The following is a 132,505-nucleotide window of genomic DNA, read 5'->3' as shown; positions in this document are numbered from 1 at the left end:
AGCTTACATCATTTTGTTCTAGGGTGAAATGCTTTGCTTCATCGGGGTGTTAGCTTTCTATACTTGCCACAAGGGGGAGCAGCAGTTCTTTTTCAGGAACCAGAATGACTCCACACTTTTCTTTCTTCTAGTTTCCACCCCAACATTCTGCTCTTCCCCACACGTGGTCCCATAAATTTTTCTATTTTTGCTTTTTCTCCTGCATGCATTTTCCACAGGTGAAAGGAAACTTCTTCACCTTAAAAAATTTAATTAAGATTTCATTTCTCTAGCCGTTAATAGTTTAATTTCCATTCAGATTCTTAGTTCCTTATTGTTATAGAACTCTTCAACACTTCTGGAAAATAATTATTGTTGGGAACAATTCAGGGGCAAATGAGAAATTATCTTTCAATTGCTATTCGATGTGGACAACAAGTAGCATATATTTTTGTCCCTCAGTTTACCTAAAGTAGGGAGTGTAAATAAGTATTTAATACTTGCCAAATAGGAAAAGCTCTTAAAACTGGATGTTTCAGCATTCTACATAAATGCAGTTCTAGAGTTAGCAGGAATATTAGAAATAATCTGGACCCAAATCCCATTATAAATAAGGACTTTGAATCAAAGGAAAATCAGATAATGAGCTGAACTAGTTCAAGGGCTCATTCTGGTCCAAGGCTTTTCCCATGAAGCTCTATTGTCTCTCTTTTGTACCGGCTTGAGGCTCAGATTGACTGAAAGAATTATGATAGATAATAACAACAAAGAAATTATATCTATGATAATATTATATAGTATGATTTTACATTAAATCTGGCCTATAGTTTAAACACAGAAAAGAAATAGTTCTTTTACAAATCCAACAATATTATGCTAAGGATCATTATAAAAATGTTGCTTTCACTTCTGAATACTACAAAATACCTTACATACATGCATAGTCCAAATGTTACCTTGCAATTATTAAAATTATTCAAGTAGATCTATTTGTACCGGTTTGAGGCTCTGATTGAGTGGAAGAAGAATGATAAATAATAACAAAAGTAGAAATTATAACAAAATAATATTATATAGTATGATTCCTATTTATATAGATAAAACTGTATATATAAATGCATCAAAAGTTCTGTAAGTGTATACAGTCAAAATTGTTAACCTTGACACTTGCTCTAGGGAGAAAGAGAAGGGAGCAGGTAACTGCCTTCCAGGGAGGCTCTCATTTTGCACTGCATTTATTTCCATAAAATTAGAGATTCTGCAACAAACATGCATGACTTCTGAGTTTATGAGCAGTTAAAAGGCAAAAATTAAAAGTATAAAAGGAAACACCACATTATTATAAGAAGAAAATGTCACTTTTATGAAAGGCCATTGAATTTGACTAAAAAAAAACCCCCAAAAACAAAGACTTCCTTTATTTTCTCACTGGAAACATAGTCAGTGATTAGCCAGCATAATAATAAGAGCTCAAAATTCAGTCTTAATGGCAACTCCATACTGAGTTACAACTAACAAAGAATGGACTTGTTTTGCAGGAGTGATTAAAAAATTCTTACGGGTTACTTCCTAGAACATCAGCTACATTAAGTCTACCATGCACCACAGTGAATATCTTGAAGCAGTAAAGACATCTAGGCTTTATTATTGCTCAAAGTCCAGAGTCAGATGTTTTTCACCCTCCGCTAATGCTTGAGAATGGCCAAGCCCTGGAGAGCTACTTCCAGGTAGCCCTCTATAGACTTCTGGCTAGTGTCTCCTTAGGTTCACTAATCCTCTATCAGCTTTGCTTATTAAAACACAATTATGTTCATGAGTTTCTTTTATTTAAATTTAGCTCCATGATTTCTCCTTCCCTAAAATTAGAACATAACAACATAAATTTTGAGTCTTTTATGTGTTTCTTGCCTTTATATGATTTTGGAATCTTTTATTAAAAGGAAACATGGAGCCATGGCCCTCGCCCCTCTTCAACATTGTGTAAAGGAAATGGTACTCAGGCTCAACCCTCTGACTTATGAACTGCATGTTAGAATAAACACTCCTAGTTCTTCTCTCTACCTGGCCATTTCTCTTTTGGATGAAGAAGCAGCTTATTAGAGTGCTGAGTTCACTGAGAATCTGAATTTCATCTGTGCCACGTTTTTCTATTGGCTGAGATAGCTGATATTTGAGGCCTTGTCCATGAATGACCCCACCTCTTCTCTATTGTTGTTTTCCTCTTGGAGTGTTCTGTTCTCAAGTAGCACAAACTTTCCTCCTCTACCTCTTTTGTATCCATTTAGTACCTTCCTATAGGGCATATCTGCACTCTCTAGATTGAGGAGATAGAATTCCAGGCAGAGGAAGTCCTACAATATATTCAAATCCACTATTTTCAGAATCTGACTCTGGACTTTGACCCCCACTTATCACCTTGGGTTAGTTCCAAATTGTTTATAAACCTAGAGGAAGATTTCGTAGGCAATCTGTATTCTTCTCTGAGCTCCAGAACTGTATATCCAATTGTATCTCCTCTTGGGCATCTCAGTTCAGTTCAGTTCAGTTCAGTCGCTCAGTCGTGTCCGACTCTTTGCGACCCCAGGAATTGCAGCACGCCAGGCCTCCCTGTCCATCACCATCTCCCAGAGATCACTCAGACTCATGTCCATCGAGTCAGTGATGCCATCCAGCCATCTCATACTCGGTTGTCCCCTTCTCCTCCTGCCCCCAATCCCTCCCAGCATCAAAGTCTTTTCCAAAGAGTCAACTCTTCACATGAGGTGGCCAAAGTACTGGAGCTTAAGCTTTAGCGTCATTCCTTCCAAAGAAATCCCAGGGTTGATCTCCTTCAGAATGGACTGGTTGGATCTCCTTGCAGTCCAAGGGACTCTCAAGAGTCTTCTCCAACACCACAGTTCAAAAGCATCAATTCTTCAGCACTCAGCCTTCTTCACAGTCCAACTCTCACATCCATACATGACCACAGGAAAAACCATAGCCTTGACTAGACGGACCTTAGTTGGCAAAGTAATGTCTCTGCTTTCGAATATACTATCTCGATTGGTCATAACTTTTCTCCAAGGAGTAAGCGTCTTTTCAAAATTGACACAGCTAAACTGAGCTCATAATCTTCTTCCTTATGTAAAAATACATTAACAAAATGCTGGGGTATTTTTGAGCATCCTATAGCTCAGCAAATGCCATCTTCTCTCTAGTTGTACAAGCCAGAATTCTTCCCTGGTTTCTCTTCTCCATTTCATGTTTCATGTATCCAATTCATCACATTTCTCTCCATCTCTACTTGGAGATGACATGGCAACCCACTCCAGTATTCTTGCCTGGAAAACTCCATGGACAGAGGAGCCTGGCGGGCTACGGTCCATGGGGTCTCAAAGAGTCAGACACGACTGAGCACATACACACACTGCCTCTTCCTCCTTATTCTTAAACAACCTCGTCTCTAACCTGAACACCTGAACTTCTGCCATTGCCTTATAACTGGTCTACCCACTTATCCCCTGGACTCTGTTCATGAGCTCACCAAGTTAGAGCCTGAGGCATTGTTTTCCATGCCGTTGATGGCATTCTATTTTGCTTTCAATAAAGACCAAAGAACTCTCAGCATAACCTATAATGTGAAAGTGAAAGTCGCTCAGTCGTGTTCAACTCGTTGTGACCCCATGGACTATACAGTCCATGGAATTCTCCAGGCCAGAATACTGGATAGGCTTTCTCCTACCCAGAATACTGGGTGGCTTTCCCTTCTCCAGGGATAACCTATAACAGGGGTCAGCAAATTTATTCCTCTAAGGGACTAGATAAAAAATATTTTAGGTTTTCCAAGCCACACAGTCTCTGTTGCAACTTTCCAACACAGTTATTAAAGTAAAAAATCAGTCACAAACAATATGCAAACAAACAGAACTCTGTGGTCCAGTAAGACTTCACATTATAAGCAAACAACAGGCTGGGTTTGACTCACATGCTCTACTTTGCCAATCCCTGTCCTAAAATATTCTGCATATGGCACCCCTATTCATCTCTCTACTCTCATAGAATATCCTCCTGCCATGGCTATTCCAGTACTTGCTTCATGCTTTTACCCTTAGTCCACCACATGTCCCTCACAAATGTTCTTCTCTTTGCCTGGTTTGTTCTTCCATCTCTTCTCCTTAGCTCTTACTTGTCTTCAGATTTTGACCCAAAGCCATCTATGGCCTCCCCATCTTTCTACAGTCTCTCAGAGCCACCTAGATCCTTCCTCCAGAGACTTGTTATGGGCAATTCTTATCTCTGCAATTATCCAAGTAATGTCTGCTATCTAAACCTCAGATAACCTCTACTCCCTACCACCCAAGTGTGAGATCCAGAAAGATAAGGATAGTATCTTTCTCTCATTGCATCTCCTTGCCCTGGTGCTCAGCACATAGTTGGCACTCAGGAAATTCTTGTTGGGTAACCAAGTAAATGAAGACATGAATGAATTATTCCTACTCTCACCCTCATCAGCCTCCTACATCCCACAGAGACCCATGTCTATTTTCTAAAGTTCTTGCTTCATAAATTGTGTCTAGCAATGTTCCTCTCTCTCTCTTTACATATCAATTTCCCATGTTTCTTCATGCTCAGAAGAATTTTTATTGCTGTTGTTTTTACCCTTCTGTCCTTTGTATAGATCTGTCTTCTATGGTGAGTGTTCTTCTAGCTTTGCTTTGGCCCCCAAATGCTTGTGCCACAAATTTGTCAAATCTCTGCAGCCAAAAGTCTCCCTGAACACGTTTGTAGTATGACACAGTTGCCTTTATTCACTTGTTATAATGAGAGAGAACATGCACGATGAGAACCCTTAGGGGCATCTCAGTGAAAGGGTGTGAGAAAGAACTTAGAAGATTCGGACACTATATTTGGTGACTTTAGGGAGAGTTCAAGGAAGCAGAGTTTTGCTCTGGAATAATTGCTGCTATCAGAAATTGAGGATAATTCTTTGAATTCTTTGGGCATCTTAATAATTATTTTCCAGGAGGTAAAGAGGAATGCATATAGCTAAGCCTGTAACTGATCAAAAGGCAGTAGTTACTCACATTAGCCAGATTAGGGTAACACCTGGTCTTCTCTACCATTTGGGTAATGCCCTTGTCTTTGTCTGACAACATATGACTACAGGAAGTTCTTGTCTCTGTCTTGATCCAACAAAGTCAGTGTGGCCTTGCCTGATTTGGGCATCCTCTGGAATTATTTCTGTTTAATAGGAGAATGACATAGCCTAGCTATGAGTGTGGCAGGCCAGCTCCTAGCAGCACAAGGACTTCTAGAGTGCCAGGCAGCTCCCGGCTTTTGGAAACTGCTGATCTTTCTCTCAGAGTGAGTCCTCTGAGAGAGGAGTGAATATACGCGAAGGGTGTCCACACGCAGCAAGGCTCTCTGGGCCCTGTTCTGTGCCTGGTAATCTGCCCAGAAGGCTGACCTTGGCTAGCATGGAGTAGAAGTTCAAGAGTAAATACTCTTGTTTATCACTTTTCACTGTGTCCTCGTTGAAGAGTCACATTAAGTTATGAAGTTAGATAAATAAAATTCCTCACTTAATGAAAAATGTGTGGAATCCTTTGGCCTGTGTCCAATATTATAATCACAGATAAGAATTTGAAAGCACAACAGTTCTCAGTAGTCTCCCCCAATACATCATTTTTAAAAAATCTCTTGAGTAATTTTGCAAAGATTCTCCATGTGATGTCAACAGACAACTGAATTTTAGAAAACAACCAATTCACTAGCATTGATTACTGGCTGTAGACATTGAATCTCGACATGACATGTGAAAAAGATTTATGAAAAGAAACCAAGTGTAAGGCGCAGCCAGGGGACTGTGATAAGGAACAGTCTTCATCTGAATGTAAACTTTGAGGTTTCATATTAATATTAGATGGTTCAGTGAAATAAGAGTTACATAAGCTTGCATTGGCTGATCAGAGTAGAAAACATCTGATTCACCCAAATCCTTTTGAGATCAGTGAGACACAAATTATGAAAGTTTCTGGAAGTCTCTTATCAGTACTTATTTCTGGGAGAAGAGCTTTGATCATATCTGAGGCTATGCGAAAGCAGTTATCAAGGCTGAACAGAAGCAAAACACTAAGTCGTTGGTTGGACATATAAGTTCTTGGCCGGGGGAGGTGGTGAATTTGAAATAAGTTTGAAATTTTATGAACCACACACACATGATAAATTCACATTATCACATTATTTATCATTTAATAATCTACAGATGTATCACATTATTTATCATTTAATAATATACGGATGTAGATATTGGCACATGTGTGATTACCTTGGAAATCTGAGTCCTGAGGGAAAACTAATCCATAAAGTCTAGAAAACTCAGAGGCTGGGGATTGGAATCACCTGAGATCTTGTTCATGCACAGGTCAATGATGGCTACAAACTGAGACTTAAGCCGAGGCTCTGGACTGGAGCACTTATGTATGGCCTCTCCATGTGGTCTGGGCTTCTTCACAACAGGGCTTCTGGGCTCTGAAGGCAAGCATCCTGAGAGCCAAGTGGGAACCTTTTGTGATCTAGCCTTAAATGTCACATAGCATCACTTCGGTTGTATTCCATTGATTGGACAGTCACAGGTTCCCTCTCAGACTGACTTACATCAGCTTGCTTTTCGTATGTATCATTATACATCACGTCACCAAGAAAACTGGAGAGTCAAACTTTTGGGAAACCCAGTGTATTTTTTTCACTGAAGTATTGAAAGACTCCTCTGAAAAAGTTAGAATTGAAACCTAACTTGGTGTCATGGGTACCATGAGAGGGAAATGCCATAAAAGCAGTCAGAGTATGAGAACCCTGAATTCTATGTATAAACTTTGCCCAAGTCTCTGGGTAATCCCTGGACTGTGCATGTACGCGGTGGACTGACAGGAGAAGTGCGACCTGAGCTGCTGCCCAGCACAAGTAGAGTTCTCAGTGTGAGTCTAATCAAGTTAATATCCTGATAGCCCATGAGACGCCATGTTCCTCAAGGGGGTTAGGATAGAACAGAACAGAGTAAAATAGAATAGAATAAGACAGTACAACATAATGCAGTATAACACGGTACAATACAACACAAACCTGCAATGTTCTCTTTTTTTCTTTTAAATGATTGAGCTCATGATCTTCGTTTCTCAAGTCTTACACATTTTCAAAATGGAAGTCCAGATTTAGGGTATCAGATTAATGTACAATTTACTATCCAAATTGCTTTGTAAGAGACATTTGATGTTTAAGGAAATCTTTTTTCTAAGATTAAGCTTTTGTCAACACTCTATCTTTGAGGTAGAAAGTTGTATTTTGCCAAGAAAAAACAGAACTCCAATGTTAGCTTTATTTACATGATCTATAAAGCTGCCATGCTGTGTTCTTCTGCCTTTAGAGTTACATTTCTTTAAAGAAAATCTAAGTTAACAATTGTGACATCCTTTACTGTCTAGTAAAATCTTAGTTAGCAAAGCAATTCTCTATAATTAAACAATACAGTATATTTTATTCTCAAAGAACTGATAAACCTAAAAAACATGCTATAATATTTTTTAACCACTTTTAATTTCAAGTAAGGTATTTCATTGGTTTGATAGATTCAAGTCATGACTTATCTTTAGTCCAAAACATGTATGTTTTGGTTTGTGTTTTTACTTTGGAAACTGTTACGTAGTTTAAGAAAACAAAGCATTATTGAGTTTAAAAATGTAATGACATTTACACTGAATATTTGTGGCAGGCATGGCTGATAAACTAGGATTTCTGATTTCCAGCCATGGGCTAGTTCTATGCTTTTCTGCCATCTCCTCTCACTGGCAACCCTGGGTGCTCTGGTTTCCCTACCCTTGTTAAAGTGAATTGGATAACATGACATACCAATTGTGAATTAAGAAGCATTAATATTTTTAAAGCATGGTTGCAAAAATAAACTTCCCAAACCAGGAATGACTACTTATCAAAAATTATGATGATTCCTCCTCAGACATGTTATTTTTTAACCATATACTTTTGTTTTATTTCCTGGGCTTTCCTCATGGCTCAGCTGGTAAAGAATTCATAGGTTTTATTTTCTAGAGGGTATTAATTTGATATTTCAGAAGAAAGGAAGGGATGATTAATTGCAAATTTCAAATGCAAAACTTGAAACTTTGCCTATATTCTTGACTACAACTGTATAATGAAACAAAAATATTTTCCAAAGAAAATTAAATCAGAGTTTAAAAGTAATAACTACAATGGCAACTTTTATTGCATCACATAAGTACATACAGCAATAAGAGCTATTTTAGATTCTATTTTTTTTTCCATCCATGAGACAAAAATAGTTAATAACTATGAGAATACATACTTCATTGTTTAAGACTTACTGAATCATCACAAGCAGATGTATTAATAAGGCACTGGAATCACACAAGGACCTGAATCACTATGTCTTTAAATTTAAGAAAAGATTAGTTTCTTATCCAAAGAAATAAATATTTATAGTTTTTATATACAAGGCATATTGTGTGTATATATATGTATATATATTTGAATTTCTGTATAGCATAAAAATATAATATATATATATATATATATATATATATATCCTGCATGGAAACATATAGTAATCATAGAATATAAAATAGAATATAAAAATTGTTACCAGAAACAAAGAACATTTTATCATGGCAGAAAGAGCTAAAACTGGAAGGAAATCAACTATTTACATTTTTGAATGCTAAAAATGCAGAAAGAATATTTTCTCTTCTTAAGTGTTTCCCATGTTTCCATATTTTCTAGACTTAGCTGGGTATTACTTTTAAATCTTAAAAAATTCTGCCACAAAAAAAGGCAAGTAATTATTTGACCAGATTCACAGGTAAAAATAGGAAATGTAACTCTTATATGATCTAAAAATTGTAATCTTTATAATTTCAAGTTTAGTAATCAGTTTAGCATTAAAATGATGTTAGTCATTTTAGCATCTTAGTATCATAAATAATAAAGTTGCAGAGCCTTTAGTGAAATATTTCTATCAAATTCAAAAAATGTATCAAATGATGTCTCAAATGACACACTAATGAATTACTGGCATATTGCACCATTTATATATTTGATGTAACAATAACAAATAATAACATGTTAATAAAATTTACCTAATCTATATAAACAATGCACTGACTCATAATAACATTTAGACCAAATAACTTATTAACATAAACAATTACAGATATCTTTAGGAAAAAATTGCAGGTACTTTAACAAGAATAATTAAAATTAGGGAAACTAACTTCTGCAAGACTAAAACCCCAAAGAATTTTCCACTTTCACTAAAAATTTTGATAGGTAACAGAACTTTACTTCTGGGTCAAAATCATATCGCAAATTTTCAGGCCAACAGATTACTCAAAAATGGCTAGAAAAGGTACATGCATTCTGGAAAATAAAAGATTATAACTCAATCTGTAGATGTGAATATCATTATGTCATTACCCATGCATGCTAAGCTTCTCATTCTTGCCCAAGTCTTATGTCAGAGAAGAAAACTTTCTTCTGGGTCACTTATTTCCACCAATCTTCCTTCTTGACCCATAGGAAATCAAGGCTTACATTTCTTCAACTTTTAAGTAAATGTAGATCTTCAGAGATGGGGAAGACACCCAGCTAACAATTTTAAATCATTTTCTTAAAATTCCCAGAAGTTCCATGTGGCCAGACACATTAAAAAAAAGTGACAAATAACTCGTCTTCAACAAATTCCTTTTCAAAGAAAGATCTGGGGGAGAAACTAACAAACAAAAAACTACAGGTAGAATCAATGTTTGAGTGGGTTAAAAGAAAAAGAGCTATCTGAATTTAGATGGAACATTTCCAGGAACAATAACACAGGCATGCATTCTCATCCTCTTTTTGATCTTCATTCTGATGTGGAGATCGTGATGGAACTTCGACTTTCCAGTTCATTGACTCTAGCCATAGGCTTCTGCCCTCTGAGTAAGGGTATAGGCTCCTAGTGTCTGCATATTGAGATGATCCTCTCACTTCACTGAGAGCAACTTCATGTGATGGAACAGGATACATTTGATCTCCTTGCCTGTATCTGATTTGGGAAACAGTGAGTTGAGGTACAAGGATTTGCATTGCAAAAGAAAGGCAAAATGGTTTGAAGACAATTTTACCCTCATTGGGGACTTTTTCTGGGCTCCCTGCAAACTCCTCCTGAAATAGCTCATGCTGACTCACTGGCTTTGAGGACACACTTATTGTAGTCAACATTTTTTATGGCACTTGATTGTGAGATCTTAGATTTAGCCATGTTGCTTGGCAACACATGAACATTTTCACTTTGACTTACCTAAATTCAAATTTTAAACTTTCAGAAAGAGCACAGATGGTTTTAAGATTTAGCACTTTATATTTATAAGGAAAAAATATACTCTCTTTTAATGTATTCGCCTACCAGAAGAAATTCTAAGTTTTGTGCTAAACAACTCCATTTATATCTATTTAAATGTCCCTGCCATTTCCTTCAATTTCCATCCCAGCTGTTCCCATCACTACCCACAGTCAAAAAAAAAAAAAAAAAAAAAACTATCCTTATACATTTTTAGTCATACTGTCTGCTCTAGAGAGGAATGTGCAGTAATTCAAATAATGCCTCAGTCTATCATCAAACATAATTGGCAAAAGAGAGCATGAGGAGGGTGAGGAAGAAACAAAGAGGGAGAAAGAAGTGGGAAGAGGACGAGCCGGGGGAGGGGAGGAGAAGAAAAAAGGAAAAGAAAGAAAGCGGGGTGGAGAACGGAGGAAGGAAGAAAAAAGAAAGGGAATTTACATATGAACTGCCGTTCAAGAAATTACTTTTCTGTATGTGATAAACTATTTTCAAAGGGACTCATATACACAGTAATTATCATCAGGATTCAAACAATGTAATAAGAACAGAATGGACATTTCTTCAAAATTTAGCATATCAACAAATGCTTGTAATGATTCTGAAACACAGATACTCACCACAGCATAATTTAATACAAATTATTTAACACATCCAAAAATGAGGGAATGATGATTTATGATATATTAGCATATCTATGCACTATGGACTTCCCTGGTAGCTCAGACGGTAAACACGTCTGCTTACAATGCAGGAAACCCGGGTTCGATCCCTGGGTCGGGAAGATCCCCTGGAGAAGAAAATGGCAACCCACTCCAGTACTCTTGCCTGGAAAATCCCATGGATGGAGGAGCCTGGTCCATGGGGTCACAAAGAGTCAGACACAACTGAGCAACTTCACTTTCTTTCAATGGAGATATGCTAATACTCTATGTGGACAACAACATTGTGATTGTGGATTATTTAACAATAAGTAAAGATGCTAACAGTATATTAGATTATTAAGTATAAGAGTAGGTTTCAAAACTTTCATGCAGAATATGATTCTAGTTTCTGCAAAAATAAGATGTGTATGTGGACATAGAAAACAAACTTATGGTTACCAAAGGGGAAGGGGTGAGGGAGAGATAAATTATGAGTATGGAATCAATGGATATATAAAATAGACTAATGACAAGGACTTATATATAACACAGGTAACTATATTTAATATTTTGAGAAGAATCAAACAAAATAATATATATGTATAACCAAATAACTTTGCTGTACTCCCAATAACACAATATTGTAAGTCAACTATACTTCATTAAAAAATGTGTCTGTGTATGTGTGTGTTTGTCTGTTTGTAATAAGGGCAAAAGATATGCCAATTTTTTAAATTGTAGGATTATAGGAGACATATTTTACTCAATAAGTATGTACTGCTTTTATAATATGGAAAGTAAGCCAATTCAAGTTGCTTTTATACATGTTGTGCAGTAGACTAAATTAACGATCAGTTTTGTGCTGAGCTGAATATTAACATAATGTATATCATCTCCAAACCCATACTTCTATACTCCGCTCTGTGATACTTAGGTTTCAGCTTTGCAAATAGTCTGCCTCCTTTCCAGCAAGTTTCCTGTTAGATTCTACCAGTGGGGGCACTACAGAGACTGAAAAGCAAACAGAGAAAAGGGAGATGTTCTTCCCATTTGCTCATTTACGTGGGTGTCATCCCAGCAGTGGCCTGTCACATTGTGGTTTGCTTCACTCGGCAGCTTATGGCAGCACTCCCAGAACAAGGCTCACTGCACCCCCTTGGTAGTACTAGCATAAACCCAGCAGTGTCCTCTCCCAATTACTAACCCCCCTAACTCAGTCACTCCTAAAACTAATCATGTGTGAGGGGAAGCAAAGCAAGAGAAGGCTCCCCTTCCACATACCAATGCTGAGCTCCCACACTCGGCAGCACCCTCAGTGGGCAGTGTGTACCCCAATGGTGGGGCAGGTGGCAGAGGTACAGGGTGGCTGGCAGGCCCATCAGATTGGCAGGGCAGTAAATCATCTTATTCAGCAATTCTCTTTAAAAACTGTTATGATAGAGCAGAGTTCAAGTCCAGGAGTAGAAATGTATAGTAACGGAGGACAAAGGTTGGGACCTCACCCATGGCTTGTTGGAACAGACCCTGTTTGAGTTCTGCCTCGATTCTGTCACCTGAATCAAGGAGATTCACTTGTTTTTGTCACCTGAATCTGCCAGCTGTCACAGGCCAGGGCCAGGAGTTCCTCAACTGAGTACACTGGGCTTTTGTGTTGGCTAGGCAAGACAAAAGGTCATGATGTCCCAGAGGGAATCACTACTGTCCCATGCAACGGAACTGAAACAGGGAGCAATAAGAACATTCACATTCCTCTGGCTATGGTGACCCTGAACTATTCTGATTTCATAAAGACCATACACAGTCTTGGAAGTTGCACAAGACCTGGCAGCCACTTTTAGACTTCTTACGGCTCCTGGGACACTTACAGCGATAATTCAAATGCTGTACAATTAGCGAAATCTTTATGCGTTGATTCTCAAATAAAAAAGTATGCATGGAGATATGAACCAGCTAAAATAAGTGAATGCTAGAAACTTATAAATTTGCTAGAACAGGGTAAAAGTTGAGATTTTAAACTGACTAATGTTTTTTATTCCTCTCACATTTTTATATGAGTGATTACAGATGATGAAAAGAATGTTGTGGATTAAGTAAAATTTCAGATCTTGTAAAGCAGTTGTTGTTTAGTAGCTCAGTTGTGTCCAATTCTGTGACCCCATGGGTTGCAGCACACCAGGCTTCCCTGTCCTTTACTGTCTCCTGGAATTTGCTCAAACTCATGTCCATTGAATCTATGATGCTCTCCAACCATCTCACACACTGTCACCCCCTTCTCTTCCTGCCCTCAATCTTTCCCAGCATTAGGGTCTTTTCCAACGGGTCAGCTCTTCGCATCTGGTGGCCAAAGTACTGGAGCTTCCACTTCAGTATCAAGTCCTTCCAATGAATAGTCAGGGTTGATTTCCTTTAGGATTGACTGATTTGATAGGATTGACTGGATTGACTGTAAATTAGGGGGAAGGGAAAACAAAGGAAAAATAAAAATTTGCACTGATGAACTGTAAAATTTACCTGTGTAATGTGGGAAGGTTTTTAAGAGTTTAGAAATAAATTAAGAATGAGCTATGACCAAGAAAAAAGAGATAGAAAAAAGAAAAGAAAAAGAAATGATTAATTAAAAAAAAAAAAAAGGCAAAAGAAGTTTCTTCAGCAAGTCTAGTGGTCCTGCCTGACCACTTGTAGCCTCACAGTGGCAGATTCTAAGATCCTAAGCATCTGGGTAAACAAGACTGCTGCAGGGAGCCTCTGGAAAACCCCAAGAGGAGGACCACAGTGCAGACCTCTAGGATATGGGAGCAAATGGATGCTCTCTTGATACATTCTTTTCTTCTTTTTAGAAACAGTTCCTGGAGTGCTTTTGATCCTTAAGAGACTGAACTCCTGACCATGGGACTGTTGACTGAGGAAAAAAAAAAAAAAAAGCACAACCTTAAAACTGAGAGCTAAGCTTTATTTGGCAGACAAACTCAGGACTTCAGCCCAGAATGCAGCCTCTCTGATTCCTCTGAAGAGATAAGGGAAGAGTCAGGATATTCAGGAGCTTTTGCAACAAAGACCAGGTAGTCAGAACTTCCAAAGACTACCTGTAATTAATCAGAAAAGTAGACATCTCAAGTTAATGAATTTGGTGCCTTTCTATGTATGGGAAGGTACAAAAGTCTGGGTTCATTGAAATCATTCCCTTGATATGAACGTCAGCTGTCTGAGGGCAGCATCCTGTGCTTTTCAGTCCTGAGAGTCCTTAAAATGGCATCCTTAGGGTGCACCATTGAGGTTGGCTGTAGCAGCTGATGGCTTGATGGCTGCAATGTTCTTTGTTCACTGATATGGCAGGCAACATTTTTTCCCTCACAAGACATGAAATTGACCATCCAACCTGTAGTACCCATCATGAATGGGGTATTACATGGTCCACGAAACCAAGAGTTTGGGCAAGTAATTAATCATCAAGTGGATATGTTCTTAAGAGCTCAGGGTAGCTGCAGCCTTCCCTTGTATTTCAATGTCCCTCTTTGATACCCATCCTACTTTGGTGTCTCTTCTTCTCTGATCTAAGGAATTTTCTTATGACAGAGGAAAACAGCTTGAGCTGTTTAAGGATGGATAGATTCTAAGGCAGGTGGCTCTCACACAATTTAGACTTCAATGGACACCAAAACTTTCAATAAACTGGAAATTAAAACTATTTTCCTGGTCACTTCAGGCTCCTAATAGGATTGAACTAACACTCAAAAAAAGGAGGTGGCTGCACAGGCTGGGGAAGTTAGTGTCAGTTATCATCAAAGAAGACTTGAGTTGCTTTTAAACAGGCATGAAGGTGGGGAGCACACTGAGTGGACCCTCTGAGCACCTATTAATACTTTCACATCCAATAATAAAAGTTAATAGAAAACTATGGAAACCATAAAAAGGCAGGTTATTGAGGATTCAGATCCTTCAGAAACAGAAATTGAGATGAGTTCCCTAGCAAAGAAACACAGTTAGCTGAGTTTTAATGGAACACACAAAAAAGAAAGCTACAAACACTGACCATCTAATGATTAGTTTTATAAATAGGACTATAGAAGGTAGGCATGCTTTCTTCCTTGCTTATTATATGTATCTAATTTGTATTATTATGTGTTCATTCATTTTTATCTTTTCACCTTTTCTTATTATTTTACTTAAGATTTATTGGGTGGTAGATCTATTATAATTTAGAGTACAGATGAGTCTCCAGGTGAGACTGTAACAGAATTTGAGAAGGTAGTAACATCACCCAGCAAAAGATACTAAGACTCCAGAAATGATTACTGCTGTTAGGACTTTGGGTCTCCCTTTTCCCAGAAAGAGAGGAGAGCAAAGGATTGTCTTTCTAGGCAAAAGAACAGTGTTTGATTTTTGGCAGTTGAAAAATGAATAGACATATGGCTTTAATGCAGAGTAATCCAGGAGTGAATTATGCCAGTTCATTAAGCTATTTCCTTTCACCTCCAGACTCTTCGCTCTGTACTGAGGGCTGAGACTGCATTCAGCATTTCCCCTTGACTTGATTGTGTCTTTCTAGACGAGCAGTAGGAAACTCTAGAGGGAGAAGGGCAGGCATGATGGAGGAAAGACAAGCTCATGCTATGTCCTTACTCTTCCTTCGACATTTCCCTACCAACAGTCTTTTTCCCAGGGTAGCAGCAGGAACAGCCCCTTAAGAGCACACGACAAGCTGAATTCTTCCCCCAGCAGGCTGGGTCTCAGCTCTGCAGATCCTGCTCCCAGGGTTTGGATAACTCACCCCAACAGCTCCCATTTTATCCTGCCCTATGGTTATCTGAGAAGACTTTACAAATAGCAAAAGAAGGAAGAGAAGTGAAAAGCAAGGGAGAGAGGGAAAAGTACATCCAATTAAACACAGAGTTCCAAAAAATAGCTAGCAGAGACAAGAAGGCCTTCATCAATGAACAATGCTTAATAATATAAGAAAACAGCAAAAGGGGAAAGACTAAAGATCTCTTCAGGAAAATTGGAAATATCAAAGGAGCATTTCACCCAAAGGCACAATAAAGGATAAAACTGTTAAAGACCTAGCAGATGTTGAAGAGATCAAGAAGAGATGGAAAGAATACATGGAAGAATTGTATAAAAAAGATCTTAATGAACCAGACTACTACAATGGTGTTGTTAGTCACCCAGAACCAGACATTCTAGAGTGCAAAGTCAAGTGGGCCTTAAGAAGCACTGCTGTTAATAAAGCTAATGGATGCAATGAAATTCCTGAAGAATTATTCAAATCCCTAAAGGATTATGCCATCAAGGTTTTGCATTCATTATGTCAGCAAATCTAGAAGACCCAGCAGTGGCCACAGGATTGGAAAAGGTCAATCCTCATCCCAATCCCCAAGAAGAGTAGTATCAAAGAATGTGCTAGTCATTGGACAATTGCATTCATCTCCCATGCTAGTAAGGTCATACTTAAAATCTTGCCTGCTAGGCTTCAGCATTATGGGAACCAAGAAATTCCAGATGTTCAAGCTTGGTTTAGAAAAGAAAGAGGAACTAGAGATCAAATTGCCAACATTCACTGGAATATAGAGAAAGCAAGGGAATTTCAGAAAAACATCTATCTTTGTTGCATCAACTATGGTAAAGCCTTTGACCATGTGGATCATGACAAACTATGGAAAGCTCTTAGAGAGATGAGAATACCAGACCATTGTACCTGTCTCCTGAGAAACCTGTATGTGGATCAAGAAGTAATAGTTAGAACCGTATATGGAACAACTGATTGGTTCAAGGTTGAGAAAGGAATATGACATGGCTGTCTGCTGTCACCCGGTTTATTTAATCTGCATACTGAGCACATCATGAGAAATGCTGGCTGGATGAGTTACAAGCTGGAATCAAGATAGATGTGAGAAACATCAACAATCTCAGATATGCTAACGCAGGTAGTCACCGGGTATTGTACAGGGAAACCTGAAGAGCTACAGTCCATGGGGTAACAAAGAGTTGGACACAACTTAGCCACTGAACAACAATGAACAACTGTCCAAAATATACTAGAATTCAGTGTACTGGAGCTAAGGAAAACTAAAAGCTTAATTTAAGCTTTGTTTCTCTTTCCATAGTCCCAAAGGAAAGGACTGTCAAAACTTGGATATGAACCCAGATGAGACTAACCCAAATATCAAGCAAATGTTGAACAAAGAAATAAAATTTGGTATGACCATAAAATGGAATATTACTTAGCAATAAAAAAGAATGCAGTATTTATACACAGTACCAACATGAATGAACTTTCAAATCATTATGTGAAAGAAGTCAAGCCAAAGGACAACATATTTTACGAATCCATTTATACAAAATGTCCCCAATAGACAAATCTGTAAAGACAGAAAATGGACTAGTGCTTGCCAGGGGCTGTGGAGAGATGGAATTAGGAATGACTGCTAATGAGTATGAGATTTCTTTTTGGAATGATGAAAATTTTCCAATATTAGATAGTGGTGATAAATGTATCTCAAAGCACTGAATCGTACACTTGAAAGTATGCATGTAAATTTCATCTCAAGAAAACTGTTCCAAAAATAGTAATTAAAACCAAATAATAAAACAAGGGGATGAATAGCTTCATTAGTATTTACTCCAGGAAAGTAATTACTTTATTTTTGTTAATCAACCTAAAATGTTTTCAAAGAATGGCATTTTGTGTGTAAACAGCTGTTTTGCATGTGTGTTTATGAAGGGGTGGTGGGAGGTGTTGGTGCATTTTCCATGAAAAGCTCTCACAAAGAGAGGTCTTTAATTGTTCATGGTGTTGCCATGTTGATTTCTGAGACTTTGCAAAGTATTTGTGATCCTGGACTAAAAAGAGAGAACAGGACACCTGAAATGATCACATCATTGTTAACCAACTATATTCCATATAAAATAAAAAGTTAAACATACATAAATAAGGAGAGCATTTCACAGAAAAGGAAGTAGGATGGCTAATACTATAAAAAGAGATGGTCAACTTCACCTAGAGTATGCAAATGAATTTAACAGGAAGCTATCACCTCACACCGTCAGACTGGCAAACACCGGAGTGGTAACAAGCGAGGAAGAGAACTCTCCTACATTACTGGTGGAAATATAAACAGTGATGGCCATTCAGGAAAGCATTCTAGCATTCACATATTAAAATGAATAATCCACATATCCTTTTATTCAGCATTCCTTGTATTCTAATCTATAGAAATGAAAGTACTAGTATATAAGGAATAGTAACAAAGAGGTATTTTACAACTTCAGAAACAATTGGGTACTAACTTAATATGTTGCAATAGTTTCATATGATATTACTTAGCCTCAAAAAGGAGTTTATATATATATATATTTCCCTGGAAATATGTTCTTGATTGATATATAGATAAACAAAAACAAAATTCAGAGAAATTTTGCACCGTTCTATTTACATAAAACAAAGTCACAAAATGTGTTATATATGTGCCCTGTGTTTCTGTATGTATGGTTCTGTATATGTGGGAAAGGTATAGAAAGCTGAAGAAATTACCTATGCCAGATAGGTAATTTTTAACTATATGGATATGGGATGAGATGGGGAGGGGAATGTGGAATAGAGGGAGAGGAGATGTCAGTTCATAAAAACAACTGAGCCAGCACATATTATATTGCCCCATTTATGTCATTTTATATACAGCATAAATATATGTGAGTGCATGAAGCTGCATAAATGAATTTAACCAACGTGCTACAAATGGATATGAGAAAGGATCAAGATTCCAGAGGATATTTTCATTCTTCTCTATAAATTTATGGTATACTTTAAAGTTTTACAAAGGTTATGAGCCATTTACATAATCAGAAAATTTTATAGGACTGTGTTTGATGGGGAAAATAGATAACATAAGCAGTATTTTGCTATTGTTATTTTTAAAGTCATTGAACTTGTAATATCTTTGTTAATTTGTAGGTTCAGAAATTAAAATACTTTGAAGAAAAGATGAAATTGAAGATTACCTTTGCTAGACTGGAAATAAAATATCCAGCTAATCAATATCATAAATCTTACATGAGGAAGAGATGTGTGTAATTAATAGACAATGCTTTTCAAAATCTCTGACCCTAGCTCCCCTACCCAAGTTGAGGGTGAGGCATTATGTGAATGGGATCACTGAAATCCACTGTGTTCCTTGCTCTAATATTCATGTCTTATGTGGTCTCAGTGACTTCTCATTTCTGGGCCTGGAGTTTCTGATCTGTTAAGTGGCCCAGACTAGATTAAATGTTATCCAACCTAATGATCAACAGACTCCCTTACCATGAGGCCAGTACCAAGCATAATGAATCTGAATCTCTGATGCTGAAGGTTAGAAGTTTAGACAGCACAGGTGGTAAACAATCCGCCTGCCAATGCAGGAAACAAAGAGACAGGGGTTCAATCCCTGGGTCAGGAAGATCCCCTGAAACAGGAAATGGCAACCTGTTCCAATATTCTTGCCTGGAAAATTCCATGGATAGAGGTGCCTGGTGGGCTACAGCCCATGAGGCTGCAGGGTCAGACAAGACTGAGAGACTGAACACACACACACACATGCACACACATATATATATATTTAATTCAAACACTAAAACACCATCCTTTACCAGGAAGATTGTGTGCATAAAGAAAGAGTATGGTAGAAGTCTATATTTTTAAAAGTCCCTCAAGTCTGGAAGAATTAAAATCACATTCAAAACCATGTCATATTCAGCCATGATTGTTTTAAATCTCTGCTGCATTTCTTTGCTGCCAAACCCTCAAACTGTGGAAAACAACTTATCTCCAACGATCTATTGCTATTTTGGTGACCGATGCCCATGACTGATTTGCTGCTCCTGATATGCACTGGTTGCAGTGATTTCACAAGGTCTGGGGAAGGAAGGAGAAATAGCTTTTCTTCCTATATTATTTGCAGGTAAGGTTATTGAGGCTGAGGAGGTACCACCTGGAAATAAGTGGATCCTTTCAGTTCAGTCACTCAGTTGTGTCCAACTCTTTGCAACCCCATGAGTCGCAGCACGCCAGGCCTTCCTGTCCATCAGCTACTCCCGGAGTTCACTCAGACTCACGTCCATCGAGTCAATGGTGCCATCCAGCCATCTCATCCTGGGTCGTCTCCTTCTCCTCCTGCTCCCAATCTCTCCCAGCATCACAGTCTTTTCCAATGAGTCAACTCTTCACATGAGGTGGCCAAAGTACTGGAGTTTCAGCTTTAGCATCATTCCTTCCAAAGAAATCCCAGGGCTGATCTCCTTCAGAATGGACTGGTTGGATCTCCTTGCAGTCCAAGGGACTCATCACAGTTCAAAAGCATCAATTCTTCGGCTCTCAGCCTTCTTCACAGTCCAACTCTCACATCCATACATGACCACTGGAAAAACCATAGTATTGACTAGACGGACCTTAGTTGCCAAAGTAATGTGTCTGCTTTTGAATATGCTATCTAGGTTGATCATAACTTTTTTCTTCCAAGGAGTAAGCATCTTTTAATTTCATGGCTGCAGTCACCTTCTGCAGTGATTTTGGAGCCCCCCAAAATAAAGTCTGACACTGTTTCCACCATCTTCCCATCTATTAACCATGAAGTGATGGGACCAAATGCCATGATCTTCATTTTCTGAATGTTGAGCTTTAAGCCAACTTTTTCACTCTCCTCTTTCACTTTTTTCCAGAGGCTTTTTAGTTCTTCTTCACTTTTTGCCATAAGGGAGGTGTCATTTGCATATCTGAGGTGATTGATATTTCTCCCGGCAATCTTGATTCCAGCTTGTGCTTCTTCCAGCCCAGCGTTTCTCATGATGTACTCTGCATATAAGTGAATCCTTTACTTGCCATTATTTCTTTATCTTTGTGGTGAAAACTGTGTCTCTCCTTCCAAAGTGATGAACTGGATTTTCTGGATATGTATTGTATTAGTCGATCCAACTATTATTGAGATTTTTCAATGTACAAATAAAAAGTAGAAAACAGAAGGAGTGAAAAATTTTGTTACATAAATTACATTTTGGAACATTTTAAGTCAAACTAAACCACTGTGTTAAGAATCTAAAGGATCTAGAACACTTTGTTTCAAAAAGGAAAAATGTGTCTTCTTATTGCTCCAAATATTCTAAATACCAAATAAGACATAAGTTCATTATGTATTTTAAATTGGGTGCTTTCTGCTCATCAATTAGTGGAGAATGCTCACATAATAAATATCTTCTTTGGTTACTTTCTAATTTTCATAGAGTTGAAAATATAATGTAATCAGTTAAATATTCATTGCCAGTGATGAACTCACTAGAAAATTTCTTTTCATATATTTTATACTTCTGTGACATGTTTCAGTGTGTGAAAATGAGGAGTATGTTGTGTGTTAAAAAATTAATTGCTATTATTTCAAAATTACTTTGTTAAAACAAGTGTGATATATCTGAGGTCTTAGTTCTTTCATGTTTTACTTATTAAATATTTTTAGTTAAGAGCCTATTATGCCCCAAGCATTTTGCTAGGTGCTGAAAATTCAATAATGAACAAAATATAGTTACCATTTTCCTGTTTCCTAGATGTGGTTGGTACCTTGTCATATAAACAAATAACTGTGATAAAATGTAATGAAATGGCCACAATAAAGGCATAAAACTTTCACTTTATCTATAACTTCCAATTTTCCCCATTTCCCCTTAATACAACAAAGTATAATGATATATTTAAATGCTCTGATATGTTTATATGCCTTTAGCCATCAAATGCAATATATTTTAATATCTCTATTGATATTGCTTCCCATTTAAAGGTAGCTTATAAAAATGGCATGAGTTGAATGAACTGCCTGTTAATTTTGAAATATTATTGTTTTTAAATGAAGGATATCATCCATAGGATCATATGTATATATTATATTTAATAATATGATCAAGGAATCATATATATCATATCTAATAATATATTATACTTAATAATATAATTATAAATGTCAAATTCCATTGTTTTCTATTGGAAAGACTTTTTAAAACATGCTCTCTGTGGACTTTTCTCCTTTTTCCTCACTCCTTTCTTTCTCTCCTCAGTGTCAAGAGTCATAGTGTTAAAGCAAGTGAGGTGTTAAATTCAAAAAAAAAGATATAATAACAACAATAACAAAAATGGAAAGAAAAGAAAGTCAGAAACACAACATTTAGAAAATGCATATTTAACCAAGTCTGGGAGATCAAGCCAGACAGCACTTGGTAAATACTCTTTGAAGATAGTAATTCTCAAAGGTTGTGTTTGCTGTTGTGCTTGAAGTTTGCTTTACATGGGATCAAAGACACCAGATGACCAGTAATCTCACTTGCCCTTTCTTTTCCTACTCTCTGAGGGCTCTGTACATACCTCCTTTCCTCTGCAACCTTGCCTGCCCCTGGCCATCTCCCAGCTCACTTGTTCTTCTAAAGATGTCTGGGATGGTTAGGATTCAGCAGGTCACACCTTAGCCTGTCAGGACCTGGCGCCTTCAATGCCCAGCATTAGTTCATCGCTTCATTTACCTTCCAAAGGGCCCACTGACAAGTCTGCCTTGTTAGACATAAATCTCAGTGAGCCCAAGGCAGCCAGCAGTCTCCCGTTTGGTTACCTGTCATATCTCCTTATGTTTTGGCAATCTGAGACACCCGTAGTTCTCAAACTCAGCTGGGGCCATGCCAAGGAGGGTGAACGTAGGATAAATGACTCCACTCCAGGGCTTTTAGATTTAATCTGCAAAAAGTCACAATTTACAAACTGCATAGGGTTAGACACGAATTCATGGTAAACTTTTCTAAAGTTTTAGTTTAGTTTAATTAAATTCTCTAGTTATTTATTATAATTATGTAAGCTGAGGGAAACTGTACATGATACTTAAGGTGTAAAAAATTAACTTATTACTCAATATCAGTTTAGATCTTTACAACAACCTTACAAGAAAAGTAGGTAACTATTTCTTCCATTGCACTGAATTCCATTCATTTATTCATCAATTCATTCACTTAACAATTTTTTTTCTTTTTAAGAATCTACTCTATCTGGTACTGCTCTAAAAAGACTGATGAAATATTGTCCTTACTCTATAAACACTACCTGTCTTTCAGGAGAGACACAGAATTAGGCACACACTACACAGAGTAAACGCAGTGACAGAGGTAAGCGAACGAGAGTATATCCAATGAGGTAAGGTAAGAGGCTATATACAAGGAGAGTATATCCAATGAGGTAAGGTAAGAGGCTATATACAAGGAGAGTATATGCAATGAGGTGAGGTAAGAGGCTATATACAAGGTCTAGATGCACCAAGGAGGTGATGCCTGAGGTGAAGCATAAAGAGAAGTATGAGTTTGCCAGAAAAACAAAAACTCCTGACATGTTTTGACCTTATTTTGTAATTTCATGAACTCCTCTGAGGTTCATATTCATATTATTTGCCTCTCTTCAGATGTTTTAATCCAGACTTAATGCAGTTACAGGAACTAGGCAAAGTCACTTAGCAAATAATTGGCAGAAATGGGACAAAACAAACTCGTTCTGTCTGATTCACATTTAGTGCTCTTTTCATGAAGCAATGCTATTTCCTTGGAGGAGCTAATTCTATTTTGAAGAAACTATTGATAGTGGATAAGAAGTGAATTATGAGATCACTTTAATCTAATTATAAGCCAGAGAGCCAAAATAAGTTAAAGAATTTTGCTGAAATACTCCAATTTTCTAACTCCTCTGTACAAAATAAGTGAACAAAAATTTCCATTCATATTTTAAACTGGGCTTATTATGTGGTATTTCGTATTTTTTGTGAAGCACAGATTACCATTTAAACTTTGTTAAATAAGAATAGAGTTGAGTTACAATTTAATTTCACACTGAAGAAGTTTTTTTTTTGTTTTTTTTTAAGAATCATCAGAGAACTCAAAAGTGTGCTCTTACTCAGTCAAAGAGAATGTTTAAAATCATTTTCCTGAATAATTAGAGGAAGTGAGTTCAGGTAAAAGAATATAAGTGCATTCCTCTTATAGACTTTTCTGGCAAAACAGCAGGAGGTACTTTACAAAAGGTCACTAAGAATACACAATGGAAAACCACTAGACACAAAATGCCAGCTCTGCCAAGGTTTGCTGTGTGGCTCTGAGTACATCACTTAACCAAGGTTAACCCTTTTTTTTCTTTTGTGTAATGGAGACGATAACTCCTATTTTATTCCATTTTATAAGGTTCCAGTGCATAAATTAAATGATAAACATATATATGTATGCATATATCATTATATATATGCATATATCATTTATATGATACATTATAAATGACACACATATCATTTGCATATATGCATATGTATTATATATATACATTAGATAATATATATATCATTATTATTACATATATAATATAATGCTGAAGTAGCTGAAGTTGAATGGTTCTATGAAGACCTACAAGACCTTTTAGAATTAACAACCAAAAAAGATGCCCTTTTCATTATAGGGGACTGGAATGCAAAAGTAGGAAGTCAAGAAACACCTGGAGTAACAGGCAAATTTGGCCTTGGAATGCAGAATGAAGCTGGGCAAAGACTAATAGAGTTTTCCCAAGAAAATGCACTGGTCATAGCAAACACCCTCTTCCAACAACACAAGAGAAGACTACAAATGGACATCACCAGATGGTCAACACCAAAATCAGATTGATTATATTCTTTGCAGCCAAAGATATAGAAGCTCTATATAGTCAACAAAAACAAGACCAGGAGCCGACTGTGGCTCAGATCATGAACTCCTTATTGCCAAATTCAGACTTATGAAGAAAGTAGGGAAAACCACTAGACCATTCAGGTATGACCTAAGTCAAATCCCTTATGATTATATAGTGGAAGTGAGAAATAGATTTAAGGAACTAGATTTGATAGATAGAGTGCCTGATGAACTATGGAATGAGGTTCGTGACATTGTACAGGAGACAGGGAAGACCATCCCCATGGAAAAGAAATGCAAAAAGCAAAATGGCTTCTGGGGAGGCCTTACAAATAGCTGTGAAAAGAAGAGAAACAAAAAGCCAAGGAGAAAAGGAAAGATGTAAGCATCTGAATACAGAGTTCCAAAGAATAGCAAGAAGAGATAAGGAAGCCTTCCTCAGCAATCAACGCAAAGAAATAGAGGAAAACAACAGAATGGGAAAGACTAGAGATCTCTTCAAGAAAATTAGAGATACCAAGGGAACACTTCATGCAAAGATGGGCTCAATAGAGGACAGAAATGGTATGGACCTAACAGAAGCAGAAGATATTAAGAAGAGGTTGCAAGAATACACAGAAGAACTATACAAAAAAGATCTTCACGACCCAGATAATCATGATGTATGATCACTCACCTAGAGCCAGACATCCTGGAATGTGAAGTCAAGTGGGCCTTAGAAAGCATCACTATGAACAAAATAGTGGAGGTGATAGCATTCCAGTGGAGCTATTTCAAATCCTGAAAGATGATGCCGTGAAAGTGCTGCATTCAATATGACAGCAAATTTGGAAAACTCAGCAGTTGCCACAGGACTGGAAAAGGTCAGTTTTCTTTCCAATCCCAAAGAAAGGCAATGCCAAAGAATGATCAAATTACTGCACAATTGCACTCATCTCACATGCTGGTAAAGTAATGCTTAAAATTCTCCAAGCCAGGCTTCAGCAATATGTGAACTGTGAAATTCCAGATGTTCAAGCTGGTTTTAGAAAAGGCAGAAGAACCAGAGACCAAATTGCCAACATCCACTGGATCATCAAAAAAGCAAGAGAGTTCCAGAAAAACATCTATTTCTGCTTTATTGACTATGCCAAAGCCTTTGACTGTATGGATCACAAGAAACTGTGGAAAATTCTGAAAGAGATGGGAATACCACACCACCTGACCTGCCTCTTGAGAAACCTATATGCAGGTCAGGAAGCAACAGTTAGAATTGGACATGGAACAACAGACTGGTTCCAAATAGGAAAAGGAGAACGTCAAGGCTGTATATTGTCACCCTGCTTATTTAACTTATATGCAGAGTACATCTTGAGAAACGCTGGGCTGGAAGAAGCACAAGCTGGAATCAAGTTTGCTGGGAGAAATATCAATAACCTCAGATATGCAGATGACACCACCCTTATGGCAGAAAGTGAAGAGGAACTAAAGAGCCTCTGGATAAAAGTGAAAGAGGAGAATGAAAAAGCTGGCTTAAAGCTCAACACTCAGAAAACAAAGATCATGGCATCTTGTCCCATCACTTCATGGGAAATAGATGGGAAGATGGTGGAAACAGTGTCAGACTTTATTTTTCTAAGCTCCAAAATCACTGCAGATGGTGACTGCAGCTATGAAATTAGAAGACACTTACTCTGGAAGAAAAGTTATGACCAACCTATAAAGCACATTGAAAAGCAGAGACATTACTTTGGCAACAAAGGTCTGTCTAGTCAAGGCTATGGTTTTTTCTGTGATCATGTATGGATGTGAGAGTTGGACTGTGAAGAAGGCTGAGTGCCGAAGAATTGATGCATTTGAACTGTGGTGTTGGAGAAGACTCTTGAGAGTCCCTTGGACTGCAAGGAGATCCAACCAGTCCATTCTGAAGGAGATCAGCCCTGGGATTTCTTCGGAGGGAATGATGCTAAAGCTGAAACTCCAGTACTTTGGCCACCTCATGCGAAGAGTTGACTTATTGGAAAAGACTCTGATGCTGGGAGGGATTGGGAGCAGGAGGAGAAGGGGACGACAGAGGATGAGATGGCTGGATGGCATCACCGACTCAATGGACATGAGTCTGAGTGAACTCTGGGAGTTGGTGATGGACAGGGAGGCCTGGCGTACTGCGATTCATGGGGTCGCAAAGAGTTGGACATGACTGAGCAACTGAACTGAACTGATACATTATATATCATATGTATCATTATAAATGATACATATATCATTTAATAATTTGAAACATGAAACACTATACATAAAGGACTGAAAAGAATGATTGTATTTGTTATTATAAATTAAATATTTTATTTGTATCAAGAAGAAGATTTGAATTAATGTGTTTCCAAGGGAAAAAAATAGACATCTTAGGAAAATCATAAGTCCTCTCATGAGTAGTTTGTAACAACTCTCATGTTGTTGCTTACTGTTTATTTCAAATCTCAGCATAGATAGTATGATAGAGAGGGTATAATTTAAGTATAATCTACACGTTAGAAGGGATTATAACATTTAAAGTTTTCTAATTAGGATAATTAGGTAGTTTTTGAAAGACCCTAATCAGTGTTGTATGTCTTTCTATATCGATGACTTCTAGTGATGACATCCCCAGCTGCAATGGAAAAGAAGAGATATTTACAATACTTTTCCCCATTGGAAAGGTGATCTGAGAACTTGGTGAGCCAGCCCCTGCTATCTTCAAAGCAATGCCCTAGTCCTAGGACACCTATTCTTTCCCAGGGCCCAACAGCAAAATCAAAGTCTCGGTTTCAACCAGATAACTCACTGATCAAAGTCTCAGTTTCAAGCAGATAACTCACTGATTTGCAAAACTACTGTCGCATTGCCTCCAAAGTACATTTCATGCAAGGTCAGTGGCTGAAGGTGCTCTGTCACTCAGTCGTGTCTGACTCTGCGACCCCATAGACTGTAGCCCTCCAGGCTCCTCTGTCCATGGGATTTTCCAGCGAGAATAGTGGAGTGGGTTGCCATTTCCTCCTCCAGGGGATCCTTCTGACCCAGGGATCAAACTCTAGCCCCCTGCAGCTCCTGCAGTGCAGGCAGATTCTTTACCACTGAGCCACTTGGGAAGCCAATGACTGGAGAAGAGAGAGCTAAAATTTCACCTAAAGAAAACGTTGTTTGAATGCCTTTGTACCTTTTTGGCAATACATTTGTTTATGCTGCTTTGTGTCTGTGACTTGTTTTTGTTGTAATGTACCACTGGGCAGATTGCAAACTTGTTGAGGAGATTACTTGAAGAACTATAATATGAGTTCCTATTCAAAAGATTCAAAAGAACTTATTTTTTGAAAACATTGCTTCCTCTGAAGAATTAATGTGATTCCATCTATTTTAACAAGAGAATCATGCAGCCTACTTTATCTCCTTGTTTCCTTTGGTTTGAAGAAAACTCTAAGTTAGGTTTGATATTTGATTGTGTATCCTCTGGGCTGATCCAAACAGCCTTTATTTTTGTTTTGTTCCTTTATGTCGTTTTTGTTGTTTTGAATTTTGGTCAAATTGCTCTATATTTTATTATTCTAATGGATTTTTATTTTGTTTTTTGTTATCTGAAATCCTATATGTAAAAAGGATTAGAACTATGAGCATACTTACAAACAAATGCATCATATAATATGAATTTATGATATTATAAATCCATAATTTATTATGCAATTATGGACTATTGTAGGAAAGTAATTATGGACTACTGTAGGAAAATCTTGCAACAGTAAAAAGACTACCTGTTCTCTACAAGCTTATTTTCATAATAAATAATTGAGAATACAGAAATTAGTGAACATTGGAAACAAAAGTATAAAAATCAAATTTTTAATGAACTGCAAATTATGGGAAAATAGAATGTTGTGCACATTTTCAATAAGGAATTTTATTAAGTGCATCTATAATAAATGGCTTTTTCAAACAGTAGAATTAGAATAAAAGTTCTCATTATACATCTTTTAAAATGCCTTTAACAGTATGTTGTAATACTCAGTCTTTATAAATTTTCTAAACTGGGAAAAGTTGCTAAGCAAGTTTTTAAATCAATTAATTATTTTGAAATTGATAAAATACTTTCCTATTGCCACCCTTCTCAGCCCCAAGCTAATAACAAATGCAGAATCAAGTGGAGGAAGTGCAAGAAAACACTTAATATCACTTTGAAACGGCCTGTTCTCCTTTAGGTGTTAAAATTTTTTTTTGTAGGAAGTCAGGAACTCGCATTCAAACGAGCTAAAGCGACTGACTGATTAGCACTAACTTCCAGTATCTGTGAAGAAGCTAGTGCCCAGTTTTTCCTTTGAACATTTATTTCCTTTCTACCCAACATCTTTGAGGTTTAAAATTAGGATTAATTTCTTAACTTTCATGTTGTGGTCCTTATCATCTCTCTCAATAGTCTAATCTGAGTTAATTAGAATCTGTAGTTACTTCTCAACCTGTGTTATATTAGAACAATTGAAAAGAGAGGCACAGACACAATTATGTTGTTTTATTGTCTAGAGGAGACAGAAAGCCAGTGGGGCTTCTCTTATTAGGTTAATATCTACCTGACTTCAAAATGTTCCAATGATACAAAGAGCAATGGGAGCCACTGCACTTTTCAAATTCCATCCCTTTTCCCCTCGCCCTACCCTTTTCAATCCAATTAATTCAAAGGTGATGGAAGAAGAGAAGTGTTCTACATGTCAAAATGACAATGTCCATTACATGATTTGCAGAATGAGTAGTATGTGTGATAGTCTGGGGTGAATTCATGTTTTGACTTTTAAAATAAATTCCCATTTTTGTCATGTTTTGTTAAATCCATTCCTTTCCAATCAATATGGATGAAGTATGTGTCTAAATAATTTCTTTTGATGACCACAATGATTTGACAAATACAAGATTGAAATAAATATAAAACTTTGTGAATCCATTACCTCCAGTTCCTAGATAATCTGACAGTTGTGGTGTGGCTTGATACCCCAAAATAAAACTTTGCTTTTGAGTATAGCTTATGAGGCCAACTTTTATTATAAAGGTTAGATACCCAGTTCCTCAAAATCTATGTGGCTTAAATCTGATCTGAATGTCAATGAACAAACATGCTATTTTCAAAAACATCAAAAGAAAGGCATACTATTTGATATAATTAAATATACATGCCAGTTACTGTAATCAAGTAACCTATAAGCCTCCAATCCAATGACTGAAAATTAGTATGAAGAATATAATCAATATGAATGATTCATTAATGTTTAACAAAAAAAGGGTTTATTTTTAAAATACATAGGTACAAACAATATTCATTGTAAATGTAGAAAGATCTTAAATTTCACTCCCTAAGAAAACTCTAGTTGAAAATCACCAGGAGCCATTAGAACATGAATAAATGTAAAACAAATGAAAAACAGATTTTAAGGTACCAAGATCAGGTGGTAGGAAACAAAATAAATGTCAGCTACTTAAGAAATCTACATTGAATAAGAAACTACTAATACTCTTCCAAAAGGGATATTAAGGAATTATCTTAAAGATATTCTCCTCAGAGCCCTCTAGATTCATAAAAGCATTAGCTAAGTTGTTTTTTCCTTATGTTTAAACAAAATATATAGAGTGAAAACAATGTTTATTATTAACTAAAAATAGATTTTAATTGATTATAATGTAAAGTTGTTTCTCAAAGGAAGCTGTTATTTTCAGGAATATTTTCAAAGGAGAATTTTTTCCATAGGCCCATTTAGGTAAATTGTACAGAACAAAAATCCTAATAAATATATTAGATATTGGAAACACTGTATAGCCACTAGTTTTTCTACTCTTTTAAACATAGAAATTATATACCAAAACATGATTAAATATTTTTATTAAAAACCAAATTTTGGATTGGTTTTTAGAAGCTGAAAACATGGTCAAGTTATTTCCTTTTATTATAATCTGTTTCTAGCTGATATATGTTACATTAACTTTCAGTTGCAATATTTATGTCTATTGAGTTGCTTCACAAATTAAGACTTCTAATTTTATTAGCAAAGCAAAAATATGGTAATTCTATGCTCTATTCCAGTCCAAAGAGGAAATTCAATTCCATTTTCTTGATAATCAAATGAGGGCAATACTTGCTTAGCTTATCTCCCAGTATTATTGTAAGAATACTGATAAAATATATGCGAAAGTTGGAAGACTAATAAAACCTTTGAAAAATGAAAAGTGATAACAGAATTTTTACTACCTATCATGTAGAAAGATCAATGCATTCTATCTGGATGATCTGAGCAGAAAATAATGTTCCAAGCATGCTTTCTATAATATTGCAATATTACACCTTGATGCAAATATGCAGAATTACCTAGCCTGTATGCTGTTTTTGTGCCAATTAGAAAAAAAGAACCTCATCCTCCAGACAAAAGAATACCCTTGCCAGGACAATGACTGGTAAGTGGAGTACAGGTTGGATTAACTTAGGCACACTTGTGTTGTACACAACCTTTATAACTATACACTGTGACTCAGCAAATATGCTTTAATTTAAAAACTCAGGTTTTCACTAAAATATCAATTGAATATGCTAACAACTGACATGGTCTCACAACCAAGAAAAAACTTATGTCCCACGTGGTTAGATTAACTGTGGCTATATGGGATGAATATGCTCTAAAAAGGTGTAGTAATAATGGCCACAAATTTCCTGAAGTGCAAAACTTAAGCTTTAACGTCTATTGCTGTTACAGTGAAAATATATTCAAGCTCTATTTGTCACTTACAATTGCTAGAAGTCACATTTAAAATACTAAAACAAGTAAATCTAAAAATTTTCAGTATTATGTTTTATATAACCCAATATATCCAAAATATTATTACTCTAACATGTAAAAAATAGAAAATTTCTTATTTTTGTTTTTCTCCTTTATTTTTCACATTGTATTATTAATAATCATCAGACATGCTTTGAATTTTTTAATATATGGCACCAACAAATGTAACAATTTTTTAAATGATGTTCAAAGACATAAACTATTAATCAAATTCCAAAAAATAATATTTTAAAAAAATACATAGGTTTATATAAAAGATTTTTCAGAGTAATAAATGTCTACTTCATTGAAATATTAATTTCCTATACTTGTTTATTAACTAATGCTGTTGATTGTCATCTTTATTCATAAAATGACTTTTATATTTTTAATAGTCATGTTCATAATTTTCTTTTTAAAAATTAACTCAAATGTTACCTCATAAAAACTAGTATCTCCTCCTATGATCTTCTAACTTGATTGAACTTTGTATTATTTATTTTCAAGGAAGGAAGAGGAAAACTCAATTTATTTCTTTGTTAGTAAGAATAACCTTTCAATACAGAAGGAGTTGGAGAATGTGTTTGATGCTTTATATTACTGTTTTTTTAAGTTGCATCTTGGAAAATAAAATTATGAACAAAATTCTCAGTGTTGATACTCAACTACTCACAACCCTAGTCCCCGGGATGATGCAAGAATTGTAAAGATCTACCAGGCATTAAAAAATTAATGTTTACTGAAAATTTTATTGCACAATTTTTTCTACTTTTATATACTTCTTACATATTCTAGAGAATGTCCACTTTTTAGAGATAAGCTTTATTATTTTGATGGAGAAAAGATTCCTGAGGATTTATTCTATTCTATTATCCTGTACCACTTTAGTCACCATCAAGCAATGAGATGAAAATTCTGAACAGATGTTCTCTACAGGAAAGCAAATTTGAATGTAATAATCTTTCTCTCTCCAAGTAAATGATTAAATATCATTCAGACTTTTTATATATTTCTACTTAACTAACTATGGAAGTTTTCATTATGTCCATTGTAAAGTATATATGTGTAATATATGTGAACACGTGGTAAACATTTCAGAAATTAAACATTTTCATTTTCCATAATTCTATTTATTGAAAATATCGATACCTCAGGTTTCTAAAAACATCTTGAGTTAATTTTCTTGTGTATGACATTTTGATAAGATGAAAAAGATGGAAATTTTATAATAGACAATTGCATAAAATCATTTTCCTCAAAAATGGTTACATTGTCTTAAAATTCCATACTAAAAAATCACACAGCAACCCTTCTTTGTTTTATATGGATATACCACCTAAAACCAGTCAGTGAGAAAGTATCCAAAATATTGGAAGCAATTAATCATTAAAATTTTATCCTTTACTGAATCTTTTCAGTTTGCAAAATCTATTCAGTTGTATAAACAACTTTGTATCTGGACTTGATATGAACTCAAATGACTTTTACTGGTAAATGACACAAACTGGTTCTAGGTTCACAAATTGTTCTTCCTTCTATTGAAAATTAAAAAGAGTGCTCATGGAATTTATGTCAGAGAAAGCAATTGTCTTGTCATGTTCCTCTTCATGAAGTCCTCTGAACAGGGAAGCATTGTCAGATGTATTTCAGCAATGTAATTCATGCTACTATAAATATGCTGCATCTTCTAGTAACTCCATGAAGAGGCAATGAATTGCAGTGATAAAGCAGTGTTCTATGCAGAGAATGATGCACAAATAAGAAATGCATGCAGCCTCATCTCTTTAAAGGAAACTAGCTTTTACAAGACAAATCTCATTGCAGATAGTCTGTTAATACACCTGACAGTTTTTACACTGACATTGTATTGTGTATAATGCAGGTTGTAATAAGTAATACAATAGTTAGGGTATAGAAAACCATACTCTTACATATTTTTATTTTAATGTAAATAGTTACAGTGGAATTTGAGTTCCAGCATATAAAAGGAAACTATGTCTTTGCAAATTTATGAATTAACTAAATCTTTTTTGTATTTTGGTGTTCCTACTGAAAAATGCTTTTCATCAACGCATAATGCCATATTTAGCCATATAAATGTCAATACTTATTCATATGTATCACAAAGAACACGTCCACTTCTGTTGAAGTGTAAAAAATATTCTAGTTAAAACATAATATTTCTTCATAGTCTTAAGAATACATCCAACCTTGTTGTTCTTTTCCGAACATAAAGCTGTTGAGAGTTGTCACTTTGTATGTAAGGAAAGATCTATCTATTTTTACCAGTAGAATGGCTGCTGGTCAGTTTCACCCATTTATATTTATGTATCATTTTGGATTTTTGAGGCTCAGGATATAGTACGGGCAAAGGCAAAGATGGAGAGAACATAGCAATACTTGAAATTTTGTGAAACATTCTTTATTTTTCCCCTAAACTACTTTGGGTTCTTTGCTTACAAATGCTAGGCTTGTCTCTTTGTTGATAAAACCAAGAGACTGAAACTATTGGGAGCTGGATATAAATGTGTGCTTCTTTCTCCTTCCTTTCCTGCCTCCATGCCTATTAGAGCACACCACTCTTGCAGTGTCATCTAAAGACCATCCCACGTTCTGCCATGCTGCATTTCATTGTTCACCCATGAGTCCCTCCTAAGTAAAGAGAAACAGATTAGGAGATGTGTGTATGGCAGTGGTCTTCACAGCCTGTACCCTGCTAGAAGAGTAAGAAATACTTGGAAACTTGGTAGGAAATGCAAATTCTTGGGCCTCACCCCAACCTACTAAATTAGAAGCTCAGGGGGTCAGACACACCAACTTGTGTTTTGACATATCCTCCAAGTGATTCTGAATTTTGAGGACCATTGGAATAGTGAAAGGCAATACACAATAGTCCAAAGTCACATAGCCGGTGGTAGAAGAACCTGTGGTAGAAGAACCAAGAAACCCTGTGCTCCTACCCAAGTTCAGATCCACTTGCTGAAGACTCTATGCATGTATAAACATCAGGTTCTTCTTGTACTTGTATTTAAGGATGATTTGGATATATTTGAAACAGAACTATTCCAGGACTTTAATTGAAGGAATTAATTACAGCACAGGTTTTTATATTTTAATACTGCAAAAATAAGTGAAAATATAATGAATAATGACTACTTTTATTAAATATTACTGTACTTTGACAATCCTACTGGAGATAATGGCTCTCTGATCAAATTCAACTTGTTCTAGAAAAATGCTCATATAACAGGGTAACTGAATATTTCAAAATGCTTAACAAAATCTTTGTGAAGTCTGCTTTGATGCATCTGTTTGAGAAGTGAATCTCTTGCAGGACAACACTGATGTATTAAACCACATTGATGTGCTCAAACACCTTTCTTTTCTTCATCTTGGTATCAGAAAATCCACTAAAACACACCAGGGAAATGGTATTCAATTCTCTTGGCACTTTCAGTTATTCTACGCTTTAGAACTATTTGTAAACACATAAATGAACTATGGGCATCATCATAATTGTTTTACTGTTTGCAGCTAAGATTTACTCTGCATCCCTCTACTCATAAAATAGATTTTTTTTTTCAATTTACTTCTGGTAATATCTATGTATTTGCATTTTACATATTTTAAAATGTTAACATGGTGGTCCATCTTACCCTTCAAAATTCTTAGGGATCTAACAAATTCCATTATTTTGGAGAAAAATGAATCATCTTTCCTCTCAAAGTTAATCTTTCACAAATGATCACAGTTTGGTATGAGCACGAAGTTTTCAAACGGGGCTCTGTTTTGTTTTCATTGTAATACAGATTTAAATACACTGTGTGGTAAAATTAGGAGTTGTGGAAAGAAGACAAGTTATCAGGTGATTATTAACAGGTTTGGTTCTCCTACACCTCAGATATTCCCACCCACCCTCTCAAGGGAGACTTTGTGTTATATACACTGAAATTATCATCACTCAGGGGCTTGCACTGCCAAATGTAATCCAGGTGAAACACATTTGTGTGATGCAGCCAAGTGTATGACTTAGCGTGCTTATGATGGAATTCCTTTTGGTCTGTAAATTGATAGGTACAGCTTGAGGGATTATGTAAATAATCAGGGGAATGAAATGCAATGCAGAGGGTGTAATTCTATCCCAGGCTGCAAAGCAAGAGGCAGCATGTACCTGGCAATATGCTGGTCTCAAGCGAGGTATCTAAAAATGGAAGCAGTTACTTTTTATAGTCCTGCTCCTCATGGGGACCAGTCTCCCCACACTTCTGATGCTACCTGGGAGATTCTAAATCATTCAGTAATTTGCTGCCCACAGGTCTCTTGGCAAACTTTTAGGCTTCTGAATTTAGTGTGCTTTGTCTTCATAATAATTTTTAAAAATCTATTATGTGCCTAGTATAGAAAAGGAATGGTTTCTTACATCACTACCCCTCTTCCCAGGATCAAGATAAATATTTATTTATGTAATTAATAATTATTCCTTGAATATACCAACTTTAAGCCATGTGTTGCACTAGTGTCTGGGGCACAGTGATAGCAAAATACAGCCATGTCACATCCAAGTGTATCTGAGAGAATCATAGACACCCTAGTGTGGTAAATTCTATGGTTAAAAGGCATTGTGTGTGTAACAGCCCAGGTAGTCTTAAGGATGGGGAAAGGTTTCCCAGAATACAGACCTAGTAATACCAAGACCTGAAGTAGTAGTTAATCAAATAGAGAGATGGAAGAGAGATTATTATGGAAACAAAACTTAGAAAACAATTTCATAATTATATGCAACAAATCACTAAGTTCATTAGGTCTAATTGCTTCCTACTAAACAAACCAGTGCCTTAAAAGTCAAGAACATTTACTAGCCATTATTTATCTAGTAATTTGCCAGTCCCCTGAGTGGACATTTTCTTCCACTTTTTGCCTGTATAAATAAGCATAGTCTGTGGAGTATTGTAGATCCTCAATAACTATCTGATGAAGTCCTATTTAAAAGAATCTCCCCTTGTATCGTGTAGTTTAAATAGAGGAAAACAATCAGATCTTTTTTCTAGAAAATGTCTGCATATATCTTTGGCTTTCTCTTAAGAGCAGAAAGCTTTCTTTAGAAATATCAATCGCACCAGTGATATCCTATCTCTGAGTATTCAACGCCAGGATATTGGGGTGTGGAGGAGGAAGTCTTTTAAAGAGTAACTTTTATCTTAACTATGAACTTTAGCTTCAAACTAGTTTAATCTCAATCATCATATAATGACCAAGCACTTTGGACATGGCCTTTCCCAGGGTTATACAAGAGAAAGTGTTTCACAATTAAGCAATCTTTTATTATCTTGCTGCTAAGTCACTTCAGTCGTGTCCGACTCTGTGCGACCCCATAGACAGCAGCCCACCAGGCTCCCTCGTCCCTGGGATTCTCCAGGCAAGAACACTGCAGTGGGTTGCCATTTCCTTCTCCAATGCATGAAAGTGAAAAGTGAAAGTGAAGTCGCTCAGTCGTGTCCGACCCTCCATGACCCCATGGACTGCACCCTACTAGGCTCCTCCATCCATGGAATTTTCCAGGCAGGAGAACTGGATTGGGATGCCATTGCCTTATTATCATATTCTACCACATTTATGGAATTGGTAAATCCTCTTTACTTGCCTTAAAATGAAATGTCTTTAACGTGACTCTTAACTGCAAAAATATATATCTACATATTTACTATGTACATATCAATTATGTAAAAATCAAGAGGCTATCTGAATCTTGACTTTGAAACCAAGATTGCTGCAGGGAAAGATGAAAGTTGCCTAAACAAAAATTGTTCTCAGTAATACAAGTTGAAGATTAAGGACTTCAGCAATCTGGAATCTGGTAGGAGGCTGAGGATCTATTTATCTATTCACATTGTATCTAATAGAGAAAACTTCAGTCATTCCTTAAACACTGCATACAAAATACTTTTTATAAGCAGGGAAAACTCAAGTTAATGTTTAATTTGTTCTCTTTAGCCAGGTCATATGAGTCCGATTATTATCATCCACAGCAAATAAGTACCTGCATGAGCAGCTTTGAAGTATAAAGTGCACAGAGAACTATGCATTATGAAGACTGAAACGCAGGCCTATCTAGGCCAAAGCATTGTTTCCCAGCTGGAGACACAGAGGACTTGAGAGCCCAGGGGCCTGCTCCTGTTCAGGCTCCCACTGCTGATTTTGGAAGGGCTACACAGGGACCCTGGACTCCCAAGTCAAATCAAGGCTCTCTTCACTCAATCCAGCATCTCAGTTTTTTTGCAAAGATTTCCTCAACTGGAGCAATTACTAGATTGTGAACTGTATCTCAATTCTACTTTAGGATTTTCCAAGTTGGAGTGATTAATACGTTGGCAGCTTCCCTAGTGGCTCAGATGGTAAAGAATCCACCTGCAGTGCAGGAGACCCAGGTTCACTACCTGAGTCAGGAAGATCTCCTGGAGGAAGAAATGGCAACCCACTCCAGTATTCTTGCCTGGAGAAGTCTGTGGACAGAGGAGCTTGGTGGGCTACAGTCTATGGGGTCTCAAAGAGTCAGACCCGACTGAACGATTAACACTTTTACTTTCAATACATTGTGAGCTTCTGAAGAAAAATTTAAGTTATTTGCAAGCAGTATCATTACATTTGGATTACCTGTTATAATCATTGAGTTCTCCTGTGAAGGATATTTTAGTTTATTAACCTGTTTCTTTCTTTTATTTTTATTTTCTTCTGCTTCCCACTGTCAATAAATAGCTAAAATTTCACAAATGCATGGGAATTTGATACATAATTTGTATTCCCTAGTAGGTGCATCTGTGCTCAGCCACTTGGTTGTGTTTGACTCTTTGTGACTCCATGGATTATAACCCCCCCCCCAGAATCCTCTGTCCATGAATTTTCCAAGCGAGAATACTAGAGTAGGTTGCCATTTCCTACTCCAGGGGATCTTCCTGACCCACAGATCTAACCCGTGACTGCTGCATTGGCAGGAGGAATCTTTACCAATGTGCCACCTGAAAAGATGCATGCATGTGTGCGAAGTTGCTTCAGTCATGTCTGACTCTTTGCAACCCTACGGTCTCTAGAAGGTACATATGTTCAAATGAATCCTTTTCTGGAAAGATTTTGAGAGTAATTCTTAAAGTAATCATTGACTAGTTTTCACAGATTGTTTGATTACTTGGTAACTCCTGTGATATATTAACCCAGGTAGTCTATTCTGTCATTTCCTTACCCACACAAGATATCTAAATTAGCATCGAATTATTTTTTCTCTCAAGACCTTTTTCTCTTACTAGAATGACTTGGTTCAGAACAGACTCAGGCAATAAAATTTATGGTTCACAGTTTTCTAAAATATTGAGCAAAAATTAGGCTGACGAATCTTCTTACATTCTATAGGAGCCTGGGGGAAAGACGCATAACAGAAACTTCTCTATTACAACACTATGAAGCACATAGGAGTAAAAAATTGAAAAGGAGTTGTGATTCTGAACTTGGGCCTGAACTTGAGACTATTCCTAAGAAATCATAATTTTAATGAGGACTCTATTAAACACTCTCTCTGTGAGACTGATGGACCCAAAGCATTCATTATCCAACCATGCCATGACAGCCACTTTGGAAAGATATCTGAGAAGAGTACCCTGCTAGTAACAACAGAGCCCTGGAATTCCTCTTAAGAGTAGGTCTTAGCCTTAGTTATGCTGCTTTAAGAGTCCACTATTAGGATACCTATCCCCATGACAGTTATTCACAGGGATGATTTCTTTTAGCAACTTTCATTTTTTCCCCGGCAAATACTTATTGAGCTAATTATGATGTGATATGGTATTTTTATACATTATATTTAATACTGTATGGAGTATAATATTTTATATCATATAGTGATAAGTGAAAAAAATTCTTGACATAATGCTGACCCTTACCACATGAAGTGCATGCTAATATAATATTTCTACTGAATTCTATTTTTAAAAATGTCACAGAGAACAAATCTGACACCATATTGGATCTATTCTTTTCGTTCTAACCTTTGGGCTCTATTGACTGTGCTTAGTCATGCTGGCTCTGCACCTTTATAAAAGAATGTTGACTATTGCCTGAAATAAACACGATAGCCCAGTCTCAAGGCCCTGCCTCCCCAGCTTGACATTTAAAGGTATAACACTTTTCATTCTTACAAAGATTTTAAAAATCGCAGAATATAGAATAGCATTTGTCTTGTTAAAAGTTTAGAGGAGCAACATAACTGTACCTAAGTGGACAGCTGTAAGAACAAAGGATTCGATTAGTCCCAAGGCGGTCTGGCCAACACCAAGTAGTTTGCTACAACCAGCCACATCCCTCCCCTTTTAGCATAAAAGAAGCGTGAATTCTAACTCAGTTTTGATGGTTCTTTGGGACAGTAATCCATCATCTTTTCAGTCTGCTGGATTTCTGAATAAAGTCTCTGTTCCTTGCCCCAACACCTCATTTCCTGATTTATTGGCCTATTGCGAGGCTATATGAGGTTGGACTCAGTAATAAAAATGTTCATTTTAAACCCACTAAATTGATATCATTTACATTTCAATTGGACTATTAATGTGACTTATCATTTGATTTGTCATTTGAAAAATACTGTTTCAAACCATATTAAAAATTTTAAGCCATTTAAAAATGATTTGTAAACCCTGTACATAATTTTGGGGTTTTGAAAACCCTTTAAGAGTTTTTAGTAAAGAAATAGAGTTATCCCTTTCTATCTTACTTTACTTTGTGCTCAATTAACATTTAATTAAGGGTAACATTGGAAAAGACCCTGATGCCGGGAGGGATTGGAGGCAGGAGGAGAAGGGGATGACAGAGGATGAGATGGCTGGATGGCATCACCGACTCGATGGATGAGAGTTTGAGTGAACTCCGCGAGATGGTGATGGACAGGGAGGCCTGGTGTGCTGCGATTCATGGGGTTGCAAAGAGTCAGACATGACTGAGTGACTGAACTGAATTGAAGGGTAACAAATAATAATTAGATGGTATTTTAATTAATTTTCTCACTATAAATAGTCTAATGAAAATTATTGCTAAATCTAATCTAAATTATTTCTCCACACAAAAGCAGTGACCTCAAATTACTGTACCTGTGAATAGAAACATCCCCCCATTTTTTCCAGCTTTATTAAAATATAATTAACATATAACATTGGGTAAATTTAAATGATATGACATTCATTTGATACATGAATATACTGCAAAATGACTATTGCAGTGTTAGCTAACACTCCCATCACATCATATAATGGCCATTTCTTTTTTGTGGTGAGAACATTTAAGATCAACTCTTTTAGCAGCTTTAAAGTATACAATATCATTAACTGTAGTCATTATGCTGTACATTAGGTCCCCAGAAATTATTCATCTATATAACAGGAAGTTTGTACTCTTTGACAAACATCTCCCCTTTTCCTCACCTCCTCAACCTCTGGGAAATCATTCTAGTCTCTCTTTCCCTTTTTGGTATTTTAGGAGAAAATTCTGGGCTTCCCTGGGGGTCCTGTGATTAAGAATCCTCCACTGCAATGCAGAGGACACTAGTTCTATCCCTGGTTTGGGAAAATCCCACATGCCTTAGGCAACTAAAGCCATGCGCCACAACTACTGAGCCAAGCCTAAGTACCCTAGAGCCTGTACTCCGCAGCAAGAGAAGTCTGAGCACCTCAACTAGAGAGCAGCCCCCACTTGATCCATCTAGAGAAAGCCAGTGCACAGCAACAAAGACCCAGCTCAGCCAAAAATAAAAATTAATTAGTTGATCAATTAATTAAAAATAAGTAAACAATAAGTTCTTTAGGAAAGAAAATTCTGCCTGTGCCATGGAACATGACTTGGAGGGAATGGAGACATCCCAGATGTCAACCATCGTTCAAGAGCCTGGACCTTCACTGAGTAGCAGAAGGGGATCTGTGGCCTCTCCTTGGCATGACTTGGCCCAGATTACCAAGGAACTTTTGGAAAGCTATAGTTTTAGGATAGTGATTTCCACATGAGCAGTGATCAGCCCAAGGAAATAAGGAACTAAAGCAAGGGGATTATGAAATCAGTCTAATCGGTTAGAGCCAGATTTAGAAACTTCAAACTATAGAATCTACTTGAATGATAGCCATGTGTACTTTGTTATCCAGATTAGCTAGTATTTTAGTCACTCATGTACTCATTCATTTAAGATATATAAAATAATTACTACGCATCAAGACTGGATTAAGTGTCAGGAATTTAAAGAAATAAGGCAAATTCCTGGTCTTAAAAGAGATCCACATATCTTTCCCTTGAAGAAAACAAATCTTAGACTTTCTGTAATTATTTCTCTTTTGCTCTTTCTGGAATTCCCTGGTGGCTCAGATGTGTCTGCCTGCAATGCGGCAGATCCAGGTTCGATCCCTGGGTTTGGAAAATCCCCTGGAGAAGGAAATGGCAACCCACTCCTGTACTCTTGCCTAGAAAATCCCATGGATGGAGGAGCCTGGTGGGCTACAGTCCATGGGGTTGCAAAGAGTCACACACGACTGAGTGAATTCACTTTCACTTTGCTCTTTCTATGTGCTTAGTAAAACTCTGAAAATCTAGCCTGGCTTTGTTGTGCTGAGAGGAACCTATATTATCAGGAAAAACCAGCATGACAGGAAAGTGGAAACTTGAGAGAACAAATCTGGAGTCATTTGGTTCAAAATGAACATCTCTTCCATTGAAGGCTTTGCTTCCTGTAAAAAAAATCTTTTCAGGTTCTGGATTCTGTTTTAGAGAGATGGCATTCCCTTAATCCTACATTATAATCTTAGTTTAAGCCTTTTCAAAACATGTTAACTATTAGGGAAATCAATTGTTTATCACAAAGAACTGAAAGATGAATGAATGACACTCTCCATTATTCATCAACACATCTCTCTAAATGTGTTTAAGCTCTCAGCAAGTAATGCTGGCAACAGCTGAAACAGGATTACAGAATACTAAGGGACATAAGATAAAGATCTGAGCAGTACACAGAACAGACGTAGAGTTATTCAAAGCACACTTTCCCCCAAACTCCAGCACACACAGTAACTCCCTCTGTGAGTAGCAGGCTTCAGCGGAAGATCACAGAACTATCATTTGAGACTATATCAAGAAATCTAGTCATTAAAGAGCCAGAAATGGAGATCAGAATCTTCTTTCAGATTAACTGAGGATATGAAGCATAAGACAATGGGCAAAATATCTTTCCAGTGAAGTGAGGAAGAAAAAGTAAAAGAAAAGAAAGCAGTAATCTATAGTTCAGAGTAGACCCCTAAAGTATAAGCATCAAATATTGTATGCATTTTGGGTCCCTGTAGACTATCTCATCCCCCACCAAGTTGCTATTTCTCCCACATTCCTGAAAATTATAAAAACACTGTAGAAAACTTAAAGTTGTAATTGAGAAACAAGAAAACTCTGAAAACTACTCAATAATCCTGGCAATTATCACTGCAGGGGGACTAGGTTCAATGGCAAACCATTCCTGGGATCCCACTTGGCCCAAATAATTGGTACTCAGTACTTTCACAGGTAGTCGATAGTACCTAGCAAATAGTTCTTTACTATACTAATTGGCAAAATAAAATGGTAAAATGAAATGTTTTCTAAGGCACTTTCCTGCCTTAAGGCCTTATATGTCCAAAGCTTTTGGAAGGATACACCCACTTGATTAGATACATATAAATATAATATAAAGATTCTGTCATAGAGAACACATCTTAACAGTGACATTTCTGATAAATGGCCCCAGAAAGTGGGTCTTTATGTTTCTAAAGTTATCTATCTTGATAGACAATTTAATATGCTAAATAAAAGCCCCAACTGGACACACGACTTCTACAACATCTGTTGACAAAGACTTCTTTAACCTGATAAAAATGCAGTTTTCCCTGGATTTAATCTATGTGTTAAAGTTTGACCTTTAATTTCTTGCACAATGAGTCAGCATTATTTGGTGCTGCTAGGGAGTGTAAACTAATTTCCACACTTGCTGTTATGTAACCTGTAGCTTTATCTTCCCCCTTAGCATTCTCATAACCTTGTATACAGTCTTTTGTGAAAAAGCACACACCCTGTGTGTACACCTAAGGTCTTGTTTATATTTGGTTGCTGTGGCGGTAACCTCAAGAGTACTTTCATGGTAGGTGTTGCTGTTTGCATCAGAACTCTAATTCACACTTAACTTCTATACTCCACAACTTGGTAAACACTGTGAATTCCATGGGACTACATTGTTTTGTATGCAAACACTCTTTGTGAACAGTCAACTCACTGGGAAAGATCCTGATGCTGGCAAAAGGAGAAGGCAGCAGAGGATGAGATGGTTGGATAACATCACTGATTCAATGGACATAAACTTGGGTGAACTTCAGGAGACAGTGAGGGACAGGGAGGCCTGGTGTGCTGCAGTCCATGGGTTGCAGAACTGGTCATGTGCTGAGTAACACTGTAAACAGTGCCTGTTAGAATGTGATGACTTTTGTATCCTTAATGGAGGTATTCACCTCTTTGGAGAGAGCAAGTTGGGGGGGCTTGCTCTGAGAAAGAGGCCACATTATAAAAAATTTCTGAATTGCTTGATATTAGTAGCTCATGTCTTGCTAAAGCGATAGACTTCTGTTCTCTAACAATTAATTTGTCACTATTCATGACAGGAAAAGATCTTGAAAGAAATCAGAATGTTGGATTTCCCTGGTGGCCCAGTGGTTAAGACTCCATGCTTCCCCTGCATGGAGAATGGGTTCAATCTGCTAATCAGAGACCTAAGATCCCACATAACGTGTGGCATGGCCAAAAGAAAAAAAAAAAAAGAAATCAGAATGTTATTTAAAGCATATTATCTCATGAACATATAATACCCTACTCTGTCTAAAAGGTGTGAATCTTAAAACAACATTCCCCTTATCAGCAGCTCGAAATACAGAGTATTGGATTAGTAGCCAGGGGATCCAAGTGCAGAAGGAAAAAGTTTTAATATACTGAAATTATTTAGGCCTATAATCTCTTGGATTGTTATATAACATTTCACTCCACTCTTTGGAAATGTTTCCAAACCACAGAAAGTCTTCTGAATTGCAAATAAGTTACTGTGCCAACAGGCTTCTGCCAGTCTTTTGAGCTACATTGTCAGATGAGTTCCCTGAGCACAAATTATTATTTGAGGGACTAGATTCATGTGGTTGGAAACATCAAACTTTCAATAATCTTTAACACAAAAATCTGGGACCTCATTGTATGTATTTATTTGGATATTTGCTAGGAGCTGTAGGACTGGATGTAGTGAAGAGAGTAAAGACAATTAAGAAATGATTCTCATCCTGGAGCTACTCAAAGACTAGGATAAAAAACAGATACATAATCACAACCATAAGGCAATATGGTTAAGATTAGTGCAAGGTGTTATAATAATAGCAGGGTTAGCAACAGACTGATGGAGCCTAGAAAGACTTGAACAGGTAAAACTGAAGCTGGAAATTATAGGTAACATTTAGGCTGTTCAGAGAAGAGAAATTAAGACTTTCATTGCAGAGAGTACAACATTATAAATAATAGAAACTTAAAAGATTAAAATCTGTTAAGAATATTAAGGCAATGACAATTTATATGGCATGGATGATTTAGAACTTGAAATACGTTAGGGGTATATGGAAGATGACAAGGGAGGTAGGATGGATCTTTAGTTTGGTGTACCTAGATGCCAGACAAAAAGACTGCACTTCATCTCATGAGAAACTGGAAGCCTTTGAAGAATTTTTTGAGCAGGGAACTAGAGACATAATTATAACTTTCTCTTAACAAGATAATTCTGGTGGCCATATTTAACAAACATCTATCAATTTTCAGTTGACTCCACCACCCTTGGTTTCAAATACGGTACCTTCCTCATTCCTTGTGATTCTGGTGGGATGGTAAACAAAGGTCTCCACCTCTCCACCAAACAAGGGTCTCTATCTCTCTACCCTGAGGCTGGGCACATGGCACAAGCTTGCTAATCAGACTGGCCTAGGAGTGGACCCTGGTCCAAGATAGCTTAATATAAATCTTTGGGGGTAGGTATGATCACACCTATACTAGCAGTCATAATGCTCTTTCTCTGCATTTTCTATCCAAAAGGCTCATTCACATAAGCCTTTGCTTCCTTGGCTATCTTTGTCACCACTGTGTGAACAGAACCTGACCAAGGAGGCCATCAGTGAAAAAAGTAGAGCTGAGGGATAGAAAGAGGAACAGAATTCTGATAGCATATTTGAATACCTGTCTCTAGCTATGCTTGAGGCCAACTCTCTTCTTTAGTATTTATTTAATAAAATCTTTTTTGTTTATTTCATAAGCATAATTTGAATTTGGTTTCTGGATTTGTAGCTGAAAGTGTTCTCATTAATGTAGAGAATAAAAGTCAGATAAGAGTGGAAGAAGAGAGATGCACTTAGAGGAATTAAAGTAATATACATGAGTGATGATAAGGGCCTGACATAAGACAATGGAGCTAAAGAAGAGGGTATATCCAAATATATGAATCCTGAATGGATATGCTTCAGTGACTTATTAGAAATGTGAGGGAGGAAGGGGAGAGGAAGAAAGAAGAGTGCCAGATGTTATCCATGAAACCCTCTCCACCATAACTTCTGGGCAAATGAAAGGTCCCATTCTTCACTAAACTGAATGAGTGAAGAAGCAGGATATATTTTAGTTTTCCTTGGGGTTCAGTCCAAGGAAATGTATACAGTTTATCGCACCCTGGTGGATAGCCAATGTGAAGAAACAGAGGCTATTGTATGCATCTCCTCCTCGATACTCCAGGAGTCAAGTTCTAAGCTTAGTGTAATTACGCAACATGGCAGTTGATTTTCCTTCATCTGAAAGCTGGGCACTGTCAGATGTGACCTGCCAGCTAAGCTGAGCCCTGGAAAGGATGAGGATGACTCACTGTGCTCTGCTTCTATGCCTGCTACTGCTTTAAATGGGATAGAAACTTAAGCCCTCATCTTTGAAGCTCGTCTTTGCGGGTAACTCTTAAGCAGAGCCGTAATTCAATCTCCAGGTCCCAGAGGTACACGCGATAGTTGTTTCAGAGAGACGATGCCACATCTGTGCCAGAATGCAGCTGGAAAAGGATCTTGTGTGATTTGTCCAATATGATGGAACGGAAAAAAAAAAAAAAAAAAACCAGACTGAGCAGGTGCTTAAAATAAATATATACTAGTACTTTAAAAAAGAAGTCAAATTATATGTCTAAATCTGTAACCTATAAAGAGCACATTCAAATTTTTATGTAAAGGCCCAAGATTTCAATATAAAGAGAATGAGCAGGAGGGCCACTCATGAAGAGACATGCACAATACACAGACTCTAGGAAACCTATTTAGCCTTATGGGCAATCAAATACATACTGTTGAAGCTAAGCCAAAGTACCATTGCATTGCTAATAATGAGGAGGCAGGAAATTAAAATGTTAAACTGAAATTGTCCTTTTGGAATTGAAGATGTCAATATTTAACTTACGGTATTTAAAAACCATAAAATATCATTACTCTTTCTCAATATTCCTACTTCTAAGATTATATCCTGAGGTTATTATTCAGCAGAAGGAAAAGAATTGTGCATAAAATGTGCATTATAGCATTCTCTATAATATCAAATATATTAGAAAAGTTTAACTGACCAATAATAGGGAATGGATAACCAAAAATGCTGCCAAAAGGTATACAGGAACAATGTTATAAAACAGTGAGGAAATATGGAAAATAACTTCTCAAATAAAGCAGTATAGAAAACTGAACATACACTATATGAACAAAAAGTGTACATTTGGATAAACACTAAGTTGATTCAAAGAAAACAGAAAGGAAGTAATGTATGTATTGAACCTTAATTTATGACTGAGATCAAAAGAAAGACAAAAAAAGGAACTACTCAATAAATAGTGCTGAATGACACAGACAAAATCAATTCCAGGTAGTTAGAAACTTTAACTATAGTTAGAAACTTTAGTGTGAAATGTAAAATTGTCAGACTTTTAGAAGATAATCTAGGAGAATTTTTTCTGGCTTCAGGACAAGGAATAACGCTTTAAACAGGAAAAGCATTTACCATAAAAATGATACAATTGACCTCATGAAAATAAAAAAAACTTCTTTTCATCCAAAGACACCCTCAAAACTACAAGCTACAAATTGAGAGGAGATATATGTAACACATATAAGCCACAAAACACATATATCCACAAAGTATACAGACTACAAGATTTAACAATTGGGTGAAAGTCATGAATATATGCTTCACAAATAAAGAAATGTGACTAATCATTAAACAAGCTCATTAATAATTAAGTAATTTTACATGACAATCACACTGAGATACATTTCATTCTGGGGTTGTTATATATACAACCCCTTCATGGATTACCCACTTCTCAACTCCAGGAAGAACCGTTCTTATGCCCTTAAATACAAGTGTCACCCCCTTGAACCTGTGGAATGCACTGGCTCTGTTTCACAACCACCAAACTGGCAGAAAATCAAAAGTCTGCCATATCAGCAAGGATGTGGAACAATGAGAATCTCAGTCACATCTTACTGACATGTAAATTGGTTCAACCCCTTTGAAGAACAGCTTGTCATTATCCAGGATGATTAATGTCAGGTTTAGAGAAGGAATGGGAAAGAGTGTTAACTAGTGACAAACGGAGAAATAAGCAGATATTAAAAATAAAACTGTGGAATGGCTCCAATAAGCATACGTTCCCCATCCCAGAGATGTCTCTAGACAAAAGTGAGGAAAGCAGATCAAGACAGGATAAAAAAAAAAAAAAAATCAAGATAGATGGGGTTAAAGCCCAGGAGAGCACAGGTAAAGGAGAAGCTGAAATAATTATTCAGGCTATCCGTGTTAGTATACCGACTAAGTATACACCAGTGCACTATGACCTATGGACCAAATCCAGCCCAACGACTATTTTGTAAATAAAATTGTATTAAAACAGTCATATCCTTTCATTTCTGTATACTCTATAAGCTGCTTTGCTCTACAACAGTGAAGATGAATAGCTGTGCAGAAACCTATGGCCTCTTAAGCCTAAAATATTTACTATCTCATCCTTACAGAAACATTTTGCTGACCCTGGACCAAAATATTAGGGAAAGTTAAAAAAAAAAAAAGAATTAGAGTGCTTGGTAAAATTCTTTAAATATATCTTAGTGAAACAATGAAAATATTTTATATTTCTATCATGGAAGAGAATTACAAGATTCATGTATATAAAGTCAAAGCTAAACTGAAAGATAACAAGGTCCAAAGTGTGTTCATGCTGGTGGTTGCCAATCTGATATCCAGCTGAAACTAAATCTAGCAGACTTTTTGATCTCTAGTAAACATAGTGGAGGGAATCCCACATGGTACGGTGGTAGAGAACCTGCCTGCCATTGCAGGAGACGTGGGTTTGATCCCTGGGTTGAGAAGTTCCCCTGGAGAAGGAAATGGCAACCCACTCCAGTATTCCTGCCTGGAAAATCCCATGGACAGAGGAGGCTGGAGGGCTACAGTCTATGGGGTTGCAAAGAGTCAGACACGACTGAGCATGCAAGCATAGTGGCAAATCTGGAATAGAAGGCCAAATACAGCTGTAGGTATAACTGACCCAATTAAAATGATCAAAAAATAAATGGTGAGAGATAAGAGTTTTGCTTCTAGATTGCCTGGGTATTCAATTGCTTTTTATGACTCCTGCAGTTACAACAATGATTTACAATGGGGTTATCCACTCATAGATGTATTTGCCAAGGTAAGACTAAACAATCATAAATTATTTCCAAAATCAAGATTAAAAACTGTCTTGATGTCCAAGTGTGCTGGTTGGGGACTCTGGTTTTTAACTATGATATGAATATTTTACCTGTGGCAACTCGAGTTGAAACATTGCTTGGGTAACCTGGAAGCAAAAACCGTTAACTGTTCAGAAGATGGATACCCAAATCTAAGTACTTCTCTAACATCAATATCAATAATTTACAAAACTTTATAATGATTATGAAATATTTTATGTGCAAGGCAAGCTTCCCAGATGGTCCTAGTGGTAAAGAACCTGCCTGCCAATGCAGGAGACATAATAGACGAGGGTTCGACCCCTGGGTCGGGAAGATCCCCTGGAGGAGGGCATGGCAATGCACTCCAGTATTCTTGCCTGGATAATCCCATGGACAGCGGAGCCTGGCAGGCTACAGTCCGTAGGGTTGCAAAGAGCCAGACACAACTGAAGCAACTTAGCACAGCACACATGTGCAAGACACTCCCCTCTGAGCCCAATTTGGAACGAAGCTGAGGGAAATAGGCCATTTTCTCAATGTGTAAGCTGCTGGAAGATGAGCAAGGGTATATTCGGGAGCAAGATCAAAAGGTATATCAAGGTGTTAACACATTTCTATAGGAGGTGGCAAGTCATAGGAGGTTGGGTCTAAATTGATTTGGATAGTAGGTTGGGAAGGACTGGGAAGACAACAGGACTCTGAGGATATTTCTGACCTCACCAAACCTTGGTTTTTCCATCTGCACAATGGGGAAAATAGTTGTATTTTCAATGTAGATGTATAGAGCACTTAGAATAGAATTAGATTCATAATAACTTCAGCTGTCATTGTTACTCTTTATTTTTGATTAATGTAGTTTTTTGAAAGTTTGATTTTGAATCATGAACAGAACTCCAATAGTTCAAAATGGTTGTGTGTAGAATCCCAGGCAGATGCAATGGAATCAACTACTGGATACTTCATTGGTATGAATCCAGAATGTAACAGGATTTAGTATGGATTTACTAAGAAAAATGCCTTTCTAAGCCAGATGCCTGAAACAGTCTTTGAAGCACCAAGGTTTTGGAGTCCTTGAGTCTATATTCACTCAGTTTTAAGAATTTCCTATTTTATACTCTTGAAGGAGAATGCCACTAGTCACCACTAGTCATTTTCTGGGGTAAAAGAATTTATCCATGCACATATCAGTGATAGCCCAGATTCGGATGCACATAAAAAGTATCTCTAAGGGTCAGTCCACACTCAAATGGTAGTTGAAGTTAAAAGCGTGACATAATGTTAATTCTGATGCCCTGTAATGTTGTAGTAGGGTTAAATGGTAAGGAATGAATAACTTGCAATTCTACGGCACAGTGTGGAATATGTGTATATAAGTATTTCTAAAAATCCAAAGACCTAAAGAGCTTCTTGATGAAAGTGAAAGAAGAGAGTGAAAAAGTTGGCTTAAAGCTCAACATTCAGAAAACTAAGACCATGGCATCCAGTCCCATCACTTCATGGCAAATAGACGTGGAAACAATGGAAACAGTAGCTGACTTTATTTTGGGGGGCTCCAAAATCACTGCAGATGGTGACTGCAGCCATGAAATTAAAAAACGCTTACTCCTTGGAAGGAAAGTTATGACCAACCTAGACAGCACATTAAAAAGCCAGAGACATTTCCTTGTCAACAAAGGTTCGTCTAGTCAAGGCTATGATTTTTCCAGTAGTCATGTATGGATGTGAGAGTTGGACTATAAAGAAAGCTGAGCGCAGAAGAATTGATGCTTTTGAACTGTGGTGTTGGAGAAGACTCTTGAGAGTCCCTTGGACGGCAAGGAGATCAAACCACTCCATCCTAATGGAGATCAGTCCTGAGTGTTCATTGGAAGGACTGTTGTTTATGCTGAAACTCCAATACTTTGGCCACCTGATGCGAAGAACTGACTCATTTGAAAAGACCTTGGTCCTGGGAGAGATTGAAGGTCCTGGGAGGAGGAGAGGACAACAGAGGATGAGATGGCTGGATGGCATCACCAACTCAATGAACATGGGTTTGGATGGACTCCAGGTGTTAGTGATGGACAGGGAGGCCTGGTATGCTACAGTAAATGGGGTCATAAAGAGTCAGACACGACTGGGTGACTGAACTGAACTGAACTGAACTGAAAACTCCAAGAAACTATTTTTGGCATTAACTGTGTGCTTCTAGAAATTTTGCAGTTTTCAGACTGCATTGGAAACCTAATTTCATATTTGGGAGGTAGAACCTCTTAGAAAATCAACTAGTTAATACACAATAAATTTCCCATTGTTCTTCTAGGACTTTGGACTTTTGAAGTTCATTTTTTTTTTTTTTTTGAAAAACAGTTTGGATCACCCACAGATAATGTTAGGAGATTATAAGTGTTTATGGAGTTCATGATCCTCATTTAAAAAACTAGTCTTCATATAGGAACATGAGGAAGAGAAAAGTGCCATTGCTTTTTTCTGTTGTTGTTTAGGAAAGTTGTATCCTGGGAGAAACACTCCCCAATAATTTAGAGGGAGGCTTTGAAATCTGGGCTCAGGACAAATGATACTATTGCCTGAGGGAAACCATTTCCTATGTTCACACACCGTTTGTTTCTAAATGTTTAAATTCCATGTTCTAAATTGTTATTCAGTACTTTAAAGTCATAGTAGTCTGACTTCAGAGAGAAAAGAATTCTGGACTCTCAGGTTGCTGTACAACCCTTTTCAAACCTAACCACAGCAACTTCGAAAAGATCTTGGATTAATACCTGCTTTTGTTTTATTGTTTGAAGGAGGGGAAACTTGGACAAATCATTCTTTATCCATCAGAAAACACACGAAAAATACACAAATTTATCCTTTTAGCATATTCTTGAAGTGTTATCCAATACATGCTAATCATTATTTATGTTGTCATAATACGTAAGAATTGAGACTAAAACAATAGGACACGGGAGCAAAATATTTTAAATGGCATGAACCTCATATCTCCCGAGGGTAGCCATTTCTGGGTCAGTTTGAAAGTAATAAAAACAGTTTCTCAGGCTTTTAATATTTATCATATTGCAAGGTCTACAGCCTCATCAAGGAATCATCCATTATTTGATGCAGTCCTTTGGTTGTCCCATGTGGTCAGTAATCTTCTATTGGCTTCCTTTATATATATATATATTTTTTTCCTTTTTATATTTTTAAAATAATTTACTGAGGTGAAATTTTTGTGACATGAAATTAACCATGTTAAAGGGAAAAATTCATTGAAATTTAGTCCATTCATGTATGGTGTAGCCACTACCCTTTTCCAGTTCCCAAACATTTCCATCACTCCAAAGTAAAACTCCTTCGCCATTAATCAATTTCTCTCCAGGCCCTGGAAACACCAGTTCACATTCTGTCTCATCTGTTTCCCCTTTTGTGATCCATTCCTTTCAGTGCAGGTTCTTACCAGGCTTTTGCTGACCATAAAGTCGTCTGAGAGCACCTGGCTACAGCAATTTACAGCTAAAGAAAGCTGATCCTAGAGCCAGGGACACAATCACTCTTGGTCTCTAAGCTGCCAATAACAACCTACTGCTGCCTGAATGCTCTCTTTCTCCTTGGTTACCCTCCTGGGCATTGCATGAGCGCTACATCTCTGCTGCCATGACTGACACAATGGAGTCTTCAAAAATACCAGTGATAATGTATCTCCTGGGTTCCTTAATGTACCAAAGCCACTGTGGGGAGAATCTTTCACTCTTCACTCTTGTATTTCATATCATGTGAGTAATGGATATAAACCAAATACTACTGGAATTTCTTTGTGTCAGCGGGAGAATTTTTCATCAATTAAGAGTTTTTTTTTACTAATTATTTTCAGCCTACTCTCATCTTACGTTATGATGAAACCCATGTTTGGGAAAAGGGGTGCTGACTTAGGAGCAAATCTCAGTAGCAAATGGCGAACTGTGATTAGACTCAACCATCTCTGACAGTTGAAGCATTACTATAGACCTCAGCTGTTTGTGTGTGTATGCTTAGTTGCTCAGTCATGTCTGACTCTTTGTGACCCCATGGACTGTAGCCCACCAGGTTCCTCTGTCCATGCGGATTCTCCAAACAAGAATACTGGAGTGGGTTGCCATGCCCTTCACCAGGCGATCTTCCCAACCCAGGGATTGAACCTAGGTCTCCCGCACTGAAGGCGGATTCTTTACCGTCTGAGCCATCAGGGAAGCCTCTCTGGTGCTATCTTCACTTAGAGTTATTCCCAGGAAGATCTTAGCCCTTCAATTAAAAAGTGCTTCCAGTGGATCAACATGATCAGTACTCTGGACACATTTAGAAATCTGAACACTGGTAAATTTTAAACCTTGAGTTTAGGTTCAACCTGGAACTCTAAGTACAAGTATTAAACAGTATTGGAGCAATAACAAACTTGTATGATTTTATAACTTTAATATAAATTGACAATAAATTTCTATAAAAGGGAAAAATAATAAAAAGGGGGGGAGGGCCCCCCAAAAAATAATAATAGCACTCCAGATCATGAGTTTTCTAGGTTTCTATACACATACACCTTTAGGCATGTGTATAGAATAATATATAAATAATATATAACATATTATAAGAGAGTATGAATATTTTGATATTGATTGCCATTTATTTAAAAAGTCTCAAAAATATGTGCAAATAAAAAATGAACAAGCATAAAAATCTGATAGTCTTATGACACTAGTTTTTTTTTTAATGATTGTGTTCTTTTTAGAAAAATCATTTCCATTTCACTCATTATAGCAGGCCAGATCATGTGGAAATTCTCCTAAAATACAACAAAGATGTGAGATAAAAATATAATAAGCAAAATTTAAATGCACACTTGGCTCAACAAGAAAAAAAAAAAATTCCAGGAGCCAAAAGAACAAAGAGGAAACTTATAATTGAGAAGTAAACAAACTGTCCCTGCCCTTGATAATGTGCTGCACTGATAGCCAAAGGGCTTAATAACACAGTAAGGAGAACAGTCAAGGTTGCATGAAAAGGAGATAAGACTAAGACCTCACATCATTGAATGGCTGACATTCACTAAAGAATAATAGAAAAATATGCCCTTTGAATCACTGGATGGGGAGGCAACAGCATTACCAGCAGCTCCTTAGTCTAGGCTGTGGGTATAAAATTAATCTTCCTTCCTTGAAATTTCATCAACAATGGCGTTTACTCCTCCTCTGTGTTACAACACTTAGACTTGAAACTGTGGTCCCTCCCAAATGCTAATGAAAGGAATATCAGAAAGATAATAATAAAATGTTTCTTCTTCCCATATAATACAGAGGAACAGATACAATTTCATGTCTTAAATTTAGTTCTGATAAAGTGGTAAATTGAGAACATTTATGAAAGCATCTCGAATGATTCTTTCCCAGTATGGAGATTTGAATAAAAATGAATAATCGTGGTCTATTTCATAACACATTCTTGGAAGTATTATTTATACAACTGAGCCTTTTAAGACATTCAGATTCTGGAGGTTGCTCTGCTGTGTTTGTGAAATGCAGCATCAATGAACTTCTATGTATTTTCCCAAGTAACATTATTTGAATTGACAAATTAATTGAGGTTTCATTGTTAGTTCAGAAGAACTTTAAACCACTTTTTACCATTTATTTGTAAAGATAAAATATATCTGTGATTCTGTTGAATTCTTTCATTAAATAAAGATTTGAGACTATTCATCTTATTTAAATCAACACAACATAGTACAAAAAAACTATAATTTTTAAAAGAATCAAATAAAACTCTGGAAAAGAAAAACAGAGTCATTGAAATTAAGAACTCAATTAATGCTCTAACAGCAGGTTAAAAATAATTTAATAGAAAATAAGTAAAACAGATTATGGATTTGAGGAAATTATGTTATGATGTATCACAGGGACAAGGTATGGGGATTATGAAACAGAGTGTTCAAGACAAAGAGAAGAGAAGGTCCAATACACGTCTAATAAAAATAAATGCTGTAGCAAATACACATGTTCTTTAGAAGAAGATAAGATCATCATAAGCCTTCAAAATTTTTAAATTCAATGCCTAATACATATCTAGGATAGCCAGAAGAAGAAAAAACAGCATGAACAAAAGCCAAAAGGAACTGCATTTTCTCAAGACAGAGACAGGATATTTGAATGATCAGACACAGATTTTAAAAGATCTATATTTAAATGAAAAAACTAATCAGTGAAAAAGTTCGCTGAAAATTCAACATTCAGAAAACTAATCATGGCATCCAGTCCCATCACTTTATGGGAGATAGATGAGAAAACAATGGATACAGTGAGAGACTTTACTTTTTGGGGCTCCAAAATCACTGCAGATGTTGACTGCAGCCATGAAATTAAAAGACACTTGCTCCTTGGAGAAAAGCTATGATCAGCTTAGTTCAGTTCAGTTGTTCAGTCGTGTCTGACTGTTTGTGACCCCATGAACCGCAGCACGCCAAGCCTCCCTGTCTATCACCAGCTCCTGGAATTTACCCAGACTCGTGTCCAGTGAGTCAGTGATGCCATCCAACCATCTCATCCTCTGTTGCCCCTTTTCCTTCCTGCCCTCAATCTTTCTCAGCATGAGGGTCTTTTCAAATGAGTCAGTTCTTCGCATGAGGTGGCCAAAGTATTGGAGTTTCAACTTCAACATCAGTCCTTCCAGTGAAGGACAGACTGGTTGGATATCCTTGCAGTCCAAGAGACTCTCAAGAGTCTTCTCCAATACTACAGTTCAAAAGCATCAATTCTTCAGCACTCAGCTTTCTTTATAGTCCAACTCTCTCATCCATACATGACTACTGGAAAAACCATAGCCTTGACCAGCCGGACTTTTGTTGACAAAGTAATGTCTCTGCTTTTTAATATGCTTTCTAGGTTGGTCATAATTTTCCTTCCAAGGAGTAAGCGTCTTTTAATTTCATGGCTGCAGTCACCATCTGCAGTGATTTGGGGGCCCCCAAAAATAAAGTCTCGCACTATTTCCATCGTTTCCCCATCTATTTGCCATGAAGTGATGGGACCAGATGCCATGGTCTTAGTTTTCTGAATGTTGAGCTTTAAGCCAGCTTTTTCACTCTCCTCTTTCACTTTTATCCAGAGGCTTTTTGGTTCCTCTTCACTTTCTGCCATAAAGGTTGTGTCATCTGCATATCTGAGGTAATTGATATTTCTCCCAGCAATCTTGATTCCAGCTTGTGCTTCTTCCAGCCCAGCGTTTCTCATGATGTACTCTGCACATAAGTTAAATAAGCAGGGTGACAATATACAGCCTCGATGTACTCCTTTTCCTATTTGGAACCAGTCTGTTGTTCCATGTCTAGTTCTAATTGTTGCTTCCTGACCTACATACAGGTTTCTGCAGCCATGAAATTAAAAGACACTTGCTTCTTGGAAGAAAAGCTATGACCAACCTAGACAGCATATTAAAAAGCAGAGACATTACTTTGCCAACAGAGGTCTGTCTAGTCAAAGCTATGGTTTTTCCAGTAGTCATGTACGGATGTGAGAGTTGGAAATAGCTTATTATAAAGCTATACACAGTAATATATACTAATTTTAGTATTCTAAATTTAATACTTTTAGTGTTCAATATTACTATACTATATATACTAATATATGCTATTTAAGACAATATGATGTTGGTAGTCAGATGGACAAAATGACCAGAGATATAAAATAAAGATACCTTGCCCCAACACACATATTTTTATGAAATGTTATTCTATGACAAGGTAGCACATCAAGTTATTGAAGAAAAGCAAGATGTTCAATGAAAGGAACTTGAAAAAGTGCTTATGCACATAAAGAAGATTATCAATGCTGTGCTGGTAAACCAACTGTCTAAAAACAAAATAAAACAAAAAAGCTCTGATTTGTACTGGTCTGTTCAGTTCAGTTCAGTTCAGTCGCTCAGTCATGTCTGACTCTTTGGGACCCAATGAATCACAGCACGCCAGGCCTCCCTGTCCATCACCATCTCCTGGAGTTCACTCAGACTCACGTCCATCGAGTCCGTGATGCCATCCAGCCATCTCATCCTCAGTCGTCCCCTTCTCCTCCTGCCCTCAATCCCTCCCAGCATCAGAGTCTTTTCCAATGAGTCAACTCTTCGCATGAGGTGGCCAAAGTACTGGAGCTTCAGCTTCAGCATCATTCCTTCCAAAGAAATCCCCGGGTTGATCTCCTTCAGAATGGACTGGTTGGATCTCCTTGCAGTCCAAGGGATCCTCAAGAGTCTTCTCCAACACCACAGTTCAAAAGCATCAATTCTTGTCAGCACTCAGCCTTCTTCACAGTCCACCTCTCACATCCACACATGACCACAGGAAAAACCATAGCCTTGACTAGACGGACCTTAGTTGGCAAAGTAATGTCTCTGCTTTTGAATATACTATCTAGGTTGGTCATAACTTTTCTTCCAAGGAATAAGCGTCTTTTAATTTCATGGCTGCAGTCACCATCTGCAGTGATTTTGGAGCATTTGACAATTCCCATAATGCAATTACTCCACCCATGATTGAGTTTAATAGTTTTTCCAGCAGTCATGTGTGGATGTGAGAGTCCCATTATAAAGAAAGCTGAGTGCTGAAGAATTGATGCTTTTGAACTGTGGTGTTGGAGAAGACTCTTGAGAGTCCCTTGGACGGCAAGGAGATCAAACCACTCCATCCTAATGGAGATCAGTCCTGAGTGTTCATTGGAAGGACTGTTGTTTATGCTGAAACTCCAATACTTTGGCCACCTGATGCGAAGAACTGACTCATTTGAAAAGACCCTGGTCCTGGGAGAGATTAAAGGTGGGAGGAGGAGAGGACAACAGAGGATGAGATGGCTGGATGGCATCACCTGCTCAATGGACATGAGTTTGAGTAGGCCCTGGGAGATAGTGAAGGACAGGGAAGCCTGGCGTGCTGAAGTCCACTGTGTTGCAAAGAGTTGGACCATGACTGAGTGACTGAACAACAACAACTAATGTCAAGTCATCTGACTCAAATTCCTGCAATGTTAACAATCAAGTTTCCTGAGCTAGTATGAGTGCTGTAGCACACCACTGACTTTCCTGCATATCCTGAAAAGTAAAAGTGCTAGTCATTCAGTTGTGTCCAAAGTTTTTTGACCCCATGGACTGTAGCTCACCAGGATCCTCTGTCCATGGAGTTGTCCAGGAAAGAATACTGGAGTTGGTTGCCATTCCCTTCTCCTGCGGATCTTCCTCTCCCACATAAAGGGCAGATTTTTTACCATTTGAGCCACCAGGGAAGCCCACTTCACACTATTCACAGAGATCATTTCCATATAAGCTTCAAAGGGAAAAATAGAATTTTAATGTTCTTAGTAGGAAAAGATACCAGCATATCTTAGCCTGTGATATTTGGATAGTTTTCTTTTAAAAAGCAAAAAAAATATTGATTGTAAAAATAAAAGATTGATAGATTTAATTGTATTACAATTAGGAACACTTTGATCATTAAAAATATACTGTATATAAAGTAAAATTTAAAGATTTATAAATTTAGAGATTTATAACTGACAATAACATGATTAATAATCAAAATCAAGTGTATGTTTTTAAATATTACAAAAGTACTTAAAATATGCATTCTAATAAAAGTACAAATCATGTAAACACACTTTTACAAAAACAAAACTGACCAATAAACATATGATGAAGTATTCAAGATATTTAGTAACCAAGGAAGAACAAATAAGATCCCAATGTGATACCATTTTGTATCACTTTATTAAAAATTAAAAAGCTTGAGACTCAAATGCTGAAGAATATGGATCCATAGGGTCATTTTTCCATTGAAGGCTGAAGTACAAATTGATATAATCACTGTGGCATTATATACCAAAGCTTAACATTCTTTTTCCTTAAGAAATATCAGATTTGATTCTAGATATATAGCCAGTAGAAATATATACAAATATGTTCATACAAGCCCCCCAAAACCCATTATCAATTCTGGATGAATAAACTATTATCAGAAAAGTTTATTACCCAGCAGTCAAAATAAAAAACTATAGTCATGTACATTACTATGGATGAATCACATCAATATAACATGCAAGTAAGAAAAAGAAAAAAAGAGTCCATTTTTATAAAGTTAGAAATAACGCATATACACTAACACACACACACACAAGCATATACGTACCATTTTCTGGAATACATAGAGATACAATGGAAGTCAATCAAGAGAATAATGAACACAGGTTTCCTAATTTTCTCATCCAAGTAGGAGAGAAGGGACACAGCAATGGACTGTAGGACCTACAAGTATACATGTAGGTCATCTTCAAAGTATTTTGTTTTGTGTAGAGGTTTGGTAGTGCTTATGTTATTATACATAACCAATTATACAAACCAATTATACAATTAAATAAAACAAAAAGATGTATCTAAAATGCTAAAGGGATAACACCAGGGTCACAGGAAAAACAGAAGGTACACCTGGCTGGAGTTGTAACGAAGGAATTTCTTACAGAAAGGTGGACAGTCCACCAAAGTACTGGATAACCCAGAGCTTACACAGGTAAAAAGCAGTGACCACTTCTGAAAGGTTGAGGAGACAGGAAAAGTAAATAGCGTTTTCAGAGCCCAGTGAATAAAGCCAGTACTTTACAGTGAGGAACACTCAATAAGGCTGGCAGTTATACAGGAAGACAGCCCTGTGAGAACCCTGCCAGAATGCCGCTCAGTCACAAGAGAAGCAAGGGAGTAAGTGGCTTGGCCTTTCTCTCTTGCTGCACTCCATTCTCCTATCAGCATCTCCCTCCCTTTCTTGCAGGTTGAGCCAAACCATAAGCCCGAGGGCAGAAAGCTATTCCATGAGACAAAGAGATTAAATGAACCTGGAGTGGAAAATAGATTATCTAATAACATTAACATGCATACAAATATATACATATATTTAATTTATTTGGCTGTATTGGATCTCACACGTGACACTCAGGCTCTCAAGTTGTGGCACACAGGCTCTGGAGCATGTGGGCTCAGTAGTTCCTGTGCCACCGTGAGAGGGCTTGGCTGTTCTGTGGCATGTGGGATCTTAGTTTTTTGACCAAGGATCGAACCCATGTCCCCTGCATTACAAGGCAGATTGTTAACCACTGGACCACCAGGGAAGTTCCCACACAAATATTCAAAGAAACATCCGCCAACAAAGACATGTTATGGGAAGAGGTGTAAAGGAGTTTAATGCTGGGAAGGATTGGGGGCAGGAGGAGATGGGGACAACAGAGGATGAGATGGCTGGATGGCATCACTGACTCAACGGACATGAGTTTGAGTGAACTCCGGGAGTTGGTGATGGAAAGGGAGGCCTGGCGTGCTGTGATTCATTGGGTCACAAAGAGTCGGACACTACTGCACGACTGAACTGAACTGAAGATTAGCCAAGGAAAAGAGGTACAAATTAATTTTAGACTTTAATAAATGAAAAAATATACATAATATTTGAAAAACTATTAAAATAATAAAAAATAGTATAAAATTCCCCAAATTACACAGAGAATAAATAATTTTTAAATTAATTTACATGAATGTACATTAAATGTAAAATTAACATTTAATTTAATTTTAAAACTAAAAATTTTAAATCAATTTTTAAAAGAGAAAAGAAAAATAGAGCAAGTAACATAAAAGTCTTTAGTAAGACGATAGACTTTAAACATAAATTTATAAATACATTATATTACATGTCAATAAAATAAGTGGTCTAATCAAAGAAAATCTGTTAAGCTGCATAAGTAAATAAAATCCAATAGTGGATCATTCAATGTGCTTAGTTGCTCAGTCATGTCTGACTCTTTGCAACCCCATGGACTGTGGTCTACCAGGCTCTTCTGTCCATGAGGATTCTCCAAGCAAGAATACTGGAGTGGGTTGCCAGACCCAAGGGATCTTCCCAAACCAGGAATCAGACCCAGGTCTCCTGCATTGTAGGTGGATTCTTTACCATCTGAGCCACCAGGGAAGCCCAAACAGACATGTAAGACATACAGACACAGAGATTGTAAGTAGGAAGATGGAAGAATATATATTATATAAATTCCAACCCAAAGAAGAGTTACTGTGGCTGTAACTTATCAGATGAAGGCAAAAAGCATAGACATGAATAGGAACATCTTACAGTGATAACAAGTTCAATTCACAAGTAAGATAAAGCAATGCTAATTTGGCAAGTATATAATAGCCTTAGTAATGTAAGATACAAAGATTTGGGGGTTGTTTATTACCAACCAATAGAAAAATTAAGAAATGCACACCAAAATAAACTATAAGTCAAGGAAGATATCACAATGGTAATTAGAAACTCTTTTTAATGGACTGAAAAAATGAATCTACTGCATTTAAACTTGTTTAGTCGCTAAATTCATGTCCAACCCTTTGCAACCCAATGGACAGAAGCCTGTCAGGCTTCTCTATCCATGGGATTTCCCAGGCAAAAATGGAGTTACCATTTCCTTCTCTAGGGGATCTTCCTGACCCAGGAATTGAAATGGCATCTCTTGGATCTCCTGCATTGGCAGGTGGATTCTTTATTGCTTAGCACCCAGGGATGCCCTATCCAAACTTGTAGACGTTGCTAAAGACATGCTTAGAGGGAAATTTATATCCTTAAATGAAGTGCATTAAAATTTATAGTTTGACAAATTAAAAAAATATTTCTTCTAAACAAGAAAAGAAGTGAAAATGGAAGAATAAAGATATTGTACTCCATACCGGAGAAGAGGGATAAGAAGAAAAAGAGTATTCAGTTACCTTTGCAATAGTCCTTCCCTTCTTAATGTTACAATTATTGATTTTGACCTATGAGCCTGGCTGCCCAGAAAGAAGTGTACAATCTTTATTTTTCCTTATAGTTAAGTGTGTTTATGTGACTAAACTCTGATCACTGAGGGTCCTCTAGTCTTTTATCATTTTTCTTCCCCTTTCTCCGTTTGAATCCTGGAATATGAATGTAATGGTTGGAATTCTGGCAGCCTTCTCTTATCAGGAGGCCAAGAGTCATAGTTCAGGGATGCTGGGGCAGTGAGCTGAAAGGAGCCTCTGTAGCTCTCAACTCTGCTACCACGTCTACCCTGGATGAGCAATTTATAATATCTGTTTATGTGAAAGAGAAATCCATTTCCATTTTGAGTATTTATTCTGGATTTTTCATGATGGGCACCAAACCTAATCCTAACTGATATAAGGACAAACAGAAAGCACAAAGCACATGAGTCGTCACAATACAAGTAGAAATGGACTAAACGTATGTGTTTAACAAAGACTCTTGTAATCAGAAACTCTCAGATTGGATTAAAAATATGAGAGTGATTTGCTCTTTAAAATCCAGACCTACAATGTCAGGACACTAGACAGTTGAAGGTAATAATTACTTCAATAAATAAAATTAATAGTTTTACAGGAAAAAGGCAAGGAATCACAGATGCCTGAAATTTGGCCGGTGTTGTTTTGTCATAATCGGAAGGGGAAAATTCAAGAAAAAAAGTTTGATTTTGAGAAATGATAGTGAGCTCAATTGTGTGTGTGTGCGTGCTCTTTCTGTCACTCAGGTTCACCTCTTTCCGGTTCTCTGGATTGTATTCTGCCAGCTCTTCTGTCCATGGGATTATCCAGATCCAGGCAAGAATACTGGAGTGGGTTGTCATCTCCTCCTCTGCCTGACCCAGGGACTGAACTGAGTGTCCTGTGTCTCCTGCACTGGTAAGCAGATTCTTTATCTACTGAGCCAGTGAGTTCAATCAGGGGGTCTTAAAATATGAACTAAGAGACTAGGTAGTTAACTTAATTGAGTGAAAATAGGCTGAACTAAATATTAGAGATAGGTTGGGTCTATGTTTAGTGCTGTGGTGCTCAAACTTGACTTTAACTCTGAATCACCTGATGGGTTCCTTAAAGCACAGATTATTGGGCCCTATCTCCAAAGATTCTGATTCAGTTGGTCTGAGATGAAACCTGAGAATTTGCATTTCTAAAAGTTTTCCAGGTGATGTGCATGTCGCGCCAACTCTGAACAACATGAGGAAATAGAGCTGCTTCAGTGGTTCTGACAGCTGCCCACACATTACAATTACCTGAGGAACTTTAAATGCATATCAATAGCTGGGCTCACGGAGAAGGCAATGGCACCCCACTCCAGTACTCTTGCCTGAAAAATCCCATGGGCGGAGGAGCATGGTAGGCTGCAGTCCACGGGGTCGCCAAGAGTCAGACATGACTGAGCGACTTCACTTTCACTTTTCACTTTCATGCACTGGAGAAGGAAATGGAAACCCACTGCAGTGTTCTTGCCTGGAGAATCCTAGGGACAGGGGAGCCTGGTGGGCTGCCATCTATGGGGTCACAGAATCGGATATGACGGAAGCGACGTAGTAGATGGGCTCAAACTCCTGTTATTGAATCAGGATCTCTTTTGTTTTGTTTTGAACTCCCTAGTTGATTCCAATAGGCAGGCAGGCTAAAATACTCTTCGAGATTTCCGATGTTCAAGTTAAAATTTGTTTGTTTGTTTTTTTTTTACGTAAATGTTTCTTTTCTTTTATTTTTTTTTTCAATCATACTGCATGGTCCACATAAAACAAATATGCAGGCTCTCAGTTTTCAAACCCAGCTATCTGGCTAGATGTGACATGTAGCTCAGGTAACCAACAAGCAGCTGGAATGTAAAGCCTGAAAGTTTTTGGTTATAGATCTGGGTACATATAACTTTAAAATGTGGGAACAAATTAAAGGAAGCAAATTCAAACCAGGTTTGATATTATCCAAGAGAAGGCAATGGCAACCCGCTCCAGAACTCTTGCCTGGAAAATCCCATGGACAGAGGAGCCTGGAAGGCTGCAGTCTATGGGGTCGCTAAGAGTTGGACACGACTGAGCAACTTCACTTTCATGCATTGGAGAAGGAAATGGCAACCCACTCCAGTGTTCTTGCCTGGAGAATCCCAGGGACAGGGGAGTCTGGTGGGCTGCCATCTATGGGGTCGCACAGAGTCAGACAAGACTGAAGTAACTTAGCAGCAGCTAAAATAATCATTAAAAAATTAATGGCTCTCATAAACAGCATTATCTATTGCATTTTACTTTTGCAATTGAATGAATATTCATTTATAGTACAACTGAAACTGAAAAGTTTTCAAGATGTCAAGCACCTGGGAAGTTTCTATTCCAAGGTCAGATGGGAGGGAAGCTTTCCTTTATTTGAACAAGAATATTTAGATTTTAACAATAAACCAGAAAAACACACAGAGCATGTGATCGATAACAGCTTGTAATATTTAGCAACCCTGAACTCGTGCTTACATTGGTTATATTTTGGGTTCCTATGACTGATGTAATAAATTACCATAAACTTAGTGGTTTAACACAGCACACATTTATTCTCTTAAAACTCTAGAGGTCAGAGACTGAAATCAGTTTCACTGGTCAAGGTCAGAGGGATGGGCTGAGCCAGCACCCTCCAGAGATTCTGGAGAAGAATCCACTTTCCTGTATTTTCCAGTTTCTAGAACTGCATTCCTTGCATTCCCTGGCTCCTGGCCCCTTACTTGTCAAAGCTAGCAGCTTCAGTGACCAAGCCACCTCCTGTTTCTGTGGTCAAATCGCCTTTGCCTCTTTCTTTTAAGGATACTTGGGATTGCATCTAAGACCCACCCTGACAATCCAAAATAAATAATTGCTCAAGATCCTTAATTAAATTACAAGTGTTACATTTCTCTTGCCGTATAAAGTGACTTTCACAGCTTTCAGGGATATCTTTAGAAGTCATTATTCTGTCTGGGAAAATTATATAAAATATAACAAAAAGAAATCACATGATTCTTTTTATCATGCATAAATTCAGAATGGCAGAAATGACAGTGAAGTCAAAATTCATCTATTTAGCTTTCCAAACACTGAGGCAAAGGTCAAAGGCAAATTGCAGATTTCAGCAAAATACTAAAAAAAGCACAATTTCTCGGCATACCTACAGATAGTACACAGGTTTGTAACCTGTTAACCTGTTTTTTAAAAAAATAATTTATAGCATAACACAAAAATTCTCCAAGTATTTGTTTACTGTTTTCACTAATCCAGGATTTATCTAAACCATTTGGTATTTTAAATTTTATATTATTCTAAAGATAGTTATTCATAATTTAGACATATTTGATTGTATCCTTAAAATAAATTTCTAGACATAGAATAAGGGTTGACTATTTTTTTATAATTTAGTGCAGTTTGCCAAGTATTATTAAGCTCTAAGAAACTCTATAGGAAAAGGGTAATTTCTCTGCACCCTTCCATGTGCCAGGATTGGGAGTAAAAAAAAATACCCTTGACTTAAAAATGCTAACTTGTTGCTGTGCATTTTGCACTTATAATTTATATTTATTGGATGACATTTGAGTGGAGAGTACTCCCTGTGAAACTTTCTTTACCTACAACCATGATTTAACTCACTTCCCAGATTAACTTGCATCTCTGAATTTCCTTTGTAAGAATATTTTGACTGTGTAATTTGTTTACAAATTCAAAACCGGGGAGAAAAGAACATGTGGCATTAGAGTTAAGTTACTCATCATCTGGGGTGAGGAAGAAGGACATAGTGACAGAAAGGATGTACAAAGTGGACTCTGAGGTTCTAATATTGTTCTTTATTTGACCCCAGTGGTGATTATTTTGTTTTGTTTCTTTCATGATTTTTGTTGAGATGTTACTACAAAAAAGTTACGATTTTTGCAGCTTTCTATACATGTTATGAGCTTCCCAGGTGGCGCTAGTGGTAAAGAACTGACCTGCCAATGCTGGAGATGTAAACGACGTGAGTTTGATCCCTGGATCAGGAAGATCCCTTGGAGGAGGGCATGGTAACCCACTCCAGTATTATTGCTTGGAGAATCTCATGGACAGAGGAGCCTGGGCTATTGTCCATAGGGTCTCAAAGAGTTGGACACGACTGAAGTGACTTAGCATGCATGTACACATATATGGCATATTTGACTCCAAAAACATTTTTAATAAAAATAAATTAAAAGAGAAAAAAATATGTAGACTCATGTCTACATACACTCAGTTTTGGAAACAATCTTCTCTGCTTACCAGTAGTCAAATCTCTTTGCTCCAAATTCTTATCATTCATGTGAACCTAGTATTTCAACGGCATGGTTGAATTAAATGTTATTTAAGTTGCTGATTTATTAGGAGGAAAGGGCAATTGATTTCTATGAAAACAAAACTGAGTGTTATGTAAACACTCAATCTTGTCAAATTATGAAACACGCTGGCATACTAACAATCTATACATAAAACAATCGTAAAAAAAACTAGAAAATGTATAAAACTCTCAAAGTAGTCTGCATTCAGATTGCCTCAAAGATGTCTTTAATGGCTTTAAATTCCTTTCTGCATTTTGAGGAAACAAAAGCAATGTGAACACTACTCATGCAAGGTTATTTCAAGCTCGAGCAGCAGACCCAGCTCTAAGAAATGGATTTGGCCCATGAAGTTCAGCAAAAATCTATTTAAACTAAAACAATCTTATAGAGGCTTTAATCTAATGTTTCTTTTAGTTATCCTTCTAATTAGTTAGTATCCTGATTGTATCAGGTAAGAGGGGCATCTGCCATTTTAGTAACACAAGACAAAGAGAAAACAGTTGATAGGATATGTGAGGAGCAGGAGAAATCAAAGGTTAAAAAATAAAAAAATAAAAAAAAAACATTGCTAATGGGCAAAGGATGTCAGATGAACAGAAATTAGCCCACAAAAAGATATGTTCACACACTCTAATGCTTCTTCCACCTCCCTTTTTAATACCCACTTGCCAATCGAGCAGATTCTCTCATCACGTAACAAGATCCACTTTTTTTCCAAATTATTAAAAGCCAAACAGGCATGTGAACCCATGTGGTATCTGTTGAAACTGCAGTGATCAAAAGCAAAGGGACATATCCATCGCTGGGTTAACCACCCAGCAGACTCACCCTGTGATGCTGAAGGCACACTGAAGAGTCAGGGACAGCAGATGTCACTAAGCAAAGCAAGTTCAGCTCCAACAGATCGATTCTGGATTTTGAAATCAGAAAATGTGAAAATCAGCGATTTTGTATTTCACCATACAGTTATGTGTGTTAAATGTGCGTGTTTTTTATTTCAGCTACTCATGTGAGTGGGGAAAGCTTAGGCCCCAATAGCTTTTCAGTGACTAAGGCTTGAGTTTTAGAGGAGTTTTAGAGAGATTCCTTATACTATGACACAGCAGTTTCAGCCATGGTTGGAGACCAATCTGCATGGTTCTTGGGATAATGACAATTTTCACCAAGGACTAGAAGAAGTCAGATTTAAAAGAAAATTAAATTAAGCTCCTCTTCCCACCCCTTCACAGGGGTGTGTGTGTGTGTGTGTGTGTGTGTGTGTGTGTGTGTAATTTAACTTGCCCCTAAGAAGGAAAGGATGATTAAACATACTTCATCTATGACTCCCAAGTTTAATTTCCAGCCCATCCTCTGCTGAATAAGCCTGCTAAAATATATAATATATATTGTATATAAAAATATACAAGCTTTGACCCAGTCTTGAAGTGGGGCTTCCTTTTCCCTAAGTTCTCACCAAAGCCATTTTCCCTTTGTAAAGGAGGGAAGTGATCTCCTCGGCCTTTTACCCATGCAACCACTCCTAAGAACATACTATTCTACAAGACAAATTCTAGGAGATGGATGATATCAATACTTACTTCAGAAGCAGAGATCTCAGGCTCTGTGGTTTCTAGATAAGAAAGATCTGCCCTTCAAGTAAGATTAAGGTGGGAGACTTCCTGATCCTCTAATCACAATGCTTTCCTCATAGAAGATACTTGGTAAATATTTGTAAAAATTTAATGGGCAGGTGTGGTAACCTGTTTCATAGCTGTTCCTTTTACCTACATTCTGTAATATCTGGCATAAAGGGACCTGTTCTTATGTAATTATTCAATAAAATATGATTAAGAATGAGCATATAAATAGTGAGATGACACACCAAGTGTGCTGTGAAGCATTGAGCTTTGACTGCCTGGACAAGTGTTTGACTCCACAAACAACTGCAAAGCTGAGAGCAGAAGAAAGTAGCAAAACACAGCTGTCTGGGCCTGGCCAGAGCACCACTCTGTGAGTTATGTAACAGCTGTTGTGTAATTGTGCATTTAATTCAAAACACATTTTTAAGAGAGAAAACAATTAGATTTTCCAAAAAGAATGAAATTGTGAGTGAGGGGGATAGGGACAGAGAGAAAAAAACAATGAAACAGCACAGAAGTTTCTATCTGGTCTTCAAGCAGAGGCGCAGGGGAGGCAAGGACCTCAGGGATGGTTGTCTTAGCATCTAGGGGCCTGGCCTCTGAGCTGAATCTGTTTTTGTAAATAAAATTGTATTGCAAAGTGTATTATGGTATTGGTTGACTGTAGAGCTGAGTAAATCAAAACAGAAACTATGTGGCCTAGCAAGCAGAAAATAATCTTTCTCTCTTTACAGAAAAAAGTTTGCTGACCCCCATCTTAGACAAATAAAAGGCTACGCTTGAGGGCCTGTGAGGGTGACGACTCAGAGAACAAAACAGCCGACTCTCGAGCCCATCTATGAACGCTCTTATGGAGAGGAGGACAAGGAGAATAAATTGGAATAAGAACCAAGGTTTTGGTGTCACACTGGCCTGAAATGAAATTTTGGTTTTGTACTTATAAGATTGGTGTTCATAAACAAGCTATTTTATGTCTGTAAAGTGGGGAACCCAGTAAGGGCGGAAAGAGAAAGTACGGTTCCTGCCCCTGATTTGGAGTAACTATTCAACAAACCTTAGCTTTCCTACTTAAATCCCATATTTGGAAAAGCTGGCACTTTTCACTGGAAGAAATAATTATTACTCTTAATTCTTAGTAATTGGTTAAAAGCACCCAAGGTTTTCCATCTTGTTCTGACTGTAACTTTTGCTAGACTTTCGATAAAATAAACTTATACTTAAAAATGGGAGTAGTACAGTTAAAAATTATCCTTTTTGAATGTTTCCAACTTGAAACATTAATCTCATTTTAAGAACCTATATTACTCAAGAGTCCTCTTTAAATTCATTCTTGGTACAATTGCCTGCGTCAGTGATTGATAAATACCAGCCAACTTCCAAAACCAGGGGTTACTTTCATTTTAAGTGAGTTTAGCAGACGATATTGCCATTTGCTATTGTGGTGAGTGTGTGACAGCACAGTTTGAGTTCCCTAAAAAATCCTGCTGACATTTCTGTTCCCACATATAAAAGATAATTTAGATAAAGACCATTTAAATAAAGATAAAGATAATTTAAATAAAGATAATTTAGAGCTCCTGAAATCCTAGTAGGTCTGCTTACCAAGCACTGAAATACATTTGATGGGTATGAGTCTTTTAAAGTGGCCTTGGGGTAGGGTCTCTAGAGGGGACCTAAAGAAAAGCACCCTGCTTTTCTGGGACATGGACAGTTTAGCCAATAGCACTGTCCTAAAGACACCTGGCCAGGGTCCTTGCCTCACTCGCCTCTGCAAAGAACAAGTGCCCTTTAAGATTCCTTTTCAATCCTTGAATTCTCTGACTCCAAGTCTGTCAGAACACAGAAAGTTTCACAGTAACATAAAAAGCACAAAAAGCCAAAAAAATAATAACTGGTCTTAGTGGCCAGAGCAGCTGTGCTTCCTACACTTATCACAGGTTTCGGCTTTGTAAATTAATTCGTCTGCAAATAGCGCCCTGACTCCGGACGCAGCTTCAATACTGGAGCACTGGTTTCTTAAGGATTTAAGTTTAAAGTCAAGGGCTTCCTGCTCTAGGTGTTACAAATAAGTAGTGTCGTTTTCTTTTTGCTCCGAGTTTGTTCATCCAATCATATCCCAGTATGCAAATAAACCTTAGCCCAAGCAGATAAAAAGGAACAAATAAAGCCAAGTGCTCTATCAGAACCAAATCGCTGAGCCTGTCACCTGTGTTCAGGAGCAGAACCAACAATGTCGTCCTCAGCCATGCCAGACGTACCTGCCCCACTCACCAATTTGCAGTTTAAATATACTAAGGTTAGTACAACTTCTGCTTGCTGCTTTGCCTCAGCTTTATAAAAACTACATTTATTTAAAGCACAAAAGGTCAATTTAAGTAAACTGGTGTAGAGAGCCCTTTGCAAATATAAAAATAAAAGGCTTGCAAAATGCAGGTCTGGGTTTAGTGTCTTGATCACATAATGAATTCTAAATCGTATCAGGCAACTTTTCAGAAATTTATTTCTTAAAATATTTCTAAGTAAAAGGAATGCTCTTCACTGTAATAGATTCTTGTGCCAGGATTCAGTGGACTTTACTAAGCAGTTCTATTAACTTTAGGCAGAGCACCCAGCATGTATAAGAGAGGCAAATACTTACTAGAGAAACTTACTGGAAACAGGCAAACAAATGGAAAATTGTTTTTGTTTTTTTTTTTTTAAGGAAAATAGAGAGAGAGAGAGAAACAGAGTATAGTGAAGTAAAACAGAGCATACTGAAGTAACATGATTTTTATATATGTCAAATGAGTGTTAAAATTGAAAGACCTGAATCTGATAATTGGATGAAGGAAAACTCCAGTTACAAAAAACTACATGGTCCTTGCATTATTTAGCATATTTGGGAAAAGAAAACCTTCTTATTTACTTCTTCAGCCAAATTTGTTGCCATTGGAGCCGGCATGTAATTGTTAGCTGATAAATATTTAGAGAAAAAAGAGCAGGAGCCAGACCCAGACTTAAAAATCCACAGTTAGGGAGAAGGAGGAAATGGATCCTATTTGAGTCAATCAAGAGTATCTCTGAACTTTGCCTGTTTCACACTGTTACATTCCTGCTTTCTAGTCAGAGCCTAGCACTTTCAGAGAAACAAATAAACAAAACCAATCTAACCAAGATCATTTAAGAAATGAGATTTATGGTGTGATGCGGAAAGGAAAGTAAGAAAGGAACTATTCCCACTCAGGGAGAGCCACTTTGCTGTCTGACTTAACCAAGGAAATTCCAAGAGCACTGTAAGTTTATGATAAAGTCCTGCTATTATTGTTTCCTTACTTGTAACCATGGATGGTTTTGAAATTCTAGTCTGTTAAATTTTCATTTTCATAAGCACAACAAATGAGGAAGTTGTTCAGCTGACTGGCTCTTTTCCTTAGAAAAGTGTCTGCAGAGATCAGATTGTGCCTTTAACATGATCGACCAACAGTTACAAAGTGTATTAAAGTATTATTTTTACAAGGTTTTATTAAAAGGGAAAATATTTTTTTGTCCATTTGATTTTATTCCAAATGGGAACATGAAAAATGCGATGAGACTATACCCTCCAAAGATTTTGCACTTGGCAAAAGCATGCCTAACAGATAACAAGACTCCAGTTTTCCCAACTTTCTTACTGTTTGTCATTTGCAAGATATTTCAATCCAAAGTAAATACATTTAAAAATGCGTTTGTTTTATAAAGATCAAAACCACTGGCAATGATTGAATTATCTATCCCCTTACTATTATAATACAGTTTTATTTTGTATTCCCCCATGATACTGGGAAGATATTTTGATAGTCTGAATGTCACATTTTCTGGTAGTCTGAATGTCACATCTTTTAAAAATTTGGTTTGCAAAAGTTTGAAGTCTTCCTTGTCTGTGAATTTCCAGCGAACTCTAACATGAAATATTCTTTCTACTGAACTAAGCTTCATTAAGTACTTATTAATTAAACATGTGAGAAACAGTAGTGGGCAAATGAGATAGTCCTCAAAATATATATACAAACACAGATCTAGTGATTCTTTAACATATGAAATGATTTTAAGATTAATACCGCCTGTTCATTTAAAAGTCATTACACAAGAACACCCTCTAGGGAAACTAACTGACCTACGTGCTCAAAAGGAGGCAAGATTCCAAGCAGGAATTTGCTCTTGCATATAAGAACTTTTCTGGGTAAAAATACCCAATGCAAGCAAGTCAGTGAATTTCGATTGCTCACACATCTTCTCTATAAATCTGTTCTGCTCAGATAGCATTTTATTGTCTGATTTATTGGTTACAGCATTTTCACACTTGGGAGGACACCAGTTATGTATGTAATTAAATCTAAATGGGTGAGCTTTTTCAAATGCCTTTGCATTTTCTTTTTACTGTGCCTAACTGAAGAACTGTATTGGATTTGCACTTGCAAGAGGAGTTGGAAAAAGATGGTTATTAGCTAACTTTCCTGGTTGCAAACAAAATAAGCAAGGGACTTTATAGTGTCTGAGAAATTACCTTCTATAGCAAGCCCCTAAACTACGTTATTTTCCTTGCACTATTTTAGTGTTCATGTTTATTATCATTAGAATATGTTGGTTGTTGGGGCAAGGTGGAGGAAAGAGACAAGCAAGACTGAGTAACAGAAAACTATTGCAACTACCGTAGAAGAACTATACATGCTCTCAAGCTTGAGACTGCTTCTAGTCCAAACAAAAGATCCCATTGATGCATAACTTTTATGACTTTACAGTCTACTTTCTTTTTTAAGGTACATAAAACAGAGATTAGAGTTTAAGAAATACTTCATAAAATGATACCAAAGTTTTTGGAATTTAAAATCTCAGTAACATTAGTATAAATGCACTCAAACTCAGAGTCTGTCTCTATCCTCATATCCCCTCGCCCCTTTCCAATTCTAAACAAATTCTAAACAAAATCTCTGCCAGCTCTCTGCTCATCCTTTTAAAGGATGAGTTTCTTGGGAAATTGTGTGATCTTTGAGAAAACTACATTACCTCTCTCTGCCTTGGTTTCCTGACATGTAAAATGGGAATTCTTAAGGTTGAAGAAACCATCACATGCATTTAATGCATATGAAGCCCTTGAAATAGTACCTGACACATGGGAAGTGATCGATTAACATTAGCCATCTTAGTCCGATTTATTTTTCTGAATTCCATCCAATTTTCCAGGACCTTCTTTTACTCAGCCTTTCCTAGATCTATTTCCCACAAGTGTTCTTCTCATTTCATTGTCATCCCCTAGCTTTTCTGTCACTCTTTCTTGCACAGTCATGCCCCACCTGACAAGGATTTCATTGGAGCTAAGTTCCAAGGGTTTATCCTGGATTTCAGGGATCAAGAACTTTCTCTTACAGGATTTGGTATCTTTGTTTTCCATTCTCCCTTTACAACACTATTTTCTACCTTAAAGACAAATAGAAAATTCAGGAAGAAAGATTTCTCAGACAGGAATCAAACCCCCAAATATTTAGTTGACTCTTAAATGTAACTCATTCAATAATGAATGGCTTATTCATGCTAGAAAAGATCTTCATTGGCTAATAACATTTCACATACCCACACAGACACTCACACAGACAGGAAATATCATAGTTAAGTTTCATTGTGTTTACTGTGTGCCAATGACTGTTTTAGTTATTTATGATGATTTTATTTACTCTTTACAATAACCCTATGAGGATGTTACTATTCCTGCTTTGTAGTTGAGAAGACTGAAGAATAGAGTGGCTAAGTAACTTTCCTTAAGTTACACAGCTAGTAAATGACAAACCTAGACTTGGAATGCTGGCAGCTTCAGCCCTCACCCCAAGTGACTCGTCTAAGACCAGTATCACTACTTTGGGACATGGAGTTGCTGGCATCCCAGTCTATCTTTATTCTGACTTTCATTTGTTCATTCCTGATTACTAGAGGGGACATGCCTATGAGCCTTTCCAGCTGTTGCTCAGCTGTTTCCAGGCCAACAGGAGGAAGTTTGCCACCAATTTAGAAAAAGAAGAGAACAATAAGAAAGGTTGGAAACAAACAGACTTTCCAATTTGATTGAAAAGGTGGGGTTTGAGCTGGGAGAGGCCGTGATGCAGAAGACTATGACACAGGTGTGCTATTCCTGTGAGAACTGCATTTCTTCAACTCCTAGGAAATAATAAATTTTGCTTGGAGGAGGATGTATTTCCCCAGTTTTCTGGTATTATTACTTAACCCATGTAGGTTAAAGATATGTTTTTGATAAAGAACGTTTATGAATCATTGAATACTATGTGCTAGGCACAATTTAAAGTGTGTGTGTGTGTGTGTGTGTGTGTGTGTGTGTGTGTTTCATCACTATCTCCCTTTAAATTCTTAAAACAAACAAGTTCAGGCCACATGCATTTCCAAATACCCCATTCTTTTCGCTCGTTTCTCCTTTTTCCCCCTCCTCTCTCTCATTTTATATCCCTTTATTTACCAAACCATTGCGTTGTTCCCTGCTAGGTCTTATGATATCAGAAAGCAAGGATGATTCTTGCCTCATGGAGCTTGTCATTCCTGGAGCGGGTGGGAAGAAAACTAAAAAGAGGAAAACTGAAAGCTGAGCCAATATGAGGAGAAGAGCTTTCTTTGGATGAGGTGTCAGGGACAGCCTCTTTAGGAAGGAAGGGGACAGTTAAGGGAAGTCTGAGGGAGGCAGACATAAGGTGGCCATGGAATTGAGGAACCAAAGGCCCAGAGTAGGAACACCTGCAGGGACGTCTGTGGACAAGGGCGTGGTATATTCAAGGAACTATCCAAAGCTGACCATGGCTGGAATGAAGTGAGAAAGAGAGAGCCCGGATAAGACTGGAGATGAGGCTGCTGCCAGATGGCCTGATGGGTTTCATTTGAGCAAACCACTGAGGGGTGCTTAAAACAGGACAGGACTTAGGTTCAAGACAAAGATGACTGTGCCGTGGCACTGCTTTCATTTGGGAGATCGTTTAGCTTCCCTCTGACTGATGGAATATTTTGTTTGGTCTTGGCTGGGAAGCAGTTGAACAAATAGCGGGATGGCTGCAAGGTGAGGCAGCTTAACAAGATAAGTTCGGCTTCGATTTCCAGCTCTTCTACTTATTTAATGATATGACCTTGGCCAAGCCTCTAAGCTCCTTGAGTTTCAGTTCCCTTGTCTGTAAATTAGGAATAATAATGACTACCTTGGAAAGTGGCTGTGAGAATTAGGATAATTTGTGGAAAGTGCCTGGCACTTAGTTATTAGCTGCTTGGTCCAGGCTCTTTTTAACCCTCTCCTTCCCAAGATGATTCCTAGAATTGTAAAAATTTTCAGTTGCCAATGTAAGCAAATCAAATGCTTGCACTGCATGTCACAGTTCAAAATTACATTCATCTGTTGGTCTCATTTGAAGTTCATAATGAGCTGCCAGGAAGGAGATAGGGAAGATGTCTCATTTTAAAGCTGAGGAACCTGAGCTTAGATAGCTTAAGTGACTTGTTCAAGGTCACACAGCTTTTAAGAGGCAAAGACAGAATGAGCTGAATCTTCTCATTTCAGATCGGATTCTTTTCCACGAGAGTTCATTTTTTCCCCTCAACACTGAAAATAGCAGTATTTAGTATTTGAATCTCATTAGATTGTCTCTAACAAGTGCTTTTGCACCTGTTACTTGACTTGTATCATTCATTCCTTACTCTGACTGAGAGAATGGAAATTTGGATGATAAGAGAAGAGAGATGATTTGGACGCCAGATCCCTAAACAGGTGGACTAGTAGAAAGAAGATACTTCAGAGCAGTATAATCTCAAATTTAATTATGTAAATGACACTTACAGATCATGTTGAAATGCAAATTCCAATGCTATAGGTCTGAGGTGAGATCTGGTATTCTGGATTTCTAATAGACTTCTAGGATTTGTTGATGCTACTTAAAGCATGGTCTGTTGACCAGCAGCAATTGTCTAAAAGCGTTGAGTCAGCCTTATAACTTTACCTACACAGTGGTCACCATTGAATTAGGGACCTGACGTCCTGTTTCTCCCAGAAAGTGGCTGTCACACTTTCTGGGAGAAATAGGAAAGTCCACTCACACCCAGCCAGGTCAGAAGTATTTATTTTCTCCTTCAGAAAGTGCCAAGTCCTGCAAGAACTAGATCATGGCCACAAGCCAGTGATGGAACCAACGTTGATTTTTTTCCTGGGATATAAACCTTCTTTAAGAATGTAATATTTAACTCATCTCTGAAGACTGTGTCTTGGCAAACTGTTTTGTTCTCAGATACCTGCCTAGCTTTAAGAAAATCTTATCAACAAAATCCTAAAGTAAATAGCACATCCCCTAAAAGAGGGTGTTATTCCCATTTCATAAGGGCTCTCAGAACAAGTGTTCACAGGGTTTCCTTAAACTGAACTTCACATATTTGTCACTACTTGCCAGAATAAGGGGGTGGGGTGAGAAAAACTCCTGAAGAGTATGAGAAACAACTCATTTGAAGAGCAACCCAAAGTTAGATTGAAAAGTGAAAGTGAAAGTGAAGTTGCTCAGTCGTGTCCGACTCTTTGTGACCCCGTGGACTGTAGCTTACCAGGCTCCTCTGTCCGTGGGATTTTCCAGGCAATAGTACTGGAGTGGATTGCTGTTTCCTTCTCCAGGGGATCTTCCCAAGCCAAGGATCGAACCCAGGTCTCCTACATTGTAGACAGATGCTTTACCGTCTAAGCCACCAGGGAAGTCCATAGTTAGTATCTCTAAAATGGTCTGGGTAATCTATGGGATGATATAACACAGAGCAGCATAAAAGAACACTCCTGGGAATACTGGCATTGATAAAATGGCCATGGACTTGTCTTAAAGTGGCAATTATCTAGCATAGAATTGTGGCGGTTTGGGTATTCATGATGCTATTATAATTGTGGCCAAATGCGTTATATGTTTATTAGATTGAAGTGGCCATATTGAGCCCTGTTCCACAAAATATGGGCAATAATTACTTCATTATTAAACATTTAATTAAGAGCCACTGCTAATAAACAAATCAGAAAAGTAAATTTTTGTGTAAACTGGATTTCATCATAGTGATACATTTTGAGTATATATGTGCATTAGTGTGTAAGTATGTGTGAGTCTGTCTGTCAAAAGTTCTCACAAATACCAGCATTGCTTGCAAGGTGTGTAAAATGTTGCTAATATTTGACTTTCTGATATTATAATATCTCTACTTGATACCTTTATTGTAATGTTGGAATTATTAATGTGAATTTCTTGACTGGGCATTTGCATAAACATCGCACTTCTTAAAATTTTGTCTGAACAACTCTCTCCCTCACCCTGATTCCATTAACTGACCATTTCCACTGCTCTCTGAATACTCTTTCAGAAGTCAAAGAAATGTAAATATCAAACAGCTGAATTATGCTCTACATTTGCCACTCTCTTTAGAAGGAAGGTATATATGCAAGCAATTATATTACTGGGTCTTAGTATTGTTAAGTATTAAATATTTACAGAACTTTCCAGTGCTTCTGCAGCTTACCTCTGATATAGGGTATACATAATGTATGGAAATTATTGATGAGTATTTTTGCCAGCTATGGGACAAAATGATGATGTGGCTCAAAACAGAAAAGCTTCAGCATCTTTTCTTTTTCCCTGATTGAGGTGAAAAGGATGAAAAGGCTCTTCCAAAGACAAGTAAGAAAAGAGTATACACTCATGTTACTAAACTCAGACTGTAATATAAAACAGAAATGAAAAAGAAAAACTTTCTTTCTCCTACTTTTGTTTTGGCCACCCTCTCATTTTGTTTTCATTCTTTTGACTGCAGTTAAACATTTTCCTCCCATCTGTTATTTCCTCCTTAATTTCCTTTTGGATTTTTTTTTTAACTTTGAGTCTCAACATTTTGCTTTGCTGCCTCAGGGTTTGGGTTAAAAATAATTGCCAGAAGATCTAGCTTTGATTCTTTTAAATGTTTAACACCCCCACCTGACTTTTGCTTAGTCTCCCTCTCCCATCTTGGTTCTTTCTCCCTGCCGTACTTCCCACCCTCCGGGGCTTTGGTACATTTTAGTTTCCTAATGCTGGGGAAAAGTTAACACATTTACAACGTGCATCAGTTCCTATACGTTTTCAGCTGTACCCATTATTCCACATAGCCGAGGCTCGGGATGTCAGGTTTGGAATTTCACACAGGTGACATAAAATAGAGAATCCCTTCAACCTTCCTCACTCTTGGCATGACTTAAAAGAGATTCTTTGTGTGTTGAAAATGTGATCTGTTAAAATCTCTCTGCCACCAAGACAGCGCTGGCTTCTCTTACGGTGTCCAGAGCTGCTGGCCCGGGTACAGTTCTGCATAGATCAGGTGAATTTGGGGCACCACCCCAAGAGACTTTTGGAGGGAGTCAGGGCTTCTCTTTTAAGCCAATGGGTTTCAAAATCTCAGCAGATAAGGCTAATAGGTTTTATTTGCCTATTAGACAAATCTAACTTCATCTAAACCAGTCATATTTTGAGAAAAGTGCCTATTTATTTAGAATTATAGCTTTATACCAAACACACTAAGATATAAGAACTTTTCCTCAGGAAAGGCTTTCTTTCATTCAAAATTATGACTTATTCTTGGTCACTAAACTACATTCAGGAAACAGCCATTTTCTTTTTTAAAATCAAAGTTTATATAATGTATCTCTTACAATCTGACATATCTAAAATTTAAAGAGTAAAAATCAATTATTGAGTTGCCTCAACATTTCCATTGATTGTTTTCCCAAATAAGAAGCACTTGCAGTTTAAGAGTATGCATAGGCATCTATAATTTCCCATCAGTATTGTGAACTTGGAGTCTACTGCACATATATATTATTTAAAAGTATCCTGAGTCCAAACTTCATAATGAGAATATAGTTAATATAGTGGTTAAATAGGATCCAATAATTGTTTTTTACTTTTATAGCATGATCCCTTTCCCTTCAAACTTGCTAAAGGCAAACAGCAAATGGAAAATGAAGTTGTAATCAGGATAGATCGTTTCAACAGACCTAAAATGGTTTCATAATCATTTTAATAAACATTTATTAACCTATACATCTCCATTTTATATAACTATAGGAAGGATGATTATTCAAAAACATTCAGCTACACAGTTGGCTATAAGGCATATATAAACTGGATAAAATTAAAACAGAGAACAAGATGATCCAGATAGTCCTACCAGTAAATTCTCCACAGCTAAGGGGAATAAAAGGATGGTACAATGCCAGATTCTTTCATCTCATTATCTGTGCCAAATTTTGTTTTCATACTGAAAGGCTGCTGTTTGGGGGAGAATGTATATCATTGATAATTTAGAGACTATGTTGATACATCACTCTTCTTTAAAGGCTTAAGACCTCATGCCCGGAATGTTAAAATGGTCTCTAGGCTAATCCCCTGGACTCTGTTTATTGTTGTTGTTTAGTCACTAAGTCTATCTTGTCAGAAACTTTTGTGACCCTATGGACCATAGTCCATGAGGCCTCTCTGTCCATGTGATTTCCCAGATAAGAATACTGGAGTGGGTTGTCATTTCCTTCTCCAGGGGATCCTCCCAGACCAGGCAGGGATCGAACCTGTGTCTCCCGCACTGGCAGGCAGATTCTTTACTATTGAGCCACCAGAGAAGCCTGACTCTGTTTGCTCTACCTGAAATCCATTTTTGGTATCAGTATTTCTAAAACATCCATTTGATCCTGTCACTATCTTATAACATCCAGGATAGAGTAACTTGGGTGTCAAGATCCATCACTAACTGGTTTAATTTTCACTGTTGGAATTTATCTAAGATTTGTTTCCACTGGAATTCTCTGCTTGGGGCTGATCTCTTGACTGTGTTTCAAATATCCCAAGGGGGTTCCCTCTCTCTGCTCCTTGTTTTCCTTCTTTCTACCACTTCAGTCCAAATTTTCTAGGTTGCATTCTTCCAGGCCATGCTCCTTTCTCCTATGAGTTTCTCTGTGCAACTTACTAATTAAAGCATTGCTTTGGTCATTGCACTCTACAATCTTCAATTCTTTACTGACTGCTCATGATATAAATATACTCTCCTTTTAGATCACAGCCACTTGGAAGCAGGGCCAGAGCTCACTAATCTTCCATGTCTCCCTATTACTAACAGTATTTCTCAGGCGTCTACTCATTATTTGACTAACACTTTTCTGATAAAACAAAAACGATGATTTTGTGTCATATGAGTATAAGCACAAATTCGAACAAAAATTAAGTTCACTGTGTTCCCCTATATTAAAGATGGAAACTGAATAATGCAGAGTAATTGCTGGTAATTTGAGATCATCTGCCACTGATCTCTTTAGTAGCCTGGAGGAGGATAGATAAACTTCTGTTCTTACTTTAATGTTCATTTACAAAATATTCACTGACTCTAATCTGAAAAGGTAGTTTTATGTACAGTTTAAATACAAGAGTCTGATAATGAAAATAGATGGTACATACATATTATAATGGTTCTTTCACCAAAGAGAATGTATGAAGGGATTAAAATAATTTGTAATACACTGGGATGACCCTGAGGGATGGGATGGGGAGGGAGATGAGAGGGGGGTTCAGGATGGGGAACACATGTACACTCATGGCTGATTCATGTCAATGTATGGCAAAAACCACTACAATATTGTAAAGTAGTTAGCCTCCAATTAAAATAAATAAATTTTTTTAAAAAGTAAGTTGTAATATATGAGAGCATATTATTGAAAAGCTGAAACCACAAATTATCAGTGTAAGAGGACTTAGGTGGGAGATGAAAAGTTTCACCACAGGCTTAACAAAATATAATACATTCTGTACCTTCTTTTTATTAGAGTTTTGGTGAAATTGCACTGTGGAAGGGTAGGATTCTGGGCATATTTCTGACAGGGGGAGACTTTGTGCTCTCTTAGTTTAGAGATATAACATTGGAGGAGGTCATACTATCTTTAGAGCAGAGAAAATGGAGAATTAGAAATTTGCAAGGCTGGCTAAAGAATCTAGGACAAATAATATGATGTCTTTAGTTTTTGTTTGTTAGCTGATGAGCTGATGTGTAGATAGCTAGCTTTAACTCAAAACAAAACATAATAAGTAATTTATTAGTGGGAGATTCAAATGCTATGTTAGGAAAGAGGAAAAAAAGAGGTTAAATCCAATTGGACCAACTAGTGAAATCCTCAGGAGGAAATGACGTTTTAAAAGAGCTTGAAGTATGAGGAGAAGAAAATAATGAAACTCCAGTCTGAGAAACAGAGTAGAATGAGGCTGAAACAAAGGGGAAAGAGTGGGGTAAAAGGTTGGAAAATGATCTTGGGGCCAAGTGGTGAGACACCTCAAACACCATGCTGAGGAGTTTGAGAAGGGAGAACAACATACATATTCTGAGAAGGTGACACAATTTGAACTGCTTTTTCTTAGGAAGATTATAATAAGATGAAAAATCAATTAGGCAGAGATAGGGGGCAGGGAGAACAGGGAAAGGTCTTTTGTGTCTTTTTTTATGCAGCAGCAGCAGAGTTAGTGAGTGAGTGAAAGTCGTTCAGTCGTGTCCTACTCTTTGTGACCCCACGGACTATCCAGTCCATGGAATTCTCCAGGCCAGAATACTGGAGAGGGTAGCCTTTCCCTTCTTCAGGTAGCAGAGAACACAGTGTTAAAAAAGGATGAGTAGGGGTTCTGTGTGTCTTCAACAGAAGAGGGAAGGTGTGTGCATGTGTGTGTGTGTGAGAGAGAGAGAGAAAGAGAGAGAGAGAATGCAAGAACAAGTTTTAGAATCTTAGTTTGAAGTGAGAGCAGTGTAAAGCTAGAAATGACAATGAGCTGAACTTGGGACACTTTGATTAAGGTGTTTCCCAGTGATCTCTTGGGGGAAAAATAGGACTAAAGACATAGGAAAGAAAACACTGTAAACTTGAAGAATATGAACTATAAAGTCTACAGTAACTTCAGGAAAAAAAGGATAATATATAGTGAAGGACTCTTTATCAAACATACCAAAATTTACACATTCAGCCTAGTATTCGTTTCTTTCAAAGCAGTCAGTTTTAGGTATCTAGACTTGTTTCAACTATTTGTACAAGATTAAGATTTGTTGTTAGGCCCAAAAAGGAAGAATTTCGCTTCAAATTTGCCTTTAGAACTTAGAACAAATTAATTTTATATCTTTGTTATCAAAAGATAATAAATGTTTATCCTTTGAAAGTAGATTTGATTTTCACAAGTAGGCTAAAATCATTTAAACTTCATCTAGGGTATAAAGTGGGTAAGCAATCAGAGCCAGGCTTCTATGCACAATTAAGCTGTGACTATAAGTTGATGGTATTTTCTTGTTCATCATAAATTTCCTCTAACCTTTCTTAGTATAACAAAGATAAATTTCATTGAATATTTAAATCTTATGTTTACAATAATGATATAACAGTTTTTTATTTCTCCCTCAGCCATCTTTTAAAAATGAATTTTATCATTAAATAAAATATTATAAATTAAAAAAAATAATAGCTACAATGCTGATTCACTCCAAAAGATGTTGAGCAAGTCAGTAGTTGTAATATAAATTTATTTTTCTTTAAGTTCAACTAAGAAGTTTATATTTTTTTCATAGAGGCTAATAGGAATTTTATGGTCGTCTGTATTATATTACCCTATCAGAGAAACAGGGATTTTCTCGATACTTCTATCTTTCTCAAACTTCCATATTCGTGTCTTTGGACATCTAGTCTCTTTATCTGAACTGCTTTGCTTCCCCTTTAATTTACTCATGTCCACATCTTTTTCCTGTCCGTTCCAGGCTAGTGCTACAATTCTTTGGAACTCCTCCAAATACATAGGTTACATTGGCATGAATAGGCAAATAAGGAGACATATCCTTCCTCTTGTTTTTTTAGCAAGTCAAAATATCAAAGTGGACACATGTGCAGAATATTATAGATTCTACCCATATGTAACTACTGGATTCTCGGTTCTTTGATTCAATTTTAAGTTATTTAGTTAAGAGTTCTTCACTGAGGTTAAGATCACTTGAGGCCTGGGATTGTGCTGAACACTTTGACTGGGATTTTTTTGTTCTGAGGATAAATCAGAGAAAGACACACACTGTCCTTGACCTTATCTTAACTTACAGCTTAAGAGGGAAGGCAGACTTTAAAAATGAGTTTTTAAAAAAGTGACAAGCTTTATAGTAGACGTGTAGGAGAACAGGGAATGCTTTTGTAATAATTTTTTAATTTTTTTGAGTAACAATCTTGTAAATCACAGAATATAGAATTAATTATGTGTAAGCATTTTGTGATATATAGTAATACATATCTTATTAATTTGACAGAATGTTAAGCTAAATTTGGACACTGCACAGAACAGCTAAGTCAGTGCAAACTCATAGGTTAATTTAAAAGACTACTTTTATTTCAAATATACACAATATAAATAATTAAATCAACAATGTACAATCTTGAGAGTTGTCACTGGGGAATCTTTAATAGTTCAGTAATTTGTATTTAGCATAACAACCAATTTAAACCTTGAGGGGCAGTGTTTCAATACATTCTCCCTCAGAGTTGCACAATTAATAACTTATCTTTAAATATCAAGTAAAGAGGAGGTGTCTGAGTTAAGATATATATTACAGATCCACTGTGTATGTCACCTTTCATTTAAAATTTCATGGGTCAATTACCTGTGGTTTAACATTAAATAAACTAGTTTATGTTGTGAAAATGATCTAACAGGAAGTCACAATACATAATATTCAACACTGTACTTATGATTTTTTTTGTATTTCAAAAATGAATAAGAAAAAAAGAGAACAAACAAGAAATAATGGAATGAGAGGAGAAAGAAGAAATTCTAGCTTTTGTCAGAAACAAAATATCACTTTATTCACCACAAAAATAGTCCTTCTTAATTTGGCTACGTAAGATATTTTTATTCTGTGAAAAGATGAATGAGATATCAAAGGTATTATAGTTTCCATAAAGAAATGCAAATTCAGCATTGCAAAAACTGAAACAGACTTTTTAAATGACATACTAACACTTCTTAATATTTTTACTCTTTGTGTACACAGAACAAAATTCAATTATTTTCTGGACCACCTGTTTCTTTAGATGCAAGTCTCTTTTTCATAGATAGAACTAAGAAATCTAGTACCTGATTTCATCTGAGGACAAATAATTTACTAGACAACCTTTTAAAAAGAAGAATGAAACCCTTATGTCTTTAAAAAGTCAATGAAGAAATGTCACTAACTGATTTTTTTCCTAAGCAATCTTCTTTTAAAATCCTCCCTCAGGCTACTTTTAAGACAGTAAGCTAAAGGATCAGAAAATAGTCACTTACCATACCAAATCACCAGTAGCCCAAGATGAGCATGTTCAGAATCTGAAGTGGAAAATAGACAGTGATTCATAAAGATCAAGCCCAATTAAGCCTTCACTCTTGCCTCAAATTCATGGTTATTTAAGATAACAGCATCTTTCTCTAAATTGTTTTCTCCAGTCTGTATTTTCTGTTCTTTAAATGACCTCATATCTTAGTGAAATTGTAAAGTATTACTTTATTTTAGTGTGTTATATATGCACACGTGTGTGTGTTTGTGTGTAAAATGTTTTAAACAGTCAAAAAAATTCCTGGAGAAGGCAAGTAGCTGAGGGAGGTGAGGTTGTAACATTGGGTTCACTTAGTGCTTTAGTTTAAGTTTATAAAAAGTTTCTGAAATTGGCTGGATATTTAAATGCCTTTTTACTTACCTTCCCTCTGTCTACAGATCTTCATAAACAATGAATGGCATAGTTCAGTGAGTGGTAAGAAATTTCCAGTCTTTAATCCCGCAACTGAGGAGAAACTCTGTGAGGTGGAAGAAGGAGATAAGGTGAGTTTTGTAACACTCTTTGCATTTTATGCCAGGTTTCTTTGTTTCTCACCATTCTGAGTGCCTAACCCCTATTCCATCTTCAAACAGTCATGTCATGAAAATATGGTTTCCAGGGCATCTGGGGAAATATTCTTGGTACATAAAGGGTACTCAATAGTCATGTTAATAATGATGAGCCTGTTCTTCTGGGTGTGGAGTTTCTTTTCATATTATTTTCCTTGCTTGTTTTTCAATTTAAATAGTATCTATATTTATTGAATGACCAGACTGCATATGAAGTGAGTGGTCATAGGTTTAAAAAGTGGAGAAATCCTTTATTTATATAAAACATTTTTCTTAAGTGACAAAAGGAAACTAAAAAAAAATTTTAATACAGGACTTTGGTAACAATACATTGCCAAGTCATTGCAATAACAAGCATTGAATTAACATTAATCAGTACCTAAAAAACTGAATTTTAAAGGATTTAAGTTGAATCACAAATTGTGTTGTTTCTTTTTAGCTAATAATATAACAACAAAAGCTAACTTTTATGGTGATAATTTTTAATATTGATTTTAAAAAAATTTAGTACACAATGCAACCCTATGTACTATTGCTAGCCAGTTTTACAAATGATGATAGAATAGCAGAAATAAAAGGGTAATTTCCTGAAGATGATATTGCTAATACATAATGAAATCAGCATTCAAATGCTGATTTGAATCGTGCTTCTGACTCCAGAACCTGTGACCAGCGGGGCTACTCTCTTTCTTTGTTAATATTATTAAAGTAAGAGAAGAAGAAGTGAAGTCACTCAGTTGTCCCCAACTCTTTGTGACTGCATGGACTGTAGCCTACCAGGCTCCTCTGTCCATGGGATTTTCCAGGCAAGAGTACTGGAGTGGGTTGCCATGTCCTTCTCCAGGAGATCTTCCCGACCCAGGGATTGAACCCAGGTCTCCCGCATTGTAGGCAGATAGGTCAGGGAGTGAAGACATTAGAAGCCTTCAGATTTTTTATCTGAACACATATCTTAAAAAGAATATGGTTTAATTGGAAAAGATTTTTCTGGTCTTTAGTTGTCTAGCTCTTATCAAGATTTTAATTTCTGTCATGTAAGATATAAAGAGGTTAATTATTTTGCTACATGAAAAGACTACTTATTGGAAGATGAAAACTCAGCAAAACTCAAGGCTAATACTACTTTCAGTAGTATTACACTGTCAGTTCATGGCAGCAGTCATATGTTCTCGTCCTTTCTCCATTCTTTCCTTATCTTCTTCCCAATCAACTAATCTCAAGATATTACACCTTGCAAACCTATTTGAAAACAGTGATAGACCTGAAGGGCTCTTTAGGATTTAGGAAAGGCCCTGGATTCAGGTTGCAGTATTATCAGAAGAAAAAAGACCCATGCCTTGAGGGGCAAGAATGCAGAGTTTAGACAGAGGAGTCAAGGGCTTGAGAAGTAGAAACAAAATAGAATGGAGACACATGTCATCTGCTTTCAGATTTCACTTTCTATATACCAGAGTTCATCCATGCATAAATTCCTCAAGGGTTTCTCATTGACTATGGGGAAAAAAATCTTTGCTTCTGGCTTCCACTTTTCCCTATCAGTGTAAGAGTTCCAGCCTTTACCAGGCCCCAGACATTGCATATTGGCCACTGCCTCTAGACGATGGCCGTGGTACTGTCCTTGGGACCAAGTTCAAGTCATCATCTGTGATAAGAGCACAAAAGATCCACAGCTGCATTTATCATTTAACCTTTTGGCACTTCTATTCCTTTTTGTATAAAAGAGGGAGATAGAAAAAACTTGGGGGAGTTTAACTAAGGAAACATGGGGGACTTCCCTGGTGGTCCAGTGGTTAAGACTCCATGGTTTCAGTGCATGGGGTGCAGGTTCAATTCCTGGTCAGGAAACTAAGCTCCCACATACCTTGTGGTTGACTGCCCTCCCCACAAAAGAATTGGAAAAAAAGAAGAAAACAAGTAAGTGAAGTGTTTTAATAGTGCCAGGCATATAATGAAGCCTCCATTGTTATAGGTTTCACACTTCTTTAAGCTTTCTCTAACCTTTCCAGGTATAATTGCTCTCTTCTATGTCATTATAGAGCACCACGTTGATGTATATTCTAAACCTTGTGTTTTATTGCTTATTGGTTAATTTGTCTGAGACAATATGCTTCTTGTAGAGATCGAAGACGTGAGATGAACTTGGTTTAGAGGTGAACTTGTAGAGATGAACTACATCTCACCTTTATGCCCATGGTATCTAACACACTATAAGTAACGAATAAATGAAATAATTTACTCCTTTATCAAGTTTTGTTTCTATATATTTCATACATCTCAGAAATCTAGTACTAAATTGACTATTGACTAAAGCAGTAATTCTAGAAATTTTGAATGCTTTAGAATTTTCTGGGGAGGGGGGGTGGTACTTAAAACACTGATCCCTGAGCCCCACCTATCCCCAAGTTTGTTTCAGTAATTCTAGAGTGAGACCTGAGGACCTACATTTCTGACAAATTCTTAGCTGAAGCTGATGTTGTTGGGATCAGGATAAGGGAATATACTTTGAGAACCACTGAACAAATATATTAAATCATAAGTTGTATCTCCTCTCAGGTGTTATTAACATATAACAGGAGGCAGGGGTTCTGACAAGTACGGAAGTTAATGATTGGGAACTGTGCTAAGACAATCCCTCTGCATCTCTCTGAAATGGTGCAAGACTGAATAGGGCAGAGAAGTATTGATGATCCCTGGCAAAGTACTCAGGAAATGCAGAACCGTGGGTCCCAATGAGCCATTCCCAGAAATAAGAGAAAAATTGGTTCTTCACATTCAATATGGAAAAATAGCTTTTAATCAGAGACTCCTAGAGATCTACCCAGCATTCTGTTTGTGCTAAATCACTTCAGTCATGTCCAACTCTTTGCAACCCTGTGGACTGTAGCCCACCAGGCTCAGTAGGATTTTCCTGGCAGGAATACTGGAATGGGTTGCCATTCCCTCCTCCAAGGGATCTTCCTGATCCAGGAATCCACCTGCATCTCCCACAGTCCCTGCATTGTAGGTGGATTCTTGACCACTGAGCCACCGGGGAAGCCCCCAACCCAGCATTGCTGCTGCTGCTAAGTCGCTTCAGTCGTGTCCAACTCTGTGCGACCCCAGAGATGGCAGCCTACCAGGCTCCCTTGTCCCTGGGATTCTCCAGGCATTACATGACCTCAAATATCCTAGTTGCTTGAGTGGCTGTGACAACCCTGAAGAGGTGGGAAAAGCAACAACAGGCAAGCTGAGGGCAGAGTTGAGCCCCTGATGGTTGCCTACTCTTTCTCTCCAGAGGTGTCCTGGCCTCTCAGGAGGGAGACCGCAGAACCATTTGCAGTTTGCATTAGAGAAAGTAAAAAACATTTCTTAATTCTTTAGCTGTGGGGCCTTGGACATCTCACTTGGCCCCTAGCTTCTGGAATGAGTTTCCTCAGTAAAACAAATCTGTGCCTGGAATTCCAGGTGAAATCTTGTCAGGCCATCTGAGGGCTTGGCATCGTTGGTGAGATTTACCCTCTTTATAAAGTGGCGGGAGGGAAAGCTGATGATCACACCTGAAGCTTTAGAAAGAGCGATTATCCTTTCGCTCTCTGCTTATTGACGGTTACTGCTGCTTGTCGAAGAGAAGAACTGTCTGTGCAAATGTACATTAAAAACATTCATTAACGTCCAACAAAGCTTCAAATCAGGTCACTGTGCTAATGGAGTTGGCTGAATACTGATCTCTCAAGTTAGATTGTTTATGGTATAAACTGTCCATAGCAAGCAACTGTTTGCTTGAGATCCAGTGCTCCTGTCATCATATTCTTTTCTGAAATAATCAACCAGCTTTTGTTTTTAAATAATTATCGCTGTTCTCACAAGTTTGCCGACAAATGTATAGTAACTTCTAACGTTGCTTAGTGAAGGTACAAATCGAGTAAATTACAGGGTCACAGTAAACCTAATATTCTGGAACTGACTCTTTAGATAATGAGCCAAGAGGTTTTAAGGATTTAATTTATGAGTAGAATGGAGCTAACAATGGGCTACATACAGCCTTTCAATGGTATTATAAAGAGAGGAGGAGGGGCAAGAACAAATGGAGGTTACAAAGCAAAGCACAGATGTGGGTGGGAACTGTTTTCTTTTCACTTCAGTGGCTCTTTTAGGCTATATCGCCTAATCCCACAAGCTGCTTTTAATACTACAGCATGACCTAGCAAATAATTGGTGGGGATAAAAGTAAATGTCCATTACAGTAAGTGTCTGTGACAGGTGTAAAACTGGTCTGATAACTATTTTCTCCAAATATGGATGAATGTAATATGGAAATGCGTGGTCTGGCAGGAATGGATGAGTTCAGTCCTTCCTTAACTTCCTCTGTTCAACTTGGGGTCCCTTACTTTAAAAAAAGGAACACTTTAAACACTATGAGGTAAAAGCGCTATTGATGGTAGAAAATTTGAGTTAATGTATCAAATTGTTTCCTAGTTATTTAAAAATTATGTCTTTGGATATGCTAGTCCTGGATTAAAAATCCAAGCAATAATAGTCTTGGGATAATAATAATAATAATATTTTTTAAAACCTCTATATCTAATAGTTTGATTAATGTAAAAGCTGTGCTATGTAATGGAATCAATTAAGATATGAATTATTTTATAAATATCAATATAGGAAGATTATTTATATAAGGAGCACCCTTATATGAAATCAATGTACTGTAATGAAACTCATTATACAATACATAATAAAATGTTTAAATATTTATTAACTGCCTATCGCAGACTCAAAGAGTAAGAAATATTATAGCTTATACTAGCTGCTACTGCTAAGTCGCTTCAGTCGTGTCCGACTCTGTGCGACCCTGTGGATTACAGCCTACCAGGCTCCTCCGTCCATGGGATTTTCCAGGCAAGAGTACTGGAGTGGGTTGACATTGCCTTCTCCTAGCTTATACTAGAGGTAGCAGTAAATATTCATTGCAAAGGAGATCATTATCAGGATAGCTTAAAAGCTATCCTAAACCTGATTTTGGAATCAGATTTGGAATCAAATTTTGGTTCTACTATAACTACATCTCATGTTCTATAAAACCAAGTCTGTGATGCTTAACTACAGCAGTAGCATAGTGCCAGGAACTTAGTAAGCTCTTAACTAGTAGCTATTATCAAGCTGGTTTAGTTTGGCAAAGGTTTAGGTAGGTTGTGATATTTGAGCTGGGTCTTAAAGAATATGAAGGATTTTGAAAGGCAGGGATGAGCTGGGAGAACGTTCTAGGACGGAAAATTACAAAAGCAATTGTGAGAAATAGAGGGCTACCTAGAGTAGAAAACGTATAAACACAAGTTTGAGTAGATGACTTAGAGCCTGAAATGAGAGGCCCTGAAAATCAGAAAAAGGAGACTGGCTTCAGGACTGTGGGCAAAAGGGAGAATTTGCAAATACAGGGAAGGAAAAGTGATATGGTCAAATTATTTGAGGAAGATTAGCCTGGTAGAAATAGGCAAGACCATAAAGTGGTGGCTCAGTGGTAAAGAATCTACCTGCCAGTACAGGAGATACAGGACATGCAGGTTTGATCCCTGGGTTGGGAAGATCCCCTGGAAGAGGAAATGTCTACCCACTCCAGTATACTTGCCTGGGAAATCCCATGGACAGAGGAGCCTGGCAGGCTACAGTCCATGGGGTCAGAAAGAGTTGAACACAGCTGAGTGACTAAGCACACAGCAGGCAAACAATCTGAGGAAGGAAGAGAATGGACTTAGGAGGGTTAGCAACAATGCAAAATGATAGCCTAAAATAATACAGGGCAGTGAAAACTGAAAGGAAGTATTAAAATACACTAGAATTGCTGAGTTGTTTGTTTTGACTCACTCCAACTCCAATAGAACACACTACCACTTAATGAGCATTTAACAAAATGTCTGTCACACAGAAAATGTTTCAAATATCACCTTATTTAGTCTTCAACACAACTCCATGAGGTAAATTATGGTGGTGGTGTAGTCGCTAAGTGGTATCCATCTCCTTGCTAGCCCCTGGACAGTAGCCTGCTAAGCTCCTCCATCCATGGAATTTTCCAGGCAAGAATACTGGAGTGGGTTGCCATTTCTTTCTCCAGATCTTCTCAACTGAGGGAATGAGCCCATGTCATGTTTTGGCAGGCAGATTCTTTACCACCGAGCCACCTGGGAAGCACGTGCGCTAAATTATCCCTATTTTAAAGATAAGAAGAGACATTGCTGGTGGTCCAATGGTTAAGAACCCTTCTTGCAATGCAGGGGGCACAGGTTCAATAGCTGGTTGGGAAACTAAGATCCCACGTGCAGCAGAGCAATTAAGCCCACACGCCACAACCACTAAGCTTGTGTGCCACAACTAGGGTATCTGTGTGCCACAACAAAAGGTCCCACATGCCACAGCTAAGACCTGACACAGCTTAAATAAATAAATATTCATTTTTAAAAAGATAGGAAAACGGAAGGTTAGAGAAGTCATATAATAATATAGTTCACTTCAGAATGAACTGAACCAAATTTCTCATGGTTTATAATAATGATGTGATTATGTGGTTGTATGTTTCTCCCACACAATTAGGATTTTCCAAAGGTTGGTCTTGTTACTTCACTATTTTATGGTTAGCAACCTGATAAGAATGCTACAGAACAGAGTGTTTAGCAAATCGTCAGTGTTTAGCAAATCATAAATGGATGAATAGATGGATACTTCAAAACTTACATAGTTAATAGGTGAGGAACCAGAATTCAGATCTGGGTTGTTTTGTTCCAGAGCTATATATTAACTACCATTACTCTATTTCTGTGCCTGAAAGATAAAATATGAGAAAAGGAGAAGCATGATCTAAAGAATATAACCACAAAACTGTCCTTATTTATAGCAGCATTCTCCAGGAACATATTTTCCATATGGCAGAGTTACTTGTCTTGAAGCCAATTATTCCATATCCCTTTGAGAGGCCAGAATGCCTATGATAAACCATATTTGGCTAAGGCTGATGATAGAACACTGAGCAGAAGGATCCCAGGAAAGCTGTGTCATACAGACCTTTTTAAACACAGAGCATGTATTTTATAAGCTGTGGTATCTACAGATCATGCTGGCAATTTCAGATTCTTGCAGTTTGCCTTTAATGTTTTTCAATAGCACTCTTCCAAAATGATTTGGAGAAGGTGAGAACCTATGGCCTAAAACAATGTCTAAATATAAGCAATCAATGTGGTTAACTGAATGCTCAAAATAGGAACTATATATATATATATATATATATATATATATATATATGCATTTCTTAGGAATGGAGAGTAATAATACATTTATTTTATTGTATATAATCGTCATTCCCTCAAATGTTAAACAGTAATATATACAAGTGTATGATGCTTACAGTGAAAGAATATTTGCTTGTAGTCTGTATTGTGATAATATTACCACTTAGACCAGATTATGCTTCTAAAATATTTCTCTGGCCCAAGATCATTTTAGTGTGGCAATAAATATTGTAAAAATAATTTACTTTGCTTGTATTTTAATTTGCAGACTTTTTTTTTTTTTTTTTTTTTTACTTTTTGGCCACACTACACTGGATCTTAGTTCTTCAACCAGAGATCAAATCTGTGCCCCTTAAAGTGGAAGAGTCAAATCTTGGCCACTGGACCACCAGGGAATTTCCAGTTTGGGACTTCTTAACTAAATATAATAAAAGACAGGGAATATTAATCTGAGATCCATGCCTCCTCAAGGGAAGATACCGTTGTTGAATGGGCTCAGTTTAATTTGGGCAACTTAAAAAAAAAAAGAACAATTTTCTCTTCAGTTTCTTTCAGGGAACTATCACTCCTACCCAAAAGAAAACACACTGGCCTAAGAGGTACACGATTTGTGGAGTTTGTATAGCTTCACAGAGTGAACAGACTGATGTACAAAAGAACACTGGGATGATGTATGTGTTTAAAGTATTTGCAACTGATTTGATGGGGGAAGGAAAAAGGACACAGGAAGTAGTAATGGAAGAGGTGGTGGTTTTTGTAGCAGATGGATTCCATAGGAGCTCATGGATCTGACCAAAGATCTGTGGGAGTGAGTGGTCAGGGAGAGCACTTAACTGAGGCAGAGGAGGAGAGAACGGGAGGAGTCAACCAGTTTAGGAAAAGGTGTGAGGAAAGACACACTAATGAAGGCAAGAAGCCTAGACTGAGTGTGAAACTTCTTGATTACTTTTGTTTGAATTAATCATTAAAGCAATGTCTTAATAGTAAGAAACTGACCAGTTGGGAAATGAGAGGTTGTAATATACTGACCCTTCTTTATACCAGACCCTGCTGCCTCTATGCCTTTTTTCCTTCTGCACAAGAGGACTGAGGACATGTTTATAATGTTTACTCTTCAACAGCAAAACACAGTTCTTATTCACCCTTCAGTAGGTTCTTCATGAGAGTACCCAGCCCATAAAATCAACAGAGATCCAAGAAGATACTCACTGCTTAAGATCTTGAGTTTCCCTGGAACTTTTGGCAACCAAGTCACCAAAACAGTAAAATGTAGTGATGAAGAGCTAAGATTCTACAGCCAGCTGGGCTCTGTATAAAACATAGTTTAGCCACTTTCAGCTACTGAGCTTGAGCAAATCTCAACCTTCTTTTTTTGCTTCAGTTTCCTCATCTGTAAAATAGAAAATGTATCTGTGTCATAAAGCTATTGAAAATTAAATGAGTTAATATGTGTGAAGCAATTAGAACATTACCTGATGTAAGGTAAACACTCCAATGACAGCAACTATTAAAATACAGTATTTCTATTCTAGGAAATCATGCATGTGCTATGTATATGGCACTCATCATTCCAAAAAGTAGGCAGCAGGTATAATTCTAATATACAGTAGTTGAGTCTGTACAATGTGCTGGACTTTGAGCTGATGAAGACACAGCTTGTGAGGAACTCTCGTCTATTTTATATGGTTATTATCATTGAATTTATGAATATATTTAGCCCACTAATTGAATTCACTTTGACTTGCAGGAGGATGTTGACAAAGCAGTGAAGGCTGCAAGACAGGCTTTTCAGATTGGCTCTCCATGGCGTACTATGGATGCTTCAGAGAGAGGACGCTTGTTAAACAAGTTGGCTGACTTAATTGAAAGAGATCGTCTGCTCCTGGCGGTGAGTATTAACTGAACTGGGCAGAACTCAAAATCTCTAGAAAGCATTCATAGTTCAGATTGGTAACTTATTTTGTTGTTAGTGGTCACTACATACTCTCTAAACAACAACAGCAACAATGTACTTTCTAAAAACAAAACAAAAAACTTCTACCAGCTCTTGTATATGAACCATACCACTGAGCTTATTTTCAGACAATAAGTACTCTGCACTCGGGTCCTAGATGATGTCAATATCTACTCCCAAAATAGATTTTGCAGTCTAAACTTTGGCAGATGCTGAGTTAAAACAAATTAAACAAATTTCTTTCCTTAACTGTAGAATTTCTGAGTCTTTAACAAGGTCATCTGCAGCATGAAGATTCTAGAATAATAGACTAGCTTTCTTGAATTTACTTGACTACTGAACTCTGAGTGAAAAAAATCTCATGGACTTTCTTAAAGGTGCCCAGAATATTTCTTTAAAATGACTCTTATTTCTTCAGTCTTAGCCTACCAAAGCAGTTAATAAGTGGCCACGTTTTCCCCTCCTGAAATGAACTGATACACATTCACAATGGCCTTGATTAAATTATATGCTTTTTGTAGGTGAGAGAGTAATAAAGAAAAATCCATTCATGTGTTTATAAAAATGTTATTTTTATGTATACTCCTTTTAAAAAACATTTCAGCAGTTATATGGATTAGCACATAAAATGGGTAGAGGGGGTGTTTCCTTGTTTTCTCCTTGAGAAGCCAATTTAACACAGGGCAACAGCAACAGAAGATTTCAGAGTAAGCTTTTACTGCCTTTAGAACCCTAACTTGCAGTAACAGGAAGGCTTTCTTTTTTAAATCAACATTGTTAGTTATAGTTAATCAAAGTGTTGTTTATTATCCAATCAAAGATTCAGGATAAAATATGCAAAAGTATGGAATTAGAAGTTATACACAGTATAACATTAACTGAAAATATCCTATAGGAGGAAAGCAGAATATGTTAAAACTTGGCTTCCTTAATTTATTTAATCTGTGAATTACAGAGACAGAATATTGTACAACAGACAAGGAACTGATTTAAGAGTTTGTCACCTGTACATTTTTGCCTCAGCAGAACATCAGGCCCCAAAGTCTTAAAAGTTCTCCTTAAGAAAAGGAGGAAAAGAAGAGATAGTCATCCTAAAACCATTAGGGCACTAGATTAAAAAATGCTGAACTTTACAGACTAACCATTCAAGTAATTATGGTATTAGTGACAAAACTCAGAGTTTCACAATTCAGAATTTTGTGGAAGAAAACTCATGGATTAAAAAATATCTAGAGGTTACTTAAGTTTGTGTGAATTGTGTGAGAATATCCACACGGAATGTAAAAATTAAAAATGATTATCGAGGGATTATTAATGGTCACTGACAGTAAATAGACACCCACTGTTGTATCATGCAACAAGTAAAATCTTCTTGGAACCCTGATCTGACTAAAGAGACTAAGCACCAATCTCACAAGCTGTGCGTATATCAAATTGTGACCAATTCCTGGAAAGTTGGTTCACTAGGGGCCCTCAGAATGAGACAGAAGGGCACTAAAGTTTAGAAACCAGAATCTCAATACCTTTTCTACCCGTATTTTATGTCGTTAAGCAACTCATTTCAACTCTTTTTTTAAATCGCCTTTTACAAAGAGGAAGTTACACAAAATTGCTCACAGGATTTCTTCCAGTGTTTTCAAAATTCCCTAGCACATAACTATTCAAAATATTCAGTTCATTTCAGTCGCTCAGTTGTGTCCAACTGTTTGCGACCCCATGGACTGCAGCACGCTAGGCTTCCCTGTCCATCACCAACTCCCAGAGCTTGCTCAAACTCATGTCCATTAAGTCAGTGATGCCATCCAACCATCTCATCCTATGTTGTTCCCTTCTCCTCCTGCCTTCAATCTTTCCCAGCATTAGGATCTTTTCAAATGAGTCAGTTCTTCACATCAGGTGGCCAAAGAATTGGAGTTTCAACTTCAGCATCAGTCCTTCCAATGAATACCCAGGACTGATTTCTTTTAAGATTGACTGGTTTGATCTCCTTGCAGTTCAAGGGACTCTCAAGAGTCTTCAACACCACAGTTCAAAAGCATCAATTGTTTGGTGCCCAGCCTTCTTTATGGTCCAACTCTCACATCCATACATGACTATTGGAAAAACCATATTTTTGACTAGATGGACCTTTGTTGGCAAAGTAATGTCTCTGCTTTTTAAAATGCTGTCTAGGTTTGTCATAGCTTTTCTTCCAAGGCACAAGTGTGTTTTAATTTCACGGCTGCAGTCACCATCTGAATGATTTTGGAGCCCAAGAAAATAAAGTCGGTCACTATTTCCATTGTTTTCCCATCTGTTTGCCATGAAAGGATGAAATATTAACTATCTTTTTAACATAAAATTTCTATGGAACTTTAGACTTGGGATGATCTCTTTTTCAGACAATGGAGGCTATGAATGGTGGAAAACTATTTTCCAATGCATATCTGATGGATTTAGGAGGCTGCATAAAAACACTACGCTACTGTGCAGGCTGGGCTGACAAGATCCAGGGCCGTACAATACCCATGGGTAAGTAACTTTAGGAAACCACCCAGAGTGAGGGTAGGGGTGAGAATACTGTAGAGATGAATAATTCCAAACTCTCCCTTTTAAAGATGTCAACCAAGTAGGGGAAAATTATTTTCTTCTTGACTTTGAGACAATGCAGTTCTGAACCTGGAAGTTCTGCTAAGATTCATCATATGGATTTTAAAATTGTTCCAGCATAATCATGCAGAAGATAACACTACAGATATTTTAGAAAATATTAGAGTAAGAACATCTGTATGCCCACAATCACTGATTTAAGCAGTTGTCTCTCTAAGGAAACTTTTCAAAGCTGGCCTCTGAAATTATTTATTTGGGTTTTATTCCAACAGTGACATTTACATTCTTCCTATAATGTAATTATTTAAGCCTCTTTGTATGTTTCAGTATGAGTAAGCTCTGGTCATTCTGTGTGCCTGGTCTAACTCAGTATAGTTAGAGCAGGCTAATTAAACAAACTAATTCACATTGATTTGTTTCAAATAGTTTCACAGAAAGATGAGCCTGTGTTTATAGCTTAAGAATTTGTGTGAGTGAATATGTTTGCTTTTTAGTATTTTAATACAGTATACACATAATGGGATAAGAATATGAAAAACATCAATTTGGAAAACACCAGGAGCTGAATTTAATTCATATAAACTTACTGACTCTGAAAACAAAATATCCTCCAGGACTGGCCCTGATGTGCATTTCCTTCTAATTGGAGCAGTCCTCAGCTTAGAAGTGAGCACAAGGAAGTGCAAAGGGGAGAGAGAGACCATGGTGGGACCAAGAACTGTGGGTATTTTAGAAACTTTTGTTTTACCTTTGACAAAACAGGAGAAGCCATTTAGAGTACAAATACATCTTGACAAGGGGCCCTCTTGCTATGACAGCCAGGAAATTTTTGTGGGAACTAGAACAGAACAAATCACAAAGCATAGTGCAAACTTAGGATGAGCACATCAAGGTCACATGTGGTCATTCATTGAGGCATATGAGTCAATCAGATCCAGACTGAAAAGAAATGTTTTCTACTTCTGACATCTTTTTCATAGATTAAGAGAATTTGCTTTTATCATTTGGTAGGCAAAAAAAAAAGAGGACTTTTTAGAACAAGTCAGTGGGAAAAACTTGCCACTCATAGAGAGCTATTTTTTAATTCTACTATGTTTTAATTTTACTATTTTTAAAATTATATTAGGCACTTTAAAAATTACTGCTTGAACTTGAGTCATCAGAAACAGAGCTCTGTTTCTTTCCTATTTATACACCTCTTATTTCCTTTATCATGAAAGAAAGGAAATTTTGAGAATGAGTATGAATTAGAAAGTAGTCCTCTGGGAGGATCAGAGATAGAATAAACTTATTCAGATCTTCAACAGTTGTGCACCTAACTCAGTTTTATGGTTCCTCTTATTTCAAATTACTATTTGAGGGCTCACCCTATTTTAGGCTTTTCATTTTGTAAATAATCAGAAATATAAACTCTTTTTAAATTATTGTCTATATCTTCCTCTCACATCAGCCCCAAACCACCATTCTATGACTATCAAGCACATTTGTCCATAAATGTTTGTGCATTTTATTTTCCAGATGGAAACTTTTTTACATATACAAGAAGTGAGCCTGTTGGTGTGTGTGGTCAAATCATTCCTGTAAGTTGTTCCCTTATGTAACTTTCAGTCTCAAAAGAAATGAGTTCCAATTCTATTTCATTTAGTAATAATGCTTTCTCAGGCACAAATGAATGCTTAGATATTTGCTAAATGTGGAGCAAATATAGTCATTTTTGAACTTAGGTCTCTCTGTGACTATACCCTTTGAATACGAACTAGATAATCTAAATCCTATCTATACTCTGTACATCTCTTGAGTGTGTTTCCATAGTACAATATCACCAAATCTTAACCTTTTACCCTAAGGTTTGTTTCAAAAAGCTCTATTGTAAACTCTGTTTAAGACTTACGATTAACATGTACATAGCAAAGCAGTCATTGTGCAAGACACCAGCCATTTTAATGAAGTATAGTATGGCCAACTGCTCTCTAACACTTCATATATCTGCATTGGGACTTCTCAGCATGGAGAATAGCAGCAACCAGAGTGTTCAAATTCATGAATGAAATTTCTTAACTAAATGAAAGAAACCATGCCAGAGGCATTTGAAGCAGAGTATGGAATATATTTTACCTTTAGATAAAAGGCTTTGATTCTCCATATTCTTCTTTGAGAAAGTACCATGTTTATGCAGAATCATGAAGATTTCCTTTTAAGTCCAACAAATAGGAGACTTCCAATGATTTTACTTTAAATGACATATTCAAAAAGGCAAAAAAAAAAAAGATGGTAAAATGCCCTGGTGTTCTTAAATGAGGAAGTGGTAATGACTATCTTTTGTTCCAACGAGACTAAAATATATGTGTACCAATGTTTTGAATGAAATTGCTTGTTAGTTCAAAACTCCCAATAAAATCCATAAAACTACATAATCCTGAATAGTAGTAATTGCTAATATTTACTGTTTGTCTGTGGTGAACCAATCATTGTGTTACACGTTTGGACCACTTTCTCTATGAATCTTCAGGACAGCGTTCTGAAGTAAAGAGAATTGTTGTCAGCATGAGCAGATGATGAAATCATACATAGAGTGCATAGAACTTGTCTGAATTCATATGGCTGCTCAGTGATTGAGCTGAGATTTGAACCAACCTGTCAGTCTCCAGACTTTAGACTTCCGCCTTTAGCAAGCTGTTTTCAGTGGAAGTAAATATTACTAAATATTATTATTGGGTAAATAGTTATAATTAAAGACCTATTAAGGAGTGAGGAATAGTTACGCTTTTAAACACAGACAACTTCTAACATATTTAATAGTAAGGTTTGTTTTCTAAACCATGCAGTGATTTCTTTTTCCTGGTAGAAAATAAACTCAAAATAATAGCACTTGATAAAATTTTATGACTTTCTCCTACTCTCTTCCTGTATCTAGTTTATTCGGAGTTTGTTTTTGTTGTTGTTGTTGTTATTGTTTTTAGCATTTATGAGTTGCTTTGAGCAATGAACTTAATTAGGATATAACAGATGCTTAAACAAAACTACCACAATTCTTATTTAACATCTACGGGGAGCATAAAATGTAGAAGTTAGATTAGCAAATGTGGCTTTCAATAATACAAAGAATCTATTGTTACATATTGCTTTCTAGTGGAATTTCCCGTTGCTCATGTTCCTCTGGAAGATAGGGCCTGCCCTTAGCTGCGGAAACACAGTGGTTGTCAAACCAGCAGAGCAAACCCCTCTGACTGCTCTTCACATGGGATCTTTAATAAAAGAGGTATGTTTGCTAAATCAAAATGTGTGCATGATCTCAGGAATCCTAACTGATAGTAGGAAGACCTCATCTGGTGCTACTATAAACTACATTATCTGCCAACGGCACCTATCCAGTGGGGACACATTACACGTGGCTATTGGCAAGGATTTCTGGCAGTCAACCCAAATGAATCTATGCCCAAAGGGAGACCGGAAGTCAGACTCAAAAGCTTTATGTCAAACTGTCACCTATGAGCTCTTTTTTATTTCTTTTGCCCAAGATTCACAAACGTAGTTTCATGTTGAAATTGGTATGATTTTCTTCCAAATGTTGAAATGTAAGTTGGTTTATAACTGCTATTAATGACTTGGAAATTCTGCATATTTATTTAAACTGGTCTGTCTGAAGGTTGGAGTCCTCTGAGCTTGCTTGTGGTATTGGGCTATATTATTTCTAAACAATTCACCCGTGAAGGAATAAGTTTATATTCTCTTACCTATTACAGTTTCTTTTACATTTACTTCCTTGCTCAAAAGCTGACAAAAGAACACATAAAATTTATTTTCATAAATTTTGACTATCCAGGTTGTTTTATTTTTTCTTGTAAACAAGTTCTTGTCCTTGTTCCTTCATATCTTACCAATATTTTAAAAATAAGCATTAGTTCTGAGAAATTTAAAATTTAGAAAATCTGGACCCATATCTTAAAAATATTCTGCACTTCAAATTAAAAGTAGGCAAAAGAAATGTCAAAATGAGAACTTCTGATGCAAATAACATGAAATTTTAATGTGCTGTTCCATTCGCCACACTGCTTTATACTTGATAATTCTATAATTGGTATTGGAATCAATCTGTGATGCTTGATCATGAATTCAGTGACCATTTTTAACCTAACATTTTTTTCTGATTAAATAATGTGGATAATAATTTGCAAACAAATTAGTATGTCCTGACAATGAACAGGTAGAAGCTAAAAATATTAACATCCTTTTGGCTTCTTATTTTTGCTGAATGGGTAATAAAAGACATTGTTTTCCTTCCATGTGGATAATTTACCAAACACTTTTACACATACTATCTTGAGTTAGTATTATGAAATTTGAGACAGCCATCACTGGGGTAAAGAACCATGAAAGTCAAACGCGGACTTTAATGCAACCCATGAGGTTAAGTGAGCTAAGCAGTGAAATAAGAATAATAAATGATAAAACCACTTAGATAAATCTTTCCTTGTAGAGTAACTCATAAGATCAGAATCAAGAGGGAGCTTTGGCTCCATACTCTCCTCTTTTTCTGGAGAATTAAATGACCAACTGTTCTGTTTTGCTTGTCTTTTAGGCAGGGTTTCCTCCTGGAGTAGTGAATATTGTCCCTGGTTATGGGCCTACTGCAGGGGCAGCCATTTCTTCTCACATGGATGTAGACAAAGTGGCCTTCACAGGATCGACAGAGGTAACATCATTTACTTAGGCCAGTAGTGAAGCAGTCAGAAGCGTGTTTTATGTTACTGCCTTTAAGCCGACATTTCCTTAAAACAAAAGTTCTTTTAATGATTTGTTCCTTATTCTAGCCTTCAAACATGTTTATAGAACATAAGCAGATGTCATTGAGATGAAACGGAATACCTATTACCAATGTGGGAGGATTGGAGTAAACTGTTTTTAGTATGTTATTACTTTGTGTGACGAGAAATATGACTGATCAGAACTTGTCATATGATTTGTAAGGTTTATGATAGAAGATATAAATTAGGCCACAGTGATGTGTATGAGTGAATTGTAACTTTAACCTGTAGATTAGGAAGATCAAAGAACAGAGCCTCACCCTTAGCTCCTTATTTGGCACTCTCCCGTGAACATTTAGAAAAGAAGCCAGCAGCTTAGCTTCCTGGATCCTAACTTTTCTGCCTCACTGGCTCCAGCTTGGCTATCCAAAAGGTGAAAGAACAGGATCCCAGCCATAGGCACTTCAGAGGACATGAGAGCTGGTAAATGCTCTCTAAATGCTCTGGGTGTTGAAAATGTTTACTTTTTAAAACTTTGTGGAGAAAGAAACGGGAAGAACATTCCAGATAGTAAGGGAAAGCTAATTTGATTATTTTATACTCCTGATTAGCCACTTCAATATAAAAATTAAGTTTACATAGAGAACTAAAGTAATAGAAAATAAAATTTTATTTTTCTTGATCCTTTTTAAGCTAGATAACTATATACTTTTTTCTTGTTGGTTTATAGACATAGAGTAGAAAAAGTTGACATTCTACAAATTCCTAATTGAGATAGGAGAAAACCAATTCTTCATTCAGGAGTCTGGGGATAAAACAGTTGGGAATGTTTGAGATAGAGCAATAAACTGAAAAATGATGAAGTCACAGGTAGAAATCATAGCAGAGGAGGTGAAGCATAAAATTTCAAATTCCTTGGCCTAGTATTGTAGATCTTCATCAGGGCCCATGCACTGCTTATGGTCCTGGTCTGGCCCACACGCTTTTCTAGCTCGTCTGAGTCAGAGGCTGCTGTTCCCAGATGCCATCTCCACAGCACTGCCTGTTTGTCTCAGCTCATCCCTGGGACTCTACAGCACTTTGGGAGCACTTTATCTTCCCCTCTCCCCCAAAACTTTGATATTAGAAAACTAAGAAACATCTGTGTTCAAATGCTAAGTCTACCCCTTGTGGCAGTGTGCCTTCCAAAAGTTAAGTATCCTTGCTAAAGCTGAGTTTCTTTATATGTAAAATGGGAATAATAATATCTGCCTTATTGAGTTGTACCAAATGAAACTGAATAAGCTAATGAGTAGTAAAACACTTAGCATCCTACGATTAAACTGAAACATTTAGTATCCACATATTAAACATATTAAAAGCACTTAGTATCCACTAAATGGCATGACTACTATGTGTTCTATAGTCATTTCCATTCTCTTGTTCCTTCCCTTACTCTAATTTTTCACACTAGTTCAGGTGTGAGGGAAGAGGTCCCCTCTCCACATAATATTTCTTCATCACTGCCCCATCATTTTCTGATCGTTCCCTGTATTTTTTCACTCCCATAAGTTTTGTTCATGCATGGCCACACTTACCATAATGTGGCTCCCACCCCAGGCCACCTGGACTTTCTCTGCAGTCCCAGGAGCATCCTAAATTTAAAAGCTTTCCATCTGTGCTCCCATTGTCCTTGATATATAACTGTAACAGCACTTGCTCCTTGGTTTGTTTTGTATCTCTCTCCACTTTGCTGACTCTTCTCAAAGACTGTCTTATCCATTCTTATCTCCAGAAACCAGTATAGTAACTACTTCTGATTGAGTACTAAAGAATTAAGTGTAACTAAGGAACTGGCAAACCACTCCAGTGTTCTTGCCTAGAGAATCCCAGGGACAGGGGAGCCTGGTGGGCTGCCGTCCCTGGGGTCGCAGAGTCAAACACGACTGAAGCAACTTCGCAGCAGCAGCAGCAGCAGCAAGATGACTTTAGAAGTCACACAGAAAAATCAGTCTTTCTGGGTCATCCTCTTTTAGCTTCAAGTCTGTGGCTTGGCAGGTAGAAGTGAACTTGCCAAGTGTCATGAAAGAGGCAAACCATGGATTTTATATTTTTGCAGTCCTTTACAGCAGCTATGCTCATTATAAAGATGCTTCTGGCAAGGTTAGAATTTTAATGTCTCATGAGATTCGTTTAAAATAGTGATCAACCCATGTTGTATGAGATGTGCTAAGGTAGACCATTTTTATGAGCATTTGCTACTTCTGCCCCACATGGCAATGCCACAATATCATGGAACGTATGTTTTACCACAGTCTTCACAGTGTTTCCCTTCTCTTCATTCCAGTGCTTACCTTTTCTTTGAGAAAAAAATTATAAAGTTTTACTTTTTTTCCAAATGAGGAAACAAAAGTATGGGGAAAAGACTGATTCTTCCTTATTTTGACTTTACCTAGACCTTTGGCTGCAGTCCATGGGGTCGCAAAGAGTCGGACACGACTGAGCGACTGAACTGAACTGAACTGAACTTGGGAAAACTCAAGCAAACCTTTTATCTGCAAATTACACAAACAAAAGTATAACCTTTCTTTCTCACTCATACTTCTAACCACTCTTCATGCTAGTTTTTTTAACACCTGTAGCTTTTAGAAAAATACCTCTGATTTTACTCCCTTCCCCAAGACAAAAATTATCTACTTTAATAAAGTATCTCCAGCAAATCTTTCTAAGCCAATAAAAGAAAAAAAAAAAACATAAAATAAAAAAGATGCAGAAAGAATTTGGAGAATTCAAAGGGAAAAAAGCAAAGAATATTTTTTAGGAAATACAAAATTCTTAATCACCTCAAATGAAAATTCAGTTTTTTAAACTGGTCATGAGAAATATTCATATGTTGTGGAAGCAAAATAAGATATCATAGAAATTTCAAATAGGGTTTCCCCATTTCCAGTCTACTTTTAGTTTATTATTTTAATTAACTTACATTTATAGGTTTGATTTGGGGCATGTAACTTTTACATAAGATGAAAATATTAGCAGATTAATTAATGCTTTACTCTGTAAAGCACAGTAGGGGTCAGTTCAGTAGTCACTTAAAATTTAAACACACACTCAGCAATGTCTACCTATCATTTATTTAGTCAGGATAGAAACTTGTTATTGAAATTGATGCCTTGAAAAAGAAAAATGATCCAGAGAATGAAAGAAGCAAGATAAAATGAATCATCTTGTAAAAAAGAAAAGCAAAGATCATTTTAGTGTACTAAGACTTCAATAAGAAATAATAAAGAGGAAACAGTTGTAAAACAGACCAGGTTTCAGACACGAGAAAAACATAAACAACTACAGAAAATAATCTTGATGGGAAGTGATCTGCAGAGGAAAAAAAAAAAGAAAACTCTTTCCCTGAAGATAGGCCACTAGCATTAAAGAAACAAGTTCAAGATTCCAGCTAACTAAAGTAGCAGCACAGAGTACAGATCCAATTTCTTTCTCCAAGTTCCAATATTCAAGGTATGGAGGACAGCAGGAGAAAGAGGGAGTGAGAGAGAAACAGTTACTGCTACCAGGCAGGTGACATCTGTTTGGGAAATTGATGTCTTTGCAAATGATACAATCCATGGGAAACTCTGAAATCAGAGTTCCTTTGAGGGAATTTACTGGGGATCAAAGAAAGGGTCACATTCATCTTGAGTCATCATAGAATGCTAAAGAGGAGCTAAGATACAAGCTGGACCCTAAGGAATGATAGGATTAGAGGCAGCCCAAGTTGGGGTTAGAATGTACTGAGAAGCAGAGATTCAGGGGTGGTAAATATACCACTTTGTTTGGATATGGATAGAGTTTTCTGTATTTCAACAGAGGGATGAAAAGTCAAAATAGAGTAAGTTATGGTTGAATCATGATATATCAGATTGAACAGAAGAAAGATGAAGCTCTGGTTAAAATGAAAAGTAAACTCCTATTGTGCCATGTACAGTAAAACCATGTACATCAAATCAGTTCTTACATTCAATATATCTGTATTCATGATATATCATATGTTTATGTTTGGATGGAAGAGCCTTGGTAGCGGAAGCAGCCAAATCTGAAAAAATGCCATTTCTCCCATTTCTCCCACAAATGTCATATAAATTTAAATTGCTAAAGAAACTTGCCTTGATGGGAGCAGATATAAGCCTCCTTCTTTGTAATGCTCCATTTCAGGTTGGCAAACTGATCAAAGAAGCTGCTGGGAAAAGCAATCTGAAAAGGGTTTCCTTGGAACTCGGGGGAAAGAGTCCTTGCATTGTGTTTGCTGATGCCGACTGTGAGTAAAAGCCTCTCTGCTCACTTCTCACACTTCCTCTTTTTTGGCTGGGTAGTACCATACAGATAAGGGTTTCCTTCTAATGTCAAAGTGTAAGGCATTAACCAGAGTTCAAATACACTCTTAAAAATCTGTCAAACTGTCCTGAAGTTATAAAGCCTAGATAAGTCCAACACAGACACAATTTCTTCCTAATTAGGAATAGATTGAGAAGGAAATGGCAACCCACTCCAGTGTTCTTGCCTGGAGAATCCCAGGGACGAGGGAGCCTGGTGGGCTGCTGTCTATGGGGTCGCACAGAGTTGGATACAACTGAAGTGACTTAGCAGCAGCAGCTGTTTTCTCGCTGCTTCCTATGAGGCTTCCTTCATAGCTCAGTTGGTGTTTTCTCAGCTGAACTCTAGAGAAATTGTTATGCATTTAGGAGGCATAAAGTATATTCTTAATTTCATATTTTAAATATTAGCACCACCTGAAGTGTGGTAAGATACCCTCAGACATGTTGCAGTAGACCAGTTGGAAAAACAGCAAGGTGTGTGTTTGTCATCTCCCTTCTGTCTGGATCACACGTTCATTGAATGAAATGGCCAGAGGAAAGGACACCAACTATTTAAATAATTCCTTTCATTATTTTTTTTCTAGCAGGTATAGTTGAGTTTACATATATTAAATCTCTAATTATGATAAGACTCCATTATACCCTAAGTTCATCCTGATTATATTATCAAGTAGACTGCCACAATTATTTCCTAATTGGAATTTAGCAGAAAACGATCAAACATTCCTCTGTATCTTTAAGAGCTGCATTATTTGTTTGAGGCAATCAACTTTTTAGAGCATGCTACCTTATTATACATTCTACAGACATGACATGATTTCTCATTTTACCAAACCTTTCTGTAAAATCCTTTCACTACAACTTAAGCATATGTGATTAGTTTGCAAAATAAAGATGCTACGCTTAGTTGCTCAGTCGTGTCCAGCTCTTTGTAACCTCATGGACTGTAGCCCGCCAGACTCCTCTGTCCATCAGAGTTCTCCAGGCAAGAATACTGGAGTGGGTTGCCATGTTCCTCCAGAGGATCTTCCCAACTCAGGGATCAAACCCAGGTCTCCTGCATTGCAGGCAGACTCTTTACCATCTGAACCACCAAGGGAGGCCCCAAATAAAGATAGCAATAGCCAGTTGCTATAATGTTAAATCTCCCGCATTCATAAAATTAAAATGCAAAGAAAACTTTCTTCTGGTAGTTTAGGATCTACTAATGAAACAAACTATTTCCTCTTTTTAAGACCCATGTAACCATTTCAAATAAACAGATAAGAATTTATAAGCATATGTGAAATAACATGGCACACTTTAGATAAATTTGGAAAAATTTTCATAGAATAGGGTTGTAAGGTGGTTGAGCAGTTCTGAATATTAATTGTTTGGGGTTTTGAGGGGGTTATGATTTTTCTTAGAAATACCACTTTTTCTACTGATCAGAGTATATAAGAATGTTTTTACATCTTTATTTAACATAGTGGATATTTTATATTTTCTTTGTCATTAGTTAAAACCTGAGACCTGAAAGAAATATTCAGTCATTGAATTATAAATGGAGATACTTATAAAAGTCACTTGAAGTAAGATTTAATCATAGATTACTTTCCAAATTTTGTAATTATTCATATTAAAGTCATATTGATAACCATTATATTTCAGAATTTACTATTTTACTATCATTTGAGTATCAAATAAAGGATCAGAAAGGCTCATTTGTCACCTGACTGGTAAGAGATAGAATATATTGCATCTATGTTTGACTACATGACTCGTGATTTTTTTATACCACCATATCACTTCTAAAAGAAAGATATATAAAAAATATATTATTTTTAGAAAATGCCTTTTCTTTAACATGAATGTCTTCTCTGCAGTGGACAATGCTGTTGAATTTGCACACCAAGGAGTATTCTATCACCAGGGCCAATGTTGTATAGCTGCATCCCGTCTCTTTGTAGAAGAATCAATTTATGATGAGTTTGTTCGAAGGAGTGTTGAGCGGGCGAAAAAGTATGTTCTTGGAAATCCTCTGACCCCAGGAGTCAGTCAAGGCCCTCAGGTGAGTGTAAAATTGATGGAATAACGTCCACAGGGCGTAAGAGTAAAGTACCTTCTTTAGGTCTGGTTTTAATTGAATATGATTATTTCCCATCCACATATATTCCTTGGGGATGATATTGCATCTGTTTAGTGACTAAAAAAATAATGAATTGAACTCCCAGTGATAAAGAAAGTATCTTGATTTTATGTTGCCCAGTTTTCACATCCAGAAACAGTTAAAGAGATGTTGGAAATTAAAGACATGAGGAAAAGTAACAAATACTAAAGATTTGTTTTTCTCAATCTGTACACCTCTGATGTCCCATATACAGTTCCTATCCACTTGGAATTTCTTATACCATCTTATCATTTATTTCATCCTCAGCATCAATCCTTTTTTTCAGCTTCCATCCCACAGATATAGGCAGCTGGCATGACTAAATTCTTTCCAAATTCTTTAGTCACTCTGACCTTCTAAAAATAGCACGAGTGTCCTAAAATGTCTTGAGTTCTGACTTTGTACCAAACTCCCCATTTTAGTTGGTAAAGCCCAGTTATTCCTGAGGGTCCCCATTTTCTTCTGTTGGCTTAGAACCACTGTCAGTGAGAGTGTCTCTCTTGTCTAAAGCCCAGCTTTCCCTCTCCCTTACACAGTTCTTTGTTCTTTGTTTTCAAGATCCTGGACCTTAGGTGCTAAATTTACTCCTGCTCTTTGAGGTCTTGATCCAGAGCAGAGTTTTTACGTGATCTCATAGAGTTTACAGTGTAGAAAGCTAAGAGGCTGTCTTGTATTTTCCTCCTCATGCCAAGATATTCAACTAGGAAGATTTTAGGACTTAGGCAATACCAAATATTGAAACCTAAAAGCCCTAAAATAACTGGTAAAAAAGACATACATTTTGTTAAGTCTAAGCCTGTTATATTTTATATTTATCTTTGTGTTTAGTGAGTACATAGAAGTAGTTGCTAATTTTGATCATATTTGGTAACTTTTCATATGGATGCCAAGACATATAGTAAAGTCAATTTTGATTTGGTCTCCTATTCTAAGAAAGTATGAGACTCTAAGGTTTTACCTGTGATTATTTCTTTCTCTAAATATCTATCTATGGAAAAGTAAAGCACATTTCCTATTTGAGACAAATATATCAAAAAGACATAGATAAATAAATAGATAGATAGATGATAGATATCAATGGATAGATAGGTAGATAGAAATATATGTATGTGAAGAGAAAAGGAAATAAGAAGAGAGAATGAGGGAAGAGAATATAACTTAATATTCAGTGTTGTTGGGCAATACTTCTCCCCATCAGGGGATCTGCAAGATTTAACCAGAGGCTCAAAAATTAAGCTAGGACACTTCATTATTCCTAAGAGAAGGAAGTTAAAATAGACTTGAAGTAAATTTCCATCCATAAGGTTCTTAAGTGAATAATCTAGTGATCTAACTGCTTAACATAATAATTTAATCTTTATAAGTGAAAAGATTTTGGTCACAGGTTGCATTGAATAAGTAGAAAAAGTAGATGCGTTGGGACTTTGAGAAGGCAAAGACTTAAAAGTCCATGAGACGTCTTTACCTTTTAAAATATTCTCTATTGTTATAAGAAAGAGCTTATGGAGACACTCATTTATAAGCTTTAATATGTGTTATAACTTATAATATAAAATTATGTGTATATATATATATGGATATTATAATTTCTTTTTCAAGTAAAAATACTGATTATTTCCAAATCCTTGAGGAAATGCACATTCTGGTCTTTGAAATCAAACTGGAAAAGGACTTTACCAAGGAAGAATTTGTTATATATATATATACATAGTGCTTAATCTAATTGGATATAGGAGCTGGATTGTGTGCATTGAGAACTTTATGAAGCCTTTTCCTGGGATTTAGAAGACATAGGAGATTGTAGTGTCAAAGAGAAAGATAGAGAACAACTTTTTAAGTAGTGAGTAGAGACAAGGTAAATTGGCGAGAGGCTTTCGCCTTAACTCCTGGATCTCCAGTGTTTTCCCTTTAAATCTTAACTCCAGCCACATCTGAGACAAGGCAGTCTTCACCAGTGATTTGGAGTCCCCTCCTTCCCCCCGCACCAAGTAGGAACTGAGGTAATAGGTAGGCCCAATTCTAGTGCATGGAGATGAGGTATGTGCTCCTGATGTTCCCAGGTAGAATTCTGGAGTCATTCTTTTCCTTATAAAAATATAGTTTAATAAAATATTTAAGTTCTGTAGTTCTTAAAATATATTTAGATGTGGTCCATTTAACAAAGCAGGTTGGCAACAATCAGGACAGGTCAGAAATTAGAACCAGACCTGTTGACTGCCCTGGAGGGACCTGAAGTGGGTGAGATAACTAGGATGTGGTCAGCATGGACCTGGCCACAGAGGGTGGTCAGGAGAAGAATCTCATCCTGAGGTCTAAAGATCTGAAAGTCTTCCTGAAGTCACAAAGCATCTGCTTTATAACTACCATGTCTAATGAAACCCAGTATCAAAGTTTTCTTTTTTATCTTCTGTCTTTTAATTTCCATCAGTATTACAGTTTCCAGGTAAGACTGGCTGATGATTAACAGGCATTTCTTTCTGTGTAAGTAAATGACAGTTGTATGAAAAAATATGGGGTTCCCAGGTGGCTCAAGGTAAAGAATCTGCCTGCCAATGCAGGAGACACAAGAGATGCATGTTCAATCCCTGGATCAGGAAGATCCTCTGGAGGAAGCAACCCACTCCAGTATTCTTGCCTGGGAAAATCCCATGGACAGAGGAGCCTGTTGGGATATGTTCCATGGGGTCGCAAAGAGTGAGACACGACTTAGTGTCTGGGCACACACACATGAAAAGGTATACACATGTTTGCAGTGCCAATATACTTCTCTTGTATAACTGTAAAACAAATGCTAAATACAAACATTTATCTTCAAGGTTTCTTTCCAGAAAAGTCATGAGAATTAAACATGCCCAACAATGAATCTGAGCCTCTGTCAGCTGTTTTGGTTGGAATATGTAACTTAATAACAATATCTGAGCATTTTGAAACCCTTATTTACAGGCTGGACAAACTATTATCTTTAAAAGTTGCCACTTTTTCTAACTTTTCATGTGATATTTTTCCAATAGATTGATAAAGAACAATATGAAAAAATACTTGACCTCATTGAAAGTGGGAAGAAGGAGGGGGCCAAGCTGGAATGTGGCGGAGGCCCTTGGGGGAATAAAGGCTACTTTATCCAACCCACAGTTTTCTCTGATGTTACTGATGATATGCGCATTGCCAAAGAGGAGGTAAATGGTTTCATTCTGTTCTGTTCTCTTTTTTTGCCATATTTTGTCTGCATGGATATATACAAAGTATTCCTTTAACATACTCAGCTCTTTGAACACCTTTCTCAATAAATGTTACTCTTCATTTCTAATACCGATAAATGATTATTTTTTATTAAGACTAAAAATAGTCAGGAATTCATTGGTCAGGCCAAGAATTTCCAGATGAACACAGATAAGGATGCTTAACGATTGCTAGATGTTTCCTTCACAAACTTAAATGGAAAATACAATTCCACATTCATTGATGCTTTTTTCTCCTTTGGAAATAATATATTTGAAAATAATTGGAAAAGAATAAAGTGATATGCAGTTTTTAAAAATTAAGCTCCTTATTTTGAGATAATTGTAGATCCAGTTGTCATTGTGAGAAATATTAATACAGAAAGATCCCATGTACTCGGTTTCCTTCAATAGGTAACATCTTATAAAACTATAATATCACAAAGAGTATGTTAACATTGATGCAGTTAAGACATAGAACATTTATCATCACATGAGTTTCTCATGTTTCCCTTTCATAGCCAGATCTATATCCTCCTAGGCCACCCCATCCTCAATCCTCAGCTTTCTTTTCACCACTAATGTCGTCTTTATTTCTATAATTTTGTCATTTCAAGAATGTTACATAAGTGAATTCATATGTCATGCAACCTTTGGATTGACATTTTTTTCACCCATCATAATTCTCTGTAGATATATCTAGGTTGTTGCATATAAGAATAATTTGCTCCTATTTATAGGTGAGTATTTCATAGTATGAGTGCATCATAGTTGTTTAACCATTCACTCATTGAAGAAGAAGTTTGGGCTGTTTCCAGTTTGAGACTACTTTAAATAATGCTGTTATAAATATCAGTATACAGGCTTTTGTGTAAAGGTAAGTTTTCACTTCTCTGGGGTAAATGCCCAGAAATATAATTCCTGGGTCATACGGTGGATACAGCTTTTTAAGAAACTGCTAATCTCCCACTGGATCATGGAAAAAGCAAGAGAGTTCCAGAAAAAACATCTATTTCTGCTTTATTGACTATGCCAAAGCCTTTGACTGTGTGGATCACAATAAACTGTGGAAAATTCTGAAAGAGATGGGAATACCAGACCACCTAACCTGCCTCTAGAGAAATCTGTATGCAGGTCAGGAAGCAATAGTTAGAACTGGACATGGAACAACAGACTGATTCCAAATAGGAAAAGGAGTACGTCAAGGCTGCATATTGTCACCCTGCTTATTTAACTTCTATGCAGAGTACATCATGAGAAACGCTGGGCTGGAAGAAACACAAGCTGGAATCAAGATTGCTGGGAGAAATATCAAAAATCTCAGATATGCAGATGACACCACCCTTATGGCAGAAAGTGAAGAGGAGCTAAAAAGCCTCTTGATGAAAATGAAAGAGGAGAGTGAAAAAGTTGGCTTAGAGCTCAACATTCAGAAAACGAAGATCATGGCATCTGGTCCCAATACTCCATGGAAAATAGATGGGGAAACAGTGTCAGACTTTATCTTTTGGGGGCTCCAAAATCACTGCAGATGGTGACTGCAGCCATGAAATTAAAAGACGCTTACTCCTTGGAAGAAAAGTTATGACCAACCTAGATAGTATATTAAAAAGCAGAGACATTACTTTGCCAACTAAGGTCCGTTTAGTCAAGGCTATGGTTTTTCCTGTGGTCATGTATGGATGTGAATGTTGGACTGTGAAGAAGGCTGAGCGCTGAAGAATTGATGCTTTTGAACTGTGGTGTTGGAGAAGACACTTGAGAGTCCCTTGGACTGCAAGGAGATCCAGCCAGTCCATTCTGAAGATCAACCCTGGGATTTCTTTGGAAGGAATGATGCTAAAGCTGAAGCTCCAGTACTTTGGCCACCTCATGTGAAGAGTTGACTCATTGGGAAAGACTCTGATGCTGGGAGGGATGGGGGCAGGAGGAGAAGGGGACGACCCAGAATGAGACGGCTGGATGGCATCATGGACTCGATGGACGTGAGTCTGTGTAAACTCCGGGAGTTGGTGATGGACAGGGAGGCCTGGCGTGCTGCGATTCATGGGGTCGCAAAGAGTCCAACATGACTGAGCGACTGAACTGAACTGAACTGAATCTTCCAGAGTGGCTGAACAATTTCATATTTCCATTAGCAGTATATGAATGATCCCAATTTCTCTGCATCCTTGCTAACTATTTTTGCATTGTGAATATTTTTTATTTTAGCCATTCTGATAGGTGTAGTAGGTCATTGAGGTTTAAATTTGCATTTCCTTAGTGGCTGCTAGGGAGAAGGAAATGGCAACCCACTCCAGTATTCTTGCCTGGAGAATCCTGTGGACAGAGGAGCCTGGAGGGCTGCTGTCCATAAGGTCACACAGAGACAGACACGACTGAAGCAACTTAGCATGCATACATGCATTAGAGAAGGAAATGGCAACCCACTCTAGTATTCTTGCCTGGAGAATCCCAGGGACAGAGGAGCCTGGTGGGCTGCCATCTATGGTGTTGGACAGGACTAAAGGGACTTAGCAGCAGCAGCAGCAGTGGCTGGTAATATTGAACATCTTTACCTGGGATTATTTGCCATCTGATATCTTCCTTGATAAAAGGATTTCTTTTGCCCATGTGCTAATTGGAGTGTTTGCTTTTTACTGTTGAGTTTTGAGAGTTCCTTATACATTCTAGACACTTACTGTTTCTTAGCTCTGTGGTTTGCAAATATTTTCTCCCAGGCTGTATCTTGTCTTTTCATCTTCTTACCAGGGTCCTTCTCAGACCAAAGTTTTTAATATTAAGGAAATCCAATTTATTCATTTTTCTTTTTATGAATAGTATTTTTGGTGTAAACTCTTATGAGCTATATACTTTGTTTACTCCTAGATCCAAAAAAAAACTTTTTCTGTGTAATTTTTTTATTGTTTCTAAAAGCTTTATAGTCTATGTTTTACACATAAGTCTGTGATCCATTTTAAGTTAATTTTTATACAAGGTGTGAGATTTAAGTGAAGGTTGTTTGTTTCTGTCTATATGTTCAATTGCTCCAGCATCATTTGTTGAAAAGGCAGTTTTTCTTCCACTTCATTACTTTTGCAACTGTCAGCATTTCAGTTATGTGTATTTGTGTATTAATTTCTGTGTTCTCTACCCTTCAATTGATCTATGTGTCTATTTCTCTACCCATATTCCATTTAAAAATGTAATTATTTTTACTGAAGTATAGTTGATTTATAATGTTGTGTTAGTTTCAGGTACACAGAAAAGTGGTTCAGTGATCCTTGTTCAGATCCTTTTCAATATAGATTATTACAAAATATTAAATATATTCTCTTGATTTTAGTAGCTGTATAAATAGTCTTGAAATTGGAAAGATTGCATTCTCTAACTTTATTCTTCATTTCCAAATTGTTTTAGCTAAGCTGATTCTTTTGCTCTTCCATATACATTTTAGATTAACCTATTCATAAGTATTTTAAAATCTTGCTGGAATTTTGAGAGGAGTTGTGTTAAACATATAAGTCTGTTTGGAGAGAATTAACATCTTTATTGTGTTAAAACTTCCAGTTATTGAAGATAGTAGGTCTCTCCATTTATGTATATCTTCTTTTATTTCTTTCATTAGTACTTTGTAGTTTTCAGTATACAAGTCCCATGAATGTTGTATTGGACTTATACCTAAGTATTTTTTGAGTAAATGGTTATGTCTGATTTCAACATGCACATGTTCATTGCTAGTATGTATTAATACAAGTGCACTTGGTTTTTGTATATTTTATTGTATCCTGTAACATCACTGAACTTGGATATTTTAGAATGTTTTTGGAGATTCCTTGGTAATTTATATGCAGATGATTATGTCATCTACAAATTGGGACAATTTTATTCATTTCTAATCTGTATGCCTTTTTATTTCTTTTTCTTGCCTTTTTCACTTGCTATAATTCCAGGACTGTGTTAAATAAAATCAGTAAACATGGGTGTCTTTTTGCTCTCTATCTTAGGAGGAAAGCCTTCAGTCTTTACCATTGAATATGATGTTACCTGTAAGATTTTCCTAAATGCCTTTGATCAGGTTCAGAAATGCCTTTTTATTTTTAATTTGTTGAGAAGAAAGGAAAGGAGGTTGGATTTTATCAAATGATTTTCCTGCATCAACTGAGATGATTATGTGGTATTTTTTCCTCATTCTATTAATATGATATACACCGAGTGAGTTTTGAATGCTGAATCAGCCTTGCATCTCTAGAATGAACCTCATTTGGTGATGGTATATAATTCTTTGTAGGTATTGGTGAACACTAATTGCTAATATTTTTTAGGAATATTTGCTGTAGCTTATAATGGTCTGTGGTTTGAGGGCTATTGGTTGTACTTTCTATTATTTTTATTGATAACAAAATAGCATTTAGTGATTGTTTACTATGTGCTAAGTGCCTTATAGTCAATATAAAACATAAGTATATTTATATGAAATACTGAATATAAATTCTCTTCAAGAAAATTAGAAATACCAAGGGAACATTTCATGCAAAGATGGGCTCAATAAAGGACAGAAATGGTCTGAACCTAACAGAAGCAGAAGATATTAAGAGGTAGCAAGAATACACAGAACTATACAAAAAAGATCTTCACAACCCAGATAAGCACGAAGGTGTGATCACTCACACTCACCTAGAGCTGGACATCCTGGAATGTGAAGTCAAGTGGGCCTTAGGAAGCATCACTATGAACAAAGCTAGTGGAGGTGATGGGATTCCAGTGGAGCTATTTCAAACAGTAAAAGATGATGCTGTGAATGTGCTGCACTCAATATGTCAGCAAATTTGGCAAACTCAGCAGTGGTCACAGGACTGGAAAAGGTCAATTTTCATTCCAATCCCAAAAAAAAGGCAATGCCAAAGAATGCTCAAACTACCACACAGTTGCACTCATCTCACACGCTAGTAAAGTAATGCTCAACATTCTCCAAGCCAGCCTTCAGCAATACATGAACTGTGAACTTCCAGATGTTCAAGCTGGATTTAGAAAAGGCAGAGGAACCAGAGATCAAATTGCCAACATCTGCTGGATCATGGAACAAGCAAGAGAGTTCCAGAAAAACATCTCTTTCTGCTTTATTGACTATGCCAAAGCCTTTGACTGTGTGGATCACAAGAAACTGTAGAAAATTCTGAAAGAGATGGGCATACCAGACCACCTGACCTGCCTCTTGAGAAACCTGCATACAGGTCAGGAAGCAACAGTTAGAACTGGACATGGAACAACAGACTGGTTCCAAATAGGAAAAGGAGTATGTCAAGCCTGTATATTGTCACCCTGCTTATTTAACTTCTATGCAGAGTACATCATGAGAAATGCTGGGCTGGAAGAAGCACAAACTGGAATCAAGATTGCCAGGAGAAATATCAATAACCTCAGATATGCAGATGACACCACCTTTATGGCAGAAAGTGAAGAAGAACTAAGCCTCTTGATGAAAGTGAAAGAGGAGAGAGAAAAAGTTGGCTTAAAGGTCAACATTCAGAAAACGAAGATCATGGCATCTGGTCCCATCACTTCATGGCAAATAGATGGGGAAACAATGGAAACAGTGACAGACTTTATTTTTCTGGGCTCCAAAATCACTGCAGATGGTGATTGCAGCCATGAAATTAAAAGACACTTGCTCCTTGGAAGGAAAGTTATGACCAACCTAGACAGCATATTAAAAAGCAGAGACATTACTTTGGCAACAAAGGTCCGTCTAGTCAAGGCTATGGTTTTTCCAGTAGTCATGTATGGATGTGAGAGTTGGACTATAAAGAAAGCTGAGTGCTGAAGAATTGATGCCTTTGAACTGTTGTGTTGGAGAATACTCTTGAGAGTCCCTTGGATTGCAAGGAGATCCAACTAGTCCATTGTAAAGATCAGTCCTGAGTGTTCATTGGAAGGACTGATGTTTAAGTTGAAAGTCCAATACTTTGGCCACCTGATGTGGAGAGCTGACTCATTTGAAAAGACCCAGATACTGGGAAAGATTGAGAGCAGGAGGAGAAGGGGGGCAACAGAGGATGAGATGGTTGGAGGGCATCACTGACTCATGGACATGAGTTTGGGTAAACTGCAGGAGTTGGTGATGGACAGGGAGGCCTGGTGTGCTGCAGTTCATGGGGTGGCAAAGAGTCAGACATGACTGAGCGACTGAACTGAACTGAAAATAATAAATATAAATATTTTATTTACATATTATTTAGACATATTTATAAGCATTATATGACTTCCCTGGTGGCTCAGATGGTAAAGCATCTGTCTACAATGTGAGAGACCTGGGTTCAATCCCTGGGTTGGGAAGATCCCCTGGAGAAGGAAATGGCACTCCACTCCAGTATTCTTGCCTGGAAAATCCCATGGATGGAGGAGCCTGGCAGGCTACAGCCCATGGGGTTGCAAAGAGTCGGACACGGCTGAGCGACTTCACTTTCACTATAACCGTTATATAAAAATACTTAGTTGTAATCTATTACTTTGGCTTATTTCACTCATTTCTTTTTGAATAGATATTTGGACCTGTGCAGCAAATCATGAAGTTTAAGTCTTTAGATGATGTAATCAAGAGAGCAAACAATACTTTCTATGGGTTATCAGCAGGAATTTTTACCAATGATATTGATAAAGCCATCACAGTCTCCTCTGCTTTGCAGTCTGGAACCGTGTGGTAAGTCAAACCTATGTAATGTCATCTTTTCCATGTTAACAACATTAACAGGTTACTTTGAAATTTCTCTGACTCTCACACTGATCCCTGCCTAGCCCCTAGTCTCTGGACTGCTTTGTTAGTTATTTTTGTTCCATCAAATTGTACTTTGTCCACTCAGTCCCAGTAACAGCCCAAGATTATTTTTCTTGCTGATAATGTCACACCCAAATCCATGGAGAGTATTTATCCTTGAGATGTTGAAAAGTTTAGGAGGCAGCCAAAAATCCTTGTCCTTCTCGATAGCTCTAGAATCTTTTTTTCTGAAGCAATGGGACAGTCACTATTTCATTACCATGTATTCTGTGCTAAGCCCTACACTGTGAAGTGAAGTGAAGCCACTCAGTCGTGTCCGACTCTTTGCGACCCCATGAGCTGTAGACTACCAGGCTCCTCTGTCCATGGGATTTTCCAGGCAATAGTCCTGGAGTGGATTGCCATTTCCTTCTCCAGGGGATCTTCCCAACCCAGTGATTGCACCTGGGTCTCCCACATTGTAGACAAACGCTTTACCATCTGAGCCACCAGGGAAGCACACTGTAGTCCTCACACTTATTATCTCAGTTTACCTTACTGCAACTCTTAATTGGTATGGTAAATTTATGACAAAAAAACAGTAGCTTAGTGGGTTTATGTAATTGATCAAGATCACACAATAAATGACTGCTGAGGTTCAGATTATTTCAGACTCTAAAGCAGTGATTCTCAACACTGGCTGTGCATTAGAATTGTCTGGGGAGCTTTAAAAATATCTACACTGATGTCAGTGGAGGTGGGTATGCATCAAATCCACCAGTTATATCAGTGATTGTTACTGAATCTGGATGTAGTTTTTTAAAATTCTAATTAGTCATGTTTTTATAATTATATTTGTTCATATAGACATTTTAAAACTTTTTAAAAACATGGCAAAGGATAAAAAAATTATATAATGAAATTCAACTCCTGCCACAGCCTCTGTTTAAGCAATTTTTTTCAATTAATTAATGAAAAAAATGAGCTAAGTAATATGAGATATATTACAATTACAAAAGAAAATTGATTCTACCCTAAGGAGACAACCCACAAGAGAACCACAAAGCTTATTGAATATAGGCAGTAAAGAATATTCATTCAACAAACTCTAATCTCTCACAAATGGTATCCATCCACTTATAGTATGTTGGGTATTCTATCTTTCATAATTCAAGCTATAACTTCTCAGGGACATGGTGTACTGCCAACATGGCTATCCACACGTAGCATCGGATCATTGCTTTTATTTCTAGTTAGTGTATATACATGTACTTACACTCCTGCATTCTAATTTATGGTGCTATTTTTTTAAGTGACTACGTAACACTAAAATTAATAGAGTTTTTAAAGATCTCTCTGAATTTCAAAAATTCCAAATTTAGGAGTTCTAAGTAGGTTAAGTGTGAGCTATAATGTACTTCTTTCCTTTTCAGGGTGAACTGCTATAGTGTGGTATCTGCCCAGTGCCCCTTTGGTGGATTCAAGATGTCTGGAAATGGACGAGAACTGTAAGAATAACTTTCACTAAGATATTTATCTTGATAAAAATGGTTATCACTCTGAAGGAATTATGATAATCCTTGAAAGTGAGAGTTAGTCACTCAATCGTGTCCCACTCTTTGTGACCCCATAGACTAGCCTGCCAGGCTCCTCTGTCCATGCAATTCTTCAGGCAAGAATGCTAGAGTGGGTTGCTATTTCCTTCTGTAGGGGCTCTTCCCAAAACAGGGATTGAACCCTGCGTCTCCTACATTGCCAGCAGATTCTCTACCATCTGAGCCACCAGGGAAGTTACTATTCAAATTAAAACCTGCTTCTGTGTTTTCCTGGAGATTTATACTGTCAAATAGTTTTTAAATGCTGGATTTACTCTCAAAAGTGCAAAAATGTGATGCCAGAGGGAAATATTATTTATTAAACTTTTTGTAAGGGATCATACTAAGCACTTTACATTGGTTCTTGAAATATTGCCAATTTTTTGTTTTCTGGATACATGAATGTAATTTGGGAAACATTTCCAGAAAGGAGGTGGAAACTACCAATTGGTGATTGTAAAAAGTGTGCAAATATAAGAATGCTTCAGCTATTTGAATATTTATCTTAAATGAACAAATTAGGTGTCTTTATCTCAAAATACTTTTCAGTGTAGGAGGAATGATTCTCATTGTTAATAGTTTTAGAGATGTGACTCTAAAAATTTACATAACCTGAATGAGTTGGTTTTGGTTCTAAAATTTAAACTGAAAGGAAAATTTATTCAAGGAAAACATGTTTTACAATCATGACTACATTGAGGATATATATATTATATAAATGAATTTATGAGCCTTCAGCTTTTTTTCAAACTGGGACACACTGACTTTTTAAAATATACACATACATATTTATGCATAGCAAATAGTGGTAATGTTTGATCAGTTTTGCTCAATTTTAATCATTTTATTTCTTAAAATTTTCTTGCATTTCTCAATAAATTTAAAAAATCATAAAAAAAGTCATATCATATTCAAACCTTATGAAATCAAACAGTGAAACGGCTCATTTTGTAAATGGCAAGTAAAAATTAGCCTCTGTCTGAGAGTATTAAATAGCTAGCTACTTGTCATTTAAATAAAACAATATCGCAATGAAACAACTGTCTTTGGGGAGTCAGTGAAAGGGGGCCGTGTTAAAATGATCCATCCTCTTTCTCAATATACTTTCATTAAATAGTTACTCTATATATGAGGTCCTTGGAGCCCTACAAACACAATACCATGTCCCATCTTCCATATAATTGTAGTGACATGAGGAACATGTAACAAATATATGTGTATATATATATATATATATATATATGTATGTATGTATATATATATAGTGAAAAATAAACACATACTATGAGATAAATAGTAACAGACTGTGAATCCATAGGTCATGGAGGTAGAGAAGCAATTAAAATGCAGAGTGCAGTAATTAGAGCACAGAAAATCAGTGCACCTCTAGACTATAACATTTGCAGCATCTCTCTAAGTCTCACTATTTCCATCTGTTAAAGTCAGCATTTATGGTGGGGATAGGAGTCAGGGAAGAAAGTAAAAGGTCTATGAGCTCTTTTCCATGCCTAAGAGTCTGTGGTTCTAACCCTCCTGTGGAAATTCAATTGACAAACACAGTTGATAGATAAGAGAAGATGTAACAGAAAAGATAGGACTTGATCTAGGGCAGGAAACAAGCGTCAGATGTTAGGAAGTAGAGAAGAGGACATTTGTGAAGGAACAATCCAGGTGGAATATTGAGGGGTGAGTGAATTTGCCTGGCTGGTAGGGAATTATGGGGGAAGTATGATTTCAGAGTTAAATAGGATACAGATTAAGAAGGCTTGAATTCAAGAAAATCAGCTTACACTTATTAGTGGAGCAGTGAAAAGCCATGGATAGCTTTAGAATATTGTTGGAGATGCAGAGTAGCAAAAGATCAATTCAAAAATGCACAACATAGCTGAGAAAGCATGCTTGGAAACTAACCAGCCTGCATTTGAATCCTGACTCCACCACTTGCTAGCCTTGCAACCCAGTTCAAGTTATCTAACTTCTGAGCCTCTGTTTTCTTCTACTTAAAAGGGAGATGCTAATATTCCTTTTAAGATGGTTTTGAGAGTTAGAGAACATACTTCCTATTCATTCCTTAGTACTGTAACTGTCACAAAGTAGGGACTCAACAAATAGTTCATCCTCCCCAAGTTCTTTTTCCTTATAATATCCATTATTGGGGGGTCCCTTGGGAGCACTAAGTACTTTGTACAAAGAACTATAATGAAACTCAGATTATTTTGAAGATTAGTTGATTGCTGGCCCAGATATCCAATACAATTCCCTAGGAATGTTGAAAATAAAATAATCAGAAGGGATGAAATGATTAAAGCAGACTAGACATATAAATTTTGTTAGATTTTTAGATACAATTTAGTCAAACTTTATGTTCAAGACATAACGAATCAAATAAGAGAAGGATGAAGAGAATCGACCATAAATTATTCCCCAAAAATGTGGAATATGGGTATAGATAACTTCCTTATTGAAAATATAAAGTAAAACATTATACTGTAATTTTTACTCCAAAAATCCCAGCTGAGGATTCTACTGTTAATGTCTATCTGAAACCAAAGTTGGCAAATTTAATAAGTCATCCACTGCAAGATGTTTAAAGAGCATGGCTGAAGCAATAATCTCAAGTGACCCCCAAGAGTTCATGTACAGTTTATCCTCAAGGATAAAAAGGTAGAATTGATCATCTGGTTGATCATTGAACAGAGTCCTTAAAGAGCTAAAAATAATAGTATACAGACCCCACTGAGGTACTGATGCTGGGTGTCCAAAACAGAATTGGCACTCCCATCATGACATTAGCCCTGGAATGAGTTAAATGGCAGAAATCCCTCTCTATGTGTAATTGGACTCATTTTTACTTAGATTAACTTAGGTCACTTGAGATTTTACTAGCATACCACTTCAAACTTAATTGGCCCTCAACGCCTCACAAGATGTTTCTTTCTTCCTGTCCTTTTCAGAAATGGGGAGAAATAAAGTATCATAAACTGGTGGGCTAACATGAATAGATTTTGCTCGACGATATTTGCCAAACCAGTTCAGCAAAATTTCCTCTGTGCCTACTTAATTAATTAGTGCCAAGCTAACTTCTGGATACAGGGTGAAAAACAGGCATAATATGTTACTGCATCTTATTACTCCAGGGTGCACCCTGGAATAAGCATGGATATCACCTAAAAGTGTGTTGGAAATGCAAAGTCTCAGGCCTCTCTCCAGACCTGCTGAAATAGAATCACCATTTGTATCAAGTGCCAGGTGACTGGTACACTGACAATTTTAGAAGCACAGAACCAATAACTCATAGACTAGCGATATAAAGAGAAATGTAAACAGGTATTTTGTGTTATATCAAGACATAAGAATGTCTATACATCAGAATACTAAGAAGCAAGGTTTATTTCAGCTTAAGTAAGACAATTATCACACTTTGTACTCTCCTGAGAGTTTCAAGTGTCCATATAACCCAAAATACAATGGAAAGTCTATTGGCAAAAAATCATGGGTTAATATATCTAACTTTGCGAGATAAAAATACTTACTAAAATATTATCCTTTAATGGGTTTCAGACAACTGGGGCTAAACCCTTTAATTACTTTGAAGAGCATGCTCACTGAAGCTTTTAGAAGGTATTTTCAGAAGCTTAATGGTCCAAGAAAATAATCAGTGTAAGAGGATTAGGTTACCCAGGAGAAAAAGATGTCTTCTACATACCTGTCTACATCACCAAAGGGGAGGGGTAGAAAAGGATCAAGATCTTTTTCCACTGTAAGTCTACATGTGCATGAGTGTTATGATTTTAAGAGTACTCTTATAATTTTATATAATTTCATATAATTGAATCCTTTTATCAAAACAATATAGAGAATAAGTTAACCTAATTTTTTTGGTTATCTCTATAAGGAAGGGTAAATCACAGTTTCTAAAACTGGTAGGAGGTCTCAATAAAACTGATAGCAAGATATCAGAGTTTTGATTGATTGACTCAAGTTTAATTACTGATCATTTGGGTTGGATTTAAGAGTTATATAGCAAATAACAGGGGTTTCATGAATCAAAAAACCCACAAAAAGTCCCACATTTTAGCCCAATGAACCCTCTACCCCACTCAAATCAAAACAAAACAATCAACCCTACACTCAAATACAAACCTGTAACAATAAGGTCAAGCTTTTTGTTTTGCTTTATTCTGGGGTGTTTTTGCCTTTGTCAAGAATCAAAAGATACTACTACAATTACAACTAGAAAATATTCTATTCTGTTTTAAGCTAAGCTAAGCTAAGCTAAGCTAAGCAGGGTCTCTTGCCTGCAATGCAAGAGACCCAGGTTCGATCCCTGGGTGGGGAAGATCCTCTGGAGAAGGGAATGGCAATCCACTCCAGTATTCTTGCCTGGAGAATCCCATGGACAGAGGAGCCTGGTGGGCCACAGTCCATGGGTCCACAAAGAGTCGGACACGACTGAGCAACTATCACTACTACTACTACTAGGGTAAGTTAGAATGAAAATAGAAGTCTGGTCATTTTTAGCAACTTCCTCATTTCTAGACCAATAGGAATGGTGACTACACTAAACTGAACTTGAATTTACAATTTTTCCGTACTACCCAAGTGATTATATTTTGAATATAACTACATTTCCTCTAGTAATACACCCATCTTATATATTAGAACCTAAAGACTAGAAATGATAAAATTCCTCTTGGGCTTGTGTATGTGTGTGGTGAGCACTTTTACAGTCAAGTAGAAAAAATTGTCAAAAATGAACAGTTTCCTTAAAAGTCAATTCAGTGTACGTGATCATTTAAAGCGTGCAAAAAAAAAAAAGTAAAACGTTTTCCCAAAGAGGATTTATATAAGACCAGATATCTTATGGTAGGCTAGCTACCTTTTGAAATGCTTCTGTACACAGACCACAGAAAATATTTTCCATTGTCCCTAGCCAGATAAGCAGGAACAAACATACAAAATCATTGACCATAGTGTATTTGTACAGCTCTGCTAAATTCTGTGCATTTTTTTCTCTGCTCTCTAGAGGAGAATATGGTTTCCATGAATACACAGAAGTCAAGACGGTCACAATCAAAATTTCTCAGAAGAACTCATAAACTATGAGAGCACAGAGATGACTCCTCAATGGCTAAGCATCTCCTGCAGTGGCTAATGTATCTTAGTGGTTTTAAATGCAAAATTGTTCTTTCCTTGATTCTTTAAACATAAGCTAATCATATTAGCATTAATACTACACATAGACAACTTGACTTGTATGTTATTCTGAAAGAATCATCAGCCTTCTGCTATGACACCCAAGCCCTCTCTGAAATAAAAATGATGGACTTGGATGCAATCTCTCTAGCTCTGTAATAGCCATGTGCTTCTCTTTGTAGCTACTTGCCTAGGATAATCACTTTATAGAAAAGGACACGTTGTCATTTAGCATCTTTCTCTTGATGACCTCTTGAAGTACTTACTATACCTGTTAACTTCAGACTAGGTATGTTCTGTTCTCCGTAGTGGTTCAGTCCTTGGAATTTGTTGAAATGTTTCCTAGAATGTTATGTCTGCTTGTCAAATGAAGTAATGCCTGAAATACTTAGATGTAACCTAAACATACACCTTAATAAAAACAACCTTGCATGATTCTTGTTCAGTGTGAATTTTTTAAGTAGAGTTTTTGGCTATAATGATTTACTCTCCCTGTCACTCAAAAGCAGTGTTAAATTGAGCATAAAGATGTATTTAAAAATTAAGTTTAATCTACTCATTCTCAAATAAGTAAAGAAACAAATTTTATTTTCTGGAAGAATTTTTGAAATCAATAGCAAACATTTGAGATAGGTGGCAAACATTTACTGAGTTCCTATAGAGTTCTGGACACTATGTTAGGTGTTGCAGAAAATAGGTTAATAGTGGACAGTCCATTATCCAAAATGCTTTAATATGTGGAGAACAAAGATACTGTCTTTATAGTAAGATGCCAAAGGGTAGTGGTGACCAATACTGATGAACTTAGGAACGGCAAGAAGGAAATTTGACTGAATATGAACCTTAGTAATGAGCAAATTTGCAATGAATAAAGAGGAAAGAAGTCCTACAAAATAGTACCTCTGGACATATTCCATCAAAAAATTCTATATAATATTTTCCCCTCGGAGTTGCTGATTGCACATTGGCATAGTCTAAGTTCTGAGAGAAGTCATAAAACTTGTTTAGTTTTGTTTAATAGGTTTTTTCCCCAAATTTATTTAACCAAAGGCTTTGCTTTCCCTTCACTCATTTAATATCAATGAACATTAAGAACCCCGTGTTGGAACGTACTGTAGTACGTTGTACTGTAGTACAGCAACAAGGTAGTGCTGAGTGTTCTGATCAGGGATCTAGGTGTCAAAGCGAAGCAGCAGGGAAAATATCATCTGTAAAACTAACTGGACCATATTTATGTAATTTTGCCCTCAAAGAGCCTCTTTTTATGCTCCCACATGGGAAATGACTTAAGCCCAAGTATAATGTTTTTTGTTTAGTCCTGGGTTGGGAAGATCCTCTGGAGCAGGGATAGGCTACTCACTCCAGTATTCTTGGGCTTCCCTTGTGGCTCAGCTGGTAAAGAATCCACCTGCAATACAGGAGATGTTCGATTCCTGGGTTGGGAAGATCCTCCAGAGAAGGGAAAGGCTACCCAATCCAGTATTCTGGCCTAGAGAATTCCATGGACTATATAGTCCGTAGTGTCAGAAAGAGTTGGACATGTCTGAGCGACTTACTTTCACTTTCATACATATTATAAAACTCTTAGTTCAGCAGCTTAAAATTTAAACCTAGTAATCTTAAGGATAACACTTTTTTCCAGATTCAAATTTTATACAAATGGTTAAGCTTGTCATTTTACATTAACAGATTCCTCAGTGGCACTGTTACTAGAACATTGTAATAGCTGCTGTGGTCAAGCGCAACAATGCGTGAATGAATGAAATTTACTAGCTTCTTAGATCTGAAATAATTTCATTTCTAACTGCAAGAGTTTCTTTAATTTGTATGGGCCAGTAAGATTTGCAGTCTGGACTGTTTTACATAATTTGGGACATAATAACCATTGTGAAATCGCTCAGTCATGGCCGACTCTTTGCGACCCCGTGGACTATAGCCCACCAGGCCCCTCCATCCATGAGATTCTCCAGGCAAGAATACTGGAGTGGGTTGCCATTTCCCTCTCCAGGGGATCTTCGCGACCCAGGGATTGAACCCAGGTCTCCTGCATTGCAGGCAGATGCTTTAACCTCTGAGCCACCAGGGAAGCCTATTTTGAAAACAGGAGGAATTAAATTCTAGGGAGAATCAAAAGATGTTAGGACACTGAGAAGGGAAAAAAGCCAAATACAGAGGAAGGTTGTGTTTTCCAAAAACCAGACGGTGTCTACATCATGAAAAGATGTTTAAAGTCATACACAAATAAATTAATAGACAAGTTAATATTGTAATGGTGTTCCACCAGAACATTTTTAAATATTGAACAAACAGGGATGAACATAGAACAAGACAAAAACCAGAAGCAAGTTTAAATATTTGAAAATTAAATCTTCCTTGTATAAATAAGACATTACAGGATTAAACAAAAAAAAATCTGTTTAATATTGGCTCATTCTGACCCTGTAGACGTTATTTGTGTTCCTTCTCCTCTGATTTCTAAAGCTATACTGGCAACAATTCTTAAAACATTGAAAAGTTAAAGGATAGCTTATTAACCCATGATTACGGGATGTACAATAGGAATTTTATCATAAAGAATTCAGTTCTGCAGTCACAAATGTGACCTTGCGGTCTTCAATATCCACATGGCAGAAGTATTTTCATCTCTAGGAACACCAAAGTAACTCAGGAGTGAGAGGTAACTGTTTAGGAAAAGGCAGTATCAGGAGTCAAGAATGGATTCTCAAATGTCTAGTATCTTTTCTTTTTTTTTTTTTTTCTTTCATTTTTTAGGATGCATGTTTCTGGGTTTATTTTGAAATAGTCAATGAGAAATAGAAAATATTTTTTTTGAATTCGTGTAGCCAACTAAAAATAGAGTTAACTCAAAGTAAGAAATTTTAGTTATTTCTTCACATAATTCAGGGAGGAGTAATGGACCCAAAGACACATTTCCCTGGGCTCAATGAATATTTTGAGTACATAATTTCACTCAGACTTTTAGAAATGTGCATGAGTCATCAAGTAAATTTATCTTTTGGTGACTTTTACAGGGTATATCAAACAGCCAGATTATATTTTCACATGAAGCATTAAATACCCAACTACAATTTCATTGTTGATTCACCCTGGGGTTTTTCAGTGCTCTCTGGAGGTATAGTTGAGTCTTCCCTTTTTTATAGTGAGAAAATATAGAGGAAGGAGAATTGGAGAGGACAGCTAAATTACCTGGATATTAAAATTCAGTGACTCCCAGAAAGGCATGGAAGCTCACTCTTGTAACCTGATGAGACTATAGGAGTCTGGAAGATATCAAGACACAAATGAGGGAGAAATGTCCCTTTGACATTCTGTGAGAGAGGGTGGGTGGAGAGATGGCATCTCCCTCTGAAGGCAAGGCCACAAAATTTCCAGGGGAGTTTGAGGTTTTTCTAGACCATATCTCTAAATCATTCTTTGGATTCTAGGTGGTAGTTTTATTCCAAGAGAAATAGTCACATCCATTAATTTAATTTAGGATCCATAATTTAATTATCTATATCTTAATTTAGGATTATGCATTTACATCTATTAACATATATAAACACAGGATAATTTTTAAATCCCTAGAAAGTCAACTTTATTGCCTAGTAGAATATCTATGCCAAGGGTATTGCAATATTTTTTGAACAATTACTTCACTGTAATATGCTAACTAGTTTCACAAACATTTAGCTTAGTTTTCTTTCATTTTGTTTAGTTTAGTTGTGTTTTAATAGACACCTCTGAGTTTTATAGAAATGTTTATGGGAGGCTGACAAGGCATGATTCTGAAGTGATTTCACCAGAGTTTCATGATTTTAGATTTTTTTATTTTTGTCAAGTCACTTAAAAATTCATCAGACCTTGAGAAATATAACAAATATAAAAATGCAAATCTGATTAGGCTGACAAATAATTTTTAACTTTGTCATTTTAAAATAATTTAAACTTTTGAAGGAACTGCTATAGCAACACAAAGAACTCATATATCTTTTATTCACTAATATTTAATATTTTTCCTCATTGACTTTTTCATTCTCATTCTCTATATAGATTCTTCTTTTTTTTTTTTTGTCTTGAGACAAACTTTTAAGAATAACTCTTGAGCATCATGTCCCTTTACCCCAAAATACTTCAGTATCTTTTTCTAGAAATAATGAAATCTTAGCTATAGTATAATTATCTAATTCAGGAAAGAATGAAGGGAAGGAGCCAAAACAAAAACAATACCCAGTTGTGGATATGACTGGTGATAGAAGTAAGGTCTGATGATGTAAAGAGCAATATTGCATAGGAACCTGGAATGTCAGGTCCATGAATCAAGGCAAATTGGAAGGGGTCAAACAAGAGATGGCAAGAGTGAACGTCAACATTCTAGGAATCAGCGAACTAAAATGGACTGGAATGGGTGAATTTAACTCAGATGATCATTATATACACTACTGCGGGCAGGAATCCCTCAGAAGAAATGGAGTAGCCATCATGGTCAACAAAAGGGTCTGAAATGCAGTACTTGGATGCAATCTCAAAAACGACATAATGATCTCTGTTCATCTCCAAGCCAAACCATTCAATATCACAGTAATCCAAGTCTATGCCCTAACCGGTAATGCTGAAGAAGCTGAAGTTGAACGGTTCTATGAAGACCTACAAGACCTTTTAGAACTAACACCCAAATAAGATGTCCTTTTCATTATAGGGGACTGGAATGCAAAAGTAGGAAGTCAAGAAACACTTGGAGTAACAGGCAAATTTGGCCTTGGAATACAGAATGAAGCAGGGCAAAGACTAATAGAGTTTTGCCAAGAAAATGCATGGGTCATAGCAAACACCCTCTTCCAACAACACAAGAAAAGACTCTACACATGGACATCACCTAATGGTCAACACCAAAATCAGCTTGGTTATGTTCTTTGCAGCCAAAGATGGAGAAGTTCTACACAGTCAACAAAAACAAGACCAGGAGCTGACTGTGGCTCAGATCATGAACTCCTTATTGCCAAATTCAGACTTAAATTGAAGAAAGTAGGGAAAACCACTAGACCATTCAGGTATGACCTAAATAAAATCCCTTATGATTATACAGTGGAAGTGAGAAATAGACTTAAGGGACTAGATCTGATAGATAGAGGGCCTGATGAACTATGGATGGAGGTTCATGACATTGTACAGGAGACAGGGATCAAGGCCATCCCCATGGAAAAGAAATGCAAAAAAGCAAAATGGCTGTCTGAGGAGGCCTTACAGATAGCTATGAAAAGAAGAGAAGTGAAAAACAAAGGAGAAAAGGAAAGATATAAGCATCTGAATGTAGAGTTCCAAAGAATAGCAAGAAGAGATAAGAAAGCCTTCCTCAGGGATCAATGCAAAGAAATAGAGGAAAACTATGGGAAAGACTAGAGATCTCTTCAAGAAAATTAGAGATACCAAGGGAACATTTCATGCAAGGATAGGCTCGATAAAGGACAGAAATGGTATGGACCTAACAGAAGCAGAAGATACGAAGAAGAGGTGGCAAGAATACACAGAAGAAATGTACAAAAAAGATCTTCACGACCCGGATAATCACAATGGTGTGATCACTCACCTAGAGCCAGACACCCTGGAATTTGAAGTCAAGTGGGCCTTAGGAAGCATCACTACGAACAAAGCTAGTGGAGGTGATGGAATTCCAGTTGAGCTGTTTCAAATCCTGAAAGATGATGCTGTGAAAGTGCTGCATTCAGTAGGCCAGCAAATTTGGCAAACTCAGCAGTGGCCACAGGACTGGAAAAGGTCAGTTTCCATTCCAATCCCAAAGAAAGGCAATGCCAAAGAATGCTCAAACTACCGCACAGTTGCACTCATCTCACATGCAAGTAAAGTAACGCTCAAAATTCTCCAAGCCTGGCTTCAGCAATACATGAACTGTGAACTTCCTGATGTTCAAGCTGGTTTTAGAAAAGGCAGAGGAACCAGAGATCAAATTGCCAACATCCGCTGGATCATGGAAAAAGCAAGAGAGCTCCAGAGAAACATCTATTTCTGCTTTATTGACTATGCCAAAGCCTTTGACTGTGTGGATAACAATAAACTGTAGAAAATTCTGAAAGAGATGGGAATACCAGACCACCTGACCTGCCTCTTGAGAAACGTATATGCAGGTCAGGAAGCAACAGTTAGAACTGGACATGGAACAACAGACTGGTTCCAAATAGGAAAAGGAGTATGTCAAGGCTGTATATTGTCACCTTGCTTATTTAACTTCTATGCAGAGTACATCATGAGAAACCCTGGGCTGGAAGAAGCACAAGCTGGAATCAAGATTGCCGGGAAAATATCAATAACCTTAGATATGCAGATGACACCACCTGTATGGCAGAAAGTGAAGAGAAACTAAAAAGCCTCTTGATGAAAGTGAAAGAGGAGAGTGAGAAATTTGGCTTAAAGCTCAACATTCAGAAAACAAAGATAATGGCATCTGGTCCCAACACTCCATGGGAAATAGATGGGGAAACAGTGGAAACAGTGTCAGACTTTATTCTTGGGGGCTCCAAAATCACTGCAGATGGTGACTGCAGCCATGAAATTAAAAGACGCTTACTCCTTGGAAGAAAAGTTATGATCAACCTTGATAGCATATTGGAAAGCAGAGACATTACTTTGCCAAAAAACGTCCGTCTAGTCAAGGCTATGGTTTTTCCAGTGGTCATGTATGGATGTGAGAGTTGGAGTGTGAAGAAAGCTGAGCACTGAAGAATTGATGCTTTTGAACTGTGGTGTTGGAGAAAACTCTTGAGAGTCCCTTGGACTGCAAGGAGATCCAACCAGTCCATTCTGAAGGAGATCAGCCCTGGGATTTCTTTGGAGGGAATGATGCTGAAGCTGAAACTCCAGTACTTTGGCCACCTCATGAGAAGAGTTGACTCATTGGAAAAGACTCTGATGCTGGGAGGGATTAGGGGCAGGAGGAGGAGGGGATGACAGAGGATGAGATGGCTGGATGGCATCACTGACTCGATGGACATGAGTCTAATTGAACTCTGGGAATTGGTGATGAACAGGGAGGCCTGGCGTGCTGTGATTCACAGGGTCGCAAAGAGTTGGACATGACTGAGCGACTGAACCGAACTGAACATTGACAAGATACTAGTATATAATATACAATCCACATACAATTTTCTCTAATTGTCCCGCTAATGTCATTTATGATATCCCCACCTTGATCCATAACTTAATTGGGGGCCATGCATTGCGTTTACTTAACCATCGCTTCCTCTCATCTTACTATTCCTTGATAATGGCTCCATACCTCCTGCACACGTCTAATATTCTGTCAAGTTGTATTGTTGGCCTGGAGAGAACCCTACAGGACAAAGAAAACTCACAGTTACTGAGTTAACAAGAATCAGAGAAAAGCAGGTTTAATAGTTTTAAGGACTAAATATTTCATTTCAAGATTTGATTATTAATTACCATCCTCCATGGTAAACTGACAAGGATATTTATAAATTGTAAAATATACCTCTTCTCTTGGGCAAGTTTAAAGAAAAGTTTTATGCTCTCTTAAGGATAATAGTGACTGTCCCTTGTTTGTACTACTGAAATATTGCCCTTTTTCATTCTATTTCCTAGCTTACTTACTTGAATATTTTCCCTTAATAACAGATGGC

The 132,505-nt window shown here is 37.0% G+C and overlaps 1 protein-coding gene across 1 annotated transcript; it reads left to right on the top strand.

The window, feature by feature from the left end:
- Positions 1-70,293: 70,293 nt before the first annotated feature.
- Positions 70,294-125,270, top strand: ALDH1A1 (aldehyde dehydrogenase 1 family member A1). The gene is made up of 13 exons (XM_068973701.1): positions 70,294-70,409; positions 84,902-85,006; positions 94,076-94,216; positions 96,664-96,793; positions 98,390-98,451; positions 100,002-100,130; positions 101,451-101,564; positions 105,802-105,904; positions 107,828-108,012; positions 111,123-111,287; positions 117,851-118,008; positions 119,496-119,570; positions 124,684-125,270. The coding sequence occupies exons 1-13, from the start codon at positions 70,344-70,346 to the stop codon at positions 124,754-124,756; spliced, it is 1,506 nt and encodes a 501-aa protein (XP_068829802.1). The 5' UTR covers positions 70,294-70,343; the 3' UTR covers positions 124,757-125,270.
- Positions 125,271-132,505: the final 7,235 nt, after the last annotated feature.

Source organism: Capricornis sumatraensis, chromosome 6 (assembly GCF_032405125.1).
Source record: "Capricornis sumatraensis isolate serow.1 chromosome 6, serow.2, whole genome shotgun sequence".
NCBI classification, from domain to species: domain Eukaryota; kingdom Metazoa; phylum Chordata; class Mammalia; order Artiodactyla; family Bovidae; genus Capricornis; species Capricornis sumatraensis.
The sequence above is the reverse complement of the archived record's forward strand: the minus strand, read 5'-3'. Positions and strand labels throughout refer to the sequence as shown.

Coding starts and splice junctions, on each gene's coding strand:
- ALDH1A1 (XM_068973701.1), top strand. CDS start 70,344: ATGTCGTCCTCAGCCATGCCAGACGTACCTGCCCCACTCACCAATTTG. Junction 96,794..98,389: donor GGGCCGTACAATACCCATGG/GTAAGTAACTTT, acceptor TTTATTTTCCAG/ATGGAAACTTTTTTACATAT. Junction 98,452..100,001: donor TGTGTGGTCAAATCATTCCT/GTAAGTTGTTCC, acceptor ATTGCTTTCTAG/TGGAATTTCCCGTTGCTCAT.